The sequence below is a fragment of the Sphaerodactylus townsendi genome, linkage group LG15 (genome assembly GCF_021028975.2).
Source record: "Sphaerodactylus townsendi isolate TG3544 linkage group LG15, MPM_Stown_v2.3, whole genome shotgun sequence".
Classification (NCBI taxonomy): domain Eukaryota; kingdom Metazoa; phylum Chordata; class Lepidosauria; order Squamata; family Sphaerodactylidae; genus Sphaerodactylus; species Sphaerodactylus townsendi.
The window spans coordinates 30566223-30705655 of NC_059439.1; the positions used below are offsets into that span (position 1 = coordinate 30566223).

The 139433-nt window shown below is 50.2% G+C and overlaps 6 protein-coding genes across 20 annotated transcripts in view; 2 read left to right on the forward strand and 4 right to left on the reverse strand.

The window, feature by feature from the left end:
• Positions 1–444: 444 nt before the first annotated feature.
• On the reverse strand, positions 445–31311 carry LOC125444666 (major vault protein). Of its 2 annotated transcripts, none has more exons than XM_048517224.1 (18): positions 31197–31311; positions 22304–22480; positions 22031–22160; positions 20107–20302; positions 18922–19045; positions 18709–18840; positions 18528–18622; positions 15555–15791; positions 14526–14651; positions 13979–14137; positions 12337–12572; positions 9362–9559; positions 7726–7861; positions 6637–6848; positions 3327–3443; positions 3114–3240; positions 1747–1935; positions 445–847 (listed from the first exon to the last, which is right to left on the reverse strand). In XM_048517224.1, the coding sequence occupies exons 3-18, from the start codon at positions 22150–22152 to the stop codon at positions 725–727; spliced, it is 2529 nt and encodes an 842-aa protein (XP_048373181.1). In that variant the 5' UTR covers positions 22153–22160; positions 22304–22480; positions 31197–31311; the 3' UTR covers positions 445–724. The 2 variants fall into 2 exon arrangements, with proteins under 2 accessions (XP_048373181.1, XP_048373179.1); XM_048517222.1 differs by lacking the exon at positions 31197–31311 and adding an exon at positions 22843–23041.
• MAZ (MYC associated zinc finger protein) lies at positions 29492–45556 on the forward strand. 7 transcript variants are annotated; one of them, XM_048517225.1, is made up of 8 exons: positions 29492–29746; positions 31994–32083; positions 34383–34445; positions 35834–36618; positions 40432–40495; positions 40766–40937; positions 42602–42809; positions 44253–44384. In XM_048517225.1, the coding sequence occupies exons 1-7, from the start codon at positions 29711–29713 to the stop codon at positions 42787–42789; spliced, it is 1398 nt and encodes a 465-aa protein (XP_048373182.1). In that variant the 5' UTR covers positions 29492–29710; the 3' UTR covers positions 42790–42809; positions 44253–44384. The 7 variants fall into 7 exon arrangements, with proteins under 7 accessions (XP_048373182.1, XP_048373183.1, XP_048373184.1 ...); XM_048517226.1 differs by having other exon boundaries at positions 31997–32083; XM_048517227.1 differs by lacking the exon at positions 34383–34445 and having other exon boundaries at positions 29494–29746.
• Positions 45557–46267: 711 nt separating this feature from the next.
• Positions 46268–70734, forward strand: PRRT2 (proline rich transmembrane protein 2). The gene is made up of 4 exons (XM_048517253.1): positions 46268–46563; positions 64130–64703; positions 67406–67538; positions 70374–70734. Exons 2-4 carry the CDS (start codon positions 64143–64145, stop codon positions 70382–70384), a joined length of 705 nt encoding a protein of 234 aa, XP_048373210.1. The 5' UTR covers positions 46268–46563; positions 64130–64142; the 3' UTR covers positions 70385–70734.
• A 6479-nt stretch (positions 70735–77213) lies between these two features.
• On the reverse strand, positions 77214–88933 carry CDIPT (CDP-diacylglycerol--inositol 3-phosphatidyltransferase). 2 transcript variants are annotated; one of them, XM_048517247.1, is made up of 7 exons: positions 88841–88933; positions 85241–85375; positions 83693–83846; positions 81537–81618; positions 79993–80074; positions 78798–79583; positions 77214–78648 (listed from the first exon to the last, which is right to left on the reverse strand). In XM_048517247.1, exons 2-6 carry the CDS (start codon positions 85332–85334, stop codon positions 79432–79434), a joined length of 564 nt encoding a protein of 187 aa, XP_048373204.1. In that variant the 5' UTR covers positions 85335–85375; positions 88841–88933; the 3' UTR covers positions 77214–78648; positions 78798–79431. The 2 variants fall into 2 exon arrangements, with proteins under 2 accessions (XP_048373204.1, XP_048373203.1); XM_048517246.1 differs by lacking the exon at positions 88841–88933 and adding an exon at positions 88240–88669.
• A 1804-nt stretch (positions 88934–90737) lies between these two features.
• LOC125444672 lies at positions 90738–98944 on the reverse strand. 4 transcript variants are annotated; one of them, XM_048517240.1, is made up of 8 exons: positions 98831–98944; positions 96116–96290; positions 94636–94822; positions 93469–93538; positions 93283–93367; positions 92608–92685; positions 91543–91680; positions 90738–90936 (listed from the first exon to the last, which is right to left on the reverse strand). In XM_048517240.1, exons 2-8 carry the CDS (start codon positions 96281–96283, stop codon positions 90796–90798), a joined length of 867 nt encoding a protein of 288 aa, XP_048373197.1. In that variant the 5' UTR covers positions 96284–96290; positions 98831–98944; the 3' UTR covers positions 90738–90795. The 4 variants fall into 4 exon arrangements, with proteins under 4 accessions (XP_048373197.1, XP_048373195.1, XP_048373194.1 ...); XM_048517238.1 differs by having other exon boundaries at positions 92608–92682; positions 98844–98927; XM_048517237.1 differs by having other exon boundaries at positions 98844–98927.
• Positions 98945–101870: 2926 nt separating this feature from the next.
• TAOK2 (TAO kinase 2) overlaps positions 101871–139433 on the reverse strand; it is a 42511-nt gene continuing 4948 nt past the window's right edge. The window contains exons 2-20 of one of the 4 annotated variants that reach the window (XM_048517221.1): positions 131037–131209; positions 129925–129996; positions 129644–129745; positions 128939–128984; positions 128706–128802; positions 127145–127258; positions 126733–126824; positions 126515–126608; positions 125875–125956; positions 124643–124810; positions 124323–124535; positions 122248–122376; positions 120529–120765; positions 120296–120424; positions 118678–118881; positions 117322–117561; positions 109120–109332; positions 107131–107313; positions 101871–105152 (exon numbers count right to left, since the gene is read on the reverse strand). In XM_048517221.1, coding sequence (XP_048373178.1) covers positions 104643–105152; positions 107131–107313; positions 109120–109332; positions 117322–117561; positions 118678–118881; positions 120296–120424; positions 120529–120765; positions 122248–122376; positions 124323–124535; positions 124643–124810; positions 125875–125956; positions 126515–126608; positions 126733–126824; positions 127145–127258; positions 128706–128802; positions 128939–128984; positions 129644–129745; positions 129925–129996; positions 131037–131168 — 3057 coding nt within the window. In that variant the 5' untranslated portion in view covers positions 131169–131209 and the 3' untranslated portion in view covers positions 101871–104642. Of the gene's footprint in view, positions 105153–107130; positions 107314–109119; positions 109333–112614; positions 117562–118677; positions 118882–120295; positions 120425–120528; positions 120766–122247; positions 122377–124322; positions 124536–124642; positions 124811–125874; positions 125957–126514; positions 126609–126732; positions 126825–127144; positions 127259–128705; positions 128803–128938; positions 128985–129643; positions 129746–129924; positions 129997–131036; positions 131210–134278; positions 134378–139433 lie in introns of those variants that run through there. The other 3 variants (XM_048517220.1, XM_048517219.1, XM_048517218.1) reach the window with 3 other exon arrangements.

A 139433-nucleotide genomic window follows, 5' to 3' on the forward strand; every position in this document is an offset into this window, starting at 1 on the left:
TGCCAGTTAACGCAATATACAGCCAAAGATGCTCAGGACGAAGTGATATTGTAACAAAACACTGTAGACCCAAACAAAATCTCCCGCATAACCACTCAGTTTTGCAGCAGGGGATGCAGCAGGGGTGACATTTTGGGATGATGTGCCAAATGCAGAGAGCATGGGTGGTATAGGAAGACTTGTGCTCACCTGTCATATGTGGGGGGTCAGTTGGGGTCAGGGCCACCCTGGTGAAATGTGTAAGAAAGGATAGCAGGTGGAGTAGTAGAAGTTTCCCTTGTCTCCACATCGTTGCTGACTTGGCCTCGCCTACATTCTGTGACCTCACAATGCATGCCCTTTCCTTTCTACCCCAGTTTTTTTCTCTTTTCCAAAACAAAACTATCACGTTCCCGGAAAAAGAGCCCACCCTGCCTATTGCAGTCAAAAAGACAAGGCGAGTGATTGTGTGACACAGAAGACTTTATTGTCAGCCATCTTCTTTTTCCTCCTTGTAACTTTAAGCAAGCAGCACTGGAAAGGAAAACAACATGATTGCCATCAGACAGAAGGAAACAAAAATATCATGGCTGAAAGTGAAGGCACGTTCAAGGGCAGCCCAAAAGTGAAGGCATCTTCAAGGGCAGCCCAACAGAAAAGGAAGACTTGCCCTCTAGCCCCACTGCTCTCTAAGGCACTTAGAAGCCTGGCGGGGAGAGAGAGAGGTATGTATTTCCACCACCAATCAGGTTGTAGAAGGCTTAGGAAGAATCCCCAGCAGTCCTCCTGCAGCTGTGAAAAGGTTGATCGGGGAGGTGCCGTCTGTGATGAGTGTGGATTGGATACCCAAGCCTTGGAGCAGTTTTGCCTGGGGGAAAAGGGAAAGTGAAAGTCAGTCATCGCGTCTGGCAACATGTCATACTCTAGAGCCAGCATGGTGTAGTGGTTAGGTATTGGACTAGAATCTTGGGAAACTCAGGTTCGAATCCCCCACTCTGCCATGGGAACTTGCTGGGTGGTCTTGGACCAGTCCCACACAGTCTTGACACTGGCAAATATTTGGATGGGAGACCTCCAAGGAATCGTGAGGTCGTGATGCAGAGGCAGGTTATGGCAAACGTCCTCTGCACTTCTTCCTTGGAAAGGGGTCAACGTAAGTCAGATGTGTCTTGACATCTGTTTACACACACATAGTCGTCAGATTGCCCCTCCCTTTACTCCTCTGCCATGACTGCAATTTAAGAAGGAGATTGACAAGCTGGGACATGTCCAGAGGAGGGCAACCAAAATGGTAAAAGGCCTGGAATCCATGCCCTACGAGGAGAGACTTAGAGAGCTGGGGATGTTTAGTCTGGAGAAGCGATGGTTAGGAGGGGACGTGATAGCTATGTTGAAATATTTGAAGGGATGCCATGTCGAAGAGGGAGCAAGCTTGTTTTCTGCTGCTCCAGAGACTAGGACCAGGAGAGTTCAAGGTGAAGGAAAAGAAATTCCACCTAAACATCAGGAAAAACTTTCTGACTGCCAGGGCTGTTAGACAGTGGAATTCACTGCCTCAGAAAGTGGTGGAGTCTCCTCCTTTGGAGGTTTTTAAGCAGAGGCTGGATGAAAATATTTTGGGAGTGCTTTGATTGTGTGTTCCTGCATGGCAGGTGGATTGGACTTGATGGCCCTTGTGGTCTCTTCAAACTCTATGATTCTGTGACCCTCTGGAAAAAAAAAATCCACCTCCTTGTTTCACAGACCTTCCCTCCTTCCATTTCTCACCTGCATCTCTGGCCCGGCCACAGCAATGTCCCGGATGGTGTTGGCGCCCAGAGCCTTGGTCACGGCCTCAAATTTCTTCACTTCGACAGCCGCCAACGCCTCAGCACGGGCCACATCCAGGTCAGCCTGTGCCTTGGAGAAGCCGAGCTCCTGCTCCCGAGCTTTAGCCAGGCGTTGCAATTCTGCTGCCTGCAAGGGTTGATGGGAAAAGAGGAAGTAAGGAGAGGAAAGGCTTGGGCTCAGTGGCAAAGCCTGCAGAAGGTACCCGATTTAATCCTGGGTATCTCCAACTGAAAGGATCAAGCGGTCGGTGATGTGAAAGACTTGCATCTGAGACTCCAGAAAGCGGGCTATAAATCAAAACTACTACTCCTCTTCGCCAACCCTCTTTGCTCAGCCTGGGAGGGCAGTAGCAGCCAGAAAGCCAGCATGCTGTAGTGCAGTGGTGGCGAACCTCTGGCACGGGTGCCAGAGGTGGCACTCAGAGCCCTCCCTGTGGGCACGCGCAAACAGAGTGCCCCGCCCCACACACATCTAGGCTGGCCTGGGCTGCTGGGCTCGATTATTAGCATTAAACCTAAGACCTAGTTTTGGGGAAGCAGTGTAGGTAACCCTGTTAAGCGCTGTTAAACCCCACTGATTTTCATGCGAAGAACTAAAGTGCGATCCTTTACCAGGGAGTAAGCTCGGTTGCTGGCAATGGGGCTTGCTTTTCAGCAAACCCTCCGAGGGTCGTGATTCACCAGTTGGAAGAGTTGCACAGTTGCTTCAATGCAAAGCCACCGACTACCACCAAGTTTACTCCCGAGTAACGCACACCTCAGAGCCAACCATTTTTCCTAAACTAAAACCTCAGTATTCCGGTTAAATTGCCGTGTTGGCACTTTGCGATAAATAAGTGGGTTTTGGGTTGCAATTTGGGCACTCTGTCTCGAAAAGGTTCACCATCACTGCTGTAGTGCTTAGGGTACAAGGCTGGGATCTGGGAGGATCCCGACTCTGCCAGGGAAACGTGCTGGGTGACCTTGGGCCAGCCACGCACTTTTCACTCAACCTACCTCGCAAGGTTGTTGTGGGAGAGGAGAATGATGCAAGCCCCGTCAGCTCCCCGTTGGGGAGGAAGGTGGGATATGAATGAAGCAACTAAACCAGGGGTAGGGAACCTGCGGCTCTCCAGATGTTCAGGAACTACAATTCCCATCAGCCCCTGCCAGCATGGCCAATTGGCCATGCTGACAGGGGCTGATGGGAATTGTAGTTCCTGAACATCTGGAGAGCCGCAGGTTCCCTATCCCTGGACTAAACAAATACGTGCTGAACGGGAGGCGAGAACGGCGAAGGGCGTGCGAAGCGACAGCCTGACCTACCGTCTCAATGGCCATGGCGTCCGCTTTGAGCTTGGCTTGCAGGACCGCCCCTTCTCCCTCAATGCGGGCTGCCTCTGCTCGTGACTGGGCCTCAGCCTTGGCTGCTCCGGTGCTCTCGACCGCTGTGCTGCAGGGAGAGACGAGAACAAGGATGGGAGTGGCTTGGCCCCCGAGTCGAGCCCAGCAGCCTGGTGGGACTCGAACCCAACCCACCTCAGCGCTTCCAGCTCCAGAAGCTCCTTCCGGGCCCGTTCTGCCTCGGCCTGGTCAAGGATTTTCTGCCGCTCCAGACGTCCCCGTGCCTCTTGCTCCAGTCGCTCTGCTTCATGCCTGGAACATGAGGGAAGGAATCAGAACTCGGGTCTGAAAGCCTAAAAGGGAACGTCAGTGGCACGAGAAGGTTTCAGGAGAGAACTAGGCTGAAAGTTGTGGTGCGGGAGAAGGAGGAGAGTTTGGACTTATACCCCACCTTTCACTCCTGTAAGGAGACTACTCAAAACTCCTTTCCTTCCTCTCCCCGCAACAGACACCTTGTGAGGTAGGTGGGGCTGAGAGAGCTCTAAGCAGTGGTGAGATCCAAAAATTTTAGTAACAGGTTCCTATGGTGGTGGGATTCAAACAGTGGCGTAGCGCCAATGGGGCTGGGCGGGGCATGATGGGGGCGTGGCCGGGCATTCTGGGGCGGGGTATTAATAATTTCTCTGTTACTGTAAAAAACTCTTACTGTAAAAAAAAGTTCCTAATTCCCAGCTGGTATCTTTCTGTCCATAATTTAAACTCATTATAGCAAGTCCTATCGTCTACTGCCAACAGAAACAACGACTTCTCCTCTAATTGACTGCCTGTCAAATACTTAATACTTTCAAATACCTAATTTTGTTTCTAGAAATCAAAAGAAGGGTACTTTCCTTATACAAGGAACTTTACCATATTTCTAAAACATGTTTTTAAAATAGCCCAACAGGGAGAATTATCCCGTTTTCTACCTTCGCTAACCAGCCACATAGGAAACAACAGGACTTTATGATTTTTGGACCTAATGGGATTTCTAACAGAAAAGCAGACCCAATTAGTAACCCCCTCTCGGCACACACAAATAATTAGTAACCCACTCTCGGGAACTGGTGAGAACCTGCTGGATCCCACCTCTGGCTCTAAGAGAACTGTGACTAGCCCAAGGCCACCCAGCAGTAACGCAGGAGTGGGGAAACCGATCTGGTTCACCAGGTGAGACTCCGCCGCTCATTTGGAGGAGTGGGGAATCAAATGTGGTTCTCCGGATCAGAATCCGCCGCTCTTAACCATGACACCACGCTGGAAGGGCAACAACGCTGACAAGCCCAGAGTTTTGGAAAGTGAGACAAGAGAAAATCAATGGGAGTAGACTCCTTGCAGCCGGGAGTTTGGAAAGTAATACTTTAATGGGGCCAAGAGATTTGGAAGCCAGAAAGAGACAGAGAAGGTTGACCGAAGGGCAAAACATCAGCCGGCTAAGCCTTTAAATGCTGAAAAGTCTCCCTTTTGCAGGAAGAGGGGGAACATCTGGATGCAGCTGCTGCGCTGGGGAACTCTTGAACCCTTCCCTGGCCTACTGTTTTCCGGACACAGGTACACTTAGGGTGCCTGACTCTTCTCTCCTATTGCTGGTGGGTTATACATGAAGTAAACAAATAGCACAGTGATGGCGAACCTTCTTGAGACCGAGTGCCCAAATTGCAACCCAAACCCCAGTTATTTATCGCAAAGTGCCAACCCAGCAATTTAACCTGTATGCTGAGGTTTTAGTTTAGAAAAAACTGGTTGGCTCCCTCTTCCTCCACCCCACCCGCTCGAGCAGGGGCCAGCCTGCTCTAGCCTCCAGTATGTCCTGCATGCACTGCTCTCTGCCTCTCTAGCATCTCTGCCTCTCTAGCATCTCTGCCTCCTCTGCGCTCCTGCCCCCACCTTGGGTAGCAGCCACCTGGAGCACAGGCACCAGGCCCGCCAGCTGTGTCCTCCCTGCTCACTGCGGTGCATGCATGCCATGCTCAGTGGCCCAGGCCAGCCTAGATGTGTGTGTGTGGGGGGGTGATTTTCCGCCCCCCACATGTCAAACTCTGTGTATGCATGCCCACAGAGAGGGCTCCGAGTGCCACCTCTGGTACCCGTGCCACAGGTTCGCCATCACTGAAATAGCAGCTTGGAGCAGGGAAGCAATTTGAATCAGGGAAATGGTTTGGTGATGAACGGATCAGGCATTCTCCAAAAATCGAGTGCTCCCCTGTGCTGCTTTTCAAAGTGAATATCAAGAGAGTCAGTCACAGACGTCTCCCCCCCCCAAAAATCCAAGTGGTAGCACCCTTTGGTAGCATCCAAGTGGTAGCAACCCCTTTGACTCCTGATATCTCTTCCTGTAACAGACAAGAAAAAAGTGTCCATAACCATAACAACCCCCCTCCCACCCCAAAGTTTAAGCATAGTTGTCTTGCATAAGCAATGCAGACAACAGAGTTGACATTTTCTTTGGCCCAGTTCTCCCCTCCTATTTAAAATGCTAAGAATGCACTACTCGGGGGCTATTGATCCCTGATAATGCCAGAAAGACATTTGTTGGGCCACAATGTTCTAGGGCAGTGATGGCAAACCTTCTTGAGACCGAGTGCCCAAATGGCAACCCAAACCCCACTTATTTATTGCAAAGTGCCAACACGGCAATTTAACCTGAATGCTGAGGTTTTAGTTTAGAAAAAACCCGGTTGGCTCCCCCTTCCTCCGCCCCACCCGCTCAAGAAGAGGCCAGCCTGCTGTAGCCTCCAGCAAGTCCCGCGCACACTGCTCTGTGCCTCCCTAGCATCTCTGCCTCCTCTGCATCCCTCCCCCTTGGGCAGCAGCCACCCAGAGCACAGGCACCAGACCCGCCAGCCAAGTCCTCCCTACTCACTGCGGTGCATGCACATTGTGCTCAGTGGCCCAGGCCAGCCTAGATGTGTATGTGTGCCCACTGAGAGGGCTCCAAGTGCCACCTCTGGCACCCATGCCATAGGTTCGCCATCACTGTTCTAGGGAGTGGGGAGAGATCAGGGACACTGATGCTAAGGAGGAGGAGGAGGAGGAGAAGGAGAAGAGTTTTGATTTATACCCCACCTTTCTCTTCTGTAAGGAGACTCAAGGTGGCTTACAAGCTCCTTTCCCTTCCTCTCCCCACAACGGACACTTTGTGAGGTAAGTGGGCCTGAGAGAGTCCTGAGAGAACCGTGACTAACCCAAGGTCACCCAGCAGGAATGTAGGAGTGCGGAAACACATCTGGTTCACCAGATAAGCCTCCGCCACTCAGGTGGAGGAGTGGGGAATCAAACCCGGTTCTCCAGATTAGAATCCACCTGCTCTTTACCACTACACCACGCTGGCTCTCAAGGAGGAGGCATTGCCAATGGAATAGGAGAGAGGGCTGCTCAGTGTCAGCCAAGGAACCGTCCGATTATGTGCTGCTGCTGAGGATTTGACACCCCCCCCCACGCCATCCCACCCAGAATGAAACCATACCGAGCTGCTGCCTCCTGCGAATTGGTGGTGATTTCGATGGCCAGCTGGACACTGTGCTGGAGGGCATCGCGGGTCCTCTGGTCCACGGGCTCCACGCTCTGGATGTCGATGCTGCTAATGACGAGGCCGTTGGGGGCAAAGCGCAGGGAGTTGCGCAGCTTCCCTTCGGCGTCGAAGCCAAACACGGCCGCACAGATGAGACGGCTGGAGTTCTGGGGACGTGGGTTGCAGTCAAGGCGAGAGCACGGATGCCCATTGCTGCTCGTTATCACAAACGCACCGAAGCCAATGGCAGCTTTAGTGACTGCTAGTGCCACTAATGGGACTCTTTGGGACAAAGCAATTAACTCCCCCTAACACCACAGAACAAGATGTAGTTTGGCATCCAGTGGCCAAGCTCGAAAAAACATTCCCCAGGTCAGGGTGGCCAGATCTCCCAACTCCACCTGATCTCCAGGATTTACAACTGATCTCCAGAAATCAGCTCTTCTGGAGGAAACAGCTGCTTTGGAGGATGAACTTTATGGCATTCTACCCAATCAAAGTCCCTCGCCTCTCCAAATCTAACCCTCCCTGGGCTCCACTCCAAATTTCACCCTCCCCACTCCGGGTTCCACTCCAAACTCTACCCTCCCCGGGCTCCACTCCAAACTCTACCCTCCCCAGGCTCCACTCCAAACTCTATCCTCCCCAGGCTCCACTCTAAATCCCCCATTCCCAGGCTCCACTCCAAATTTCTCAACCTGCACTTGATCACCCTGCCTCTCACCCACCCATCTCTTGTGTGACAAAGGTTCATTTTTAGCTCAGAGAAAATGGCCTACAGGACCCAGCTGATGCAGGACTTTCCTGGCATTGCCCATTCTAGGTCCCGACTCCTCAGGCCCTATACCCGTGGTGGCGAACCTATGGCACTCCAGATGTTCATGGACTACAATTCCAATCAGCCCCTGTCAGCATGGCCGTAGGTTCACCACCACTGCCCTATACTCTCCCCAGAAACACCAGGAGCAAGATAGACAAAAGGGCTTCAGAGCTGTGTTCTAGGAGAGAAAACGGCGACGAGGACGTTGGAAACGGGCAACTCACCTTATGGAAGTCGTCAAATGTGACGGCGGCCACAGCCCCTCGGATGCGCGAGGCCAACATCTTGCAGGCATCGCCTACGAAATCCAGGACACTGAAGAGGCGAGAGGCCTCAGCAACAGGAGGGTTCTCAAAGTGCCTGATCGGGGGGAAATGAGATGAATGCGAGACTTTGTTGCTGCTCTTAAACAGGACAGGGGTGCTAACTCAAGAAGAAGTAGAAGAAGAGTTTGGATTTACATCCCCCCTCATTTCTCTCCTGTAAGGAGACTCAAAGAGGCTTACAATCTCCTTTCCCTTTCCACCCCCACAACAAGCACCCTGAGAGGTGGGTGGGGCTGAAAGAGCTCCGAAGAACTTATGGGCCCTTCTCCAAACTCTTCTTCTTCTGCTACTGCAAACAAATTCAATTATGTGGAAATGCATAAATATCCCACTGACAAAATGAGGCATGATGGGTATTGAAGAGACCACAAATTTGCTTAATTTACATACAGTTTTTTAACTATGATCAGAGCGGTTTGTTGTTTGACAACCGAGTCTCTGGTGTTCTGCGCATTCTCACGCGACTCTATGCTGCAGTCCTCCCACTCCCCCCCCATTTATGGTTAGGGTTCCCAACCTCCAGGGGGTGGCCAGAGATTTCCCAATATTACAACTGATCTCCAGGGGACAGAGATTGGTTCAGCTGGAGAAAATGGCCACTTTGGAAGGTGGGCATAGGAGGTTAAGAGCTCATGTAACTAATCTGGAGGAACCGGGTTTGATTCTTGGCTCTGCCGCCTGAGCTGTGGAGGCTTATCTGGGGAATTCAGATTAGCCTGTGCACTCCCACACACGCCAGCTGGGTGACCTTGGGCTAGTCACAGCTTCTCGGAGCTCTCTCAGCCCCACCTATCTCACAGGGTGTTTGTTGTGAGGGGGAAGGGCAAAGAGATTGTAAGCCCCTTTGAGTCTCCTGCAGGAGAGAAAGGGGGGATATAAATCCAAACTCTTCTTCTTCTTCTTCTCAATAGCAGTCTACCCCACCAAAATCTCCTCCCCAGATCCTGCTCTCTACCAACAGAGTTTAAAGCGGAGCTACTCTGGTAAGATGAGAAGGTCTAGTAGTCTTCTTGCACTCGCTGCAGCCTTCTACCACTCTGGAAAAGAATACTTTCCACGCAAGATGTTCTTTCCATAGAAAGGTTTTACTTGAGCAGTTGCATGGTTACACAAGTCTATGCTCAACAAGACTATAAAACTATACTGAACTCTTCAGCAAGAACAAAGTTGAACACGCATGCTGAACTTAACACTTGGAACTCAGACTCAGAACTCTGCATATACAATGCATTGCATCTTATACATTCAACAAGGATACTTTCCTCCCCGCCCTGGCAACAGCCTCTCATTGGTCTAGAGTCACAGTTGAACTCCCCAATCATGGTAAAGGTTAACTGTTGCTACTTCGCCCTAGACTTACTGCCTCCGGCCTTGCTGTTGGCAAACTTCTGATGATTAGAAGATGAACCTTTTGTGGACCTTTCTTTTTCATATATCATGACACTCTCGTCCGTCTCCGCCCCCAAAACCTCCAGGACTTCCCCAAACCAGAGCTGGCAACCCCGGCTGTGGTTTCTGTCCCCCAAGCGCTCACCAGTTGTAGGCCAGCTGGAGCTGCAGGCGGGCGTGATCCGCCGTCTCAATGGTGACAACGTCAGTGCAGAAGTCAGGCCCCATGAGGAGGCAGATGGCGCGGCGGGCGTGGGGCCGCTTAGGTCGGCCCCCTGAAAGGCTCAGCACCGTGAACTGCTCGTCTGGGCCCAGCAGCACCAGTTCTGGCCCAAAAACCACCCTGAGAAGGAAGAGGGAGAATCTTAAGTGGGAGATATTCTGAGATTTATTGTCTCCCCACCACCAACCTTCCCAACTCTTACAATGGGCTTCAGCGTGATGTAGTGGTTAAGAGCAGGTGGATTCTAATCTGGAGAACCGGGTTTGATCCCCCACTCCTCCCCCTGAGTGGCGGAGGTTTATCTGGTAAACCAGATGTGTTTCCGCACTCCTATATTCCTGCTGGGTGACCTTGGGCTAGTCACAGTTCTCTCAGGACTCTCTCAGCCCCACCTACGTCACAAGGTATCTGTTGGGGGGAGAGGAAGGGAAAGGAGCCTGTAAGCCCCTTCGAGTCTCCTTACAGGAGAGAAAAGTGGAGTGTAAATCCAAACTGTTCTTCTTCATGGGACAGTTTCAGGTTTCATCCTTCTTCATCCTACATGGGAGCCAAATTGGTCTCTTTCACCTCCCCCATCCCCAGAATCCCCTCCCCCAAAAATGGTGGCAAATGGCCACATCCTTCCCGCAATCCCGGAAGCAGGGGAAGAAAATTCTCACTAGAAATCAACTCTATGAAGAAGTTTATGGGGTCGTTCCAACTAGGATATCCTCGAGCGTATGATTTTTCCCATGGTCTTTATCTGAACCTCTATGCTTTAGAGCAGGGGTCTTCAAACTATGGCCCTCCAGATGTTCATAGACTACAATTCCCTACCACTTGGCCATGCTGGCAGGGGCTGATGGGAATTGTAGTCCATGAACATCTGGAGGGCCATCGTTTGAAGATCCCTGCTTTAGAGCATAGGTGTCAAACTCGTGGCCCTCCAGATGTTATGGACTACAGTTCCCATCATCCCCTGCCAGCATCATGCTGGCAGGGGGTGATGGGAACTGTAGTGCTCACAACATCTGAAGGGGCACGAGTTTGACACCTGTGCTTTAGAAACTGAAAAACAGCTCAAAAGGCCTATGCAAAAAAACCAACAACTTAGCTTCACAAAAGGCCTCTGTAGTTGGTCCCTTCCTGCGTGAAAACAGGGCACCAATTTTGAGTCTGGCCTGAAGCAGGGCTTAGTCATAAGAGCCGTCTGCTGCACCAGCTCTCCTCCTCAGAGGATGAGTGTGCGATTTCCCAACCGCTGAGTAAGCACCGGCAGAACCTCTTCCAGGCATCGGAGACGGGCGGGGAAGGTTTCCCGTCAGCCAAGGGCCCTGGATTCCAGGCATCCCTCCTTTGGCACATTCCCTTTCCCTTTAAAGAGCACCTGGCCCTCCCTTCGACATCGTCCCCTCTTTGGTCAGCAGCAGGAAGAAACAAACGATAAAACTAAAGGTGCTGCTTCAAACCTCAGGGGTGCCATTTATACTTTTTTATTGCTCCCCTCATTTAAAAGAAGAAGAAGAGTTTGGATTTATACCCCACCTTTCTCTCCTGTAAAGAGACTCAAGGCAGCTTACAAGCTCCTTTCCCTTGGATTTATATCCTGCCTTTCTCTCCTGGAAGGAGACAACTCAAAACTCCTTTTCACTTCCTCTCCCCACCACAGACACCCAGTGGTGGGATCAGGAGAGAACTAGGCTGATAGTTGTGGTGCGGAAGAAGGAGGAGAGTTTGGACTTATACCCCACCTTTCACTCCTGTAAGGAGACAACTCAAAACTCCTTTCCTTCCTCTCCCTGCAACAGATACCTTGTGAGGTAGGTGGGGCTGAGAGAGCTCTAAGCAGTGGTGAGATCCAAAAATTTTAGTAACAGGTTCCCATGGTGGTGGGATTCAAACAGTGGCATAGTGCCAATGGGGCGGGGTGGGGCACGACGGGGGCGTGGTCAGGCATTCTGGGGCGGGGCATTAATAATTTCTCTGTTACTGTAAAAAACTCTTACTGTAAAAAAAAAGTTCCTAATTTCCAGCTGGTATCTTTCTGTCCATAATTTAAACTCATTATAGCAAGTCCTATCATCTACTGCCAACAGAAACAACTACTTCTCCTCTAATTGACTGCCTGTCAAATACTTAATACTTTCAAATACTTAATTTTGTTTCTAGAAATCAAAAGAAGGAGACTTTCCTTAAACAAGGAACTTGACCATATTTCTAAAACATGTTTTTAAACGCAGCCAAATCCAAATCCAAATCCAAATCATTTATTTACGGTCAACGACCAGAACAACAAAATAAAAATACACAATTCAGCAACAATAAAGCACAGGTCAGAGATAATACATATTCTGTATTGCTGACAGAGAGGATGTTCGCGGGAATTAAGTAATATATATATATTAAAAAATTTCAGTGACTTATGTTTGGAGTCCCGTTACACCTAAATTGCGAATCAAAATTCCAGCCCAACAGGGAGAATTATCCCGTTTTCTACCTTCGCTAACCAGCCATATAGGAAACAACAGGACTTTATGATTTTTGGACCTAATGGAATTTCTAACGGAAAAGCAGACCCAATTAGTAACCCCCTCTCAGCACACACAAATAATTAGTAACCCACTCTCGGGAACTGGAGGGCCTTCCTCTCCCCACTCGGGAACTGGTGAGAACCTGCTGGATCCCACCTCTGCAGACACCATGTGAGGTAAGTGAAGCTGAGAGTTCAGAAGAAGGGAAAGGAGCTTGTAAGCCACCTTGAGTCTCCTTACAGGCGGGATATAAATCCAAACTCTTCTTCTTCTTCCATACAGGTATTTCCTAGGCTCCCTTCCTGTGCCACCTTTTGATCTGCTACCCCAACATAGTCAATGAAACCCATTCACACACACACACACACACCCTGCCAGTCCTCTCACCTGGCTTTACGCTCCTTGTAGTCGTACACTTGCACCGCAGCATTGTGAGGGACACGGTAGGTCACCACTCGGGTCCGGTCACGAGGCGTTCCACCCCCTTCGGAAGTTTCCCTGGAGCGATCCAATGCGGGGTCCCTCCCCAAGCACAGCAAGGTCTCGACGTGGGGCGGGAGCTCCTTTTCCCACAGTTCCTCATCCTGAGTTAGCATATAAGTGTGGCCAATGACAGCTCGGACCTGGAGCAGGGGGGTGACGAGAGGGGAGAAAGATGAAGGTTTTTGCTGAGTCACAGTACCAGGAGATTGGTGCATGCACACACACTGTAGCGCTCCCACAGCCAGAGATCTGCCCAGAGGTGGGATCCAGCCGGTTCTCACAGGTTCCCGAGAGTAGATTACTAATTATTTGTGTGTGCCGAGAGGGGGTTACTAATTGGTGATTTTGCCACAAGATTTTTGCCTTAGTTACGCTCCTCCTCTCAGCAGTAGCGTGCAGAACTTGAAGCAGTCTAGCAGGAGATGCACTGCGCCTGAGTGCACTCATTTCCTGCCCAAGGACTGGCGCAGCGGCTGCGTCCTTGCCACAGCCCCGCCCAGGAATGCCCTGTCCCTGGAATGCCCAGCCACACCCCCGTCGTGCCCCGCCCAGCCCCATTGGCGCTACGCCACAGTTTGAATCCCACCACCATGGGAACCTGTTACTAAAATTTTTGGATCCCACCACTGGATCTGCCGTGGCAACCTGAGGCCACCTCTTTCTCAAAGGAAGGTGTATTTACAGTCCATGGAGATGCCTGTAGGATTTTCAAGACCAGAGACATTCGGGGTGGTTTGCCACTTCCTGCCTCTGTGCAGCTACCCTGGACTTCCTTGGTGGTCTCCCGAGGAGGAGGAGAAGAAGGAGGAGGAATTTGGATTTATACCCCACCTTTCTCTCCTGTAAGGAGACTCAAGGGGGCCTTCAAGCTCCTTTTCCTTCCTCTCCCCACCACAGACACCTTGAGAGGAAGGTGGGGCTGAAAGAGTTCTGAGAGAACTGTGACTAGCCCAGGATCACCCAGCAGGATTGTAGGAGTGCGGAAACGCATCTGGTTCACCAGATAAGCCTCTGGCGCTCAGGTGGAGGAGTGGGGAATGAAACCCGGTTCTCCAGATTAGAATCCACCTGCTCTTAACCACTACACCACGCGGGTTCTCCTGCTCAGCTTCCCAGATCCGACGCGATTGGGTTAGCCTGGACCACCAGGATCAGGACACATCTATCGTCTCCCAAGTGTTCCCTAGAAGGGACATCACTGCCCTTCAACCCTGGCACTCCCCTCATCCATCCACCCCCTAAGCTCCCATTTTCCAGCAATTCCTAGAGCTACCCAACAACACTTCCTGTTTTTCCCCAGAAATGACTTTATGGTGCTTACAGCACGGTTTTTCCCCCTCCCCCCCACTTTTCTCCACATGGGGAGACACAAGATGGGATCTGGGGTTAAGAAGGAACCCAGGTGAGATCAGCTGTACAAACTGGTAAGAGCCAACTCTTTTGTTAGAGGTGCTTTTGGAAGGTTTTTCTCACCAGACATGTTTATGCTGCACAGGATTAGAGCTGTGTTGTCAAATGGCTGTGCTGTTCCATCCGTCCTGCTCACCTTTCCTGATTTGATATCCCTCACATAAATGCCCTCGTTCTCAGCCAGCGGGAGGGCATGGCGCCGTTCTAGCACTTCTACTTCTGCAGGCGGTACGTACTCCAGAGGCCCCTGGATCAGCCAGCGGTCCCCCGGCTTGCGCATCACCTCCTCCCCATCCTAAGAAGAAGAAAAGTTTGGATTTATATCCCCCCATTCTCTGCTGTAAGGAGACTCAAAGGGGCTTACAATCTCCTTTCCCTCCCTCCCCCCACCCACACACACAACAAACACCCTGTGAGGTGGGTGAGGCTGAGAGAGCTCTGAAGAACTGTGACTGGCCCCAGGTCACCCAGCTGGCATGTGTTGGAGTGCACAGGCTAATCTGGTTCACCAGATAAGCCTCCACAGAGTGGGGGACTCAAACCAGGTTCTCCAGATTAGAGCGCACCTGCTCTTAAGCGCTACGCCACGCTTGCAAAGAAAGAGACCGCGGAAGGCGTCCAATGCCTGCATGTGTAATCTCACTTTCCCCCCCTTCCCCACACCGTGCAGGCCCAGGTCTAACCTCGTTCTCGTCTTCAAAGGGTCGGAGTGCACGCAGCAAGAGTCCCTCATCCTCCGAGAGGATGTAAGTGTCCTGTATCTCGTTCTCCAGCCTTTCTCCAGGTTGCAGGAAAAAGGAGGTCTCTCCCTGTGGAAGGAGAAGTGAGAAACCCTAATGAGGCTCCGTCAGTCACCTGAGAAATACAGTCATTCGAGCTGTCCCCTCCTGTCTAGAAGACCCAGGGCCACAAACATTAGCAGGGACTTCCAGCCAGTGAGTGCTCTTGAGTGTTCCTGCATTGCAGGGTGTTGGACTTGATGGCCCTTGGGGTCTTTTCCAAATCTATGATTCTATGATCCCTCCTCCTGTTAATGGTTGCCATGAAGATATGGGAGCCAAATTCGGGTATGATACGGTAACCAGACGTCCCGCTTTTGGTGGGACAGTCCCGCCTTTAGACAATTTGTCCTGCGTCCCGCGGGTTTTTTGAAGTGTCCCATTGTTTGGAAGGCTGCCGCACTGCCTTCTGGGGCGCAAGGCAGTGCGGCAGCCTCCCGCGCACGCTGCCACAGGAGCACTGCATTCTGGGGCACTCCCGTTTCCCGCCCTGAAACGGGAGCGCCCCAGAAGGCAGTGCGCTCCTGCTGCTGCACGCGCGGCCACCCGCCTACCCTCGCGTCCCGGTTTACAAAGGTGACCATCTGGTCACCTTAGGGTGTAAGAGCAAGGCACCGTTCTCTACAAAATGGATGCCTCTCAGAGGGTTTTAGGATCCATCTTGTGTATCAAGCTCAGACAGGAAGGAGGTTGGTAGCTGAACGTTCGCCAGGGCCCTAAGGTGAACAAACCACTGAACGAAGAACCAGGGCACTACCGTAGCTGCTAACATTACACCCCAGGCCTGTTGCCATACATATATAAGTGAATGCACCCAGTAAGTGTAAGGAGATCTACTATAATTGTAATATAAGATTGCCGTAACACTTGCAGCAGCTTAGCCAGGGTGCCGAGACAGCCTATTGCACCATTTGGGCCTGGGCCCAGACGTACCTTGATCACCTTCTTCTGCCCGAGTTGAGGTTTGCCGCTGGAGTCCACCGGGTCACAAACAACACAGTACTGGCAGCTGTTCAGGGTGATAATGTCAACAATGCGCACCACTTCCTCGTAAACGTCAGGGATGTGGGCCTCGGAATCAGCCATGGTGACCAGCCACTCTTCCCCGGTCTTTCTCACGGTCCCCTGGGAGTCCCGGAATGTCTTGGTGGCCCGGAGATGCAGCGCTTTCTTCAAGGAAGAGATATGAGGTTAAAGTGTGAGGATCCCAGTGGGGTTCTTCGGCAGAGAACTTAAACACTCTACAAATAGGACTTAAGCGTACTGAATAGCAATACAATAAACAAAAAACTCCGCCTGTCCTGCTGCTTAAGACAGAAACACACAAACTTCGATACTTATTACTAATTTACTAAGTGAATTGAAAAGTGAAAATAAGTGCACTTCTGTCTGAAACAGCTACGAATATACATAAATACAAAAAGTTACAAAAATACAAACCACTAACAATGTACATATACAGAAGTGGTGGGATGCAAAAATTTTAGTAACAGGTTCCCATGGTGGTGGGATTCAAACAGTGGCGTAGCGCCAATGGGGCTGGGGAGGGCACAACAGGGGCGTGGCTGGGCATTCTGGGGGCGGGGCATTAATAATTTCTCTGTTACTGTAAAAAACTCTTACTGTATAAAAAAGTTCCTAGTTTCCACCTGGTATCTTTCTGTCCATAATTTAAACTCATTATAGCAAGTCCTATCGTCTACTGCCAACAGAAACAACGACTTCTCCTCTAATTGACTGCCTGTCAAATACTTAATACTTTCAAATACTTAATTTTGTTTCTAGAAATCAAAAGAAGAATACTTTCCTTAAACAAGGAACTTTACCGTATTTCTAAAACATGTTTTTAAAACAGCCCAACAGGGAGAATTATCCCATTTTCTACCTTCGCTAACCAGCCACATAGGAAACAACTGGACTTTATGATTTTTGGACCTAATGGAATTTCTAATGGAAAAGCGGCCCCAATTAGTAACCCCCTCTCGGCACACACAAATAATTAGTAACCCCACTCTTGGGAACTGGTGAGAACCTGCTGGATCCCACCTCTGAGAAAATACAATTGTATACATAGGAACAAGTATAATCTATGGATGCTTTTTGTTTTGCTGTGCAATGAAACACAGATTGAATTTAAAGATACAGTCCTTTACTGTCAGCATACATGGAGGACTTAGAGGTTACAACAGCTGTACACCTTCTTGAGGAGTACAAAAATATGCAAAATAAGGCATTCTAGGGGCACGCGTAATAGCACATTTGGGAACGCTTGGAAGCGCCAAGCGCCAGCTACCGTACAATGCAAGGCCGCTGGTCGTAAAGAGGTCACATTTGTAGGCGCAAATACTGTCAAGTATCCTCCCTGAGGAATTCCACCTCGAGATGAAGGCTGGCTTAGGCCAAATAGCACCTGCAGGGAGCTCTCTTTCCTGCTTTCTGCTGGAAAAAGAAATGCTGCTGGAATTGCCCTTTGCCCAGGGGCGGGAGACGCAAAGGAAGAGCTCCTCTGCCACCAGCCAAAGACTCCTGTCCGTCCAAACAAGAATATTACCTCATAGGAAGATCAGCCTTCTCTTCGAACATGAACGTTCACTTTGTTCAGGCCGACAGCTTCAGATCTTCCAGTTTTACCTTGACCAAACCCCTCCTCTTACATGTTGCCACCTTCTTAATTTGTAAGATGGGATTGAAAACACCTTCAATGGGGGGTACATGAAGTGTGCAGGAAAGGCCTCACAGATGTTTATGCTTGAATAAATTCTATAAGTCTCAACGGTGCCATGGGGCTACTAATTTCGTTTTGCTGCTGCAGACTAACAGAATAGCCTGTTTGGAATTTACTCACGTTTGTTTATTGATGTCATTTATTTATATGCTGCCTCTCCCCCCATTGGGGCCCCAAAGCGGCTTACATCATTCTCCTCTCCTCTTTTTTTACTCTTACAACAACCCCGTGAGGTTGAAATCAGTGTGGTGTTGCGGTTAAGAGCGGGAAACTCTAATCTGGAGAACCAGGTTTGATTCCTTCGTACAAGTGGCAGACTCTCATCCGGTGAACTGGATTGGCTTCCCTGTTCCTGCACACAAAGCCTGCTGGGTGACCTTGGGCTAGTCACAGTTCTCTCTGAACTCTCTCAGCCCCACCTACCTCATACCGTGTTTCCCCGAAAATAAGACAGTGTCTTATATTAATTTTTGCTCCCAAAGATGCGCTATGTCTTATTTTCAGGGGATGTCTTATTTTTCTGCGTTCTGTTAGTCGGGCATGCTTCCAAACAAAAACTTTGCTATGTTTTACTTTTGGGGGATGCCTTATATTTCACACTTCAGTAAAACCTCTACTACGTCTTATTTTCCAGGGATGTCTTATATTCGGAGAAACAGGGTAGGGCATCTGTTGTGGGGAGGGGAAGGGAAGGATTTTGTAAGCCCCTTGGGGTGCTTCCATGGCCCAAGCTGGGATTTGAACCTAGTTCAGTGGTGGCAAACCTTTGGCACTCCAGATGTTATGGACTACAATTCCCATCAGCCCCTGCCAGCATGGCCATCAGCAGGGGCTGATGGGAATTGTAGTCCATAACATCTGGAGTGCCAAAGGTCTAGTTCTTCCAGACTTTAGTTCAACATTCTTAACCACTACACCACATTGGCTCTCGTATGAGTCACTTTGGGGGAGAAAGAACTTGTTCCCAACATGCCGCTGCGCAATCAGTGCTAGGCAGAGCAACTGAGGAGAGAGAAGGACAATATTATCAGCCACAAAGCTATGTCACATGCCCCATTCTCAGCAGCACGTGGACCTTGAGCACTTTTTATCCCCCACAATAAGAGCACACCCCGCCCCAGGCCGCTCCCCAAACAGTCCTTCCTCCATCTGCCACTAGGGGCAGCATACAAGACACTCACCTTCTCAGTCAGCACAAAGGCATCCACGGTGTCAACCACTTCCTCAAAAACTCCAGGCAAATAAGCCCCAACCCGCTTCACCAGCCACTCCTCGCCTGCCAGAGGAAAGGAACGAGGACATCTGTCAGAGAGGAAGAGAGCCCTTCGAAGGGCTGTGGGAGGGGAGGGGCAGAACAGGTACCTGTCACGCGTCTATTCCCTTCCCTGTCCACACACTCCTTGCGCGCCTGAAGTCTGATTGCCTGGTTGGGCCGAATGATGGTGGCTTGGATCGTCTCCACGACCTCGACCTCCTTGCGTGGGATATAGGTGCCTGCGGGCGACAGAGTCTGGTGAGGAGGGCAGCCCAGTGCTCGGACCACGCTGGGCGGAAAACGAAGCGATCGCGCCCTACCTGGTCCTTCAAACAGCCACTCGTCACCGGCAACGTGTTTCCCGTCCTTGTCATCTTCCATGTCCAGAAGTGCTCGGAGGTGGAGGGCGGTGTTAGCTGAGACCACCTGCAGGGGCGTAACACCCTAGAGGGGGAGAGCAAGGGAGACTGTCAGGCAGAGGCATAGGGGGGAACAAACCTGCTACAGCTGCCTCCCCCCCGCCCCAGTGCCCCACTTATTTTAGCTGGCGGGAGCCTCTAAACCCCTTGGCCTGGCCTTGTCAGGCTGCTCTTTCAGTCGGCCTCCACCGGCCAAAAGAGCAGCCTGGCTGGGCCGCCACTGGGTGCCCCTCGGCCCCGCCCTGCTACCTTTCTGGCTGGAGGAGGGTTCGCCAGATGAAGCAGCAGCCTGGAGAGGCAGGCCCGAGGGAACGGGTGTGGGGGGTGATTCTCCGCCCCCCATGTGACCAGCTGGTGTGCGCCCGGGGACATATGACCCCACATGTCCCTGTGAGTGCTACGCCTCTGCTGTCAGGCAAAGCAGGGCCATAGCCCCAGAGGCTACCCCAAAAGGGCCACTCCAGTAGACAGGCTGAAGCCACTAGACCAGAGGTGGGACCAGCAGGTTCTCACAGGTTCTCGAGAGTAGGTTACTAATTATTTGTGTGTGCCGAGAGGGGGTTACTAATTGGTGATTTTGCCACACGATTTTTGCCTTAGTTACGCCCTTTCTCTCAGCAGTAGTGCGCAGAACTTGAAGCAGTCTAGCACCGTGGTGGCGAACCTTTGGCACTCCAGATGTTATGGACTACAATTCCCATCAGCCCCTGCCAGCATGGCCAATTAGCCATGCTGGCAGGGGCTGTTGGGAATTGTAGTCCATAACATTTGGAGTGCCAAAGGTTCGCCACCGCTGGTCTAGCAGGAGGTGCACCAGCGTGCGTGGCAGCCTGCGCCTGCATGCATTCGTTTCCCGCCCAAGGACCGGCACAGCGGCTGCGTCCTTGCCACAGCCCCGCCCAGGAATGCCCCGCCCCCGGAATGCCCAGCCACACCCCGTCGTGCCCCGCCCAGCCCCATTGGTACTACGCCACAGTTTGAATCCCTCCCCCATGGGAACCTGTTACTAAAATTTTTGGATCCCACCACTGCACTAGACACACACCAGCACGGTGCAAGGCTGTGTGGAGAAGCTCACGTCCTTACCTGCTGCAGCTCCTCTCCTGGGTACAAAGGGAAAGGGTCCTGGGCCAGCCTGATCTCTAGGTCAGCGTGTCTCAGCCGCACCTGCCCCACCGCGTCGAATTGCACTGCGTTATCTGCTCCCCGAACCACCGGGTTGAAGATGATACAGTAATGGCGTGGGGGGACCATCACCATCTTCATCGGGGGAAAGACGATCCTGAAGTGGGGGAGGAGATCAAAGGTGAAGATAGGGCGCCGGCATGAGCCAGTGGTTAAGAGCAGGTGGATTCTAATCTGGAGAACCGGGTTTGATTTTACCACTACTTCACATGAGCAGCTGACTCTCATCTGGTGAACGGGGGTTTGTTTCCCCGTTCCTCCACATGAAGCCTGCTGGGTGACGTTGGGCTAGTTGCAGTTCTCTCAGGACTCGGCCCCACCTACGCTGCCTATGCTGGAGTCTCTTTTTTTCTGAGGTTTTTAAACAGAGGCTGGATGGCCGCCTGTCAGGAGTGCTTTGACTATGTATTCTTGCATGGCAGGGGTTGGACTGGATGGCTCTTGTGGTCTCTTCCAACTCTATGATTTAAAGGAAATGTTTCTTGGTCAGCAGCTGCAAGGATCTACGCTGTGTGACTGAAGTTAAACTGTGGCAATCGTTTTGTGGCTGGCTGATCCTCCTGCAGCAGCTGTTTCGGTCCTGCACCCACCGTGCTGTCTTGGAATTCCAGATGTGTTTGCAAGCGTGGTGCAGTGGTTAAGAGCAGGTGCACCCTAATCTGGAGAACCGGGTTTGATTCCCCGCTCTGCCACTTGAGCTATGGGGGCTTATCTGGTGAACCAGATTAGCTTGTGCACTCCAACACATGCCAGCTGGATGAACTGGCTGGGGCTAGTCACAGTTCTTTGGAGCTCTCTCAGCCCCACCCACCTCACAGGGTGTTTTTTTTGGGGGGGGAGGGGAGGGAAAAGGAGATTGTAAGCCTCTTTGAATCTCTTTACAGGAGAGAAAGGGTGGAGGCAATAAATCCAATCTCTTCTTCTTCTTCTTCTTCTTCAATCTCAGAAAGGTTGGGAACTTCTGGCCTAGAGCATCAGAAAAAACTTGGGCCAGCCTTCAGCAGAAGTGGCGTAGGAAGTTAAGAGCTCATGTATCTAATCTGGAGGAACTGGGTTTGATTCTCCGCTCTGCCGCCTGAGCTGTGGAGGCTTATCTGGGGAATTCAGATTAGCCTGTGCACTCCCACACACGCCAGCTGGGTGACCTTGGGCTAGTCACAGCTTCTCGGAGCTCTCTCAGCCCCACCTACCTCACAGGGTGTTTGTTGTGAGGGGGGAAGGGAAAGGAGATTGTCAGCCCCTGTGAGTCTCCTGCAGGAGAGAAAGGGGGGATATAAATCCAAACTCTTCTTCTTCTTCTTGGCTGGGTCATCATATTAAGTAAACTTGGACTTGCGGGGTCACCTTTCCTAAAATGTTGGGGACCACTGCTCTAGGACAGCAGCCGCAATCGTGCAGCAGTTAGGGCGACAGACAAGGATCTGGGAGACATAGGTCCAATAAATCTCAGGCTAATCACTCTCCGCCTAGCCTACCTCCCAGGGTTGGTGTGAGGGGAAAAATATGAAAGAGGAGAGACTAATGCCCTGCTGCCCCAGCTCTTTGGAGGAAAGGCAGGATTTAAAAAAATTACTGAATAAATAAATCTCAGCTTTGTAAAGGTAGCTTCAGTCAGGAAGAAACAGATCAGAAGGAATGCAAATTCAGGAAATGAAAGGAAGGAACAGGAGGTGCATTTGGGGAGTGGGAGAAAACTTGCAGGCAGGAGCAGTGACAGTCTGAGGACTTCCCTTTCCTTTGGGGGGGGGGGAGAATTCACATGAGGCTCAACCCCTGCTGGACATTCATTACACTTATCCTACCCCCCTACCCCCTTCCAGCTCACCTCTCATTGTCTTGGCGTATATAAGTCTTGGGCCCCATTTCTACTCGAGTCACATTTGAGTTCTGGTCCAAGACGTGGATGTAGTGATACGGTGGGATCCGGATGATCGATTCCGCTGCCATTTTGTCACCTGGGGATGTTAGGAAGGGAGTCCCAGCAGCAAGCGATGAGAACTTAATAAAGACACACGGAAGAAGCCACCTCTTTAAGAATCACCCTCTCCCATCCGCCCACCCACCCAAGGGGAAGGGCTGAGTGGAAATCTGTTGGCACCTTTTGTATCGGCCCTTGACAACTCCGGGACCCTCCTTGAAGCCTGATCCTTCAGCAAACAGAGAAACCCGATCAGGCTGGTTGGCTAAAGCCGAAACAAACGAGACTACGCCCTTCAGGCACGGGAGAAAGGACCCACCCAGTGCCACACCGAGGAAATCAGGAGACCGCAGGACACTGCAAAGAAAACTTGGCTAGTAACCAAACCCAGAAGGGTGGCATGTGTGGAAGGATCAGAACAGGAAGAATCTCCACCAGCAGCCCTGCAGCTTGAGGGAAATGCACAGACTTCAGGGAAAGGGACCTCGATCCCTGACGTAGAAACACCAAGTCTACATTTCTCACTCCTGCACGGCGGAGCTCCACCCCAGACAGACCAACCCCTTGTAGCTACTTCCAAATCTGAGCTCTCCCATTCTCCCCGGTCATTGTGCATCCTCCGAAATAAGGTTGTGGGAAGGATCTGACCACTGGGGTCTCCCCAGATTCTCTGAACTGATTGCGGGGAGCGGGGTGTCAGGAGAGGAGGGAAAACTTACCAGGCAGGCCTCTTGCTGTGTGTGTGTGTGTGTTTTTTTTTTTGAAGAGTTAAAAAGCCTGGCTGGGAATTCCCCAGCAACGCAGTTCCTGGCAGAGGAGGAGCCAACTCAGGGGTGGCCCCCGAGAGCTTGTTAAAGGGAAAGGCGGCGACGGGAAAGGGATCTCGCCGCCGCTTGAACGACGGGTGGGATTATCATGCCAGAGGAAATCGTCCGCCCCCCCCCCCCCCCAAGTCTCGAAGCGTGGGTGGCCGCGTATATTTATAGAGCTCCTCCGCCTGCCTTCGTTTTAGCGGTTCACAGCCATCGCAAACTCCATTCAAAGGAGTCGGTACGATTTAAGTGTATTGGCATGCTCTCCCCCATGGAAGGAGGCGAACAGATAGGCGGCGCTTGCCTCCCAGCAAAGAGATGCAACAGGGTAGTGCGCTTTACCTGTTGGTATGCTGCCTAACAGGAAACTCTGCGCCTACGAGCTTGGCCAGGTAAAAAAGGATTCAACGGACACACGTGCGCATAGACAGAGGCTAGGGCAGTGGTGGTGAACCTATGGCACGGGTGCCAGAGGTGGCACTCAGAGCCCTCTCTGTGGGCAGGCGCAGAGTCGCCCCCCCCCCCGCCCCCCATCTAGGCTGGCCTGGGCCACTGGGCTTGATTATTAGCATTAAACCTAAGACCTAGTTTTGGGGAAGCGGTGTAGGTAACTCTGTAAAGCACTGTTAAACCCCAGATTTTCATGCGAAGAACTAAAGCACGATCCTTTACCTGGGAGTAAGCTTGGTTGCTGGCAATGGGGCTTGCTTCTGAGTAAATCCTCCTAGGGTCGTGATTCACCTGTTGGAAGAGTTGCACGGTTGCTTCAAAGCAAAGCCACCGACTTCCACCAAGCTTACTCCTGAGTAACGTACGCCACAGAGCCAACTGTTTTTCTAAACTAAAACCTCAGTATTCAGGTTAAATTGCCATGTTGGCACTTTGTGATAAATAAATGTGGGTCTTGGGTTGCAATTTGGGCACTCGGTCTCGAAAAGTTTCGCCATCACTGGGCTAGGGATTGGCCTTTTCACTTGGCCAGGGGAGTGTGAATGTTATGTTATTTCTTTCTGGCCCATAAGGGGTTTTTTTCGTACATTTGTGGCAGAGTGTGCCCTTTCACTTCTGGTGCCTGCATGGCCAGTTGAGAGATCTCTGAAATGCAAAGAGCCATGTCTGACTTTTAGGAAAGTTGTCTGCCGGTCAGGCAGGGTGGCCTATCTATCTACTTGGGAAGGTTGGCGGCGGATTCCCTGGCCCGGACGCCCCCGTGCTGTGTGCCATAACATCTTTAGAACACCCGACATAACATCTCTTCAGCACTGCCTGTCCCCTCACGGCCTTAGGATCCGTAGGCGCCATTTTGTACTTAATATGGAATGCTGCTACGTTTTTTATAGAGATTTGAGTTATGAATTTTAAATTTGTTATATATTATTGTGTTTTGTTGTACACCACCCAGAGCCCTTTGGGGTGGGCGGTTCCCAAATCTAATAAATAGTAATAACAACAACAATAATAATATCTATCTATCTTCTATAATCTATCCATCTCAAGCTTTTCAGACAAAAACTAGATCCTGGAGGAATTAAAAACCAATACAATCATTGGTTAAAATGTAACTTAAAAGATCCTTTAGAGCACAGGTGTCAAACTTGTGCCCCTCCAGATGTTATGGACTACAGTTCCCATCATCCCCTGCCAGCATCATGCTGGCAGGGGATGATGGGATTCAGAACTATAACATCTGAGAGCTAAATATTCTGGCTTTTATTTTATTTATTTATTTATTTATTTATTTATTTATTTATTGCATTTGTATACCGCCCTCCCCGGTTTGACACCTGTGCTTTAGAGGGAGTGATTATGGCTCAATAGCCAAGCATCTGGGCATGCAGAAGGTTGTAGGTTCAAGCCTGGGCATCTCCACTCCAGGCCAGTCACAAGAATCAGATAGTAAAGAATGTGAAAGACCTTCTTTCCGAAACCCGTGAGATCTACGGTCAGTCAGGTCACGGGTGTTACTCAATATGAGGCAGCTTCACTTCATGTATTTATTTTGGGGCGTTACGTCTTGACCAAGTAGGGTTGCCAGCCTCCTGGTGGGGCCTGGGGATCTCTAAAGGTTGCAACTGCTCTCCAGACCTCGGAGATCAGTTCCTGCGGAGAAAATGGCTCCATTGGAGGATGGACTCTTATAGCATGATACCCTGAGGTCCCGCCCCCTTCTCTAAACCCCGCCCTTCCCAGGCTCCACCCCCAGATCTCCAGGAATTTCCCAACCCAGAGTTGGCTGTCTTATGGTCAAGGCTTGGGAGAAGAGGTCCTGCTTACATCCCTCCAGGCTCTTCGCCTTCTAGACTTAGGAGGCTTGCTTGCTGCAGAAGGATTGCCAGACCAGATCTCACTGGAGTGGAAGGGGGACTATCTCAGCTGGTGTGCCTGCATGAGGCTCGCCAACCCAGATTGGCATGGGGGGGGTGGCTACCTCGGCTGGCTAGCCCACAGTGGTCCGGGGTGGGTGGGGTAGCAGCTGCTGCAGCTGGCAAGCCTACAGGCAGCTCACTAACCCAGACTGGCATGGTGTGTGTGGCTTGCCAGGCCAGATCAGCACACTGGGGGGAGGTTGTGTCTCAGATGGTGAGCCCACAGAGGGCTTGCCAGTCCAGATTGGGAGTGGGGTGGGTGCCAAACTAACCAGGTTCAAGAAGGATATTGACAAGCTGCAACAGGTCCAGAGGAGGGCAACAAAACTGGTAAAGGGTCTGGCAGCCATGCCATTTGAGGAGTATCTGAGGGAGCTGGGTATGTTTAGTCTGGAAAAGAGAAGGTTAAGGGGTGGCATGATAGCCCTGCTTAAATATTTGAAGGGATGTCATGCTGAAGATGGAACAAGCTTGTGTTCTGCTGCTCCAGAAAGTAGGACAAGGAGTGATGGGTTCACGGTACAGGAAGAGAGATTCCACCTAAACATCAGGAAAAACTTCCTGATGGCAAGGGCTGTTCAACAGTGGAATATGCTGCCTTGGAAGGGGTGAAGTTTCCTGCTTAGGAGGTTGTTAAACAGAGGCTGGATGGTCAATTGTCAGGAGTGCTTTGACTGTGTACTCCTGCATGGCAGCGGATTGGACTCGATGGCCCTTTTGGTCTCTTCCAACTTGATGCTTCTATGAACCAGCCAGCAACAGGCTCACCATGCCAGATTGGGAAGTGAGGGTACGTGCCCGGACTGGCCAGCCTGCAGAGGTGGCTGCCTGGATAGCCAAGCCTGCAGCTAGCTTGCCAGGCCAGATGTGTTGGGGGGTCGTCTCAGCTGGTTCATGGGCCTAATAAGCCCAGTCAAGAAGCAAGCCTGTTTGACACCCCTGTTGCAGAAAGGTGCCATTTATTTATTTTCCATCCTCTCTCTGTGTGACTCTTTTAGGAGTAGACTTTATGCACACAGTGCATGTTTGACAACCCTGTTGTAGACACCTGTCATTCATTTTCCGTCCTCTGACACTTTTAGGAGTTGACTTTATGCACACAGTGCATGTTTGACAACCCTGTTGTAGACACGTTTCATTCATTTTCCCTCCTGTGACACTTTTAGGGGTTGACTTTATGCACACAGTGCATGTTTGACAACCCTGTTGTAGACACGTGTCGTTCATTTTCCGTCCTCTCTCTGACACTGTTAGGTGTTGACTTTATGCATTGCACATAGTCTCTTTGGCACCTTACGCATCCTCCGTGCGCATGCGCGACAAAACACCGCTTCGCCATCTGTACCAGCGAGTCGCCTAGACGTTGGGCGCCACGCCGCGCATGCGCCTTAAGAGCCTAACAGCGGAGTACCGCAAGCCGCTAGAGGCGCAGGCGCCCTAATTTGTTTACAACATCCCTGATCAGCCCAGGCGCGCGACACACCCGGCCGACCAGCCGTACTGCGCACGAGCGCATTGTTTTCGCAGAGCCTCCGCATCCTCTAGGCACGGCTCGCTGTGACGCCCCCGTTCCTCTCATGGCGCGTGCGCAGTTCGCCCTGAGCGTTAGGACTGCGAGGCCGAATTTTCTCCTATCCATCCCGCATGCGGAATTTCTCCTTCTCACCGCGCATGCGTGTCGAGGAAATTAGTTCTCCATAACTACGAAGGATGCTTGGTGGTTTGCTGTCACTTTCAGCTTGTTTTTGGCTGCTTGAATCCACAGGCCAAAAGAAGGGTTGAAGGAGCGGGCGAGGTTGTGTGTGTCAAATTGGTTTATGATAAGGCTTCTAGACAGGTAGCTGGGTTGGTTTGTTGCTTCAAAAACGAACAGGGGTCTTGTGGCACCCTAAGACAAGTATGTCACAAGCCAGCTGCAGTAAGGTCCAGATCCCTGACCACTTATTTGAAAGCCAGACTCACTGTGTGCAGTTGCATTTACTTCCCTTAGTATGCATGCCATCGGGTGGCAATGCCACGCATGCTTAATTTTAATTAAAATGTATTGTCAAAGGTTTTCACTGCCGGATTCAACTGGTTGTGGTGGGTTTTCTGGGTTGTGTGGCCGTGGTCTGGTGGATCTTGTTCCTAACGTTTCACCTGCATCTGTGGCTGACATCTTCAGAGGTGTATCACAGAGGGAAGTCTGTTACAAGCAGTTAGGAACAAGATCCACCAGACCACGGCCACACAGCCCGGAAAACCCACCACAACCAGTTAATTAAAATGTTTTTTTACATGTCTGACTTTCAGAAATGGTACTTTGGGGGAAATATTCACAAGGTGGTTATGCAGAACAGCCATAGTCCATGCTACTGCTTGAGCAGCACAGGCTCTTGCTTATGTCATTTTGGGAACTGGGTAAAAGTCAGATCCAGACGATTTCAAACAGATCCTGATGAATTTCGCGTGATTTTTTTACATTGACACAAAATAAAACCATTATAGTGCAGACCACGTCTTACTCTATTGGCAGCACCACAAAAATCACACAGCCATGTTTCCATGGGGCCCAATTGTGCAAAAACATGACAGCAAAGCACAGATCCTCATCGATACTCATGATTTTTGCACTCGGTCACACCGAACTCACCATCAAATCACATATCCTGTCTATGGCCACAGCCTATTCACACATCCACAGCTTTCTTGGTCACTCCATATTCATTATCCAGCCACCTATATTGTTCATAGCAGAAACGTGCAACATAAAAATCAGATGTTGAACAGTTTGTGGCACTGCCAAGGTGTAAAAACATTCCCAAAGCATGGATCCTTAGGCTTTTTATATTTGATCACCCTGAACTCACCATCAAATCACATATCATGTACACAACCACAGAATGAGCCACAAAAGAAGCCACAGTGCACTGCCAAGATACAAACACTGCATTAAGTACTTAGATCCTCCTGGATCCTCATAATGCTTAAATGGGCTTCACCAAAACACCTTATAAGATCACATCAGCAACCATGGAATGACCCCTCCCCCCAAAAACCCTATTTGAAATGGTTCTGCATACAGAAACCTGGTGCATATTTAATAGTTGTGACTGTTTTACCACATGCACTGTTGCCAAACAAAAACTGCCTTGAATTGTAAATGTGTATATTGCCCAGTAATCAGAAACAACCACCCACCCACTTTACTTATTTATTCCTTCGACTTTTATACCGCCCACCCCCGGAGACCTCTGGTATATGATATGATTATCATATACTAAATACATTCTCTCAATTAATTACAACTGTAGGGACAAATCTAAACTATATTCGGTGGACTAGCCTACATGATAAGGCTAGGCAGTGATTTAATCTGAGATGACCCTGTGACAGAAAAAGTATAAGTGGGGCAAAAAGCATGAAAAGCATGCATCTTTATTCCTGCTGAGCTGTTCTAATGGAAGCTAGTGTACCAGAGAAAACTTATTCTCGGTGCTTCCAGGGATTTTTCAAGTTTTGTGGTCCTTCCAAATTGACACTACTGCAAACCCTGGAAAAAAACAAGAATTGAGATCGATTGAGATGCAGCATTCCCTATGTGCAGGTTTGGCACAGATATCACTCATCGGGATTGGCTTGCGTGAAAAAAACGAATAAGATTGTGCTGAGTGGAGATGGCGTATGGAAAGGGAATAACGTTGCTTACAAATGCTGTCACTAGTAAACATCTTAGCAGAGTAACGTATCCTTCTGCACGAGCTGCGCATCACAATTCATATCGTGCTCTGCGCGCCTGTCCCCGTTAAGTTAAACGAATCCGCCCAACAAATTGCTGTGGCGTTCGTTACTTGTCAAGCGCAGAGCATTGGGTTCCACGAACGAAAAAACAAAATGGACAAATGGACTCTCAACCCAGCGGCCATTTTGTGAGCAGGGACTGCATAACTCAATTGGAAACTAACGGGGAGGGGAAGGAGACGACCGTTAATCGCGCGCGGCCGCCTTGGCAATGACCAATCAGCTTCCTCCTTCCCATAGAAAAATCCTCTAGGTCACAGCCTTCGCCACTCCGCCCAATCAGCAGGCAGCACACGTGGGGTCCTTTGTACGGTGCCGCGCACGCCGGGAGCGAGCGCCGCAGCCCCACCCAATAGCTACCTGCAGCCTTCCCCACACCCCCTCCTTCTCCCCCCCCCCGCGCGGAGGAGCAGCGGCGCCTAGGGGCGCGCGCGCGCGCGCAGAAGGGGCCAATCAGCGAGCGCGCCGAGGCTTCCTCGCGCCGCTGCCTCCTTGCTCGCTCCCCCTCCCACCTCTTCCCCCCCGCCCGCGCGACGTTGCTTGCTGCTCCCCACTCGCTCCCCCCTCCCTTCCCGACCCCCCCTCTGGAGGAGACGAGCCCCCCCCCTCCCCCGCCCGTTGCCGCCGCCATGGACCCGAGCAACTGGAGCAGCTTCATCTTCCAGGTAACCCCCCCTCCCTTCTCCTTCCCCCTCCCTTCTCCGCCAAAAAAAAAAAAGGGGGGGGGGGAGCGCGAGCAGAAGAGGACAAGAGAGCGCCCGCGATCGCTCTCGGCTCCCCGCTCACACACCCTCTCTGCCCCGCCCCTCCCCTCGGGAATCCCAGCGGGCGGGGGGCCCTGGCGCGCGCGGGCCAGCAGGGCGCACTCGGCACGCGCTCCCAACCCCCCCTCCCCCCCGCCTCGCCTCGCGCTGCCCCAACGGTCACCTCCCTCCGCCCAGCGCTGCCTCGCGCTCCCCCCACTCCCTCGCTCGCCGCGCTCGCTGCGCCCGGCCCCTCCCCGCGCCTCGCGCTTCTCCCCTTTCCCCCCCGCCAACGGTCACCTCCTTCTCGCGCTCGCTCTGCCCAGCCCCTCGCGCTTCTTCCTCTCCCCCCCCCAGCCCCACTCCCAGGGAGCCACCCGCCTGTCAGAAGGAAAAATGCCCCCGCCTCAGCCGCCCTTCCCTCCCTCCCCGCCAAAGGCGGCTCTCCCTCCCTTCCAGACCTCCTTCCACAACCCACCCCCCCCAGCAAATAAAACGCTTCCATGTCCCTCCCCACCACCCAGACCCAAGGGGCGACCCCCTTCCATCCCTCTTCCCCATGTCTCACTTTGGGGCTTGGCCACGGACGCATTAAAAAAAACCCCTCCCTCACTACTTGCCCCCAAGTGTGTACGTTCAGCAATAGGTAAAGAGGGAATTACTTCCAAGGCCCGACAGGTGTAGCATGGGTGTGGTTTTTCCCCCACCTGTTTGCTGCCTGCCAGTTTGGGGAGTTGGGCGTGGGTGGTCCCTTGGGAAGATACGGTGCTCGAAGGGATCAGTCCTTCCTGCTCCAAAACAGACATTTTAGTTCAGTGGTCAGGTAACATTCTGAGGCGCAACCAGTGGGAGGCCTGCTAGGATAACCACCGACAGGTGTGACCCAACCCATTAGCCCCACACCACGGAGGGCTTCTCTTGTTTTGCAGCCCTGACCTCACCCACTTCTCCCAATCTCTCCCCCCTCCCACTGTCAAGCCTCTTATGCAGACAGCTGTCTTTTTACACCTGTAACTCCTCCCATTTCCAGGTCTGACCAAAGAATCACCTCCTGGTGCACCCTGTTCTCCAGCACTAGATAGCTGTGTGTGAACCTCCCCTCCCACTTATGATTTCCTATTTGCAGAATCCTGCCTACACCTTTCCAGATAGGTAGTCTGTCTCTTTCCTGCATGATTAGCTCTTTAAAGTTTCTCTTGTCTCTGTGCAAGAACTCTAAGAAGTCCTGTTCTGTAGCTCTTGATTCCACTTCTTTGCCATCACGTATAGGCCTTGTCCCCAAACACCTGGGTTCATCAGAACCCCTTTCTTGTTCCTTCAGCAGCAGCATTCAGCATGTCCCATACATACCTTGTGCAGTGCCCATCCTTACCTGCTGTTGCACAGAATCTGTGACCCACTTGCTTGATTCCCCAGTAGAAGAAAGAGGCTCCCCTAAATGCTCTCCCATGCACCAACGTTTAGAGCGAGCCATTTCACTCGCTTCATATCCTGCTTTTATTTGATTCCTCCCTTCCTTTCTCCCATGCTGCTGTGCGTTCACAAACAATTATTCCTTCCTCTCTCATTTCCTGTTTTTCCCCCAACACCACCATTGACTAATTTACCTCGTTTCAACAGTTGCTCTACGTTTGTGCGTAACCCAAAGAGTTTGGGTTCAAACACGTGCTTCCTCTCCTGCTTGTTCTCCCTCCAAACCTGGTATTGAGAACCAGCGTGGTGTAGTTGTTAAAAGTGGTGGACTGTAATCTTGAGAACCAAGTTTGATTCCTCAGTCCTCCACTTGAAGCCTACTGCATTTGGCTAGTCACTCTCAGAACTCTCTCAGCCCCACCTACCTCACAAGGTGTCTGTTATGGGGAGGGGAAGGGAAGGTGATTGTAAGCTGCTTGGAGACTCCTTAAAGGTAGGGAAAAGAAGGTATAAAAACCAACTCCTCTTCTTTTGTATCAAGTGTTGTCTGTTTCTAAGCCTGTTCTCGCATTGTTCTAGAAAGAGTTTGAGAAGCTGATAAAAGTTGTCTCCTTGTCTTCTGGTCCTTGATTCTGCTGTTGGCCTCTGGTAGTTTAACCCCTTGTTCAAGGAACACTGCCGCAATTTGCTAAGGAATTGAGTGGGTCCCCCCACCCCTTTAAGGGTTCTCTGATCTCTTTTCTTCTTTCCCTTTAGCAGAGTCATACACAGAATCCGCTGCAGGTCGGGGCGGAAATCCAGTCAAGGTTTTTTGCTGCTCAAGGCTGCAGTCAAAGCCCTTTCCAGGTGAGTTCTGTCTGTGCAACATGTGAGCAGGAGAAATGGAACGCTTTGGAAACAGTGAATCATTATTGAGCTGAATGTTTGCATTTGTGTTCTGCCATTTTATTTGAAAAAATATCCAGCTTACAGTAAATAAAACACAGACTACAATCATCATTAAAACCAAACAGCAAACTACTAGAAATAAAACAGCAATAAATTCTTCAGGCAACAGCCAGGTTCAGTGGTCAAAGGCCTTGTAGGACTGATGTTTTTCCTGTTATGCCAAAAGACCTATAAGGATGGTGCGAATCTTTCCTATTGTAGGAGGCAACAGCTAAAGATTCCTTCCCATCAGTCTTTGCCAGTCATATTTCAGATAAGACAAGTTCCTGTATCAAGGCCTCTAACCAATTTCAAAACCAGGGCAAGTTCGCAACATGTAGAGACCATGCCACTGTTAAGGGCTCTTTGTACCCGATCTTGTTGAGAGGAGTCTAGATATGTCCTTCTTTGTACTTCTGCGGGACAATTATTGGGGAGAAGCTTCTTGACAAATAACAGATTGCCTCTAGTTTACATGTAGAGGTATGGGATGCATCCAGAAAAAAAGTTAAAATATCCTTTTTGTTTTAAATAACTATGAAAGCCTTACCAAAGTTAAAACAGCCCCATTGACTCCTTGAAAAGGTCATTCTACTGAATTAGAGTTTGCATGTATATTAATTTTTAAGAGAAGATTTTCATAGACTGATAGGTTTGAACCCCTTGCTGATGTCCAGTCCTGTGATTTGTTTCTGTTTTTAATGTTAAGCATATATTTTGGGCATGGAATAAGCACAAGCTGGTTCCACTCGGCCCTTGTCATGTTTTGTTTTGTTTGTAATGGAGAAACTGTTCCTGCCCTGAATTTCTTGCTTCTGAAAGCAGATTATTGGATATTTCACTGGTTCTTTTAAACAAGTGATGGGTATGCACACAGCTAATTTTATAGTCAGGCAGAAAGTGTCTGTGCTTCAGACTTTTAAATAGCCAGTCAGCTGGTTTCTTGCAGCAAGTAAAAAGCTAATGTATACTGGGCAAATGATCTTTTCAAATACAGATGTATATGTTCTACAAATGACTAACAAATGTGTGACTCAAGAAAGACAACGAATTTAGTAAGTTTATTTGCAGGGCTATTCTAATCTAAAAATATTTTTGGATACAGCAAGCCAGCTTAACAGGTCTGGAGCAGAGTTCTCGAGTGTGGTAGTTATTCTCACAGTAAGAGGAAACAGAAGAACTTCATATAGGCAGAGGGACTGACTGGTTAATTGGTTAATTTGAACAGCAGTTTCTGCAAGTCACAGAAAAGTGAAGCTGGGTGAGAATGAGTAAACTTTTCGTACTATAGGGATTGTGGTACTGCATTCAGTTCTATAAGCACTGGTGCGGTACGGTGGGTAGAATGTTAGACTCACGGTCCAATGGGGGAAGGATCCATTCCTGGAAGCAGCACAGCCCCCCGCCAGTAGACTTGCCTTTTACCAGGGCCAGCAGATGTCACAGTGCTTCAAGATGTCCAAATACAGCACTGGGTGCCATGTCAGCACTCCCCCACAGCAGCCAGCCCCATCGGTGCAGTGGGGGTGGGCCAGAGGTTTTCCCAGGGGTGGAGGCGACTATAGTCAGATTCTACCCAGCCTTTAGAGCTGATAACACCACGGCCCAGGGCTCGGAGTTACGCCATCCACAAGGGTGGCATAAACTCCATTCAGTCCTATGGAGGGCTTTCAGATGGGTGGGTAGTTTTTTTTCTCTTTTTGCTGCACTCCTGTGCCGCCTGAAAGTCCTCTGGAGGCAGTGGAGCTGTGCTTAGACATGACGACCTCTGGGTTGGGCTGGTTGAACCGTGGTGTGGGTTAGAAAGTTGGCCTAGTAGGATCTGAGGGTCCCAGGTTTGAATTTTCACTCTGCCATGATCTTGGCCCAGTCACCCACTCTCAGTATAACCTACCTCACAGGATAAAATGGAGGAGAGAACAATTTAGCTGCTTTGGATCCCTATGCAGAAGAGAGGCAGGGAGTAACTAAAATAAATAAATCCTAATCAACTGTGAATCTCACTGAATGAGGGCCTGTTCAGACAATTCTGTATTCTATGAGGGATATCCAAATCTACCTTCTGCAGCATGAACTCTTGACTTCCAAAACAGGACTTAACTATTCACTGGAGTTGGCAAGTCCTAGCTGACACTTCTGCTTGAACTTTGCCTCCAGCATGAGTTGATTTAACAATCTGCAACTAAGCCATGTGTTCACATTCATATCTCTGGTCTAGGATACATCAACACAGGGACACTGGTATTCACGCTTGCCTGCTCATTCTCCCCTAGGCACACAGGTATGACAACAGTTTTGCCCTCCATATCCAAATGCTTACCCATTATGTTTATACAAGTGGGTGTGCACATTGTCAACAACTGGAAGCTAAGGCAAGAGGAGCGCCATGGAGACAAACTTTCCCACATAGTATTATGGGATAGTCTGTTCTCAGACTGCTGGCGTTCAGCCAGACAGTAAAAGTGGAGATATTTATTTCTGCCATATAAATATGATGCCACTGATCCATGCAACTCCGAATGAAGCAAATTATTCAGCAGTTAAATGGACAAGAGCTCTGGGAAGCAGAAGCAGGGTAGCAGGAGCAGTAGTGGTTAAGAGCAGGTGTTCTCTAATCTGGAGGAACTGGGTTTGATTCCCCGCTCTGCCACCAGAGCTGTGGAGGTTTATCTGGGGAATTCAGATTAGCCTGTACACTCCAACACACGCCAGCTAGGTGACCTTGGGCTAATCACAGTTCTTCTGAGCTCTCTCAGCCCCACCTACCAACCACAGGGTGTGTGTTTGTGAGCAGGGAAGGGAAAAGAGTTTGTAAGCCCCTTTGAGTCTCCTTGCAGGAGAGAAAGGGAGGATATAAATTCAACTCTTCTCCTATTTAGGGCCATTTCTAAACTCTATACTTACTTTATTCATTATGTTTGTATCTCACTTTTCTATGAGTCTATAAACCACTGAATGCTAGAGCCAGGAGGCAGAATTGGGGAAGGCCTCCCTTGGCATCTATGCCCTGTTGTTGGACCTCCAGATTAGCCACTGTGTGAGACAGGATGCTGGACTAGTTGGACCACTGGTCTGATCCATCAGGGCTCTTCTTATATAAAGTGATTCTGAGATAGCATCCTAATCTGCTTTGCTGTATTTTCTGCTTCAGATCATGCCCTGTAAGATGAGCCATTTTATTCCACCTTCTGCTGGCACAGTGTTAAGAGAAAAAAAAGTTCTTACACTGTAGGTATCCCTGCTAGTTTGACTTATTGTACACAATAGATTGCAAGTAAATTTCATGGAACCAGGATGTTCTCATTGATCTCACTTTGTGTGATAGTAAATATCCACTGGAGGCTTAGCTATTGGGAAACTGTGTTCTAAGAGCAAATGAGAAGATGCCACACATGGGCCTGATCAGACAATTTTGCACTAAGAGTCCAGGTTTGGTTGAGACCAACTTCATAGTATAGCGTATGATACATAGCAATTGAGCCACCCGTCCTTAGGTGTATTTCTAGGTTGATTCTAGACTGATAAATTAACGGCAGCCCCTTTTGAAATGGGAATCATCTAGCCCAGTCCAGTTTCTCCTCCTGATTTATGGGTGTGCCCCAGCAGTTTGGGATTGGATGTTCATCACTGTCTTAATCAATTGCACACTCTTTTTTTCTTTCTATTCAGACTGCCACAACAGCCCCTCCCCAACAGTCAGCCACTCCTGCTGAGTCCCTCCAAGTGGACCTCCTGCCTGTTTTGGCTGCTGCCCAGGAAACAGCAGCGGCTGCGGCTGTAGTTGCTGCCGCCACAGCTTCTGCACCAACTGCTTCCACAGTAGACACAGCTGCCCTGAAACAGCAGCAGCCTTCCGCCTCTGAAGGTGGCGGGGGGCACGTAGCACCAACCACTCAAACCACCCAAGCCCCAACTCCCCAAGCCGCTCCTGCCACACCACAGCCAGGTGACTCAAAGAAGCCGAAGAGCAAAGGGCCCTACATCTGCTCCCTGTGCGCTAAAGAGTTCAAAAACGGCTACAACCTGCGGCGCCATGAAGCTATTCACACGGGGGCCAAAGCTTCCCGCGCTGGACCTACGACCATGAAGATGCCCACTATGGTTCCCCTCAGCTTGCTTAGTGTGTCAGCCATCGGTGGGACAACCCCAGCAACACCTGGGCCTACTGAGGGGGCAGGGAACACAACAGGGTCAGGCGCGGGGCTGGTGACCACTACAGCATCAGGCAAACGAATCCGGAAGAACCACGCGTGCGAGATGTGTGGGAAAGCTTTCCGGGACGTCTATCACCTCAACCGGCATAAGCTGTCGCACTCAGATGAGAAGCCCTATCAGTGTCCTGTCTGCCAGCAGCGGTTCAAGCGGAAGGACCGCATGAGCTATCACGTTCGTTCGCATGATGGTGCTGTGCACAAGCCGTACATCTGCAGCCACTGTGGGAAGAGTTTCTCACGGTATGAGAGAGTCAAGGGTGCCAGGAGGAGGCAGTTCAGATGGGGGCTATTTCAGGGTTCACCCTCGTTGGAGGTTGACTTTTTGTGACGTGTACTTCTGCTAAAAGATAAACATTTGCAGGCCCCATACTGAACAGGATGGCTGTAGGGACACAAAAATAAAGAGGAAAGACTAGATTTCCCATTAACCCAGCACAGGGACAACTGTACACCAGATGAGACCAGCTGCCCTCACAGCTGCTCTGTTATTCTAGATCAGTGGTTCTCAACCTGTGGGTCAGGACCCCTTTGGGGGTCGAACTACCCTTTCACAGGGGTCGCCTAAGACTCTCTGCATCAGTGTTCTCCATCTGTAAAATGGATAAATGTTAGGGTTGGGGGTCACCACAACATGAGAAACTGTATTAAATGGTCACGGCATTAGGAAGGTTGAGAACCACTGTTCTAGATTGTTTGCTCCAAGGTTTTGGTCCTTTATGGAGTTTGTAAAAAACACTGGCAGACCTTTGACACTCCTGGTAAAGGCAGCCTAGGAAATCTACCTTCTGCTTCCATTATTAGAAGCAGCTTCCTCTGAGTTCTTCTGCACGAATGAATATAGGAGAATGGGTACAGAGACGTGAAAGCACATCTCTTTTTGGGTGTGGTCACTGACTAATTTGGCAAAATATAAACCTCACCAGAGAGCTGACTTCTTCACACCACTAATTCTGTTGAAGCATGCTAGAAAAAATTAGTTGCCAGTTTTTCTTCGTTTCCTTAAAATTGCACTTGTCACTGCTGGGATTTAAGGCATCTTGGCAGACCTGAAAGAGAAAACATGAAGTTTCAGAGAAACAGCTTAAGAGGGCTGCAGAATAGTCATGGGAATCAGCCAAGGTTACACAGAGATGCCTGTGAGTTTCATGGCATGTTCCAGATGTTAATATTAGTTATCAGCATCAGAAATAGCACAGGTTCAGTCCTTCATGAATTATGGCACAAAGCGCATGGTTGAATATTACTCCCTGCGTCAGCGGAACTAGCATTTCAGCAAGAAAGTGAGAAGTCTGACAGGGTAAGTTATCTAAAACTGAGAAGATTGGGATTCTTTTTCCTTTTAAGATACAATTCCCCACAGTCCAGGAAAGATGAGACAATGTAATTTCCTATACTTGGAACAAGCAATAAAAATGAGGTCAGTTTGTGGGGGAAAAAACCCACACTGTGAAAACTAAACCTTCACAGATTTATTTAGTAATGGCATTATGACACCGTGCTGGCATCCTGCCTAGAAATATTTGTCTGTGCATTGAGTTTGGAGTTTCAGGTATTTGGAAAATATTTTTCATTCTAACATATTAAATACAGGTGCAAAACTGAATAAATCATGAATTTTGAAACATCTTCCACAGAGAGACTAAATACTTGCAACCCCACAACTTAGAAAATAGATCGTAAGAGAGGAAAATTTTTGGAAGCTGGAACAGAGTTCAAGTCTGAAGTTGCTGTTTGCCTGGAAACGACTTCTAAATTATAGAAATGTGTGCACTCTTCACTGGAAATACCAAAATATTGTATTTATTGTAAAGTTTATCAGTGTATTTGAATAACACTTCGTAAGAGCTCAATTAATTTGCAATGTTTTGGCTGATTTCTGGAATAACCAAACCTTAGCAATTGGAAGGGAGTATTTATTACACTGATACTCAGCCTTTCAGCAACAGCAAGCATCCTGCCTTCCTTTTCCCAAAGTTCCCTAATTGTCAAACACTGTTCCCATATTTCTAACATCTCCCCCATAACTATGATTTTGTTTAAAAAATAAACACAGGATTAAGAATTCTGCAGTAGATTGCTAGGCTTAAGAGACATTCGATGAAGCCACAAAGGAGCAAATTGAAAGCAAACAATAACTAACTGAACATATAACAGCTTGAATAATTTCCCATATTTCTACTTACAGGAGCTAGATTTTTTTAAGAACATGGAATTTGTAAACAGGAACATGTGGAACATGTTGCCACTTGGAAGGGGGAGAGGCTAGGGAAGTCATGACTAGCTAAGGGGGCAGAGGAAATGTGGAAGTCAAAGGAGTGACTTCTATAGGGCACTTAAATGCCACAACCTGACTTAAAAGGTCTGTTGAGACCATGGTTTTTCTCTTTGGGTATCTGAGACTTTAGCAAGAAGCTTTTTTCATGTTAACGGTTCTCTGTAAGCTTGCTTCTTGTGAAAAGATTTCAAAAAGTTATCAAAGGTAATTTGACTATCTGCACTAGGCTAAGATTCTGCTTGAACATGCACTTCTGTGGAATATCCAGAATACCAACTACAACCTTATGCTTTCAGAAGTTCTTGAATATATAGATGTGAAAACCAAGGAAATTGATTAGTCAGCACTTGCCACGTGATTTTTAGATTTTCTTACGGGACCATAGAGAATGCAGCAGTGTACCCTGGCCAGCAGCTCTTCACACAAGTGAAGAACAAATTTTGTTCATTTTTACAAGATTACTGAGTATTTCTAACTGATTTCAAAGCCAGCAAAGATTGCAGTTTTGTTTTCAGGCCTTTGACTCGCAACAGTGAAGAAGCCAAAGGGCTGGCTTCTCAAGTAAGAAAGACACTTTAAAGTGCAATTTGAGAATTTGTTATGTAATTTAAATTGAATTTAAAGTGAAGATTAATGTGGCCCAGCATAAACATATACTTTGTGAAAGGAGAATCAGCCAAAGAATGACAACAGGATATTTTCTGCACTAATTGTTAAAAATTTAGCAAACTGGTTATCATTAGGACAAGAAATGTTACAAATTCCAATCAATAAGACAAATGGTTGGATCCTGCCAGCTTTTCTTCTACATTTTGCCAACATTCTTCCCCCGTGGCTTTTGAATTTGCAGATTTTCTGATCACTATCATAGACCTTTTGGGGGGCTGAAGGGAACTCTCCTTTTTTTTACCCACATAAACTCTGGTTGGATACAACCCACTATTTAGAACGTGGCCTTTGGCAAAGTACTAAAAAGCTGCTTTCAATCCCTGGGGAAGACATGATATAAATACTTTAATAATTTTAAAATCAAGGTGAACCACTTAGAATTTTTTACACCCTCTTTGTTTAACCTGAATGAACAGCTTGTAATGTTCTGTAGTTCTTAAGCCTTCTAGCTTCAGCTGGCATCTGGAGATCTGATATTACCCTCATTCTTTCCTTTTCCTTAGACTTTTTTCTTGCCTTACATTCTTTTGTAATACCCACCTGTATCTCAACTATGACTAATCAACCCTGAGTGCCTGAATGTTGTCCTAGCCATCGTGAGCGCTTAAAGTGTCTCCCTAAATGTCTAATCTCCCCAACCTAAATTTATATCTGTACCTCTCTGTCATACTCATGTTCTGACGTAAGCAATTGCAAGAGTAAGCAGCCTCGGGGATGTTACTATTTAATGCCTGGGTTCTTATATCTGAATGATATGCTCAAGAAGTTCCATCAGCAGCAGCCTAGGCGGGGGGAAAGCTGCACATTTTCAGTACCTGCAGCTGTTAAAGGCACTAGAGCTCTGCCAGGAAAATAGTTAATGTGCGCCTAAGTGATTGAAAGTGGAAGTCCCAGTTCTAAGATGCCATCAAGGTTGCCACAGAGCGGCTCATGTAGTTTCCAAGCACAAATGTAGATTAGCTTGTGGCAGAATATTGGATTTGTTTCATTATCACAAGGGTGGTGTGGGATTAATATTTCACTAGATTGGTCTGGGATTGAGGGAGAGATTGGCGAAGCGTGGGCGAGGTCAAGTTTGACTGACTGACACTTTTCCTTCCCTTCCTCAGGCCGGACCATTTGAACAGCCACGTGCGGCAAGTCCACTCAACAGAGAGGCCCTTCAAATGTGAGGTATCTTCTTCCATTCATAGTACTGCTGTATGGACTCTCCCACTCCCATCACAATCTTTATTCTACAGAGTGATTACCCACAAATCCCATTTCCTCTGTAAAGTGGCAAAGGGGTGGACGTGGTGGTAGCTTTTAATGCAAGTGGGAGCAAGTTTCAGGCGTGCTGTATTGAAAGGGAGCCTTGGCTGCGGGCTGGTCCCTTAGCCGGCCACTGGAGATGCCATTCTTCTGCCCACGATCATCACTGTCCTTTTTCTTCTGTCTCTACAGAGATGTGAAGCAGCCTTTGCCACCAAGGATCGGCTGCGTGCTCACACAGTCCGTCACGAGGAGAAAGTGCCGTGTCACGTGTGTGGAAAGATGCTGAGCTCTGCCTACATCACAGACCACATGAAAGTACACAGCCAAGGGCCGAATCATGTCTGTGAACTGTGCAACAAAGGTAAGGGGCCAGGCCTGTGTAGGGAAGGGAATCTGAGAGGAAAATGCACACAGGGTCTGTGCTTGAAGAGCACCAGCAGTCCAAATTGGCCTCATTATTCCAGCTGAAAACAAAAGTTAGGCTTGTGTAAGCCATTCCAGCATATATATTCCATTTTCTTTTTTCTTCGCAAATAGCCACTCAGATTGGCCAGACGTGCCTAATTTTCCCATTATTTTTCCGAAGCTTAGCAAGAAACTTGCACAACTTGTGACTTGAGCACTTCCAACACAGCCAAGCAGCCTCGTATGGTGACCTGCCAGAGTCTCCTGAAAATCCCTGTTTTTGCTGCCTGCCTGGGGCTCCAAAAATAGGGAGAGGGCATGGGGTTGCTATTCTCTAATGCAGGGGTGGCCAACCTATGGCACTCCAGATGTTTGTGGACTACAATTCCCATCAGCCCCTGCCAATTGGCCATGCTGGCAGGGGCTGATGGGAATTGCAGTCCATGAACATCTGGAGTGCCATAGGTTGGCCACCCCTGTATGGGTCACAGCGTATGGTCAGAGGGTTCAGCTGGTAGGTCATGAATCGTGCAGTCTTGATTTAGAAGAAAAAAGGCTGAGTTTGAAAGAAATCTAAAATCTTTTCACAAGTTAGCTTGTTCTCTGTGAATATTAAGCAAAAGATTGCAGGTGAAGCTGTCTGTTTAATTGGAAGAATCAAACAACAACATTATGCTCTGTTATATAAAGCTGTTGTTCATTCTGCCCATTTTCTCAATTGGCAGCAATAAAACAAATCGCCCGGCCATTTCACTATCTCATAATGCCCCCCGCACTCTTACTCATCCGAGCATTTTGTTAATTGCATCTTGTCAGAAGCTTAAGTGGCTTTGATGTTCTGTAAGTGAAAGATACAAAGAGGCTGTGAAGTGTTAGCTGCATGTTGTTCAGCTTTTTTAATCCGACGTGTTAGTTGCCCATTTTGACACAAGATGCAATATACATGAGAACATGAATCACAACTGGCTGGACAATGTGCAGATGTAGTTGGTAAAAGTCAGAAGTAATAGGTCCTGAGGAATCTTTTGATTTCAGCTGTGTTTGTCCTCTGTGGTAATGCTTGGATTAACTAGATAATGTGCATAATCCATTTGCTCATATATTAAAAAAAATTACACTAACCCAAATAGAAATCTGGATTCTCTGAATCACAAGGAAGCAATCTGCTATCATTAATTACTTTCTAAAATTCCATTATGGTTTTGAAGTAGCTTGTAATAAATTACATGTAGTTGAAAAGTTACGTTAGTAGATCTGGTATGATAGTGGTGGGGGTAAATGAGAACTTTTCCTCAAACATTTCTGATTGAAGTTCTGATATTCTGTGTTAAAGAGACTTGCGTTCCTACTACAGGTTTTCACAGCGTCAAGATGCAGCTGCCCCTAGGGCGGGGCTAGCTGGTCATACAGGAATAGTTTGTCTGATGGCATGAGGCAGCCATTTCTAGTATGAAGGGGATCCCCTTGTGAGAGGTGCCTGATGCATTGGATCCACACTAGGTGCTCAGACGCAGCCGCCTCTAGGGTGAGGCACAGTCAAACACTACAGGACACTGGGGAATGCTTTCAGTAGGCCGGACACTGACCTGGCTGGTTTTTGTCCTTCTCCCCCTCCCGTAGGGTTCACCACAGCGGCCTACCTCAGGGTCCACGCGGTCAAGGACCACGGACTGGCCGCCCCGCGGCTGGAGCGTTTCCTTTGCAAGCTGTGTGGCGTGCACTGCAAGACCCCAGCTCAGCTCAACGGGCATCTGCAGACGCACGCAGGAGAAGGGGCCGCGGCCACTGAGGGCCAACCGCTGCGGTGAAACGCTGGCTGGGCCACCAGGCAAGAGCCGCTTCCTTCTGTCCTGGGCAATGGGGAGGGGAGGCCCATCTGTCCCATAGGGTGCCCTTGTATTCTAGGCGGGAGAAGGGTGAACCCCATCTCCCCTGGGGCGGCTGCATCCTAAATTAACATCCCTCTGCCGGGGTCTGAGTGCATGTATATTGCAGTTGTTGGTCAGGTTGTGAATATATGTGTGATAATCAGGAAATCCTTTTACAGCTACTTTCTTCAAAGGTAGAACCTAAAATGTGGTGCTAAATGTAGCATCCTGAGGATTTGAGCTTTCTCTGAGCAGATTAGCAGGCACACAAAATCCTGTGAAAATTTCAGTTGTCTGGCAGTTGGAGTTTATGGGATCCTGTTATTTTTCACTGTGTAACAGAAAGCATTTTTGCCTCAACCAGTGCAAGAAACATCATTAATACTGGATATCTTGAGATCAACAATATTGATAAGAGTTCTAGCTCCTTTCTGGTTTTACAGAATTCGCCTCAGACCAAACCACATTGCTTACCCTGCCACTTCTGAGGGTAGTGATGATCATAGGATACCAGCCAATGAATGCATTAGTTTGCTAGCTATAGGGTATGATGACAGATTTCCCCATCCCATCCACTGCTGTGGATGTATTCCATATATTGGGCTATGTTCTGCACTACTCTTCAGGAGAGCTACAGTAAATGGAGTCCCCTGAGGGAACTAGCCTGATCCCTTAACCTCCAGTCATGCACTGTGACAGCAATTTCTGCCCACTTCTTCATAATGTTAAAGCATTGCAGTATTTAAGCCTTGCTCCTGGATTGCCTTCAAAAATGCCAAGGTAGTTCTGGCCGGTCCAGTTGACTCTTAAATTGGGTCTTAGAGCAGGAGTGTCAAATTAATTTGTTACTAGGGCCAGATATAACATAAATGTGACTCAGTCAGGCCAAGCCCAGGGGTGTGTGTGTGGCTGCCTCGTCTGGGAGCCCCCAGCAGGTTTCCCCAGTCCAGATTGGCATTGGGGGGTGGGGTGGCTATCAGGCCCCTAAGGCAAACGCCTCCTTGCTCCCGACCTGGCTTGGAGCAGGGGGAGGGGAGTTGCCTCAGCTGACTTGCGGACCTGAAAAACCCTCTCAAGGGGCTGGATTTGGTCCCCGGGCTACATGTGTGACACCCCTGCCTTATAGGATGCTGAATGTTGTCTGTCATTTCAGGAAAGGCACACCCCTTTAGGCCATTGGAAGACAAGGGTACTTTTTTATGTAGGGAATCTCTAAGCCACCTCTCCAGAATTCTGCTTGCGAGAGAGGATGGGGCAGCTGCATCTGTTCTTTGCCGCATGAATCATGTATCTTCACTATTCCAGTTTAAAAACGGGAGGGTGACAAGAAGGAGGCCAGCTTAAGAAATGCCGTGGTTCCTGAGAACGATCAAAAATGTGACCTTGTGTCCCTTCTTTCACAGGTACGGGTGAGGTCTGCCCTCTCGCGGCAGCTGTCTCGGCCCAACCTCCCGCTGCCGTCACGGTGCTGCCCATGGAGGGAGCCTCGGTTGTGAGCCAAGCCCTCCCCACGCAGCCCTGGTGATTTGTGGGAGTGGGGAGGCAGGAGCCGACCCTTCCAGTCCCGTCCCTCTCCCTCACTGGCAGCTGGAGCCTCCAAGCCCAGATGGATATGCAGTGGCCATATTTGGGTGTCTAATTTAATGGTGGTTTCATTCATTCTCTCCCCTGCCTGTGCTCATGAAATAATGAAGCTGGGAAAGCACCTGTCCAGCTGAGACAGCCTCTCCTGTCCAGAGGGCGCCTTGTTGTGAGGGCCGTGGAAGGGCTTTGTGCACGTTCAGAGAGCAGCCTGATTTTACTGACTCCCCTGCTCCAGCACCCTTAACTTTTAGCCCCCACAAGCGCTCCTAAAGTCCATGCACCCTCCCCTGTCCTTGGCCAAAATGCTGCCGTCTTTGTCACCAGAAGTCTCCTGCCCATTCCAGCAGTGTCCCCTGTAGCCCCCGAATGAACGACACGAAAATCAGTGAGAGAGCGGGACCGAAGACGTGGCAAGCTCAGCTCAGGAACAGGGAAGTGGGGTAGCTGTAGGGCAGCATCGCAGCTGGAGAGGAGCTGAGAGGAGAGGGTTTAAATGGGGTATTTGGTAGAGGGAGTTGACAGAGCTTGGGGAGCCCGCAAGGGTGTTAGAAATGGGACAGGAATCAGGACTGAGGGGGATTGCTAGGTCCCAGAAGCCCACGTCCGGGGTGATTGGAGGGCTAGGGTGGGATAGGATAGGAGAGGGCTTCCATGGCCGGTGCCCTTAAGCCCCCCTGCTAAGGAGCTGCTCTGACCTTCCCTCCCTGCTCAGCACCTCATTCTGATGTGGTGTCTGTTTTAATGCTCTGTTCCCTCGGCTTATCTTGTGATTCGTGTTCCAAGCGTGTCAGCCCTCCACACCGAGCGTTACTCCCCCACCCCTCCCCAAATGACCTTCCTTGTTGCATGCAGCCCCCCAGTTTGGGGTTAGAGTCTCTCGCTTTTTTTGTATGATATATATAAACGAAACCCCCCCTCCCCACATTTAAGATAAACTTCTTTTGTGTTTCTTCTTTTTTGTTTTTGTTAACACAAAATGTAATGAAGCCGTGTCCATCTCTATCCTTTCTTCCTGCCCCCTTCCCCGAACCCCTATTTCTTTCCCTCTTCTGTGCACCCCCCTTCTTTCTGGATCTGTGTCTCCACAGCAAGAGATTTTAGTAAAAACATTGAAGGAAAAATATCCGCATACTCTTGTCTTGTTTATTGTCCGAGTATTCCTCTGTCGCCAGGGGTGTGAGGGGAAAGCATTGCATTTCCTGCCGCCCTTTCTTGCAGCACCCACCTCCCACCCTACCAGAATCTGCTCCTTGGGACCGTTATGCCTATTTACCACGGCTAATAGCTCTGGCACCAGGTCACAAATCTCAGCTCTAAATGGATTTCCCAAATTGCTTGCTGGTTTCCTGTGATTTCCCAAGGGGGTTCCCTTCGCTCTTCTGCTGTTGCTGCGTTTAACTCTTCTGGAAGGTAGAAGGAGCAACGGACAGCGGCTGGTTTGGGAGAGTCTGTGGGGTTCCATCGGGATGGGCGAACGCGGCTGGGAACTGCGCTAAGGCTGGCAGAGGGTTAATTTGTGGGGGCCCCCTCCTCCCTTGTGCAGCAGCAGGGATGGGTTATACATAATTGATGAGAAGCTGGAAGCCAGAGATTTTATATAATTTTCTGGGGGGGGGGGGGGGTGCCGGATTCCCCTCAAACCGGGGGTGCTGCAGAGAACCCGCCGGTGCCGGGTGGGGGGGGGGGGCTGCTGCACCAAAGAATCCCATTCCTTTGCCCATCCTGGGGATCCCCTCCATCCTGGCTCCCCAGCCCTTCCACGGGTCTTCCCCAGCCCCTGCTTCTCTTCTGCTGACAGCACTGCATTCCTCGGTAGCAGGGATGCCCGTGGGGACTTTGGGTGCTGGCGCTCTTGGCTAGCTGGCTGCACTTGTGGCTTGCTGATGTGAAGTTTCGGTCCGTGGGTGGGTGGGCAGGCTCCGTGGGACGCCTCCTGGACCAGCCCCCGTCTCGCCCGTCCAGATCAGCTGACGCCTCAGAAACCCAAACCACAACTCCCCCCCCCCCCATCCCCGCCGCCGCACTTGCTGGGGAGAAGCGGCGTCGATGCGCCCATTCGACGCGCGCCAGTGCGAAGGGAGGGGAAGGGGCGGCTGTGCAGACAAAGCCGCCGAGTGAGCGAGCCAGCCAGTAAGAGGGGTGGGTTCGGGGGGGGGGGGGCTGCCTCCTGCCATCCATCCATCTATCCATCCCGCGGGCGGGGAGGGGGGCGCCGGTCTCGCCAGCCCTTTGGCCGCCCAACCCCACGCCCTGCTGCCCGCTGGAGCCCAGGTAGGCGAGAGGGGCAGCCGCTCCCCGCGTCGGAGCCGCCCGCCGAGGAGGGGAACGGTGCTGCGGCAAGCGGGCGGGGGAGACCGAGGGGGCCACTGAGCCCGGCAGAGGTGCGGGCAGCGGCGGCGACACGGCGGGTGGCGAGGGGGCAGTAGGGGCTAGTGGGCGGAGGGGGGTCTCGGGGAGCCCCATCGCTGCCGACACGCACGCTGGGGAGGGGGAACAAAAGGGATGCGTGGGTGGGGCTGCCTACGGGAGTGCGCAGGTGGACGGTGGGCTTGGGCGGGGAAGGGGGTCGCGGGGTGGAGGTGGACGCCTGGCGACGCCCGTCGGGCGGGAGAAATGGGGTTCCCGGGAATCTGGCGGGGGGATGAGCGGGAGGTGGTGGGGGGGGGGCGATCAGGAGCAGGTGGGCTGCGCAGAAGATGGGTGTGGAAGGCGGGAGGGCACGCGGGGCAAGTTGAACAGCTGCCCAGAGGGGGCTGGGGGGGGGGGGCGCCGGTGCGGCTGCTCGCTGGGGGGCAGGGACTGAAGAGGGGGAGGGGGCTGGCAGGGCAGTTGCCAGGGGGGCGATGGCAGCGGGCCAGGGCGGCAGAGGCATCCTGGCCCAGAGTTGGGCTGGGGTGGTCCTCATGGCAGGGGAAGGCGGCACATGTGGGGTTTGTGGAGCCGGAGGGAGGGGAGGGGAGGGGATGGGCCTCGGGAAGGAGGTGCCCGGGGGAGGGAACCGGCGTCGGGGAAGGGAGCTTGCCTCAAGAGGGGTGCCTGGACGCCAGTGGGTGGGGAGGGCGGTAGTATTAATAGGAAAGGCTGATGAAGGGTTCTGTGTGACACATGAGGCAAGCAAAAAGGAGGACGGAGGGACTCCGTGGGCCTGGCACCAGTGATGGGAGGGCGGGAGGCAGTCCTCAAGAGCAGAGTTGGCCGGCGGGTTGGGATTTCCTGCAAAAAGGGACTGAGCGCTTGTCTTGTCTCCTACATTTGTATTCCTTGGAGTGGAATGGACGCGCGTGTGTGGTGCAGGCACGTTCGCGCACGACAACCACTCAGAGTGGCCAAGATCAAGGCTCCGATGCCTTCCAGATACGCAGCATCCCCCCTGTTTGTAGCTTATGTAAAACTCGCTGGCTTTATATCTGCTTCTTGTATTCAAAAATCCATCCCCCTTTTGTAGAAAAGAGGATCCGCCGTTCCTTACACCTCCCCAGAATCAGCTACTTGTCTTTTCACCAGTAGCAGTTGGCCAGGGACAGATAATATGGAACAGCAACATGGCAAAGAACAGGATGGTTTGAGGAGCGGGCCTGCTTTTTTTAATGGGAGGAAATACTCCCATCATATAGCGCCACTCTTGTAGCCCTCATAATGCAATCTGAGCCAAAGTCACTCCTGTCGGCTTAGAAGGAGGGTAACCAATTATGGGATTCCGCCTATTCGCAACTATTTGATAGAACCGGTAGCTAATGTTTTGTCTAGTTCAGAGAACTGGTGTAATCCCACCACCGAGTCCTTTCGGAACCGGTGGCTAAATTATTTGAATCCTCCCACTGAGTGTAACTCAGCTTCCCGCTTATGCTGCGATAGTCATTTGCCAGGATCATATCAGTGGCGCACAAATTAATCAAATGGGGCGGGGGGGGGGGGGAATCTTCCCCTATTCACACATGAGTATCTCCCAGTCTCATGAACACAGAAAACTGCTTTATACAGACTCTACCAGTTTACCAAGATTGGTTTTGTCTTTAATGTCAACCATTAAACCAATTTCAACCATTACCTGGTCCCTTTTTTGTTTAACTGGAGATGTCAGGAATTAACTTGGGACCTTCTGAAGGCAAAGTTGACAGTATATGGAGCAGCAGTGGCATAGTGGTTATGAGCAGGTGTGCTCTAATCTGGAGGAACTGGGTTTGATTCGCCGCTCTGCTGCTTGAGCTGTGGAGGCTTATCTGGGGAATTCAGATTAGCCTGTGCACTCCAACACACGCCAGCTGGGTGACCTTGGGCTAGTCACAGCTCTATGGAGCTCTCTCAGCCCCACCTACCTCACAGGGTGCTTGTTGTGAGGGGGGAAGGGAAAGGAGTTTGTAAGCCCCGTTGAGTCTCCTTGCAGGAGAGAAGGGGGGGGGGTATAAATCCAACTCTTCTTCGTCGTCGTCTTCGTCTTCTTCGTCGTCTTCGTCTTCTTCGTCGTCTTCTTCTTCTTCTTCTTCTTCTTCTTCTTATTATTATTATTATTATTATTATTATTATTATTATTATTATTATTATTATTATTATTATTATTATTATTCATTTTCATTGCTCAGCCATGGCGTGCTCCTCCCCAATAGTCATTCTGATAATTATAAATGCCAATAATTGGGGTGAGATGCTAGACGGTTCCTTGGTCAGGCATAACTGGAGGAGTAGGGGAAGGGGATTTGTCCCGTCATCTGGCGAACACCACGTGTGCCTGCTGTCATGTGTGAAGGGAGGCGTGTGAAAATTAGTATCCAGAAAGTGGGGAGCTGACTATGCATGTCAGAATGCTATGAGGTGTGTATGTGCATGTCTAGGGAAGGAAGCGTGGTAGAGCTGCATCTTTCTGAGCTCAGAAACTAACCAGGGACAATACTAGGAAGGGAGACGACCAAGGATGGCGCCGTGGCAAACCACCTCTGCTTCTCACTTGCCTTGAAAGCCCCTAGCTGGGGTCCCCAAAAATCAGTTGCAACTTGATGGCACTTACACCTGTGTATAAAATGCTGCTAAGTTGCAGTGGACTTATGGCAACCCAGCACATTTTCAAGGCAAGCAACTAACATGGGTGGTTTGCCATTAACGTCCTCTCAACCGCAACAACCCTGGTATCTTTCTGTGGTCTCCAATCCAAATATAAACCACAGCCAACCCTGCACAGCTGCTGAGATCTGATGAGATCAGAGTAGCCTGGCTCTTATATATATATATATGTATATATTATATGATATGCACACATGGTTAAGTATGAAACTTAAGATGAAGAGCCAGCTAAACTTAATGGAAAAACTTCCTGACCATCAGGGCTGTTCGATGGTGGAATGCACTGCCTCGGAGTGTGGTGGAGTCTCCTTCTTTGAAGGTTTTTAAAGAGTGGCTCGATGGCCATTTGTTAGGAGTGCTTTGATTGTGTGTTCCTGCAGTGCAGGGGGTTGGACTTGTCCCTTGGGGTCTCTTCCGACTCTATGATCTCGTCTCATGTCGATTTGTTTGCGTGCCAGCTGAAGAGTGGCCATGCCGGGTGCCCGCTGAGGTGCGTTTCACACGGAGGGGTGTTATTTGTTGACGAGCCCATACTCCTACTTGGGACGCCTGTGTCGGTCAGAGACAGAATCTGTTGCAGTGTCTTTCCGTGCCAGCGTGACATTCACGCAGGAGCCAGAACTGGTATATAACTTCAATATTGCAAACAAAACAGGCAGTCCCTGTCACCGTTTCCACCTATACAAACACACACACACACACCCCACACACACCAAGTTGTGTAAGACTGGTAACTGGTAGGAAAGGGCCCTGGCGACCTCCTACGGCTCTGACAGATGGTTCTCTAACCGACCTGCGCCTACGCACAAGGCTGAAGTTAGCTCCCCCCCCCTGTCCCTTATTTGCAAATCCAACCACAAATTCTGGTGATACTTCAAAAACACTTCACTGCTGTTAGTAAGATTTACAGCAGACTCCAGGACTCTGTCACGTAAAGGGGTCCTCAGCTGTTCTCTTCCTTCGGTCTGGCTTTGGTGCAAGAGGTTCCAAAGTAGAGAACCCCCAGGAGAAAGGATGGACGAGAAACTGAGCGTGTGGACGAGAAAGGATGGACGAGAAACTGAGCGTGTGGACGAGAAAGGATGGATGAGAAACTGAGCGTGTGGACGAGAAAGGATGGCCGAGAAACTGAGCGTGTGGACGACAAAAGGATGGATGAGAAACTGAGCGTGTGGACGAGAAAGGATGGATGAGAAACTGAGCGTGTGGACAAGAAAGGATGGCCGAGAAACTGAGTGTGTGGATGAGAAAGGATGGCCGAGAAACTGAGCGTGTGGACGACAAAAGGATGGATGAGAAACTGAGCGTGTGGACGAGAAAGGATGGATGAGAAACTGAGCGTGTGGACAAGAAAGGATGGCCGAGAAACTGAGCGTGTGGACGAGAAAGGATGGACGAGAAACTGAGCGTGTGGACAAGAAAGGATGGCCGAGAAACTGAGTGTGTGGATGAGAAAGGATGGACGAGAAACTGAGTGTGTGGACGAGAAAGTATGGCCGAGAAACTGAGTGTGTGGACGAGAAAGGATGGCCGAGAAACTGAGTGTGTGGATGAGAAAGGATGGACGAGAAACTGAGTGTGTGGACGAGAAAGTATGGCTGAGAAACTGAGTGTATGGATGAGAAAGGATGGACGAGAAACTGAGTGTATGGATGAGAAAGGATGGCCAAAAAACTGAGTGTATGGATGAGAAAGGATGGCCGAGAAACTGAGTGTATGAACGAGAAAGGATGGACGAGAAACTGAGTCTGATGGAGGCCAAAGGAGAGCTGCCCCTTCGCACAGTTCCCGTTCATTTCATTAGAGTTTGCGCATGAAAGCATCCCCAAGTGCATTGGTTATAGAATGAAGGGAACAATGCTCTGAGGATCAGTTAAGCGCTTTTGGCTGCAATCCTATGCAAATTTGCCAGGGAATAAGTCCCACTGAAATCAGTGGAATTTATTTCAGAGTGGTCTCCAAGGGGAATGGGAACTGTGTTAACACAGCCTCTAGATTGTTTGGTGCCCTGCGGAAAGACCTGCACAGCTTCAGGCTATCCTAAGGATGGGGAGTTCCCAGCATGGATTATTCCCAGAGAACACATGGAGCTGCCCTGTACAAATGAGCAGAGGTGTATCTAGGGAAAATGTAGCCTGGTGCAAAATCTTGAGTTTTCTGCCAAGACTATTGGTCCATCTAGCCAGTGTGGTCTTCTCTGATTGGCAGCAGTTCTACAGGATCTCAGGTATGGGTCTTTCGTATCACCTGCCATTCTGATCCTCTTAGCCGGAGAAACCAGGGATTGAAAAGGACTCTTTCTGCAGCCAGTGCAGCTACTCACAATGGCCCATCCCCATGAAAAGATGGTACTAGAGAAAATATTGGTGTTAAGAGATTAAACCGATTAGCAGTAACTAGACCAAGGTGTTGGGGGAAGAAGGGGACATGATGTAATCCAGTCTCAACAGATCTCGGAAGCTAAGCAGAGTCCGTACTTGGAAGGGAGACCCCCACCAAAGGCTCTCAAGAGGAAGGCAATGACAAACCACCTCTGATTCTCACTTGCCTCAAAAATCCCTTCCTGGGGTCGTCCCAAGTTAGTTGTTATTTTTATGGCACTTTACACACACACACAGCAACTAGACCAGGGGTCGGCTACCACCAAAAGAGCCATTTGGACCCGTTTTCCACGGCCCTGAAAATCTACAGAGCTGGAGAGGTGGCTCCACATGGAGCCGCCTCCGGTTTGCCCCCCCCCCCCCACTCACCTTTCCTTCCAGCGCTGCTCTGGAGGGCTGGAAGGACATTTATGATACCTACAAGGTTTACCTTCTCACTGAGCTTTAACAGCACTGAATGCTTAGTGCAGCTTGGCACAGAGGCATAGCTACAAGGGGAATGGGGGGTGCGAGTTGTACCGGGCGTGCGCCTGGGGGGGGGGCAGCAAAAATTTCAGGTTTGTTTTTTGTATTTTTTAGTGTTTTTTCAGTTTTTGGCCAGCAGGGGGCGCAGTTTTTAGGCTAGCAGCACCAAAATTTCGGGGAGTTTTTTGGGGACTCTCCTGATGATACCACCTAAGTTAGGTGAGGTTTGTTTCAGGGGGTCCAAAGTTATGGACTCCCAAAGGGAGTGCCCCATCCCCTATTGTTTCCAATGGGAGCTAATAGGAGATGGGGGCTACACTTATGAGAGTCCATAACTTTGGACCCCCTGAACCAAACTTCACCAAACCTGTCTGGTATCATCAGGATAGTCTCCTAAAGATCCCCTGAAAGTTTGCTGCTGCTAGCCTAAAAACTGCATCCTCTGCAGGCTTAAAACTGAAAAAACACTAAAAATACAAAAAACACAAACATCGGTGGGGGGGGGGAGCAAAACTCAGATTTTGCACCGGGCTCCATTTTCCCCAGCTACGCCTCTGGCTTGGCACATCTCCAGTAACAACCTTCCATTTCCCCTAAAGCTCAGTTTTGCACAAACTGTGTACGACGAGAGCCTGCTTCAGGTTGGCCAATTTCACTATGACACACAGATCAGTTGGCATGCAATAGCTAGTGGCTCTGTAATATGGAACCACATGGTTGTAATATGAAATGCAATAGCTCGCGGCTCCCCACGCCCCCCACACCCGCTGTGTGGCATGGACCACACAGTTGTAATATGAAATGCAATAGCTAGTGGCTCCGTAATATGAAACCACTTGTGAGCGTTCCTTGTCGTTTCTGATGGAGGGTGTTTGTTGCATGGGCTGCTTCACAGATCAAGTGCATTTCCTCTCTCGCTTGCTGACTCTGGCACGTCTGACCTGCTGTGTCTGTAGAGCCGCACATTAATCTAGGATCCGGAGGCAACCGATGCTGCTTTGCAGCTAACCGTTCTTCATTTAGACGAGAATCTGCTTTAGTGCTGCACAACTTGCTGCTCTGCAGTTGGGAGCAGCAGTGGCGTAGGAGGTTAAGAGCTCGTGTATCTAATCTGGAGGAACCGGGTTTGATTCCCAGCTCTGCCGCCTGAGCTGTGGAGGCTTATCTGGGGAATTCAGATTAGCCTGTGCACTCCCGCACACGCCAGCTGGGTGACCTTGGGCTAGCCACAGCTCTTCGGAGCTCTCTCAGCCCCACCTACCTCACAGGGTGTTTGTTGTGAGGGGGGAAGGGCAAGGAGATTGTAAGCCCCTTTGAGTCTCCTGCAGGAGAGAAAGGGGAGATATAAATCCAAACTCTTCTTCTCTTCTTCTTTAGTCCAAGCAAATGACAGAATTTTACTTAAAATAGCAGCCCAAGGGGCTAACGGCGAAGACGCCCCTTAAGTCACATTGCATTTTTAGGTGTTGACATAAAACAAAATTAAGTTTACAACTATAAAGGCAACAGCTATGTGTCTGTAAATGCAGACTGTCTGTAAATAGTTCCGTTCTTCAAAGCCAGATTTCTTTTGTCCAGAGAACGACATGTGTTTCATTGGAGCGTATGATTCAGGTTAGTCTAAGGCTTATTTTGTGGGGTAATTCCCCTAATTTTTAAATGGTCAATGCCTCCTGCGGACATCCCACTAAGAAGTAGTTAGCATTAAAACCAGGCTTTTGACCAGGAAACAGCACCGATCCCCTTGCTGGAGCCCCTGACCAAAAAAAGGTTGTTCTTTATACCTTGCTTTTCTCTATCTTTAAAGAGCCTTAAAGCAGCTTACAATCACGTTCCCCCAGAGAACTGGGACTAGCCCAAGGTCACCCAGCAGGCTTCAAATGGAGGAGAAGGGTAGCAAATCCAGTTCACCAGATTTAAGAGTCTGCCATTCTTAATCACTTTGCCATGCTGGGGAGTTTGGCGGTGTGTCATTTGTGGTGGTCCAAGCTTATTTTGGGATGCAGAGTTCTTTAAAGTATTATGTTCTGTTTCACGTAAAGATGTTAGTTCAACCAGCTGAGGTGCCGTGATTAAGAAAATTGTATGCTTACGCATTAGAATATAGTCCCAAATGAAAGTGAGAATTGTCGTTCATTTTTATGCACTGCCCTTGTCAAAAACCATCGTTTTGCGCATTACTGAACAGGGTACTTTGGTACAAGAGCATTTATGCCAAAATGCATTTTTACTTTCAAACAGATGGGGGGAGCAGGGCAGAGGCGTAGCGAGGGGGGGAAGTGCACGGTGCACTGGTGTGTCCCCTGCCACCGCCACGCCCCTGTCCCACCCCGGAACGCCCCCGCCACGCCCTCACCACACCCCCACAGGGCGTGCCCTCGGTGCGTCTCCCCCGTCCCCTTGGAGCTACGCCTCTGCAGCAGGGTTAGGGAGGCACTAGGACCCAGGCGGAACATTCTACAACAAAGAAGATCCAGCGTGCTTTGTTCTATGGCAGAGGAATATACAATCGACTAACATCTTTATGTGAAACAAGCATATTTCAATCATTGTGGCTGGATGGATAAATCAAAAAAAACTAGGAGCAGCAATTAAAAAACTGGGAACTAGCTTCAGACTTGCGCCAAGGCATAAATCACAGAGATGATTTTGTCGTGGAGTCATAATTGGCTGCAGCTCCTGGCTGAATGCGTTTCGCCTCTCCTAACATGCGAAGTGGCACATACGGTGCCTTATTTTCTGGCTCACAAGAGCCCCAAATGTTTGGCTTTCAACTTAGCCACCTCTGGCATGCCCTAACGACTTTGCGAACAACGATGCAACGATGCGGCGTCTCTGGCAAGAGGCCTCCTTTAGTTGCGTGCAGATAAGGAATTTGCATAATCTGGGTAGAGATCTTGCGCATTCAGATTTGGGCAACGGGTCCTGACTAGCTTGGAGGAAGGGTGTGAGAAAATGCAATTTATAGCGTTGCTATAGTAACTGTCAGGGGTAAACACAAAGGGTTGCAACAAATGCCCTTAAAATACACTACCCAAAAATGGGCCTTGGGGCCTTACCTAGTTTTGTCTCTTCCTCCCACAACTGAAATCTGAAATGACACTCTGTTTAATATTATAATTATAATATTTAATATTATAATTATAATATTTAATTTCAAAAACACATCAAGACTTAAAGATCAGACAGGCGTTCCCTCTCCATTAAATTTTAGCAGAAATATTCAAACACACGTCAGAAAGGTTGTGGTGGGTTTTCCGGGCTGTGTGGCCGTGGTCTGGTGGATCTTGTTCCTAATGTTTTGCCTGCATCTGTGGCTGGCATCTTCAGAGGTGTGTCACAGAGGGAAGTCTGCTACACACTGTGTCTAGGGTTAGGGTTAGAGTGTGTAGACACAGTGTGTAACAGACTTCTCTCTGTGATACACCTCTGAAGATGCCAGCCACAGATGCGGGCGAAACGTTAGGAACAAGATCCACCAGACCACGGCCACACAGCCCGGAAAAACCCACCACAACCAGTTGAATCCGGCCGTGAAAGCCTTTGACAATACATGTCAGAAAGTTAATGTGTGCAACATTTTATTTCAGAGTTTAGGTGTTCCATCAATACTGGAGATCACTGGGAGAAGAAGAGTTTGGATTTATATCCCACCTTTCTGTCCTGATAAGCCTCTGCCACTCAGGTGGAGGGGTGGGGAATCAAATCTGGTGTCCTTATTAATCACCAAAACGTCCCTGCTGGGGATTATGAGATCTGCAAAGACCAAAAGCCATGAAGGTGGTGAGCTGTAAAAAGGAGGAGAACTGGCTGGATTCAACCCCGTATCTGCTGGAAAGAGAATCAGATAGTGTCAGAGTTGTTTATGTGGATGGGAGGAAGGGGTGGTAGATTGCGTGAACGTGTGTAAAATGCCGTCGAGTTGCAGCTGACATGGCTACCCCAGAGGGTATTCAAGGCAAGAGATGTTCTGTAGTAATGCACTGCTGACCCAGCAGCACCGTGGTAGAACGTTGGAACGCCAACGGACCTACGGCCTTCTGGTCGCACCGCACCCCCACTCCTCATCCCCCTATGAGTCACGGGTCATGAACTGTCTGGCTCAGTCACCGGGCGCAGGGACAATGGTCTTGCCCCCAGGTGAGGATTAGGCTCCAGGCAGCTTACTGGCTCCTCTCCGCCGCGTAGCCAGGTGGGAGATCATGCATCAGCATGATGATCTCCCGACCTCCCGGGCCTCCCAGCTCTCCCGGAACTCCCCGGTCCTCCCTCCCTACACGCCCGATAGAATAACAATAAAAGGTGCCAGGAACCAGCACGCGGGAGACTAGCTTAGGAACCACCCGGACCCTCCGGGCTCCCGCTGCTGGCTGCATCTCCACCAGATGTTATCTCCAGCTGTCTCGTCTCGTTCTTACGCTGACCACGATGGAGTGCGGACTACAAGCTGGTGCCGAAACCCGGGAATCCTCGAACCTCCACCCTGCTCACCGTCGCCTGGGAAAGGGCCGCGATACCGAGGAATCCGGCTGGATCGAGCGCATCCAGGGACCACCGATTTCCCGGTATCGCCTGCTCCTCTGGATCGAAGCATCCAGAAGATGCAGCACGATCCCTAGGACACTTCCTCTGCGTCCGGACGGAACACCGGTGAGTATGGGAGCTTTGCAAAAAGCAGGGCTTATGACAAGCTACGTTGACCGAATCCTGGAAAGTTTAGCGAAATGCGGCAGGAGTCCCCAGTAAAGAGAAGGGAGCTGCGCAAATTGGTTGAGGAGATTGAAGCTCGAGTGTCCATGGTAACCCAGAGGGGGGGACATTGAATCTTTAAGGACTGGGGAAAACATCGGGCGCACTTCTTACGCCATTGGAAGCCTCGCTGGCGCCCGATGTCCTACTGCACTACTGACGTGGAGACAATGTTATGTCGCCATCAGCCTGCAGACCTATGGCTCCCTTGCTGTAGGCCGTAGCTCCTCGCTTTCGACATCTTTCACCTTCAATTTTCAACCCCGGAGATTTTCTCCTATCCCACTTAAATTGGACGCCCTGTCCTCGCTTCACCTTGCCCCCCTTGCTCCTTTTCGGCCCATTTCCAAACTCTCCCGCGGCTCAGCGCCCCTCCTTGCTCCATAGCCTTCATTTCTTCGAAGCCACTGCACCTCCGTCAGCACCATCGCAATGGCGCGGGTTTCCAAAACTCTAGCAGAAGGCCGTATTAGCACACGCATCTGCAGAAGAAAGAAACCCTGACGAGGAAGAGCGGTATGCCGATATCTCTTTTGCATTGTGCCCCGGTCCATTTCCTCTACAGATACCGAGGGGAGTGGTGGCGTCATTCGGCCGAGGGTTGCTTCGAATACCGCCCTTTAAGCTATGCAACATCCTCACTGGGAGCTCCGCCATAAGCGATGCGCAGGCGAGTAGGAATCACTAGCCCCTACGTGAGAGGCATGCTGGGAACTTGGCAATCGCGAGGAATCACCTAATGGTTCCGGGACTGACTGGAAAACCTTCACCTTTTCGCGTATGCCTCCTGAGCCCTGCACAATTTGTGATCTGGAAAGCGAAGTTCCGCCAGCAATGCATCAGCAGGGGGGGGAGCCGCCTCGCGGCGCCTACACAGCCGCTCCAGCTTCTACGGTTTCATGATGCTTTCGCCAACCCCAACGCATCAGATTGTCGCTGCTCTAGAGGCCACCTCTTCCACGGTGCGCATACTCTGGAAGTGCGCCTATATAAGGCATTTATCAAAGTCCCCAATGCCGGCCAGCCAACCCAGAGTTTCTTCCACCATCCCGGCAAAAACCCCAAAGGAGCTCCTATGCGAAGGTTAGGTGAACAGGCTCCAGGAAGCGCTCAGAGAGGCAGGTAAGATAGCATGGAAGAGGCTCCTTAAAGCAGAGCTCCCTCATGCGCCTGCGCCAAAGAGAACGCCTCCACTGAGTGCCGCGAGAGCAATCACGGGCCTGGGCAAAGATCCTGAATCTGGCCGCACATGCTTAAGGCTTGCCAGGACATCGGATCCTCCAGCCCCACCAAGCTAGCCTTCCTCGCCGCAGCACTTTACTCCACCGGGCGGGAGGCAGCCCTCCAGGATGACTGCTTTAACTGCTCGCAGACCCGGACACTTCCGAAGGGAGTGTAGAGCAGCCCGATGGGGGGGGGCCTACAACCCCGATGGAAGGAGGGTCCTCCCCTAGGGAGGAGAAGGCCACCTAAAACCCGGTGCCCACAATGCCAGAAAGGCTTCCCACTGGAGAAACGACTGCCCGTCGGGAAAGTCTCCCCGCCCGGGCGCCTCCCCAGCGCAGGACCAAGGGAGGAGGAATACTAGAGCAGACCCAAACACCAAGGCCCTGCCAAAACCACCCCTCTCGTGGCATCATCAAGCCCGCATGCACCCAGCCCACCTCCGTTAAGTTCCCCACGCAGGTTCTTGTCGCCCCAACCCAGTATGACGAGCCCGGCATCCTAATACCGGGACTATTGGGCTAGTGCTGCCAAAGGCTCCTGCCGCTGAACGGGGACTGTTCATATGCGTCCCCGGAGTGATCGGGAAGCTCCACGCACTAAGCGACCCATCCATCTCCAAGTCTGGACAAACATCCCACAGGGAGTTGCCTGCTGGAGCCATAGCTGCTACCAGTTGATTCTCTTGCCCCATCGCTGCCACGCTGCGGACCCAATAAAAGGCTAAGCAAGCCCCAGCAGCCAACATGGCGCAGCCTCACACCACCGTCGCTTGGCGGTGGAGAGACGCTTATCGGGAGCTCCGCCCATGCCTGGAGCTCGCGCCATAGAAGGATGTATGTTCAAGGGCCTGGTGGAGACCGGCGCTGATGTTACCAATCATCAGAGGCAGCCGAGTAAGGCCGCGACCAGTGATGGCCGACCGAGGCTTCTGCCCTCGCACATCTGGGGGGGGGTGGGGAGACAAACTACGAGACGGAGCATCCGGGCCCGCTCACCGGTCAACAGCCCAGGACTCGAGCGGCAGCTCACAGTCCGCCCCATCGCTTTAGACATCCATGTCAATCTCTGGGGAAGGGACCTCACGAGGTCAGAGTCAAAACGACTTTGGTCTGGGATGGGTAAAAGCTTCTCGTCACAGATCATTGATCCCAATCGTGCCTTCCGAAAATTACTTTCTAATTTCCGTGAAGAAAACTGCTTCCCTCTCCCCTCCTCTTCTCCTTCTGTTTTTCGACCGGTAGAGGCGGGAGGGCCAATTGGCTGACTGGCCCCTCCCTGGATAGGTAAAATCTGGGCCCGGATCTGATACCGCAGCACTGCCAGGACAGGCTCCCAGGTTAAAAAGGGGCTGCCACCATTTATGTCTCCCTAATACCCAAACCTGTTTGGGTTATGAAACGCCAAAGCGCCTGGCAACTTTATCAATACCACGTTAAAGGCCAGGCGCTTAGCCGAAACCGCCTTTATAGAGGATGGGTCTCGGCGAGGCGGCAATTCCCAAGATAATTCGATCACAAAACTTTTAGCACCATCCAGCTTCCTGCGTTAGCCACCAAGGTCCCACGGTAAGTGCAACTCCCTTGCAAAGAAAGCCCCCCCTTTTTTTTGTTTTATTGTACGAGGAATCTTATCCTAATCGCTACTGATTGCATCGCTTCTCCGGATGCACCCATCCCCCCGCAAAAAGGCGCTTCCTAAAAGCCCCTTTTGTGTTGCTGATTAAGCATGCATACCCACAATCCCCCCAGGACCCGCCTCTGTCCCCTCCCCTCGAGGTACTTTCCCGGACCCTCGCCTTGACGCTACTCTGATGACGCTCTGAAGCCAATTCCCACCAGGGTCGCTTCACCTCCTGCCCTCCCTGTCAAACAATTAAAGAAAGAGGAGTAGGCGGCCCCCAGTAGGACAATTGCATTAAGCTAAACCTTCATGCAGGCTGCAAAACAAGCCTTCTTATATTAAACTCCTAAACTCTAAACCCCAACTCAAACAAAAACCCGATCCTGATCTCCGCCATCCGCTCTAGGGCTGAGCCTGAAGCGTGGACTCCGCCCCCCCCCCCCCATAACCTGGGGAAAGGGGTGTGTTTCAGTCCCTCTTCCTACAGGTCCCTGTGGACTCCGATTCGGCCATGACAGGGCCAACCCATGGAATGGCGCCAGGAGGAAACCAACCCCCATCCCACGGAGATGGAACACATCTCTCTAAAGGGATCCGTAGCCCAGCGGTCTCAAGCAGGAACGCCCGCTATGGCGCCCAAAGACCCGGAATGACCTGGGGGGGGGAGACGATGCAAAGCTGCACTCACCAGCCAAGCTTCCTAGAGATGCTGGGCGCCAGCAAGACCACCCCGAGACACCCGAGAACCCTCTGTGCCGCTCTCTTTGCGATCATCATCAGCCAACTCGGGCGGCCACCATCCTTTGCCTGCTCTGCTTGCCTCCTGCCGATGGCGATGTCCGGCCACCCCTCTGACGAAGGCTTTCACCAGACCCAGCATCTGGGAAGCAGTTTGCTGCCGCTGCCAACGCTCTTCATCTTTTCTGCCTGGGCCAGTACCTAGGAGTCGGGGAGCCTGCTACTAGCTCCTGCCTGCTCCCTTCGTCTGCAAAGCGCCCGGAGACTTCCTAAGCGGAGTCTGGGGCTAAGCCCCTTCATGAATGCCTCATCCATCAGGTATTCTTCTATGAGCGCCGACTGGGGACCCGTCGTCCAAACCCTCCCGGCTGGCGCTCTCTCCCTTGTCACCAAGACTGTCGCTAACCACGAATCTAACACCTGCGCCCGCATCACTGCGCAGCCATAACGGGAAACCGACCCGGGCCCATTCATGCGTACCGGCCAATTGGAACTGCACACATGGAGGACAATTCCCCCCCGGGTGGTTCGGAAACATCCCTAAGCTCCCCAGGGGCTGGTTCCTGGATATAACCGGGGAGAGAACGTTTAATTACATTCCCGCCCGACTCTCTGCCGGAACTCTTTGTTGCCTCAGTCGCCTCACCATCGTCTCTACCCCAGGCTCCACCCCGGGAGCCCGGACGCCGCCGCCGCCGCTCCGCTCTGCCTTTCATTACCCCTCCTGTCGGATGCGACGCGGTCGCCTCTCTCCGAAGCTGGAGTTAAGTCTCTCCTCGCGAACTTCCCTGAGTGCGGGAGTCCCCCCGGACTTCCGCTTCTTACAATGTTAAGACTATTGGCCGGCTGGCCTGTGCCCATGCGAAGTCCATCAACTCTAGTTCTCCATTGCTCTGGATGCTCTGGGTCTCCTCCGAGCAGCAGGAATCTTCGTCAAGCGACTCCCTAGACAATCGTGCCGCTATTGATTACTTATTGTTATTACACTCACCAAGGTTGTGGAGAATGTACATAATATGTGTTGTTTTAATCTTTCTGATGAATTCCCAATTGATTCATATGAAAGTACGTGAGCTGCAAGAAGTTGTATCTAATCTGAAATATGATGTTTCTGTCCCCATTGGTGGTCAGCCCTCTGGAGCTGGCTGCCGGGAGTGATGGTTAGAGTGCTATTGTGCAGCTCTGCATTGGTTTTAATCTGTGCGCCTCGTTGCTCCGGATCTTGTTTGCGCCTTCAATGTGTGTCTAATATTGCCTGTAACGTGTGTAAGAAGCCCTCGAATTTCCCCTTACCCCGCAACCAAGCTCTAATGTTACACAAGCAGCTCGGTCAGCTTGACCAGACGGCGGAGGAGACAAGCGTCCCTTTAAATCACCCCTTAGCATTTCGGTCCCCCTTCTAAAATGTAAAAAAGGAGGAGATGTAGTAATGCACTGCTGACCCAGCAGCACCGTGGTAGAACGTTGGAACGCCAACGGACCTATACAGCCGCCTTCTGGTCGCGACCAAGATCCCCACTCTTTCTTTCATCCCCACTATGAGTCAATAATGGTAAGGTCATGGTAACCTGAAATTCTGGCCTAGTCACCGGGCGCCAGGGGACAAATTGGTCTTGCCCCCCAGGTGAGGATTAGGAAACTCAGACGCTTTACGCTCCTTCCTCCTCGCCTGCGAAGTGAGCGCCAGGTGAGATCATGCATCACATGATGATCTCCCGACCTCCCGCCTCCCGCTCTCCCGGAACTCCCCCCGGTCCTCCCTCCTACACGCCCCCGATAGAATAACAATAAAAGGTGCCAGGAACCAGCACGCGGGAGACTCGCTAGGAACACGGACCTCCGGGCTCCCGCTGCTGGCGATCTCCACCAGATGTTATCTCCGCGTCTCGTCTCGTTCTTACGCTGACCACGTGGGTCGACTACAATGTTCAGAGGTGACTTTCAGTTGCCTGCTCTGTGTAGCGACCCTGGATTTCCATGCCGAGAGTGTGGTGTAGTGGTTAAGAGCAGGTGAATTCTAATCTGGAGAACCGGGTTTGATTCCCTGCTCTGCCACTTGAGCTGTGGAGGCTTATCTGGTGAACCAGATTAGCTTGCACACTCCTACATTCCTGCTGGACGACCTTGGGCTAGTCACAGTTCCTTGGAGCTCTCTCAGCCCCACCTACTTCACAGGGTGTTTGTTGTGAGGGGGGGGAAGGGCAAAGAGATTGTCAGCCCCTATGAGTCTCCTTACAGGAGGGAAAGGGGGGATATAAATCCAAACCCTTCTTCCATTGAAGTGCTAACCAGGGCTCATTCTAGCTTAGCTTCCAAGATCTGTCAAGATCAAGCTAGCTGTAGCACAGTGATGGTGAACCTTTTCGAGACCGAGTGCCCAAACTGCAACCCAAAACCCACTAATTTATCGCAAAGTGCCAACACGGCAATTTAACCTGAATACTTAGGTTTCAGTTTTAAAAAATGGTTGGCTCCAAGGCGTGCGTTACTCAGGAGTAAGCTTGATGGTAGTCGGTGGCTTTGCTTTGAAGCAACCATGCAACTCTTCCAACGGGTGAATTCCAATCGATTTCTGTAGGAGGGAAAGTTTATCCTTCAGAAGCAAAGCCCCATTACTGCCAGCAACCGAAAGCTTACTCCCAGGTAAAGCGGATCGTGGCAGCAGTGGGCGAGGGGAGGCGTTAAGCAGCCTTCGTGTATCTAATCTTGGAGGAACCGGGTTTGATTCCCAGCTTCCTGGCCGCCTGAGCAGTGGAGGCTTATCTGGGGAATTCAGATTACCCTGTGCACTCCCACACACGCCAGCTGGGTGACCTTGGGCTAGTCACAGCTTCTCGGAGCTCTCTCAGCCCCACCTACCGCACAGGGTGTTTGTTGTGAGGGGGAAGGGCAAGGAGATTGTAAGCCCCTTTGAGTCCCCTAAAGGAGAGGAAGGGGGGATATAAATCCAAACTCTTCTTCAAACTCTTCTTTAGTTCTTTGCATGAAAATCAGTGGGGTTTAACAGTGCTTAACAGGGTTACCTACACTGCTTCCCCAAAACTAGGTCTCAGGTTTAATGCTAATAATCGAGCCCAGCAGCCCAGGCCAGCCTAGATGTGTGGGGGGGGGGGGGCACTCTGTTTGCGCGTGCCCACAGAGAGGGCTCTGAGTGCCACCTCTGGCACCCGTGCCATAGGTTCGCCACCACTGCTGTAGCAGTTGATCGTTTGAAGACTGCCTGGGGCCTGGGGGAATCTACCTGAATTCTAGCTGACTGGGCGTTTTAGCTGTAAGTGGACGTTTAGCGGTGAGGCAAAAACATTTTGCACCTGCTCAGAGCCGCTCTGCAGCTTATGGCTTCGTTCCTTCCTGCAATGAGCTTTGGCATTCAAAACAGATGCCAGTCAACACCCTCACACTGGGCACGAGAAGCGATCTGCTCGCCATGCATCACCCACCCTCTCCCTTTTCTGCTCCAGATTTCTGCCTGTCATGTCGGACGACGCCGAAACCAAGGAGGCCCCCCCCGAACAAGGGCAGCAAGGAGAAGAGCAGCCCCAGGTGGAGCCGGAGAAGCAGGCGGAACCCGTGCAGCCGTCGGCGCCGCCCCCCCAGAGCCCCCCAGCTCCGAAAGCCCCGGAATCGCCTGTGATGGTGACGGTGACCATCGAGGAGCAGACCGTGGAGGGACCGCAGGAGAACGGGGATCCGGTGGGGATCAGGGCCGGCTCAGCGGAGGAGCTGGGGACCACTCCGGCGGCCCCCACCAGCCCCCCCGCCCGCTCCAAATCTGCCTCGCTGAACGACCTGAAGCCCCAGAACAGCATCAACGGTGGTCCCAGGGCCGCCGTGCGGGGCAGCCTGTCAGGGTCCCAGGTCCAGTTGGCAGGAGCGACGGGGTCTCCGCGGGCCAGCCTGAGCCGGCAGCCCTCGGCCGCGGGCTCCGCAGGTGGCGAGGCCGAGAAGCCAAGAGACTACATATTCATAGCGGCCCTCTCCTGTTTCTGTCCAATCTGGCCTATCAACATCGTTGCCTTCGTGTACTCTGTCATGGTGAGCAGGAAGGGTCGGGGAGAGGGCCGCAAACAGGGGTGGTCCACTCTGGGGAGGGAGGGAAACCAGGGGGCCAACATTGAACATGCTGGGGGGAAGAATTAGGACTAATAAATGGAAACACTTCTTCACGCGACGTGCGATTGGTGTTTGGAATATGCTGCCACAGGAGGTGGTGATGGCCACTAACCTGGATAGCTTTGAAAAGGGCTTGGACAGATTTTATGGAGAAGTCGATCTATGGCAGGGGTAGGGAACCTGCAGCTCGAGAGCTGCATGCGGCTCTTCTGCCCTTGCACTGTGGCTCCACAAGCCGAGCCGCCAGCCCCATCCTTGCCCGCCCTGCAGGCAGCAGGGTGGGCGCACCAACTGCCCACGGTCAACCACGCTGCGCCGCGGGCTTCCCCTCTTTCAGTTGCCATTGGGGCGGGGCGGGCATTTCCTGGCGGCCGGCAAGGCCAAGCCGCCGGCTTCATCCTTGCCTGCTCTGCAGGCATCAGGGCGGGGCTGCGTCCATGCCGCTTTTCTTTTCCAGAATGAGCCGAGGTAGAAGGTAAAAAACTCCCTTACAGATATATATATGAAGTGTTATCTTTTATTTTAAAATGTCAAAAATTATTTTGCGGCTCCCAGAAGCTCATGTTTTCCTTGGGAAAAACGGTCCAAATGGCTCTTTGAGTGTTAAAGGCTCCTGTGGAAGCGGGTCCAATGGCTCTTTGAGTGTTAAAGGTTCCCTACCCCTGATCTATGGCTACCAATCTTGATCCTCTTTGATCTGAGACTGTAAATTGCCGTCGCCTTTAACAGTCCAGGTGGCTCGGAGCAACAGCCGCGCATGAAGGCCGCTGCTTTCACATCACTGTATGTGGAGTCTTCAAAGAGCACCTGGTGGGCCACTCGCGCAGTAGCGAGAGAGCTGGACTAGATCAGGGGTAGGGAACCTTTAACACTCAAAGAGCCATTTGGACCTCCGCTTTTCAATGGAAAAGAAAACACTTGGAGCCGCTAAATAATTTTTGACATTTAAAATACAGCATAACACATATATATAGGTTTTTTTAACCTTTTACCTCCGCTTCTTCATTCTGGAAAAGAAGCTGGATGGATACACCAAGCGCCCGGCAGGGTGGGCAAGGATGGGGGCGGGTGGCTCAACCGCCTCGCTCGGCTACTTTCGGGAAAGCGCCTGACCCCGCTTCCAACGCAGGCGAAGCGAGGGGGAAAGCCCGCCGGGCGCACGCTTATGTGGCGGGAAGTTGAGACGATGTGCTCTACTGCCTGCCGATCCCGCGGTGGGCAGGCAAGGATGGGGCCGCAGCTCGACTCATGGCGGAGCCATGGGTTGTGCAGCATGGTGCAGAAGAGGCCGCAAGATGATGCTTCTCGGCTTTTGCGTTCCCTACCATAAGGATTCTGGACTAGATGGACTCTGGTCTGATCCAGCTGGCTTGTTCTTATGTTCTTATGAAATACCCTTGATGCCTGGTTCAACACCAACAGCTCACTGGCCAGAGAGTCAACGTGGTGTAGTGGTTACGAGCAGGTGCACTCTAATCTGGGGAACCGGGTTTGATTCCCCGCTCTGCCACTTAAACTGTGGAGGCTTATCTGGTAAACTAGATTAGCCTGTGTACTCCAACACATGCCAACTCCACAGAACTGTCACTAGCCCAAGGTCACCCAGCTGGCGTGCGTTGGAGTGCACAGGCTAATCTAGTTCCCCAGATAAGCCTCCACAGCTCCAGTGGCAGAGCGGGGAACCAAACCCAGTTCTCCAGATAACAGCGCACCTGCTCTTAACCACTACGCCACTGCTGCTCCATTTCAGGTCAGAAAAACAGTGGAGGGTGGAGGGCCTGGTGCCCATTCTGGCTGCTGCCACGGTCATGATCCAAACCAGGGGCCCTGCGTGTGGAAATTGAGTTCCCAAGGAGGACTTGCAGCTGTCAACTTAAGTGGAAAACCCCGGCACAACCTCTGATAAAATGCAGTGCGTAGTTAGGCTTACAGCGTAGTGAATAGTTTCAGTGTCCTAAAGTAAAGTTTCCCCTTCAGTCGTGTCCGACCCTGGGGTACCACTGCAAGCAGTGCTTTCATAGGCAAGCCGTTTTTGTGGGGTAGTTTGCCATTGCTTTCCCTGGCTATTCTTTACCCCCTAGCTGTGTGCTAGGTACTCATTTACCAACCAAGGAACGGATGGATGGCTGATATCTCTTCCTCATTTGTTGCCAGGATATCTGGACCCACAGGCTCTAACTCCTGACCGTATGGCAGTGCAAGCATTCAACCAATGCATTTAATGCTGCTCCTTCAGTGTACTAGTTCTCTTTTATTCTGCATGCACTAGAGTTATTGTAGTTAACTATGCTCTAGAGAGGATTATGTTCATCATCCCCGCCAGCATCATGCTGACAGGGATGCTGGGAACTGTAGTCCATAACATCTGGAGGGCTGAAGTTTGATACCTATGGTTTGAAAGAGGTAGGGAGCCTATATCTCCAGATGTTATGGACTACAATTCCCATTTGGCCATGCTGGCAGGGGCTGATGGGAATTGTAGTCCATAACATCTGGAGTGCCAAAGGTTCGCCACCACGGCACTAGAGCATGTGTGCACTGATGCTCTTAAATGTTTGCTCAGTTCCCCCTTAAGGCTATTGGCTCAATTGCCTCATGCGTCTCCTCTTTTACCTCCTCGCCAGTCCCGGAACAGCTTCCAGCAAGGGGACATCGACGGGGCCCGGCGCCTGGGGAGGGTGGCGAAACTGCTGAGCGTCGTTGCCCTTGTCGGGGGTGTGCTCATCATTGTGGCTTCTTGTGCCATCAACTTTGGATGTGAGTATCCAGGAAACCTAGAGCGGACGGGCCCGTTAAGAGGTTTATTTTTTTTATCTGTACCCCTCTCCTCCCCAATCATTTGCTTCCCTGCCCACTCACGCCTGATTTTTAGCAAAGAGATATTAAAAAGAATACACCCCAGCCATTTATTGTTTGTTTTTTAAACCTAACGTTTGTAATTAATGACATGCATTCGGAGAACAGCTTACCTGGTACGGTTGGCCGTTTCCAGAGGGGCCTGATGGGAATTGTAGTCCATAACATCTGGAGTGCCAAAGGTTCGCCACCACGGCTATAGAGATTGGTTCCGCTGGAGAAAATGGCTCCATTGGAGATTTAACTTTAAGGCATTATACTCTTTGTGTCGTGGTTAAGAGCAGATGGATGCTAATCTGGAGAACCAGGTTTGATTCCCCACTCCTCCCTCTGAGTGGCGGAGGCTTATCTGGTGAACCAGATATGTTTCTGCCCTCCTACATTCCTGCTGGGTGACCTTGGTCTAGTCCAGTGATTCCCGGGGTATGCCCTGTGTGCCGCAGCCATCCAGGGGGGGCGTGTGATGGCCACAGGTAGAAACATAAATGCATATATCTTTCTGTTTAATTGCTATTAAAATTTAAAAAATTAATTTCCAGGGCTTAAGTAATATTTTTTTTCTAGCAAATGTAGGCCAAATAAGTTTGGGAACCACTGGTCTAGTCACAGTTGAGGGAGTTCAGAGAGAACTGTGACTAGCCCAAGGTCACCCAGCAGGGATGCAGGAGTGTGGAAACGTATCTGGTTCACCAGATAAGCCTCTGCCACTCAGGTGGAGGAGTGGGGAATCAAACCCGGTTCTCCAGATTAGAATCCACCTGCTCTTCACCACGACGCCATGCAGGTTCACATATAGATGCCCCAACCTCTTGCATTTCTTTTCTTAACCCTCTGAGGATAAAGGGAGCATCTTGAACGATCCGAATCTCCCGCTTTTGCCCTCTGTTCTGCCTCTTCCCCACTGGCTCTTTTTCTGTCGGAGAAAAGAAATCCCTGCTCCCACCATCACTGGATCCAAACGATACAAATCACAGTGTTTGGGAATAAGCAGGCTTACAACTGCCCACTGCAATCTTGAGTCTTTTCCCGTGTTGCACACCAACTCAAGGCCCAACGATGAATGCCTCTTCAAAACCAATTCCCGCTTTGATTTTAGAGTTCAAGGTTATCAACCTCCAGGTAGTGTCTGGAGATTGTCTGCAGTTAGAATTTATCTTCAGGCAACAGGGACTAGTTCTCCTCGAGAAAATGGCGGCATTCGACGGTGAACTCTGTGGCATTCTGCCCTACTGAAGTCCTGCCCCCTTCCCAAGCCCCTCCCACTTCAGGCTCCGCCCACAAAATCTCCAGGTGAGTCCCAACCTGAAGCTGGCATCCCTATTTAGTTGTTCTCAACCTGCAGGAGGAGCTGAGAGCTCTCCCAGAAGTACAGCTGATATCTATACCACAGAGACTGGTTCCCTTGGGGAAACGACAGTAGCTTCAGCAGAGAGCAAGAGCTAAATATCTCACGTCGCTGTCGTCCATTAAGCAACGCCGTGCATGTATGTTAGCCCGCCTCAACAGTTTCCCATCAGCGGTGACTTCTGGGAGACACCTCCAAATTCCCAAGCAACAGAGACTATGCCGTTGCGGATGTGGATCTCCTGAAACCATATCTCAGTGATGGCGAACCTTTTAGAAACTGAGTGCCGGGGACGGAGCGAGGGGGAACAGCACCTGGGGCATGCATGCATGCGCCCTGGGCCCCTTACATGCCCCCGTCCTGCCCTGGAAGGCCCTTGAAATGTCCCAAACACCCCCCCCCGGGCCTGCCTCTGGAAACACCCTCACACCTGCAGGCGTGCGCAGTATGTCCATGACCTCCTCATCCCATGCCACGCCACTGCCGGCATTCTATCTGGGGCAACAGCTCGCGTGCCCACAAAGAAGGCTCTGAGTGCCACCTCTGGCACCCGTGCCATAGGTTCTCCACCACTGCCATATCTCATATCCTCCTGGAATGCCATCTTCATAGTAACCTGCGCATGATTTTAATCCACCCTTTGTTGCTTCCGAGGCGTAATTCATCTAAATTTGACCACTCGCTTTTTGTTAAGTGATTGTCGTCCGTCGATTACCAGTGGCAGTGGCTAAGTTCTTGGAAAACGTTTTCAATACCAATATTTAAATGTTCTAAATGTAAATATATTTGCAATCTTATATGCCACTAGCAGAAGAATTCAGCTCCAGATATGGACGCAGTTCCTTATCATCTCCTACCAGCGTCATGCTGGCAGGGGATGATGGGGACTGTAGTCCATAACATCTGGAGGGCCGCGAGTTTGACAGCTGTGCTTAAAGGTTGAATTGAATTGAATAGTAGCTTCAGAAAGTAGACTTTATGGCATCACGTCCCTGAAAATTCCCTAACCCTAACCCTAACCCTAACCCTTAACTCTGCCTTCCCCAGGCCCTGCCCCCCAAATCTTAAGGAATTTCCCAATTCAGAGACCCTAGAAGAGACATCTTTAGGTGTATTCCTCAAGCTTTCTTGCTCACCCTTGCTTCACCCACCCCCGCATTGTTTTCCCTGATTATCTACTTTCACATGCTCTGGATTCCCTAGAGAGAGGCCAAATGTTGGGAGGATGAATCGGGGCATGTGTAAAAAAAATGTTCCCTTGAGCGTTTTGTTGCTAGGTAGTAAACTTTTCCTTCTTTTGTTTACCTTTCCTGTGTTCTTATCCTGTCTGCCCCCCTTCTGACTTCCTCCCCCTTCTTTCCCTTCCCCCCCAAATCTGTTTCCTTCCCCAGTGTTCCAGTGAAGGTGGCAATTGGCTGCCAACTTACCCCTGGCACCGAAATTTCCATCTTTGGAGCTGGGAGTCAGCATCACTACACTACATTCATTCATCCATTCATCCATCCATCTATCCATTTCACGTCTTCTTCCATTCCTGAACCATGCAAAACAGGAGCACATGGACGGAGACGGTGGAGGGGAGAGAGAAAGGGAGGAAGGGAGGAAGAGAAACTGACAGGAGGAAGGGACAGAAGGGTGAAATTGAGAGAAGCAGCCATCTTGTTATGCAGAGACACATCCAGTCCTTGTAGGAACTCAGATACCCAATAAGATAGAACGGAAAACACATGGGAGGAAAACAAAACAAAACAACCCACCAAAACCAGAGCCCTCCTTTCCATATTTTCTTCTTCTGCCTTTCTCTTTCTCTCTCTCCTGAACCCTTTTATTCTCTCCTTTCATCCATCCAATCCCTCTGTTCCACCAGTGACTCATCCATCCATCTTCCATCCACTGCCAAATTTCGACAGCAAATAAAACTCTTTCGATATTCCATGTTTACAAGAAGCTGCCAGAGAATAGCTTCCCCCATCCCCTGCGGAGGAGGCGGGGAGCACGTTTACATGTTTGCTGGAACCCAGCGAACGGAGCCAGCACAAAGACGAGAGGAAACAGTTCTTGGGGCTCTTCTGCTCTCATCCATTGTGTTTACAAAGACAAAAACAAAAATTTAAGATGAGAAAGGAAGAAGGGATCAGTGTCTTTGACTGGCTTAGGAGCCGGAGGGGGTGGCTAGTGACGGAGCGTGACCCGGGCGTCAGAGATGTGCTAAGGAAGAGCGCCAAGAGTGATTTGTTTGCATGCAGAAGGCACGAAGAAGAGAGGCGTGCGCGGCAAAATCCATCACATAGCAGGTGAATGAGGAAGAGGAAGGAGGAGGCCGTGGAAGTTGTTGGCCGGGAAGGAAGGAATACAATCAACAGGCAATGGATTACAGTTTGGAACAAATGGGTGTTGGCGCACAGAAGCGTTTGTGTGTGTGTGCGTGCGTGCGTGCGTGCATGTGTAGAAGAGGCAATGAAGAAGAAAGAACTAGCCCAGAGTTTTGCACAGGAGAGAACAGCGGAAGCTGCAGGATGGTTTGAGACTTCCAGGATAAAGCTGGACTACAATTCCCATCAGGCCCTGCCAGCATGGCCAATTGGCAGGGGCTGGTGGGAATTGTAGTCCATAACATCTGGAGTGCCAAAGGTTCGCCACCACTGGCTTAGTGGAAGGTATTATTGGAAAGGTGGAAGTATTGGTGAGTTGCAGGGGCAAGACAAGTCCAAAAAGGGAGGAGGGAGAGACAGCCCCAAGAATAGCCAAAGAGACAACGGTGGTAGGAGGGTTGCCAGTTCTGGGTTGGAGATTTTGGGAGCCCTGGGAGGACAGGATCTGATCTCCATAATCTGGACGGCAGTTGTGATTCTGAGAGATCTCCAGGCTCCACCTGGAGGCTGGCAACTCTGGGGGTGGGGATCCTCGTCCCGGGAACGAGGAGTGTTGTCAGGCATCCCATTACGTGGTCCTAAAAGGATTCCTCCTCTTCCTGGGCCAGGGCAGGGATCGCCAGGTTTTTGTCTGCACAAAACTCCACCGGTGGGCAGGGAACAAAAAGGAAACCTGGGTCTGAAGGCAGCGAGGGAAGGTGTGCGGGTCTTCTCCAGCCTCTGGCTATTCTGGTCTGAGCTCTCTTCAAAGGCAGCAGAAATAGCAGGCAGGGAAGGGAGGCAGCTGAGAAAGAATAGAACTCAGGGCTATTTTCGGGCAGATCAGAAAAGAGGCCACGGCCACTGGAATTTAGGTTAAAAAGGCACGTTTGTATCAAAGGCAGCAGCCACAGTAGTCAGCGGAATAAGCTGTGTGAAGATCGACAGCCCGATCCCATGCATGCTTCCTTGGTAGTTAACGCCCTGGAGGTCAACAGGACTTAGTGCGTTGAGCGATGTAGCCCTAGAAATCAGGGCATTTGGAAGAGATGGAGTGGCCCAGGAAGGATGTGTGGGGAAGGCCTGTAATCAAGAAAGGAAACCTCGAAAGAAAGCGATCCAGAAATCCTAGAACAGGGGTCAGCAACCTTTACTACCCAAAGAGCCATTTGGACCCATTTTCCATGGCCCTGAAGATCTACCGAGCCGGAGAGGCGGCTCCACACAGAGCCACCTCCAGTTTGGCCCCTCCACTCACCTTTCCTGGAGGGACATGCCCATGAAACCTTTCAACCTCCAGGCTACGCAGAGCCGCAGTATAAGGCTGAAAGAGCCGCATGCGGCTCCAGAGCCACAGGTTGCAGACCCCTGTCCTAGAATCATAGAGTTGGAAGAGACCCCCAAGGGCCATCAAGTCCAACCCCCTGCAACGCAGGAACACAAATGTGTGCGCGCAAGCACTGCTAGCACACATGTGAGCCTTCAGTAACTCTGAGCAAAAAGATCAGATAAGTGGATGAGTGTGAGCTTGTTTGTTTTCTATCGTGTGCGTGGTTGAATATACCTGCCTATGGCTCGACCGAATGGGAAAGTGGTGGACAGAGGAAAATATCTACACCAATGCATGCATACACCCATATGTGCATGCACACAAGAATACCATGTGGGGGTTACAGAATGGAAAAGGCGCACGATTGGCAGGGATGTCGGTCATCATCACCATTTTGGAAGCTCGCGTTCAAAAAAACCCCTGCGGTCTAGCTGGCGGAGGACGAAGGAAGAGAAGCAGGAGGGAGTCTTGCTGCCTACCAAATACCCTCTGGCGTGACAACGAGACAGATGGAGAGAGGCGCACGAGTCGGTCAAAGCCCTTGCGAAGGAGGACAGCGAGAAGGCCGAACGTTCAGGAGGAGAGACAGGAGTGGACGCTTTCTGAATGGAAAGCAGCAACGGGGGGGGGGGGGGGGGGAAACGCCTCGGTAAGCAGATCCGGAGAACGCAGCAGCAGGGCACCGTTTCAAAAGGGCTTTGCTGACGGCAGGAACAAACCGAATGCTAAGTCACTGAGGGAGAAACGCTCGAGTGGACAGACACACCTTACCAAACCACAGAAAAGATGTCATGGACAACTGTGTACGCTACTGGATGGGGGAAAAAAAGATTTTGGGGGAGAGGGCACCAGCAAAGAACTGTGTGTGTGTCAGACACGAATTTACACCCGGCACAATGTGACTGTAATTTATTTATTTTTCCCTCAGACTGTTACATAATGGGATTTGGGGGGGAGACTAAGGGAGGGGGGGCGATCTGCTGTCTTCCCTCTTTAAAATCTGTGCTCGGTGGGAAGGGCACAGGGCTTTATTTAAGGAGGGGGGGCCCGTGAGACCCGCTCCCCTTCTAATCCCATCTGCACGAAATTATTAACCTCTGACCTTCCTTCGCCCATCCTTTAAATTAAAAAAAAATGGCCTTTTCTTTGATGGGTGCATGGTGTAGAAGAAAAGGCTCTTTTTTTTTTTTTTGCATCCCGAGGATACTTAACCTTCGGGTGGAAAAGGGTGGAAGGGCGGGACTGTTGTATTTTGATGTTGAGATGCAAGTATTCTATCTGCATGTTTTTTATATACTTATATTTGGGGTGGGGGGGGAAGGTGGCAGGGTACAAGGGGAAGGGAAAAGGACAAGGATCAGGAAACTGGGATAGGAATCGGAACGCAAGGCCCACTTGGGTTCAGGGGACCGAAAACTGAGAAATTGGCTGAAGCCACGTGCGAAGGGCTTGCCTGGTGGCGGAAATGAGGCTCCTGGAAGGTAGAAATGGGGGTCAAGCAGAAGAAAAGGGGGTGAAGGAGCATCAATGCAAGGAAAGGCAAGAGGCAAGATGATTTTGGGCGGAGGCAGAGAGACTGCAAACCTCACAGGAACGGTGGCATTCGGTTTAGACAACTCTTAAGGACAGAATCAGGGGTTTGTAGGCAAGACTAGTTAATTGCAGCTTCTTGGCCTCCTGAAGGGGGTCGTCCGTACCTCTCCAGGCTAAAGAATCAGGAGTTTGTGGGCAAGACTAGTCATTGCAGTTTCCTAGCCTCATCCATACCTCTCCTGGCTAAAGCCTCCCAGTTGCTAACCCAAAGGCAAACAAGGAATGTAACCTGTGGGGTTTACCAAAGAGTCCACTTGGAGGCAGGATCTGGCCGTTTGTCCCCTACTCAAAACAACCCTCTGGGAAAACGAGTGGCTAAGCCAAGATTTAAGATGAAATTAGGGCTCAGGATGTATTGGGAGAGCTCGCTATTGCCTCAGAGTTACCTTAGGTTAGCTCCTCCACCCCCAAATGCTTTAAAATTATCCATTGCCTCTAGCTTTATCCTCCCAACCTGGCTCTAAACAACCAGCAGATTGAGGAGGGAAGGGCTGCTAGGGACACTGAAAGGGTTAAAAACAGATTCGGAGGGGAGCGCTAGGAGTACACGGGAGCGACCAGTGGATTGGTTTAGAGGGCGGGGAACAATTTTACATTTACACATATCAACTATTGAATGAAAAACCACATAACCTATATCTTTGACATGATGCTTGATAGATGTTTTCATATTCAGGGGAGGGGAGGGACAAAGTTTTGGACTTTAGGGGGAGCAAAATGAGATTTATAGTGTGTGTGGGGGGGAACCCAACAAGGGGAGATTTTATTTTCTATTTTCTTCCCCCCTCCACCTGCTGAGATGCCATTTATTTAGATTCACGCTTTATGAAGCACTGAGCACAAACCTGAAGGCAAACGGCCGTGCAGGGCAATCTGGGAGCAGCGGCGTCCCTCTGCCAGACTATCGGACTGGAAACGCAACTCGCACCCCGTTCTTGCCCGTGAGATATAGAAGTAGGAATCGTCTTGACATGGACGTCCATTTTTGCAAACATTCCCTCTCCACAGCAAAGCACAATTCATAATTTCCGACCTGGTGCTCATCCCTTTCCTCAACGCTCACCAAAAATGGATCGGTGTTTTGGACACGATATTTGCTGTTATCGATTACAGTTCATTTCTTGCTTCTCCCCCCCCCCCCCTTCTCTGTGTGTGTGCGTTCCACATCGATTGTGCCTGCTGATATCATTTGAAACTGGAAAGGATGGCGGAGGGGGCTCTCTCTCTCAGCACGGGGCCCAGCCAATCCTTTCATGCTATTTACAATTTTGTTATTTTCGGAGGGTTCGTCAAATATTGCGAGTCCCGAGACCAGTTTGTATAAAGAAATGGTGGGTGGGAGTAGGAGAAGGGACATGACCGAATTATAAACTGCTACAGATTTTTTGTATTGATGCATGAATTGAGTAAATAAACTCAGATGCATGAAAAGTCAGCGTCTGTCTGTTTCTCCAGGAAAGGCTTACCATATGGGTGCTGTGTGGTTTCCGGGCTGTATGGCCGTGTTCTAGCAGCATTCTCTCCTGACGTTTCGCCTGCATCTGTGGCTGGCATCTTCTGTCACTGCAAACCTAGCCATCACTGGTAAAACCTCTGAAGATGCCAGCCACAGATGCAGGCGAAACGTCAGGAGAGAATGCTGCTAGAACACGGCCATACAGCCCGGAAACCACACAGCACGCAAGTGATTCCGGCCGTGAAAGCCTTCGACGAGGCTTACCATAGTTCATCCTTGCTGTTTTCCTTTTCTTAACCCCCCCCCCCCCAAAACTTACTTAATTTAAAACACTGATTAACCACCTTCCTTCCTTCCAGAGCTCAGGTGGGTTCATAATATAAATGGAATACACACATATATAAAAATACATAAACCAAAAATTTAAAGTAACATTTTAGGGCAGTTTAATGCAGTCCTAAATAAAGCTTTTTTCAACTGCCTCCTACAGACCAAAAGTGAGGGGGACAGGTGCACCTTCCTGGGCGGACTGTTCTACAGTCATGGGCCTGCCACTGAAAAGGCCCTGCGTGTGTATCCACCAAATTAGCTTCTTTGAGCAGCAGGACAGTTAAGAGGGCCTCTCCGTGTGATCGTAATTCCCAGGCGGGACATCTGGGAAACAACAGTCCTTTATAAGCTTGAAAACCAAATGCAAGCAATTGTACTGCCTTCCTTGGTGCCCCTTCTGGCTTTGGAAGCTCATAGGTTTTACATAGCTGCTGTTTTTTAACTTTGCAGGAGCTGTAATTGGTTAGACCTCACCTGGAATATGGTGCAAAGTTCTGGGCACCGAAATTCAAGAAGGATATTGACAAGCTGGAACGGGTCCAGAGGAGGGCTACCAAAATGGTCAAAGGTCTGGAATCCAGGCCCTGTGAGGAGAGACTGAGGGAGCTGGGGATGTTTAGTTTGGTGAAGAGAAAGTTAAGAGGTGACATGGTAGCCATGTTTAGATATCGGAAAGGATGTCATGCTGGTGAGGGAGCAAGCTTGTTTTCTGCTGCTCCAGAGAGCAGGAGTAATGGGTTCAAGGTGAAGGAAAAGAGATTCCATTTAAACATCAGGAAAAATTTCCTGACAATAAGGGCTGTTTGACAGTGGAATGCACTACCTCGGAGTGTGATGAAGTCTCCTTCTTTGGGGGGCTTTAAAGAGAGGCTGGATGGCCATCTGTCAGGAGTGCTTTGATTTTGTGTTCCTGCATTGCAGGGGGTGGGACTTGATGACCCTTGGGGGTCTCTTCCAACTCTATGATTCTAAGGAAACTGCAGGGTAACCTGCCCTGGGGAAGCCCAGCTGTGCAGCAATGTGGAAACCACCAATGTCTTCTCTCACAAACTCTAGTTTGAAGTTAAATCATGAGTTTGGAACTGTTTTCAACTCACAACCCACGTTCTGCCAATTCTCCCAAATCTTTGCATCACAGCCTTTGAAAGACAACCAAATAATGATACACAAATAAGCACACAATGTTTTTTTTAATTTTTAGCAATAAAAGAGAGAAGACTCTTATCGCAGCAAGTCTTCTTCAAATATAAAAACACATACAAATTACATTCAATTGGGGGTTGTGAGGGTGTGGCAGTGGTATTGTGAAGGTAACACTGACCCCCCCCTTCCTGAAGGAGACAGCGTGGGACATTCAAAGGAAGCAAGGAAGAATAAATAACCCAGCTATATGGGTTTGCTCCCAACCCACTCAATAAGGTGAGGTGAATATGTGGCAATATAGTTTATTTGGCTCTCTCTCTCTATATATAGATGATTCCTTCAGTACAGCTGCCAAGTCTCAAACACCTGTAAACCTGCCTCTTCCAATATGGTTGCCAAATTCTACTCCCGCTCTCCATTCTTCTTTCCAACTATTTGACAAATACTACTATGGCCAATATAGAACTGACATCTGCAGGGTGAAGAGGGAATTCAAAAGCCGTGGGTCGATTCAAGATGGCTGCCATGTCACTGTAAACCTAGCCATCACTGGTAAAACCAAGTTCAGACAGGGAAATAGGCCTGGAAAGCAATATGGCAACTTAGACTACTGCCTAAAAGATAGGGAAAGAGTAAAGGAGTGGCTCCCATCTCTAGGAGCTACTGTGGACCCAGTAGGGGCACCAGGTCTCTTGCTATAGCCCCCTGCCCAGTGCAGCAGCAAGAGAAGTTGTGGGGGCAAAACTGTCAAAGAATAGGATGTGACATCACGTGTGACATGTGACATCACTACTAGTCATACAACCAGAAGTGACACTGCAGGGTCAGTTAACACGACACCCCTAAAAGTTCCAAGGGGGTGTCTATCTTCACTTGACAACCCAACTCAGAGTCTTACAGAAAACAAACAGAAAGGTGAATCGCATCTGGTCCCAAGACGTTTCCCGGCAGGCAAAGCTTCACTTGAATAAAAGGGGAAATAACAATAAATAAGATGGCTGCCAACAGTAGTCAACATTTACCTCACGGCACAGACACAGCGCACTCCTTAGAAAATGTAAACGTGTGATTATGAGGGGCAGGGGAGGAAATCAACCACAGCCAACCTGAAATTGTGCAAGAACTTACGGGAAGGGCTGTGAATCCACTAACAATAAAACTTAGCACTGCGACTTCAACTCCCTCAGAGAATCCCTCAACATAGCCAAGGGTGGCAGACAAGGTAACACAATGGACACTCTGGAAGCAAAGCATTGTGGGACAAAAATGTGGATTGGGAACAGAATCCCAAGTAGCTGCTCCCACTTGGCCCCTGTTTGTCAAGCACTGTTGCGGAAGCGTTTAAGCGTTGTGGAAAGTATTGTGAGAGAGCCCCCACGTCCTAAAAAATGGATGCCCAGTGGTTAAACAGAACCACCAGATATAAGCACAGGATAGCATGCCATAGGACAGTGGTGGCGAACCTTGGGCACTCCAGATGTCATGGACTACAATTCCCATCAGCCCCTGCTAGAATGACCAATTGGCCATGCTGGCAGGGGCTGATGGGAATGGTAGTCCATAACATCTGGAGTGCCCAAGGTTCGCCACCACGGCCATAGGATAATGGAACATTCTGAGCTACAAGCTACAAGGCCAGATCATAAAGATGTAGGAGATCCAATTTCATGCTCTCATTAGGATACTCAAAAGTAAATGGTCTACTCCTTGCCGAGGGCCCAGGTACTTTAGGGGAAGTTCTTGGGAAGACATGCCCTTCCTACTTATACTTTCACGTATTTCTGGAAAACAGACACCTAGGCTCGGAATGAACAGGGCTGCTCTCACAAGGGAAACCTGTTCCACCAATGGTGACCCGTCGGTGGCCTGCAAAGAACAAAACCCACAAGGCCCAGGATAGCCATCGATTTAGGGGCTCACGAAACGGTGGACCGAATCCCTCCCCAGAAGCCCACAGCTTCCCACAGGCTGATTATCTAGAGAGGATAAAGCGTTGTGGAAAGGAAAGAAGTAGCCAGAAAGGACGGGATCTGCCCCATCACACTCACACAACCATAAAGCATTATTGTGAGGAGGGAGGGGCATGAAGGTTTTTCTTTAGGGCCGTGGCGTTGCGTCAGGAGTGGCTGATCTGAGTCAAACCCCATCTTGTCGTGGGGGGAGGGGGGGGGAACCGGCCGCAGGTCCCAGTGGAAGCCCGAGGAAGAGACGTGACGTTCTTCCCCTGCGCCATCGCCTTCAAAGGATTACTTCCTCTTGGAGCGTTCGGCGGTGTCCAGAGCCGCCATATTGCACGAGGCACAGATCAAGTGGACGAGGCTGATCAGGCTCTTGGTGATAGCGACAGGGGTGGAAACCCAAAGGACCAGCCGATAGAGACCCACGGATCCTGGCAGGACTGGAAGGTGCAAAGAAAACAAAGAAGAAGAGTTCGGATTTATACTCCCTGCCCCTTCCTCTCCTGTAAGGAGACTCAAAGGGGCTTACAATCTCCTTCCCCCTCCCCTCACAACAAACACCCTGTGAGGTGAGTGGGTCTGAGAGAGCGCCGAAGAACTGTGACTAGCCCAAGGTCACCCAGCTTGGCGTGTGTTGGAGTGCACAAGCTAATCTGGTTCACCAGATAAGCCTCCGCAGCTCAAGTGGCAGAGCGGGGAATCAAACCCGGTTCTCCAGATTAGACTGCACCTGCTCTTAGCCACGACACCACGTTGGCTGAAGAGAGGCAGATGAGTCCTACCCTCACAGCCTGCCCTGCAGTCCCAGCCCATTTCCCCCCTGCGCTGCCTCTGGCTCCGAATACTCACTCTCAGGTCCTTCCCCAAAGCACAGCAAATACAGCATACAGTAAAAAAGCTCGTTGCCAGCACACATCGTGAAGAGGACGGCCTGAAGGGAGGAAGGAAAATAAGCAAAGCAGGCCAAGAAAGAGCAGCAAAAATGAAGCAACGGGGGTTGATATCCTGATTACGCGCTTGCAACCCACGCGCAAGGAGAGCCCTTACCATTGCGCGTTTTAAGGTTATGCCCTCTGCCCTATTAAAGGGTAGGTTCAGCAATTTAGATAAATCCGCAAGGTTATGCAGTTGTAAACTTTATGTGGTTGAAACCCTGACTCGCCGACTCTTGCCCTGCACCGGATTTGATAACATCACATCTAAATATACCAACTTACATTTTTTTTTCTTCCAATCTGGGCTGCCTGATCTGATTAGGTTATCTCTGCTGTTAAACAACTCGGACCCCGGTCTTTGTGAAGAGATCGCCAATTTCACTGCGGAGATAGTTGAGAGTTCCCAGTAGAACATATTTGTTGTGCTCCCCGTGGCGCCTTTTATCTATCATGTATCCATGCAATTGTTCCTGATTTATGTAACTTTTTCTGACTATGCCAATAAAGGCTTATGTATGTATTACGCGCTTGCACACCCACAAGAAAGGGTGCCAATGGTGTGGTCTGTGGCACTCCCCGCCATTCTCTCCCCTGCCCAAGGCTGGAAGGCGGGGCTGTGCTTTCTGAGCCAGTCTCATTGGAAGCCAAAAAAGCAGCGACTCAAGGCAGGCATTCTCCTCAGCCGCCCGTTCTCTACGGTTGCCCTCTAATATTGGGGTATTCCTTATTGCTGTATGTCATCAAACCATTTCCAGTCCTTTTGAATTTCTACTTTTTGCTACTCTCGGTTTACTCAACAATACGGTGTTGCTTTACTCATTACTGCCAGCTCCCTCGGCTCTGCACTCCCTCTCACGTTTTAGGGATCCCACAATTTTATAAAGGTTCGTCTTGTAGTTACGATCGTGTGGAGCACAGGTGTCAAACTTGTGGCCCTCCCGGTGTTATGGACTACAGTTCCCATAATCCCCTGCCAGTATCATGCTGGCAGGGGATGATGGGCACTGTAGTCCATAACATCTGGAGGGCCGCGAGTTTGACACCTGTGGTGTGGAGGAATAAAATCACCCCTTTCTTTGTATTGCTCTTTTTGATTACATCAGCAAAACTATGGCTGATTCCGCATGGGCCAAAAAAAGGAGTGTGAAAATGGTGTAAAAGGGTTTAAAACGGTGTAAAAGGGTTCATACTGTTTTCACACCATTTTCACACTGCTGTTTTTGGCCCATGCAGAATCAGCCTATGGTAAGTATTCCTCTTTTTTTAAGCATAAGTAATCTTTGCTGTAACTTTTTTACCCATACAGAAGAGAAAAAGGGGACGACATTCCCAGTGGCACTGGAGTTGTTCGTTTTGCTTCTCAGCTGCAACAGTAATGGCAAAAGGGCGGGTGGGGTGAAAACAGAGATGTGGGACGAGGGAGAGGAAGTTGGAAACATTCACACAGCCCCTACTCACCCGGGAGCTGTAATATAACCGGAGGACAGGGTTCCCTGATAAATCAATGCTCTTGTGGCTCTCGCCACCTTTCACCACCGTGCTGAAAAAAAAACAGAGGCAGGAGTTAAAGCCAGAACTTCCGATAATCCGAACAGCCCCGATAATCTAAAACCAATTAACACTGAAACCGAACATCCACACAAATGGCAGACGATTGGGCACCCAAGGACCCCAGCCTACAATTTTTTTCATCCCCCATCCCAACATCATTCCTCCTCAATTTATCAGGGGTGGGGGTTGAAGGGGGGAGTGCGCGAGTTGGAAATGCAGAAGCTAGAGTGAAAACACGATGACAAAATAAAGTGCAGTGAGTAAAAATGAATTCAGGAGGCCAGTAAGATGGAACAACGGACTAGTGGAGTGTGTCAACCGAACGTCTGGTGGAACATCTCTGTCTTCCAGGCCCTATGAAACTAATTAAGATGCTGCAGGGACCTGGTGTCAGCCGACAGAGCATCCCACCAGGCTGGTGCCAGGGCCAAAATAACTCTTGGCCCTTCCTGACAGTTACCTGCCAAACCGTTTCCACTTCCACAAGCTGGATCTCTCTCCTTTCTGTGACCTTCCCCACTATATTTCCCCATCAGTTTACTCCTCAACAAGCCCTTTGCATAACTCCCCCATCAGGCTTGTGTAAGTGTCATGATGGGGCTGTCGGGGGGGGGGGGGGATTTGCTTTCGCTTAAGGAGATGCAGTGTTATCACTTCTGGCTGGGGCCTTGGAGTTCTGTGGCTGGGAAGAGACTCCAGGCCGGACAGTGCGAACTGTCTGCTTCTCATGTGAGGGCGGGGATCTCACACTCACATTATCAAGAGTTTGGTGCGCTTTTCGCCAGAACTCTCTTTCTAAGTTCCCGAACATGTCTTCAATAAAAGCCTTGAACCAATCAAGTGAATTATTGTCTGAACGGGGAATCTGAACCGTATGCTTTTATTTTTTAATTCAAAGAATTGTATTAAGAAAAACAGAAACTGAGCAACATTTTTAAAAAATGACCAACTAGGTTTTTCAACGGCTTGTTTTCTAGATAAAAAAATAATCATCTTCCTTGGCTTTTAAATGGCACTTTAAAGGAGTATATAAGAGGCACATGTACCATGCTGGAATCCTCAGAAGATAGGGCAGTATTACCCTCCCCTGTTGCAGATTCTTCATTGAGCAAGGGGTTGTATTAGATCAATGGTTCTCAGCCTTCCTAATGCCACGACCCTCATACAGATCCTCATGTTGTGGTGACCCCCAACCCTAACTTTCATCCATTTTACAGATGGAGAACACTGATGCAGAGAGTCTTAGGCGACCCCTGTGAAAGGGTCATTCGACCCCCAAAGGGGTCCCAACCCACAGGTTGAGAACCGCTGTATTAGATGGCCTGTTTGGCCCTTCCCAACTCTATGATTCCAAGCCATTCACCTAAGGCCCCTGTGACAGATGTGAGATTTATTTATTTATTGGATTTTTTACCCTGCCCATCCCCGGAGGGCTCAGGGCGGCAATACAACATCACATAACAACAATAAATAGCTTAAAATACTTAAAAACAGTTTAAAAACCATTTATTCAATATAAACAACTTGAAGCCGACAAGATGGCGACTTAAAACTCTACTTAGATCGGGAGGCCAGTAAAATAGATGTCAGCCCAGCTGTCCTCTAGCTGTCCCCGGTGGAATAGCTCCGTATTACAGGCCCTGTGATTCACAGTTCTGTTCCTGCGTTCTTATTTTTAATAGTGTTAAAAAATGCAGTTCCTCATCCTGCCTTCTAAAACAGTGGAGTCCAAGAAGTGAGGGGTGGCATGCAAGGGAGGGGAGGGAGGGGAAGGAGCCGGCATCTGGACATGGCCCACCCACCCTAGCGGAGGGAGGGGAGGGGTGGCAGGGAAGGGAAGGGGAGGGAGGGAGGGGGTGAGGGATAGCATGGAAGGGAGGGGAGGGAGGGCCATGTGGTTTTTCTTCATATCGGAATGAATTCACAATTGCCAGCAAATTGCCCAAAGGCCTGGAGCTCCCAGGACTACCCTACCAAGAGATGGCTTGTCAAATCAACAACAGGGCGCTCTTCGGAATCATGATCTCCCCCACATTCTTCCCTCCCTGACCCTTAATTGTTACCTGTGGAGGTGGAGCCAATGGGAGGCCACATCGAGGCTCATGCTGAGTTGAAACCAGAGGGCAGATTCAGGGTACAGCATGGCCAGGTTCACCAACAGACACATGGTGGCACAGCGGTCAGTCAACATGTCCAGCATGGCGCCAAAGCGGGTGCCTGAGAGGAACATCGTATGTTAGGGAAGGAAAGGCGCTGGGTAGGGCAGAGATTGAGCGGACTCCCTGCAGGCTTTTAAACACACCTCCCAAAGCACAAGATCTAGAAACTACAAAGAAGTAGAGGAGTTTGGATTTATACCCCACCTTTCTCTCCAGTGAGGAGTCCCAAGGTGGCTTACAAGCTCCTTTCCCTTCCTAGGAGCAGCAGTGGCGTAGGAGGTTAAGAGCTCATGTATCTAATCTGGAGGAACGGGGTTTGATTCCCAGCTCGGCCGCCTGAGCTGTGGAGGCTTATCTGGGGAATTCAGACTAGCCTGTACACTCCCACACACGCCAGCTGGGTGACCTTGGGCTAGTCACAGCTTCGAGGAGCTCTCTCAGCCCCACCTACCTCACAGGGTGTTTGTTGTGAGGGGGAAAGGGAAAGGAGATTGTAAGTCCCTTTGAGTCTCCTATAGGAGAGAAAAGGGGGATATAAATCCAAACTCTTCTTCTTCTTCTCCCCACAACAGACACCTTGTGAGGCAGGTGGGGCTGAGAGAGTTCCTAAGAACTGTGACTAGCCTAAGGGCACCCAGCAGGAATGTAGGAGTGCGGAAATGCATCTCGTTCACCAGATAAGCCTCTGCCACTCAGGTGAAGGAGTGGGGAATCAAACCCGGTTCTCCAGATTAGAATCCACTTGCTCTTCGCCACTACACCACGCTGGCATTAGAAAGAGAAAGCCTAGAAATGGTGCTGTAGGCAGCCCAAGCTGTACTGAATACCCCTGCCCAGTATTAATGCCTGCACAGGTTTTTTTTTAATCAAATGCATGTCAGACTGATATGAATTAAGTGTGCAAAATTATTCAGGTGCATCTTGCTATATGAAGGCACAGAGGCAAACTTCCTATGTGCTCAAACAATTCTGCAGGGGTTAACAGCCCAGAATTGTCATTAGCAACTGACAGGCTGAATGGGGAAGGTGGTGACAGAGGAATAATTTCCTTGCCTAGAACCACCCAAGCGAGTTCACGGCAGAATTCACAGCCTTGGATCGCGTGGCTCGCTTTTGTCCACCCACACACCCTGTTGGCTCTTAAAATAAATGCAAGAAAAATTAGGCTGCTGGATGATGCCAAACTCATTTTGATCCATATCCCCGGAAGAAGCTGCCCTCTGCCCAGAGACGTAGCTGGGCAGGAGTGCGCCCGGGACGCACTCCATGTTTTCCGCCCACCCCCCATGGGCAGAAACGGGTCAGGCTGGTGAGGGTGGGCAGGGCAAGGGAGGCAGGGGTGATTTTTGTGTCCCCAGGCCCATGCCCGATGCAACGTGAACCCCCTCCCCGCCCCTTGTAGCTCTGCCACTGCTTCTGCCACATAACAGGCTGGCGCACAGTCTAGCCTACCTTGATTAAGGACCCGGGCTGCGTGGCCATCAAAGGCGTCAAGGAAACCACTAAGCAGGTAGAAGAAAGACGCCGTCAAGTGGGACGTTGGCATAAAATAGAAAGCGATGAACGCAAAGATAATCCGGGCGTAACCTGCAAAAGAGAACATAAGAACATAAGAATGAGCCTGCTGGATCAGACCAGAGTCCATCTAGTCCAGCACTCTGTGACTCGCAGTGGCCCACCAGATGCCTTTGGGAGCTCACCTGCAGAATGTGAAAGCAGTGGCCTTCTACTGCTGCTGCTGCTCCTGAGCACCTGGTCTGCTAAGGCATTTGCAATTTCAGATCAAGGAGGATCAAGATTGGTAGCCACAGATCGACTTCTCCTCCATAAATCTGTCCAAGCCCCTTTTAAAGCTATCCAGGTTAGTGGCCATCACCACCTCCTGTGGCAGCATATTCCAAACACCAATCACACGTTGCGTGAAGAAGTGTTTCCTTTTATCAGTCCTAATTCTTCCCCCCAGCATTTTCAATGAATGCCCCCTGGTTCTAGTATTGTGAGAAAGAGAGAAAAATTTGTCTCTGTCAACATTTTCTGTCCCATGCATAATTTTATAGACTTCAATCATATCCCCCCTCAGACGTCTCCTCTCCAAACTAAAGAGTCCCAAACGCTGCAGCCTCTCCTCATAGGGAAGGTGCTCCAGTCCCTGAATCATCCTCGTTGCCCTCCTCTACAAGTGGATTTTGGGAGGAGGGAGACACTGTTCTTGAAACCTTCACCCCAAATTCCAGCCCAATTCTACGCTTCTCCCAAAGCCCCACCTTCTTGCTTTTCAGCCACAAAACATATAGAATTCAGAGGAGGTTGCACTCCAGTAGCACCTTAGAGGCCAACAAGATTTTCAGGACAGAAGTTTTCGAGACACAAGGCTCCCTTTGCTAGATGCTTGGTCAGGTCAGAGGAGCAATGCTGACACGATGAAAATCCCGCTGGTCTCTTAGGTGCAGTTTTTCTACTGCAGACAAACACTAGACCAGAAAATTCAAACTTCAGCCTGTAATACTACCTTCAGCATTCAGAGTTGGAGAAAAGAGCAAATGGGCTCCCCAACCAGGGTGCCCCCCAGGTAGACAGGTCATAGAATCATACAATTATAGAATCATAGAGTTGGAACAGGCCAAACAGGCCTTCTAGTCCAACCCCCTACTCAATTTTATTTTATTAAATTTATATCCCACCCTCCAGTGGTGGGATCCAAAAATTTTAGTAACAGGTTCCCATGGTGGTGGGATTCAAACTGTGGCGTAGCGCCAATGAAGCTGGGCAGGGCACGATGGGGGCGTGGCCAGGCATTCCGGGGCGGGGCTGTGGCAAGGACGCAGCCGCTGCGCCGGTCCTTGGGCGGGAAACGAATGCACGCAGGTGCAGGCTGCCACGCACGCCGGCGCACCTCCTGCTAGACTGCTTCAAGTTCTGCGCGCTACTGCTGAGAGGAGGGGCGTAACTAAGGCAAAAATCACGTGGCAAAATCACCAATTAGTACCCCCCTCTCGGCACACACAAATAATTAGTAACCTACTCTCGGGAACCTGTGAGAACCTGCTGGATCCCACCTCTGCTGCCCTCTTCCCAACCAAGGTCGAGCTCAGGTCAGCTCACGGGGATTTAAAACATCAATAATCCAATAAAACCATATAAGTGGTTTCCATCCAATAAAACCAAATCCAGTAAAACCAAATAAAATCATACAACCCAGCTAAAACCTCAACATTAAATCTAATTGATGGTGATTAAAACAGCATCATCTTATACAATATCCCATGAGGAGCAGCGTAGGGTGCTGGGTATGTTTAGTCTGGAGAGGAGACGATTCAGGGGTGATACAATAGCCATGCTTAACTATTTGAAGGGATGTCAAGTTGGTGAGGGAGCAAGCTTGTTTTCTGCCGCTCCAGAGACGAGGACCAGGAGTCATGGGTCCAAGGTGCAGGAAAAGAGATTCCACCTGAACATCAGGAAGAGATTCATATTCGGCTTACAGTCTACCCATACCCCAAGGACAGAGCTAATGAGAAGTAAATCCTCCATCCAGTATGTGTGTGTCTCTTATTTTTTGTTACCCAGATGTAGAACTCTGCACTTATAGTTGTTGAATTGCCTTTCACCCACTCAGTCCCAACTCAAGCCATCATATGGAAACAAACGACAGGCATTGAAAGGAACCAGCGCATGGGATCCTCCTCCAGTGATCAGGGTCTCTAGAACTTTCTTCCCTCTCCTTTTCAGTACCCCTGTCTTTCCTTGTGGGAGATTGGCACAGCCAGTTCATCGAAGACAGGTGGGTCGTTGTGTGCCAGTCCAGAACTGAGCCTCCTTCTGCACTTGCAGAATAATGCCCTTTCAATCCACTTTGCAGCTGGATTTTACTGTGTGGAATAGCCAAATCCACTTGCCAACAATTGTGAAAGTGGATTGAACGTGCATTATTCTGCATGTGCGGAAGGCGCCTAACAGAGTCCCCTGGTCATTGCTGCCCCCTTTAGCCGCCACCTGACCCCTTCAGAAGGCAGCAGCCAGTCCTGAAATGCGTGTTTAGGTTGGAAGGCGATTCAGACGAGGGGCAAACCGATCAACCAGCGCCACAGGGCACGAAATGGGACTCCTCTGGCCCAAACCAAAGCCCCATGGAGCCCAGGATCCTGCAAGACCAGTCAGAGGACAGGACTAAGGAAGCCAACAGGAATCCAACCCCCTCCTCCTTCAAATCTTGCAACCTGAGATTCAGATCCCTCTTTCAGAAAAAAGCCACCCATTCACACCAACCCTGCAAAGAGGCAGTCCTACAAAATGCATCTTCCCTCCCCTGCCTCTTCTGCCTCTAGGCACTTGTGAAGATCTGCCCCGGTCTACTCGGGAGTAACTCCCGGCAAATGCAACTAGGCGAGGCTGGCTTTCCTTCCGCCTGACAGCCCTCGCTTAAAGACTGCGTCGTTCCTCCCATGACATACCAATGAGGTTGGGGACGAAGAGGAAGATATTCTCTTGAGGCATCTTGGCGGCTGCGCGGAGGTCCCGCGTCCCCGGAGCAAGAATGCAAGCTGGAGGGCGTGCAGTGGACCCCTTGCAAGCACAGCCTTCCCGGAAGACCGACTCTTGCCGCGTGGGCCTCGCTCTTGCAACCCAGGAGGTCGGGCTCTCCTACCCCTCAAATGCACCGCTCCCTACAACCGCCAGGGGCTCTTCTCAGGTTGCAAAAAAAAAAGGAAGTTTGGTGCTGGCCCTTTAAAAGACCTTATGAGCCGCAGCATTCGGTTAGATTGGACTGCACCAACAGAAACAGAGGGGGGACTCCTTTTTTAAAAAATTAATTCGAGGATTAAAAATAGCGTATCACCACGAAGCACCCATCATCTCCCCCCTACTCAGTCCAGATGTCCAGACATTTCTGTCGCGTCCACTCCACCCCTCTCCCCAGCCGGCCAAGCGTTTCCGGGAAATGCCTTCCCACCCCTACTTTCCGATTTGGTTTAGCCCAACCATAGAGAAGACACCGGCTCCGAACATGAGGGGCTAGTTCCCCACCCGTTTCTTATCTTGGGCCCGATGTACCGTAGAGTTCTCGGAGGACTTAGGCCAGACAAGCCCCATTGAGAGAAGTTGCTGAAGCCGAAAGGAAGGCTGCCATTTATAAGTGGGTTGTTGTTCTTTTGGACCCCGCCTCTTCTCTTATGGACCAATCGGAGGAATCCTGCTAGCCAATCAGCAACCACGGCGAGGAAATGAAATTTCACATGTGAAAGGATGACAGAACTAGAGAGGGGATTTGTTTTGCACCTTTGATCCTGTTGCGTGGAACAGTGTTGGTGGCACTGCCACTATAACGGTAGCTTGTTGGTGGCTCAGCAACAGGGCACGTGTTTGCGTGCAGTTTTCCAAGAGGGTGAAAGGTCCTTGTCCACAAATTACACTGAGCACACATTACACTGAGTGCATTGTTCACATGATGTTTCTTTATATGCGTGTTGAGTAGTTCTATCCCCAGGGAAGAGGGGGACTTGAAGCTGCCCCCAGGGCACGGAGTCCACTGCGACATGGTACATCCCTCTGCTCTTTCTTCCAGGTGGGTAGCAACCAAGAGGCAATGGTTGGGGACTTACCTTGGAGGGAGGGATGCTGTGTCCCCAGGTCAGCGGCACTTGGAGGGGCTGGTGGGGGCTCTGGGACACCTTGATGCACCCTCTGGCTCTTAGGGTCATGGAGAGCAGGTAGTGCTTAGAGGGGCTGTTGGTGGTAACCCATGGCCTTGCGCTGGCCCCTGTTCCGGCATCCCCCTCTGCTCCACCAGCAATGGGAGTGGCCCTGGGCCTGCCCTGGTACTATAGTGCATCCGTGCTCAGGCCTTTTCCCCTTTTGCTCTCCCCATGCCACCTGTCTGGGGGGGTCCCATTTCCCCTCAAGGGCTCTACGCTCAGGCGGCGCTGATTTGAATCTCATGGGTGGGGAGATGCTGTCCCCATTGTGTTTGGCACAGACCTATGCTTTTCAAGGGGTGGGATGTGCGCTACAGGTGGGGCCCCCACACCCCACAGAGCCAAATCCCTGGAGCTGCTGCCCTGTGATTTGTTGATTATCCCCTCTTCATCTCAGACTTGCTGTTGCCCCCCCCCCCCCCCGTGATGTCTTGTGGGTGGGATATCAATTGCTATGGATGCTGCTGTGGCTGTGACCCACGTGGATCCCCTACCAGGCTTTTACCTGGCCCCAGGCCTGTGCTGGAACCCTTTAGGGCAGTGGTGGCGAACCTATGGCACGGGTGCCAGAGGTGGCACTCAGAGCCCTCTCTGTGGGCACGCGTGCACAGAGTTCGTCATGTGGGGAAGAATCGCACTCCCCCCCCCCCCATACACACACACACATTGTGAACCGCCCTGAGCCCTCAGGGGGAGGGCGGTATATAAAACCAATAATAAATAAATTATTATGCACAGAGTTCGTCATGTGGGGAAGAATCGCACCCCCCCCCCCATACACACACACACACACATTGTGAACCGCCCTGAGCCCTCAGGGGGAGGGCGGTATATAAAACCAATAATAAATAAATAAAATAATTAAAAAAATCTAGGCTGGCCTGGGCTGCTGGACTTGATGTACGTGCACCTCAGCGAGCAGGGAGGATTCGGCTGGCGGGCCTGATGCCTGTGCTCCAGGTGGCTGCGGGGGAGCGGGGGGGGGGGGGCAGAGATGCTAGACAGGCACAGAGCGGCACACGTGGGACTTGCTGGAGGCTACAGCAGGCTGGCCCCTGCTCGAGGGGGTTATTCAGGTTAAATTGCCGCATTGGCACTTTGCGATAAATAAGTGGGTTTTAGGGGAACAGACTGGAGGTGGTACAGTGGTGCCAGTGGCCGACTGCCTCTGCCTTCAGGGGCCTCGAGACTGCTCTGTGAATCTTCTCCCTGCTCAGCTGTCCAGGACTTGGGGAGAGACATAGAGGAGTGGGGTTTAAGCCGTATCTTTATTATGCTCTGTGAATACAAGTGGGGGGAGGGGGAGGGTCAAGTTTACACGGTCTCCTTAGCGGAGTTCTCCGGCTGGTCAGTGTCGCTGTCCGAATTCTCGCGCAGAAGCTGATCCTTGCGCCAGGTCACTTTGCTCAGGAACTTGCCTGCCCCACCTTGGCGGGAGGGGCAGCAGATCAGGGGCTGTAGTGTAAGGAGGGGAGGAAATGAGAAGCAGTGCGGAGTTCGAAAGCCCGCCCCTCTCCCCGAATCTGATGCTGAAACCTGCTCTGTTTCTTGTTTAGTGTTGCTACAGTGGTTGTAACAGAGAATAGAGAGACATACGAAGTCCTGGGGCAAATAAGGGACGGACCATAGGGCCAGGCAGGCAGGAAGTGTGGGGTGTAGGGTTAGCATCCTCAGTCACAACAAGCCCACCCTCTCCCACTGCCTTCCCCATTCTGTTTGGTGCAGCGGTGGCGTAGTGGCTAAGAGCAGGTGCATGCTGATCTGGAGGAACTGGGTTTGATTCCCAGCTCTGCCGCTTGCGTTGTGGAGGCTTATCTGGGGAATTCAGATTAGCCTGTGCACTCCCACACACGCCAGCTGGGTGACCTTGGGCTAGTCACAGCTTCTCGGAGCTCTCTCAGCCCCACCCACCTCACAGGGTGTTTGTTGTGAGGGGGGAAGGGCAAGGAGATTGTAAGCCCCTTTGAGTTTCCTACAGGAGAGAAAGGGGGGATATACATCCAAACTCTTCTTCTTCCTAGTGATTCCCTCCCCGGTTTCCTGTGCCTGGCAGATGGGTACCTGAATAACGTTGAGGTCCTGCTCGGACACTAGCGGGGAAAGTCCCTCCATGCCACCGGAGGGGGACCGCCGGGGTGAGCGACGACGCTGGGTCATATACGTGCCCCTCATCTGATCCTCTAGAAGGACGGCCTCCACCTGGGGGGTAAAGGACAGGAATAGGATCAGGAATGTTTGGAACATACCAGAGGGGCTTTAGAATGGAAGAATGTCTTCTTCTCACGAGGGCATGGCAAATAACCATGGACAGTCCTTGCTCTGTAGAATCTAATTCAGGGGTCTGCAACCTGTGTCTCTCCAGATGTTCATGGACTACAATTCCCATCAGCCCCTGCCAGCATGGCCATACTGGCAGGGGCTGATGGGAATCGTAGACCATGAACATCTGGAGAGACACAGGTTGCAGACCCCTGAATTGAAAATGACTTCCAGCCCGCCCTGGTACTTCCTCTAGGAGTTAACCGCCATAAGTGGGCGAGAGGCAGAGGTGGGATCCAGCAGGTTCTCACCAGTTCCCGAGAGTAGGTGACTAATTATTTGTGTGTGCCAAGAGGGGGTTACTAATTGGGTCTGCTTTTCCATTAGAAATTCCATTAGGTCCAAAAATCATCAAGTCCTGTTGTTTCCTATGTGGCTGGTTAGTAGAAAACGGGATAATTCTCCCTGTTGGGCTGTTTTAAAAACATGTTTTAATAATATGGTAAAGTTCCTTGTTTAGGGAAAGTATCCTTCTTTTGCATTCTAGAAACAAAATTAAGTATTTGAAAGTATTAAGTATTTGACAGGCAGTCAATTAGAGGAGAAATAGTTGTTTCTGTTGGCAGTAGACGATAGGACTTGCTATAATGAGTTTAAATTATGGACGAAAGATACCAGCTGGAAATTAGGAACTTGTTTTTTACAGTAACAGAGAAATTATTAATGCCCCGCCCCCGGAATGCCCGCCCACGCCCCCATCATACCCCGCCCAGCCCCGTTGGCGCTACGCCACTGTTTGAATCCCACCACCATGGGAACCTGTTACTAAAATTTTTGGATCCCACCACTGGCGAGAGGGAGATATACTTGTTTGTGCCGGGAAGGGTTTCGCCCTCGAATGTGCAGACACCGGCACTCCTCTTCGTCTGCCACCTCCTCATCCTGTACGGGAAAAAGGAAAGGATGGGTTGAGCATCATAGAGATGGTACCCCCCTACCCCATCTCGTCCCAGGGGGTCAAGTACGTCTCAGCCGGAAGCTCTTTGCCAGTGTGGTGTAGTGGTTAACAGCAGGTGCACTCTAATCTGGAGAACCAGGTTTGATTCCCTGCTCTGTCACGTTAGCTGTGGAGGCTTATCTGGTGAACCAGATTAGCTTGTGCGCTGCAACACATGCCAGCTGGGTGACTTTGGGCTAGTCACGGCTCTTTGGAGCTCTCTCAGCCCCAACCAACCTCACAGGGTGTTGGTTGGGGGGGGGGGAGGAAATAGTAAGCCCCTTTGAGTCTCCTTACAGGAGAGAAAGGGAGGGATATCAATCCAAACTCTTTTTCATAGGAGGACTAGGTCCCATGAGCACGCGCTTTGCCCTCAACTGGTTTTCTGTGCTGTGGAATAACAGTGCGTCTGATCATGCACAGAGTGCATTTCCCTCAGTGCTGGCTAATGGCAGTGCTGAATTGTGACTCCTGGGAACGTTTGAGACCCTTGTTGTGTCCTGTGCTTGTGTCCGCTTCTCAGGGGCGGATGCAATTCCGCTCACCGTTTCACTGATGCCAGGAGACCGAAACGATCGCAGTTCGTGAATCCCTCCTGTCAACAGGCAACTGCCTTCTAAAGTGTCCGGCCTGGAAGAAAAGGATGATATCAGAGGGGAAGAAACGGAGCCGACAGTGAGCTCAGCAAACTCCTCCCGCTCTCTAACTAGCTTCTGCTCCGGATAACTCACAGGCAACTGCATTCCGAGCCGGGGCTGAGATTCCTTCCAGATGGGGATCCTGGCTTGGGATGTAGAAGGGCTGTAAACAGAAACATGGATTGGAGGAACACAGTTAAGAGTCCCTGCGTGAATTAAGCTGGAGGGAATCAAGGAGAGAAATGGGCAGGGCTGAATAGACTATGGCCAAAGGGACATAAACTAGCTGGTTTGATTAGTTGGTTAGAGCCTGGTGCTAATGAAGAAGAAGAAGAGTTTGGATTTATATCCCCCCTTTCTCTCCTGTGAGGAGACTCAAGGTGGCTGACAAGCTCCTTTCCCTTCCTCTCCCCGCAACAGACACCTTGTGAGGTTGGTGGGGCTGAGAGAGTTCAGAGAGAACTGTGACTAGCCCAGCAGGAATGGGAGACGTGTCCCCCGAACCCTGTCCAATTTGAGTGAACATGGCAATTAAAAATTATTCAAACACTGCATCTGGGTCTTGTTCAATACCTCTTCCTCCCTTGAGCCAACGTGGTGTAGTGATTAAGGGCAGGTTCAGGTGGGACGCCATCTTAGGATATAACAACTGCTGTTTTTATTATAATTATGGATGTTTACGATGATTTTATGTAGTTTTTATGCTGTACACCGCCCAGAGCCCTTCGGGGATGGGGCGGTATATCAAATAAAATAATAATAATAATAATAATAATAATAATAATAATAATAATAATAATAATAATAATAATAATAATAATAATAATAATAATAATAATAATAATAATAATAATAATGTGGGAGTGCGGAAACACATCTGGTTCACCAGATAAGCCTCCGCCGCTCAGGTGGAGGAGTGGCGAATCAAACCCGGTTCTCCAGATTAGAATCCACCTGCTCCTAACCACTACACCACGCTGGCTCTCAACCATACTAGCCAGCCTTCCGAGTCTGAAATGCTGCTGAGGATCACCAACTTAAGGCGAACTTAATCATATCAAAAGTGAAGACAAGCTTCAAAGGAATTAAGGCGTATACTTCTGAAACACAATTTGCAGGGCCTGTGATTTTCTTCTCAAAGTGTATGGCCCAATAGCTCCCTTAAAGGGACAGAGATGGTGTATTATGGCAGCTTCATGCGTCCAAAAAACACAGGAGAAGGAGGAATTTTTCTCCAGAGAAGGCAGAGAGGCGGCTTACCATTTTCTGCGCTGCGGATGACGGTGCAGAATTCAGAATAGGGCATTGGGGGACGCGACGTGTGTTGAAAGAGGCTTTGGTAGTCAGGGAGACCCAGCAGCCCCGCGAGCCTTTCACACAGGCCTCGTGCCGCTACGTAGCTCATCTGGGCCTGACCCAATGACTGCTCTGCATGGAAACAAGCCAGCTGGAGAAGAAGGCAGACAAAACGTCACGCAACCACCCAAGGCTTGGAGACCTGAAAATGTAGCAGTAAGCTGGCATCTTAAACATGAAAGCTGTCGCGTTTGTCCTCTGAGAACAGACCGCGTTTGCCGGCTCACCTAAAAGCCAACATCTTAAATATCTAGGCAACCTTGGACGCATCGTGTCCTTTAGTCTGGGTTGAATGCACATTTCCCTAAGCCTAATTGCCAAGTTTTGACAAGAAGCTTCCAGATTCCGGCTGCCTCCTGAGCATCTCCAATGAAAGGTTGAATTTTAGACAGAGGAACGTGAACCAAGGGAGTCAGCTCTTTTCCACACAGTCCATTTGCAGACCCTGGCTCATTCCGCACATGCAGAATAATGCACTTTCAAACTGCTTTCAGTGCTCTTTGAAGCTGTGCGGAATGGCAAAATCCACTTGCAAACAGTTGTGAAAGTGGTTTGAAAATGCATTATTTTGCGTGTGCGGAAGGGGCCCCTCTTTCCCTTTGAAGGGTTAAAGCATCCTTCCTGTTATCATGACAGAGAGAGATCTAGCAAGCCTTCTTCCCTTAGACTAGAGTCACAACCTTACGTGCATTGACTTCAGCGGACTTAGAAGGGTGTAATTCTGTTTAGGATTGCACCATTTTTTGGGGTGGGTGGGGATTATTTTGTGTGTACTTTCAGTCATATGAGCAGCCTGAAGTGGTACATCCCTGACCACCTTACCGTACCACCTTACTGAGGATTCGTCTTAAGGGGCTGGCCAAGTGTTGTTTACATTATAGCCAGTGGTGGGATCCAAAAATTTTAGTAACAGGTTCCCATGGTGGTGGGATTCAAACTGTGGCATAGTGCCAATGGGGCTGAGCGGGGCACAACGGGGGCGTGGCCGGGCATTCTGGGGACGGGGCATTCCTGGGTGGGGCTGTGGCAAGGGCGGGAAACGAATGCACACCGGCGCAGGCTGCCACGCACGCCGGTGCACCTCCTGCTAGACTGCTTCAAGTTCTGCGCGCTACTGCTGAGAGGCAAAAAAAAAACTAAGGCAAAAATCACGTGGCAAAACCACCAATTAGTCACCCCCTCTCGGCACACACAAATAATTAGTAACCTACTCTCAGGAACCTGTGAGAACCTGCTGGATCCCACCTCTGATTAAGTGACAGAAAGGCCTCCCCCCCCCCCCACACACACACACAGGTGTTTTGAGACACAGAATATCTCCTCCCCTTCACTCTGCTCTACCCCATTCATTACCAGATTTAGAGGCCGGAAATGTGGAAAGTACCTGTGCAGACTTCTGTGCTTTAACAGCTACCTGGACCACTTTGGCAGTGCCAGCCATGGTGCTCACCAGGAACTGTGCCAGGTCTTCTGATAACCTTGGTGTGATGCCTTCTGGGGCTGGTTCATCTGGATGAGGAGGGTTGTCGGGAGATTCACACCTGTCCTCCATTTTGGAACTAAGAAAGAGAGAAAAGAAATATGGATACTGGACACAGAAAGTGGGAGAGGGTAGGCCCTGACAAAGAACCAGAACTCCCTTCTGTCTGGTTTAGTATTGCCAGTTGGTGGCTGGAGATCCCAACGTGGTGGCGAACCTTTGGCACTCCAGATGTTATGGACTACAATTCCCATCAGCCCCTTCCAGCATGGCCAATTGGCCATGCTGGAAGGGGCTGATGGGAATTGTAGTCCATAACATCTGGAGTGCCAAAGGTTCGCCACCACTGCAGGATGATCCGGAGGATCATCCCCTGGACAAAATGGCCACTTTGGGAGGTGTACTCTGAGGTAAACGTGTGGCTTGGGGGATCAGAGGTGGCCCCCTGAGCGGTCTTATCAGGCCCATGAGCCAGCTGAAGGGCCCTCTCCCCATTTGCTCCTGATCTAGCTTGGTATGCCCATGGGTGAGATCTCCGAGACCCACCTGGACGTTGGTAACCTTAAGAGAGATCCGCTCTCATGGGAGCCCCCACAGGCTCACTGCTTTTCATGCTTGAGCTGTGTTGCCATGAGCTTGAATACCATCAATATATAGCATGCTTTTCTGGGCGTGTATAACCAAGCTCCTGCCCCACAGTATATGGGCCCTTCAGTCTTAGGGACGGGGAGGTCTGAGTCTTTTGATTTTCAGGCCCACTAACAATAGAGAAGTTTGAACAAGATACAAAACCGCTAGGTTGTCAACTAGTTTTTCAGAATCCCATTGCATAAGGGAGGAGGTTATATCTGGAGGATATGCCTACCAGAACACTTGACCCCCAACAACGCCTCCCTCCCCCAGATGTTGACAGGCACCTCTCCCCCCACTCCCAGGATACAAACTGTCACCCTCCCTACTGTAGGTGTGGGATACAACCAAGATGCTCCTTCACTTGGTAGTCAACTGCCGGAGGATGCGGTTGCCATGGGAATGCTTCCAGCAGCCCAGTTGCTAGGAGAGTTTCTTGTAATGTAGGAGATCTGAATGTTTGAGAGATGCGGAAGAGGGCAGATCGGCAGAGCCTGACTCTCGTATGTGGGGATGTGGTACTTTGCAAGAACATAAGAACTAGCCTGCTGGATCAGACCAGAGTCCATCTAGTCCAGCACTCTGCTACTCTCAGTGGCCCACCAGGTGCCTTTGGGAGCTCACGTGCAGGATGTGAAAGCAATGGCCTTCTGCTGCTGCTGCTCCCGAGCACCTGGTCTGCTAAGGCATTTGCAATCTGAGATCAAGGAGGATCAAGATTGGTAGCCATAGATCGACTTCTCCTCCATAAATCTGTCCAAGCCCCTTTTAAAGCTATCCAGGTTAGTGGCCATCACCACCTCCTGTGGCAGCATATTCCAAACACCAATCACACGTTGCGTGAAGAAGTTTTTCCTTTTATTAGTCCTAATTCTTCCCTTCAGCATTTTCAATGAATGCCCCCTGGTTCTAGTATTGTGAGAAAGAGAGAAAAAGGAAGAGGAAAAGATTGTAACGAGAGCTCAGCTAACTTTTATCCAGCGCTCTGTTGTTATTTATCAGGTAACTGAAAATAAACACATATTTAGATATAAATAAGAGGCGCTCGGACCCAAGATACTTCTGAGGCCAAGAACCCATCGTTCGTACCCTGAGAATAAAGAACCCCAGCCTAAGAAATTGAACATGTTAATAAAAGATATAGTGGGATGATAATATCAACCCAGCAGTTTCTGGAGAATACGCAGGATTGAGAAGGCGGCTGCTTGGATACTAACTGGAGTAGCCTACTTAGGGAATGTTAACACTAGTCCAAAAGCTCATCTTTGGCTTCCAATTAGTTTTGTCTGGACCGTTGGTTTCTGTATGAGCATTCCACAGCGGCTCTGAGTTTTGGCATTCCCTACTATTGAGGTCCACCTCATCCTCATGTAACATTTAGATCTCAAGCCAAAGTAGGTGCTTTTCAAACAGCCCGTATGCTGTCTCAGGCTGGTGTGGTATAGTGGTTAAGAGCAGGTGGATTCTAGTCTGGAGAACCAGGTTTGATTCCCCACTCCTCCACCTGAGCTGCAGAGGCTTATCTGGTGAACCAGGTGTGTTTCCGCACTCCTACATTCCTGCTGGCTGACCTTGGGCTAGTCCCAGTTCTTCGGAACTCTCTCAGCCCCACCGACCTCGTGTTTGTTGTGGGGAGAGGAAGAGAAAGGCGCTCGTAAGCCACCTTGAGTGTCCTTACAGGAAAGGTGGGGTATAAATCCAAACTCTTCTTCCTACAAATTAATGCAGTTATATTTTTATTCTGCTGACTGTCCTCCTTGCTCACGGTGGTGGTGTTTTATATGATTTCCGGAGATGCGTTGGTTCTTAATCAATGCTTTGTCGGCCGCCTTAAAGATCGGAAGCAGAAGTTTTAAGCATAGATGTTAATCAAAAATGACCACCCCTAACAACCTCTTGACTCCATAGATGTGATTACTTGACATGGAAGGGGATTATTCTCCACTACCCGTGCAACCCTGCTTTCAAAAAGAAATTCCTGTTGTTTACTGTTAGTATGTACACTCCAGTTCTGTGTTGTCCAGTCCAGGATGTTGAAATAGGGGTTGCAGACAGACTTTTTGAATGCAGCATATGGTAAAGTTCCTTGTTTAAGGAAAGTCTCCTTCTTTTGATTTCTAGAAACAAAATTAAGTATATGAAAGTATTAAGTATTTGACAGGCAGCCAATTAGAGGAGTTGTTTCGGTTGGCAGTAGACGATAGGACTTGCTATAATGAGTTTAAATTATGGACAGAAAGATACCAGCTGGAAATTAGGAACTTTTTTTTTACAGTAAGAGTTTTTTACAGTAACAGAGAAATTATTAATGCCCCGCCCCCAGAATGCCCGGCCATGCCCCCGTCGTGCCCCGCCCAGCCCCATTGGCACTACGCCACTGTTTGAATCCCACCACCATGGGAACCTGTTACTAAAATTTTTGGATCCCACCACTGAGCTGATGACTTTGACCAACGTCTACTGGTATCTTAAAGTAAACATTGATCGGCAAACTAGGCCGAAGAACCTAAGAACAACCCTACAGGATCTGAGCCATGGACCACTCAGGGGTGTCCAACTCTGGCGTTTCAAATGTTCATGGACCACAATCCCACCATCCCCTGCTGGGAACTGTAGTCCATGAACATCTGAAGTGCCAGAGTTGGACACCCCCGAATCATCTAGCTTCACACAGTAAGCAACAAATGGGAAACAGCGACTATTGGCCTGATGTTGCCTCTGGGCCCGGTGGTTCCTTTGAGTAATTATGGCTGGAAGCCATGATGGACCTCTCCTCCCTGAACAAGTCTAATCCCCCTTGAAGGTCATCTGTGCAAAGAGCTATCACTGCGTCCAATGGCAGTGTATTCCATGGTATAATTACTGTTTGAGGAGCAAATGCCAAGTTTACCATAACAGTGCCCCAAAGCTACTTCTGTGAAAAGAACTTTATGCAGTTTTTAAAGGAGTGACTCTGATTAAAAACTTTACTATTAAAGTCACCGGCTGACATTTAGGCCTGGCAGTTTAACCCACCTCATAGGAATGTTGTGAAGATCAACAGAATTAAAGGGCGGGAGAATACTAGCAAGGTGTAGTGGTTAAGAGCAGGTGGACTCTAATCTGGAGAACTGGGTTTGATTTCCCACTTCTCCACCTCAGTGGCGGAGGCTTATCTGGTGAACCAGATGTTTCTACACTCCTACATTCCTGCTGGATGACCTTGGGCTAGTCACAGTTCTCTCAGGACTCTCTTAGCCCCACCTATTTCACAAGGTATCTGTTGTGAGGAGAGGAAGGGAAAGGAGCTTGTAAGCCACCTCGAGTCTCCTTGCAGGAGAGAAAGGTGGGGTATAAATCCAAACTCTTCTTCCTGTGTGGATGAAGAGGATACAAGATGTTTAGGGGCAGCTCTGTAATTATGCAATTCCCCCTCCCTCCAAGGTGTGCCTGCCCCCTCACTTTTGATGTTTAGAAGGTAGCTGAAGATGGTTTTACTCAGGATAACATTCGGACAGTTTTTTTTCCTGTATTGTAAATTGTGGTTTTACTCAAGAATTTTCATACATTTCAGTTATTTCTAGATGTTTAGTCTGACAATATTGTCAGCTGCCTTGGGTCTCAGATATTAGAAAGGTTAATAAATATAACAAAATATGCAAAACTGAGACTGCACAGACGTTTCAGGTGGATTATGTATATAGGTGAATTATGTACACAGGCAATTCTTTGCCTGATGCCCTTGAAGATCCCACCTCCAGATAATTCTCGCTGCTTCGAGTAATTCCCCTCCTCCGAGCCCAAACAGACAGAGTACAACTTCTTAATAGTCAACATTTTTATTAAAAGATTTCTCACCCCACCCCAAAATCTCTCCCACTGGTAACCTTCTCGAGAGCAAGCAACTCCCCCCTTTAACTCTTCCAAGTATGTCTGAATCTCCCCCGCCCGCCCCGGTTTTTTTAAAAAAAGTGTTTTTTTTTAATTTTCTAATACATTCCATAGGACACATATGTCTAAGTTCCCCCCCCCAAACATTTTTTCTTCATATATAAAAAAAGACATACACACATACATACACACACTCACATTAGTTTTTAATCACCCACACAGAGGGAGACAGGAAAGGGTGTGGGGCAGAAGAGAAAAAAAAAGAAGAAAGACCAGAAGAGGTAAACTGTACATGGGGGAAGTTATGGCACCAAAAAAACAAACAGAAAAAAGATTCTTTTCAAAAACAAAAAGAATTGATTATTATAATACATCAAGCCCCTCCAGCCCCATTCCCACCCCATAACCCCAATTTCCCAAACCCAGGCAGGCAGGTATTACTAACTCAACATCTTGAAATAATAGATCCCGTTTCTCTCCCCCCCCCGCAACCTCCCCCCCGCCCCCCCAGCTTATTTAAAACAGTGGCCTTGTTCAATTTAGAAAATCGTCTCGAGAAATTGGGACTGGTGGAGAAGTCTGTTTCCGTGAGGAGTTGGAAGAAGCTTGAAGAACTTGAGGCCGGATCGATGCCTTTTAGTGGGGAGGGGCCGCAAATGGCAGAGAGGATAATTCGGTGAGAAACAAAAAAAAGACCGTCGTGGTGACGGCGGGGTCAAGGGACATGACAATATGCCTTAGCTACGTTACCGTGTAAAGTCACTGTTTCAAGATTTCTGGTTCCCAAAATGGAAAAAAAAAAATCAAGGAAGTCTCAGAGGATTATATATTTCTCTCCCTCAAAAGGAAGTCTCTAAAACCTTCCATCACTGAAAGAAATGTTAGTAGTTGATGAAATTCCCCACACCAGTTTCCTCTCTTGGCTCTCTTCGCTCCGTTTTTCATTTGGGAATCTTCCTTTCCCACTAGCAAAAATAAAAATGGGATTCTGGAACCCACCCGAGGTAAACTTTCCCCGGTTATTAGGAATAGTTTATGAGACCTTTTGGTTTCACATTTCTCCCCTTTTTCATTAAGGATGACAAAATTAACCTCCCTTTCCCATCAAAGATTGGTTTGTACCAGTGTTTTGACACAACTACCCATTTTTTTTTTAAAAAAATTGTCCTTTTCCACCCTGCCTGAGGAAGACTCTAGATGAATTCTTAGAAAGAGGCAAAAAAACCCACATGGAATTTTCTAAAGGGGAAAACAATTCCTGCACATGTAAAACTAGTGTTTGAGGGAGGTTAAACTATTATTTCTGGGACACAAGACAAGAAATTATCTGACAATTCATTTTCCAGTGGGTTTTTTGGGGAGGATGGAGGGTGGGTAAGCACCCATAGAACCACCCACCTACAACCTGAATGATAAAGACCAGAAATAGTTTTTATGCCTTGTGTGTTTGCATTCCCGCCATGCGGTATTAAATCCTAGGGCTGCTTTCTTCTGTCGCAACGGGAGTGGAAATTAAATCAAATGACCAGAAGTTCCTTTTTAGCTTTGTAAATCTAGACACCCACTCTCAGCGAATATACATCTGTGTTTCCACAGCTCAAAGGAAGGTTTTTTTTAAAGGAAACTGCCTTTTCCTGTAAACATTTCGGACTATCTCCAATGGTTCTTTTCTGTGAAGCAAGACAGTTCTCACTTTGCAGAATAGAGTCGTTGGACCCAACTCGGCGCTTTTAAAATCTTCAGATGTTTGCAGTGGGAAAGATTTCAAAACTATTCTAAATTACTGATTTGCCTACTCTTATGACAGATTTTTAAAATTTCTGATAATGAGGAGGGGGGGGGGAAGGCTCATGTCCGTACACCCACAAAACCTTCCGTTTCGCCTCCTCTTCGTCCTTTCTTAGAAACGCTGGGCCGAGTTTTGACACGCGGTTGCCCACGAGTTAAATCTGAAAGCAGTTTTGGGCGGGAAAAAGATGATTTAAGCTCCTCTTTCAGCTTCAGCCGAGAAGAGAGCGATCACATCGGTTCACAAGCTGTTTTCTACTGGCTGGTAAGACATTTGGTTCTAACCCAGGCAAGTTATAGTTTCCAGGGGGAGACTTTTTTTAAAAAATCAGATAAGCCGTTAGACTTCTGAGCCCCAAAATACTGACTGGTGACTACCGAGGGGAAGGCAACTGGCCACTGAAATCATTGGTTTATTGTGAAAAGCTGACCCTAATCCCAAACCCTCGGCAACCTGGGGGGTTTGTTCATACTGGGTATTACAGCAAGAAAAAGCATGAAGGGAGAGGGGAACGTCAGGGAAAACAGACACCAAGAGAGGAGATGAAATGAAAGATGACGTTTACGGATGTGAATTCTGAACTAATTCAGGATTCTTAATTCCTCTGGACGCCCGTATCCTGCATAAGCAGCCAAAACTGTTCTGCAGACTTGGGGAGATTAAACTGGCAACCGAGCAAGTTACTAGCAAAGGGGGGGGGGACATCGGAAGGGACAACAAACCATTTTGGTGGGTGTGAAGAAGAAAAAGAGTCTAAGACAGAGGAATCTTTGAGAAGCAGCTAATCAAAGGGGAGAAAAAGATGACCTCCCCATTTGCCCGGCTTTTCCAGAGATGGGGGGGTCACAGCTGGGAAACCAAACTTAACCCTTAGGAGTTACAGACAGCTGAGATTCGAAGCCCTTCAGGGTTTTCAAGAAGATCTGGATATCTTTCTGGAGGAGGAGGTGTAATACGTTAGAGGGGTCGTTAGAAACGTTACAAGATCCCTGGGCTGGCAGGGGCTCAAATCCACGTTTTAAAAAAAACGGAGAGAAGGGCATTGTTAAAATCTACATTCTGGTTCATGAGAGGAATGCGGGGACCGGTTTGGGAACCCTTGTTTTTATCAGACGGGTCTGGAGCGGCATCAAGAGAGTCTCAAGAGCCGGAGTTCACCACGCCTCGCGGAAATGTGGCAAAGCGGGTAGTAGCCACAGCAGCCTGCGGCGATGCACACGTCCCTCTCTATCCGTGGATTTGTGATGAGGCCAGGCTCCTGGAGTAGAGAATGTTCTGGAAACAGAGCGAATGCTGTGATCTCTGCCCATGTGTTTGGGCAGGACAGACCCCACTGTCCACAGCCTAGCAGGAATGCTCAAAGTCTTCCTCTGTCAATCGGATAATTCTACGCATGCACAGATTGGCCACCGTCAACGGCCATCCAAGTTTCCCCACCCCGCCCCACCGCCCCTGCAAGATCTACGCCCACCAATTCTCTCTACCTAAACTGGGTTAAAATGACCACGTGGCAGGAGAAAAACGAACGGGCTCTCTTGAAAGTCGCAGCTCTTTTCACAGCCGACAGCAAGCTACAGGCTGCGTAACCCGAGAACTCTGAATTTGGTGCAATTGCATTCTTCTCTGCCCAAGAGTGGGGTCTGGGATTATTTCAGCCGCAAACTGGAAAAAAAATGATAATTTAATCTCCGCAGCTTTGGGGGTGGGGGTGGGGGTGGGGGCATCGGTCACCACAGCTCTCCATCTACAGATTGTTGCGACGCTGGGAGAAAACAACTTCCAACGATCAGGGATGCCAAAACTGATCGCCAACGGCACGTCCACAACTTTGGTGTCCCCTTCCATGCGGCGGCGAGGGAAGGGGGACAGGAAACCGTGACCCTGGGGGGAGGCACCAGCCACAGGCCAGAGGGCAAGAAGTTAACCTTCCGCAGTCTCGCAGTCCGATCTTCTGTGGCTCTGCGCTTGCAAAGTTGGGGCAAGACAAAGGCCACAGATGACGACTGAGGGGCCGGACCGTGGTTCAGCTTCACAGTGTCTCCCCATCCGCGGCTCGAGGAGCCCCACTTTCCTCCCCCTTTTCCAACCGCCAATTCCCCCCGTTGCCCTCTAGCAAAGTTTCCCTGGTCTCTCCCCATCGCTTCACGAGTATGAAAAGTGCGACCCATTGAGGATGTGAGAGGTGACGCTGGCTGAGCGGCTGATGCCCTGGTCCGACTGCCCGCCAGAGGCCGTGCGTCGCAGCGGCTGAGGGCTGTTCCTCAGCATGACCACGTTGGAGCGGCCCCCTGGGGCGGATGACGATGAGGAAGAGGAGGAAGAGGGAGAGGAGGAAGGTGGGTGGAGCCAAGCCGAAGGGGGCGGGGCTAGCATAGGGGGCTGCCTCCACGCGTGGGGGGCGCCGGCTGTATTCTGGACGCCGTGGCTCCAGTGGGAGCCACTACGGGGAACGGGGCGGGAGGGCCAGGGCTGAGGGGGGGCAGTATAGCCTTGGTTGAAGGCTTCGGCGGGGATGCCGGTGAGTGCCATATTGCTGAATCCCAAGCGCATGCTCTCAGAGTCGAAAGCCTCGATCTCCCGGGCCTGCCGCTCCAGGAGGCTCCTGATTCGATCGGAGCGCTCGTTCTGCAGGGCCAACATCTCTTCCTCGATCTGCAGGAGGACAGAAGAGCAACAAAGGAGGAGGTTAGGAAAAAACCCACATGTTAAGAGTCACACGGGAAGGACAAGAGTTCCCAAGAAGGAAGACTCTAAACACCGGCCCGTTCAAGTGCATATCAAAAACTCACAAAAAGTGCAAACGACAGATAAAGGCTGACTATAGAACAGTGGTGGCGCAGAGCCCTCTCTGTAGGCACGCGCGCCCAGAGTTCATCATGTGGGCGGGGCAGAAAATCACCCCCCCCCCACACACACACATCTAGGCTGGCCTGGGCACAATCCTTTACCTGGGAGTAAGCTCGGTTGCTGGCAATGGGGCTTGCTTCTGAGTAAACCCTCGTAGGGTCGTGATTCACCCATTCGAAGCGTTGCATGGTTGCTTCACCAAGCTTACTCCTAAGTAATGCGCACCTCGGGGCCAACCGTTTTTCTAAACTAAAACCTCAGTATTCAGGCTAAATTGCCGTATTGGCACTTTGCAATAAATAAGTGGGTTTTGGGTTGCAATTTGGGCACTCGGTCTCGAAAAGGTTAGCCATCACTGCTATAGAAGATCCATCTACATTTGGACCAGGTAAAGGAAAGTAACAAAAGGTGGGTTTCACTGGGTAGTAGAGGTGGTACAGTGGAACCTCGGTTATCGTTGCCTTCGGTTTTCGCCGGTCGCCCCTGGCCGTTTTTTGCCTTCGGTTTTCGCCAGCACCTCGGTTTCCTCATACACAGTTTGCATAAATTTACGCTTTTTGCGTAAATTTGCTACGCCATTTGCGTAGCGCGTGCACAAACGGCATAGCTTCGGTTTTCGCCGGTTTCTGTTTTCGCTGAGCGTCACTGGACGGATTGCTGGCGAAAACCGATGTTCCACTGTATTAACTACTTCTTTAAGGTTTTATCTAGTCAGCCCCAAGGTCTCATGGGAAGTGTAGTTCCCAGCAGGCTGTTTTCAGCCTGAAGGGAACAGGCCACTTCTCCAGCCTGCACTATTTCACTAAAGTAAATGTGGGTGAGTTGGGGGGTGGGGGGAGGGCGCTGCAGAGGGGGTGGGGAGCGGAAAACAGAGAGTGTGCACTGGGCGCAGTATGGCCCCGCTACGCCTCTGGAGTAGGGGACTAGATGGACAACTGATCTGAGCCAGCAGGGCTGTTCTTACGTTCTTACCTGTGCATGTCTATACCTTCTCTGGAACATGGGCATGAGAGTTAAATATTTATACCAACTGTTTTATCATACAGCTTCAGAAAGATGTCTCTTGTGACTATGTTTTAGTACAAATTAAGCTAGAAGCTTAGAAGAAGAAGTTTGGATTTATACCCCACCTCTCTCTCCTGTAAGAAGAAGAAGAAGAGTTTGGATTTATATCCCCCCTTTCTCTCCTGTAGGAGACTCAAAGGGGCTTACAATCTCCTTGTCCTTCCCCCCTCACAACAAACACCCTGTGAGGTAGGTGGGGCTGAGAGAGCTCCGAGAAGCTGTGACTAGCCCAAGGTCACCCAGGTGGCATGTGTGGGAGTGCACAGGCTAATCTGAATTCCCCAGATAAGCCTCCACAGCTCAGGCGGCACAGCTGGGAATCAAACCCGGTTCCTCCAGATTAGATACACGAGCTCTTAACCTCCTACGCCACTGCTGCTCCTTCCTCTCCCCACAACAGACACCTTGTGAGGTAGGTGGGGTTGAGAGAGTCCAGAGAGAACTGTGACTGGCCCAAGGTCTCCCAGCAGGAACGTAGGAGTGCGGAAACACATCTGGTTCATCGGATAAGCCTCTGCCACTCGGGTGGAGGAGTGGGGAATCAAACCCAGTTCTCCAAATTAAAATCCACCTGCTCTGAACCACGACACCACGCTGGCTTAGATTCTGAGGAAGCGGGAGCGAAATGAACACTTCTGGAATGGAGAGGAGGCTGCAGGTCAGAGCAACAGGGGAAGGAACGAAGGCTCTTGGGGTTTTCTGGGAGAAAGATACGCACCCTTTGCTCGAGCAGTGCCCGGCGGATGGATACGCGCTGTTCAAGCTCTTTGATTTCTCGTTCATGTTGCGCTTCGGTGTGGATCTTGATCTTGCTCTGATAGGCGTTTAGCAGCTCCAGTTCCTGTTGCAGCTGCATCCTTAGGACCTGGTACTCTGCCTCCTGCGTCTCATCCAATCGCAGCTAGGAGTGGGAAAACAAGGGATTTAAGAGCACTGATTCGAGGGGTTCAACTAGCACCAGGAGAGCCAGGTTTCCTGCCACTCTGCTGTTGGCTTCCAGACAGGGCTTTCCTGCTCTTCGCTTTGCCCCTGAGCTGTAAAACAAGCCACGCTTTGCAATGCTAACGCTAAGGTGATAGCGAATTGTAAAATTGTATTTTTAAGAAAGGAATGTGGCTTCTGGTTCTGGTGGGTTTTCTGGGCTGTGTGGCCGTGGTCTGGTGGATTTTGTTCCTAACGTTTCGCCTGCATCTGTGGCTGGCATCTTTAGAGGTGTATCACAGAGAAAAGTCTGTTTCACACTGTGCCAAGACAGCCACACAGCCCGGAAAACCCACCAGAACCAGTTGAATCCGGCCATGAAAGCCTTCGACAATATGGCTTCTGTGTGCAAAGGTGGCACAAGGAGCAAAAAAATTCCCAAGATGGGGGGAAGATGCAACGTTTGTGTTTTTAGCAGCCAGCCTTGTCCGAAACCCACCAGGGAAGGGAAAACAAGGTCCTTTAAAGAACAAAAAAACACCAACGCTTAGATCAAACAAAGCCCACAAGCAAAAGGGGAAACTAATTCTCCCAACTTGCTTCAAACCTCTAGCTCCCCCACTGCCAAATGTTCCTTGACCGCACCCCCAAGCATCATTTAATGGTTTGTAGAGGGCGGGGGCCGTTTCTGCCTGTGTCATGAGAGAGGTGGGGAAGTTATCAATTGATCCAATGGGTCTGCAACCTGTGGCTCTCCAGATGTTCACGGACTACAATTCCCATCAGCCCCTGCCAGCATGGCCAATTGGCCATGCTGGCAGGGGCTGATGGGATTTGTAGTCCGTGAACATCTGGAGAGCCGCAGGTTGCAGCCCCCCAATCCCAAGGTTTTTTTAAATCCTTCCTCCCTTCCTTCCAAGGAGTCCATGTCAGCCTAAATCCCTCCTCCTCCTCACTCGGCCTGTACAACAGGCTACGCTGAGGTCACCCACTGAGCCTAATGGCTGTGTGGGGATCTGAAAGTGGGGTTACCAGATTCTAGTCCAACTCCTAACTGCTATGCCTCCTTAAAACACAGAGCAGATGGGAGTGTTTGGAACTAGCAGAGATCTATCTCAGCCAGACACTCCTCTGCTCCTGAGTAAACAGATCTCCACCGGCTTCAGCAGGTTGAGAGCAACACAGACCAATCTTGTGAGGATGCCGAGAGAACAGAAAGGAGATGCAAGATGGCAAACACACTTTTGGAGTGATATTTAGAGCCTCGGGCACACCACAATCCAGCTCTCTTTCTTGGAAATGTTGACAAGCTCCTTTCCCTTCCTCTCCCCACAACCTTGTGAGGTAGGTGGGGCTGAGAGAGTTCAGCGAGAATTGTGACTAGCCCAAGGTAACCCAGCAGGAATGTAGAAACACATCTGGCTCACCAGATAAACCTCCGCCACTCAGGTGGAGGGGTGGGGAATCAAACCTGGTTCTCCAGATTAGGATCCACCTGCTCTTAACCACCACACCCTGCTGGCTCTCAAGCCCATCAAACTAAAATTCCCAGCTTTCCTTGGGAGGATAGAGTGGTAAAGCACCATGGAAATGTTCTCACGCTGCTACTAAACAGAGCTGTGTAAATTCAAGCCGAAGGAAACCCGGATTCTGTGCTGCGCCCTCTTGTCAATAAAAACAAGTCTGGCAGGCACAGCTCGTTCGGCGTAATGATCCGCCTCAGATTGTGACGTGCCCTGTTCTCCCCGCTCCCCCCCCACCCCCGGTCCACAAGTGGGGTACCTACGGCCTGCGTGGAGAGCATTTCGTTGATGCTGTGGTCGTACTGCTCAGCTAGGATGGCCAGCTTGCGGGTTTGTTCATCCTTCAGTCGTTTGAGGATGCCCTTGTGTTCGCTCTTCGGGGTGGTCTCCAAGAGGTGGTTGCGGAGGGCCTTGTACTGCCGCGTCTGGATCTTGCAGGTGTCCTGGAACTGCTTTTTAATTTGCAGTTCCTTGGACTGGAGGGGAGGAGGAAAGAGGAGAGGAAGGCAAAAAACAGGACGAGCCCAAGAGACCAGAGGAGGAGGAGGAGGAGGAGAACGGTGAAGGACATGAGAACAAGAAAAGGAAGAGGGTGTAGCCGGGAAGAGGGAGGAGAAAAAGAGAGAAACAGAGAGAAAGAGAGACAGGAGCACGTGTTAGACAAACGACTCCCACCAGGAAGGGGGTTTGGTGGGGGCCCACTAATTGACTTAACCGTCGCCACGGTACCCACTTAAGCCACAGATGCTTACCCAATTGCAAGGTTTCTACACGGAAGGCACCTTTGCGATACTGAAACTTTGGCAACTAAAGCTCTGGCTGGCCGCTGATTTAGCAGGGGGCATGTTTTGAATCAGAAAGAGCGGAAGGGCCGTTCATTCTCCCAACTGACTTACACCAAGGCAAGCTGAGACACAGGAGAAGGGCCGCAAGCAACAGCGACTGTTCTGCAGTACAGCTATATGCTCCTAGTAATCTGGAAGCCAAAGACAGGCAGATGGAAATGTTTTAGGGAAGAAGTCATTTTTAGCCCCTGTTTACACAGGGCGTAATGGAGGGAACAGAAGGTTTCGGAGATGCATAACTGAAGGCGTTGCCATCCCCCGGGGTGGTCTATGTGAAGAACGTAACGGAGCCCTGGGTGGCCAGTAACTCAGTCCTATTCTAAGCCAAAGGGCACTTCATGTCAGACTAAAACTGTGCATTTGTGAATTGAGCATCGCCTATTTCCACTGACTCTTCCACAATTTGTTTCACTAACATTCCACAATTTGTTTCACTAGTTGGTTTCAGCCTCCACCAGTTGTCCTGTACGAGAAATCGGCTTTTGAGAACTTCTTTCCTGCCTGTATTTCATAACTAGCTGCTACTGAAAGATCCTCCACTTAATTGTATTTATTTTTAGTAACTGCTGCTCGAGTTTTAATGGGTGTAAGTTATATTTTGTATTGATTGCTGTCTTAGAGAACAGCTATACCAGTGATGGCGAACCTATGGCACGGGTGCCAGAGGTGGCACTCAGAGCCCTCTCTGTGGGCACACGCAAACAGAGTCCCACACACACACACCTAGGCTGGCCTGGGCTCGATTATTATCATTAAACTTAAGACCTAGTTTTGGGGAAGCAGTGTAGGTAACCCTGTTAAGCGCTGTTAAACCCCACTGATTTTCATGCAAAGAACTAAAGTGCGATCCTTTACCTGGAAGTAAGCTCAGGTGCTGGCAATGGGGCTTGCTTCTGAGTAAACCCTCCTAGGGTCGTGATTCACTCATGTGAAACGTTGCACAGTTGCTTCAAAGCAAAGCCACCGACTACCATCAAGCTTACTCCCGAGTAACGCACGCCTTGGAGCCAACTGTTTTTTCTAAATTGAAACCTCGGTATTCAAGTTAAATTGCTGTGTTGGCACTTTGTGATAAATAAGTGGGTTTTGGCTTGCAATTTGGGCACTCGGTCTCAAAAAGGTTCGCCATCACTGAGCTATACTGTGAGCCGCCTCGAGCCCTGCGGGGTGAGGCGGCCCATAAATCCAACAAATAAATAAACAAAATAAAATTAAGAGGCTTTTCGCCCAGCTCACCTGATCTGAAAAGAGACCTAGTTTTCCAAGAAATGCGCCGGGAACTTGAAATGCACAGGGGTGTGCCAAACATATTTAAAACTTAAAATATGTGTCATGGGCTAGAAGCCATGCCACCAAAGTGAGTTCCTCTCTCACAACGCCTCAGTAGGCTACAGTTTGGTCTAAAAACAATGACTAAACCCAGAATTACGCCTGAAGATTCTTTCACTGTGATAGCTGGGATGTCCAAATATTTAATTCTGAAGATTAGAAAGCAATTGTGTCAAATGTATTTTACAAAATTAGGAGGACGAGATCAAGTTGAGACCGCTGTATACAGCAGGCAGGTTTAAATCCATTTTAGGACCCCTGCAATTTCAGATTCTCTTGGTTGGTCCCAGGGAAACCTTAAAGTTTTGGAGAGGAGATCCCCCCCCCCCCCCCGAAGGGATGGCAGAAGTTGGGAATGGGGGGGGGGGGGGAGGTTGCCAATGTAACCTTTGTGGTAAAACAGCATGTGTATTATTTTTTGTAGTTCCCGGAGATGAATGGCTGGTCTAAGACAATTTGGTGCCAGCGGCAGAAAAATTCCCATTCTTCTTCCTGTCCACCCTTTCCCCACATGAACCGATGGGAAGGGGCTCTTCCTCACAGAAATGAGGAAGATGCTCCGTTTTACTTCAGTGCATTGCACAAGACAATCAGCTACGGTTGATGCCAGATCTCTTTGCCAGATCTCGTAACTAAGCTGAGCTGCCTGTCCAAATGTTCTCACCAAAAATTACTGGTTTTCTTCAATGTTCTTTAAAATAGGTCTTAACCAACAAGTGCCCCGTGAATTCCAAGTTTATTTGTCTCCTGGTGGATTTAGGGGTCAGGTTATACACGTGTGTGTGTGTGTGTGTGTGTGTGTGAGTGTGCTAAAACTATCCCTCGGTTTTGAAAACATAAGGAAAGGGGGAAAAGTCAAATTAAGCACAGATGCCCTGAAGCCCACTGATTTAAAGTAAACAGGCAGGTTTTCAACCTTCCTAATGCCGCAACCCTTTAATACAGTTCCTCATGTTGTGGTGACCCCCAACCATAAAAATTATTTGTGTCTCAGTTCCTAAGACCATCGGAAATGTGTGTTTTCCGATGGTCTTAGGCGACCCCTGTGAAAGGGGTCGCAACCACAGGTTGAGAACCGCTGCTTTAAATGGTTTTATGAACACCCTAGCCTTCATGAGTGCAGAATGCTGTAACGGAGGACTTCTTCAAACTCTTCAGAAAGCCAAGTAACACTGAAGGCAAGCAGCTGGATTTGAACGCAGCAATTACTAACAAGATTTCCCGGGTATAAGCTTCTGAGAGTCGAAGCTCTCTCCGTCAGAAACCAAAAGAGCCTTGATTCTCAAAAGTTTATACCCTCAAAATCCTGTTGATCTTTTAAATGCTGCCGGACTCAAATCCGGCTGTTCTATTGCAGACCAATACGGCTACCCTCTGAACTATTTTCGCTGAAAGCAGATAGAGGAGTAAATATGTAACAACTCCATTTAGGTTCTGACAGGCAGAGTCTAAACAGTTTAAACTTGTGGGACAGGGTGTGAAAACAGACTCGTAGCCCAGCTCCTAAGCTTAAAGTGCCCCCCTTTTATTAAAAATGTAAGAAAAAAAACCAAATCAAACTCAAAACTCAGAATACAGCAGTGGTGAGTTGTGGTGCAGAATTTCTTTCTTTTATTATTTTTTGCTCTTCAAAATTTTTTCACATGCATCCACAAACAGGGAAGGGAGAAATAAATTAACCACAGATAAAACACCTGCCCCCCTCAAAATGGGAGAAATAAATTAAAAAAATATTCAATAGAATTTTTTTTAAAATGCAAGGAAGATAAGCAAAACCATAACTAAAAATGTGGGGTGAGGGGAAAGGCGGGGATACAAATATACTATTAAATGGACAAAACAGAATCAATGCTGAAAACAAATTTGGCCAAAGAGGAATGCTAAAAAAAAAAGTCCACAGGTAAACAAAACTGGAATAAAAGACCACAGGTGAACCAAAAAAGGGAGAAATGTAACAATGTGCCAAACGCACAAATGACTCTAAAATCTAGAAGCACAGTAAACATAACGGATGAAAAAGTGGAATTAAAACTAATGGGATAGGCTCAGAATGGTGTTTAAAAAAAAAAAAAAAAGAGGTGGAAACACTTGTTGGACTGATAAAAGCCGTGAAAATGAACAGAAATACAAATGGAAACAAACCAAAAAATAAATCAGCCACCAGAAATGTAGAAAATAACTCCCAAGTGATTTGACCATACAGTTTAGGGTCTTCCAAGGCATTTAAATGACACAAAATTAGTAAGAAGGGAAGCGAAGCAAAACCAAACCAAACCCCCTTTGTTATGTTTGTCAATCTCAGGGGACTTGAAATAAGCAGGCAAGTCGGCTGAGAAATGTTCTTCAAGGTCAAGGCGCCCAATTGGTGCAAAAAGGAAAAATTAGCAACTTTTATGCCAATTTATTAGTGCATTAGTTGTAGATTAGATAGGAAATAGAAGCTAATGTTCTTTAAAAAAAATAAAAGGAAGTCCAGTAACGACTGGCAACGCCTTTATCGGCAGGACTACAATCGGCATAAGAATGCACGAGTCCTCGGGGTTACACAGAACACTTCAACACAACTGCTGATCAAATTAAAGGGGAAGGCATTTGATCATGGGCTGCAAAGCAGACAGCTGTTGCAGCTGCCATCCCAGACGTGTTAGGAACCCCCTAAAAAACCCAAGCTGTAAAGTATGGAGACAATCTAAATTTTCGGTTGTCTAAATACCTCCCTCACTGCAGTTTCAATACTTTGCAATTCTAGCAGATGAAGTCTCCAGACATGCAAAGTATTAGTAGTCCAGGCACAGAGGTAGTAATATTTTGGATTTTTCAAAAATGGCTGAAACAAGTTTATTTTAAAACATGAACTAAAGAGCCAGCATGCGACCATGCTTCCATAGAAGTTAATCCACTGTAAGGTATCTTACAGATTTTCTGACATGAACGTCCCCAAACCAGGGGACAGCCGCCTCAAAAAAAATGTGCCTTTCCCCTGCATGCAGTATTTGCAAGTTTGTGATCTTCAATCACACACGCACAAAAAAAACACTAATTTGCCCAGCATTCTTTAAAGCGAGCGACTGCATATTTAGTGGATTTCTCCCATTTTCAGTCAAATTGTAAAATCATACATCACAATGTTTGCTTCCCTTCCACAATTTTTTAAATATAAAATTTACAAAAAAAGTCACAAACATACACAAACACAAAGTCAGCTTGAAATATATACATTCAAGGCAAAACAAAAAAAAATATGAAGCCAAAGGGAAATTACAAATAGGGTGGAAATGATAAATATATATATTTATAAAATGGTGAAATATATATATATATGGGAACGGCGAAAGAATCACCTAGAACTGTTAACCCCTTAGGAGCTGGGAGGAGTCTGAGTTCTTTAAACACAAACACCCTGCTAGTCTTATAAATTTCCGAACCGACAGAAATGAGGGTTGAGAGTTAGCGTTGCGTAGAAAGGGAGAGGTAGATTTAGGTGGGATTCAGGTGTTGACCGTTCAAAGACAGGTGGTAATGAATGGAAACTCTGATATAATTTGATGACTGTGCTTTAAGCCCTAACACCCTCACCTACCTTCCATAAGTTTTGGGGGGTTTGCTACATTAGGCAAGAATTGAGAAAAGAGATCCCTACCCCGTTCAATGTAGGATTAAAATGGAACTGGCAGCACCTTATGTTTTTTAATGGGATTGTTGCAAGACAGGAGTGTTGAGCAAACCTGCAGTGCCCCCCCCCCCCAAGGCCCCACAGCCAAGAACTTTAGTGGGGGGAACGGCTTCAGGCCCATCTACAGATAATGGCGGAGGATGTGCGTCTCTGATCCTGGTTTCAAGGGCCCCCAGCTCCTTTCAGTTCCATGAACATCTCTGAAACTCTTCCCCACCCACCCCCACACATCAGACCCATTCATTTTAAGGGGGCAGAAACACAGCCCACTCACCCACACCAGCAGCTCCGAAGGGCGTCAGGTGATTCTTTCCTCGTTAGGATAATGAACACACAACAACGCCTCACCCCACCCTCCATCTATAAGGAAACAAGGAGCCTGCAAGTTTCCCCTCCGCCCCCCAACAAAAAAAAAAGCCCTTCCCCTCCCTCAAGTACTTCCCTACCCCAGGTGGGGGCCCTGGGATCCTTGGTATCAAGGCATCCATTAACCTTCCCTTTGTGGTTTGACTCTTTCTGATCGCCAACCTCCTGCCAACACTGCACGCTACGTGAAAAGAAGCGACTTTCAGAGTAAAACTGATTGGCTCTGCCCCTGCGCAAAGGACCAGGGTGCCACCGGAACGGGCCAAAGGGTGTTTTTCACAGTTTTAGAATAAGATTCACCATGTCTCAGCACAGCTGCCCTCTCTGAGCACACAACCAGGGGACACTTATCTCCAGGGCTTCCGGACATGTGCTGCCTGGCCGCCCCCACGACTCCTCCTGCTGATCTGCCGGGCCGCCCCCACCGAACGCCCTCTCGTCTTGGCCGCCTGCACTGCCAGGCGAGGGATGCGGCTGGGCTTCTCCTCACGCAAGACGTGCAGCCCCTTCAGGCAGCGCAGGGCCGCCGGGGGCAAGTGGGCGCAAATCACCACAACTAGAAGCTTGTTGAGACTAGAGACTGGCTTGGCCAGGAGGGCAACGGCCTTGCGGTGCCAAGGAAGCGGAGGGGGGCCTTGGCGGGACAGCACGGGGATGCGGCTGCGGAAGCCGCCTTTGTTGGTCTTGGGGAAGAGGCGGAACAGGCCCTGTTCGCTGACCAGCCCCACGTGCTGGAGGATGCGGAAAGCTGGGCGAGGCAGACGCAGGAGCAGGAGGAGCCAAAAGCGCCGGGCGCGGCGGGGGAATCCTCCCAGGCTGCGCCTTGCCATTGCCCCCGACAGGTAGAGGGGCAGGAACAGCCACGGAGAGGCTAAAAGGTAGGAAGCCAGGAGGATGACGGGCACATAGAGGCGCCCCCTGTTGGCACTCAGCCCCACCACACCTACCGCTCCGGCAATTTTGGCCAGAAGCAGAAAGGAGGTTCCTGAGAGGAGGAAGATGGAGTGCAGGAGAGTGTAGGTGACCCCTAGGCCCACCACTGCTCCTTCGAGAGCAAGGAGGATATCCTGGCACCCTCCACCCTGGGCCCACAGAGCAGCTAGGAGCAGGAGGAGGGTCGGGGCACAAGGGTAGGCAGAGAGCAACAATGCCAAGGCCACGCAGAGGAAATGAGGCAAAGCGGCTGCCACTGGGGAGGGGACAGGGCGGGCTTTGCTGGTGCTCTGCTGGTGACAAGTATCTTCCGGGGCTGGGCAGCCATCGCCAGGGCCTCGCAGAGCACCCTCTTCCAGGATGGAAGACAAGGAATGAGGGTACGGGAGATCCTCGCATCTGAATGGATCTAGCTTATCAGCCTCTTGACCATCAGGCTTGGAAACATCTGGGCGCCCCTGGGCTGTCGTCAGAAACTCGGAACCCTCTCCATATTGGTCCAGCGCTCCAAGAAATGTTGGGTTTAGTTCTAGATCCACAGCTCCCTCTCCGTATAGCTCTAGCTGCTTCAGGCTTGCTCCACCGAAACCTAGAACCTGGCCTTCTCCACTACTGGGATCTAGAACTTCACTGTCTGCCCCGTCGAGCCCAAGACACCTCTGCCTCAGTTCCACAACTGCAGCCTTCTGACTATCTGGAATGACACCTGCCAGGCACTGCCAGTCTGGCTCTACCTCTCCAGAACACCTGGAACCCGACGCCAAAATCGCCATGCTCTGCTCATCCAGCTCTAGACCCCTCTTTTGCAACCAGTTCGGTTCAAAACATTCGGCTTCCAGCTCTACGTCATCCTCATCGAGTCCATATTCTGGAGCCGCACGCTCGAGAGAGTCTTGCTTTGGCTCCAGGATCCCGGTTTCAAAGTGACACCTCCTTAAAAGATCTGGAAGTGTTACCCTTGAGTCTACAACATCCTCACTACCCTCAGCTGGCTCCAGAACCTCTCTAACATGTCTGCACTGACTCAGGGCATCGTAACGTGGGCTGCCTGGCTCCGGAAGAGTGGCTTCGTGTCCTCTTGGGTCTAGGTGCCCACTGTGCACGAATTCAGATGCTGCATCCGCCAGGGGTTTTTGATCCCCGGGCTCATAACCATCTGGATGTGGCCCACCCAGTTGTTCCTGCACAGACTCTAAACCTCCAGCCTCACATCTGTCCATTTCTATGACCCTCGGGGGCCCCTGCCCTGGCTCCAGCACCCCCACATCCTGCCCTTCGGGGCAGCACAGGCAGCAAGGCGGCATGTAGGTAGCACCTACTTTGAGGCTCTTGGGCTGCTGCCGGACCTCCATGGCATGTTTCTGGCGGAGCTCCTGCTCTCGGCGCTTATTGTACTCCAGCTGATTGGAGAGCTCCGTTTGGTGCTGCAGGCGGGTGAGTTCCGTGCGGGTGCGCTGCACAGTGTGCAGGTGGCGGAATTCCAGCTCTTGGGTTGACTCGTGCTGGCGCAGCAGCATGGCGCATTCCAGATCCTTCTGCGTCTGCTTTTTGTTCAGCTCCTGAAAAAGAAAAGCAGAAGAAGTGTCAGAATGAAGAAGAAGAAGAAGAACAACAACAACAACAAGAACAAGAAGAACAACAACAAGAACAAGAACAAGAAGAACAAGAAGAGGAAGAGGAGGAATAATAGTTTGGATTTAAATTCCCCCTTTCTCTACTGTAAGGAAACTCAAAGGGGTTTACAATTCCCCCCCCCCCCACAAAAACATCCTGTGAGGTGGGTGGAGCTGAGAGAGCTCCAAACAGCTGTGACTAGCCCAAGGTCCCCCAGCTGGCATGTGTTGGAGCGCACAAGCTAATCTAGTTCACCAGATAAGCCTCTGCCACTCAGGTAGAGGAGTGGGGAATCAAACCCGGTTCTCCAGATTAGAGTGCACCTGCTCTTAACCACTGAACCACGCTGGCTCTCATGAAGGCTTCCCTCTCCAGCTTCAAGAACCCAGTTATCCTCTTGGTGTGGCCTAAACGCTTCTAATGGATACATTTTTCTTACTGGTCTGAGAATAACCCCACTACTGCTACGCTTTGCTGTCCCAGTGTCAGGGGCTGTCCGTTCTGCAATTCTGTGTTGCGAGCATTCCCCGACTCCACCACCGTCACCCAAAACGTGGCTGCTGGTTCCAGTTCTTCTGGGGCCACTGAGTTCCCGACACAGAACCGCCAAAGATGGAAATCACATAATGTGGAATGCCTGGGTCAGTACCTCCAACTCCCTCTCCCCAGCTCTGACCGTTCAGCCACATCCTAGCATCCTCCTACGCCACTGGGAGCAGCAGTGGCGTAGGAGATTAAGAGCTCATGTATCTAATCTGGAGGAACCGGGTTTGATTCCCAGCTGTGCCGCCTGAGCTGTGGAGGCTTATCTGGGGAATTCAGATTAGTTTGTGCACTCCCACACATGCCAGCTGGGTGACCTTGGGCTAGTCACAGCTTCTCAGAGCTCTCTCAGCCCCACCTACCTCACAGGGTGTTTGTTGTGAGGGGGGAAGGGCAAGGAGATTGTAAGCCCCTTTGAGTCTCCTGCAGGAGAGAAAGGGGGGATATAAATCCAAACTCTTCTTCTTCTTTAGCACAGTCCTCTGCCCTACATGAGGCCCTGGCTATCAAGCCCCTACCTCTCGCAGCAGGTCTTGGTCCAGGTTGTGGCGGGCGAGCAGCATCTTGCGCTTGTACTGACGGCACTGCAGCTCGAAGTACTGCCTCTGGCGGCGCAGGAGGTTGGCTTCCTCCTCAGCCTGGTAATGCTGCATGTTCTCCTTCTGCCTCAGCAGCCATTCCTGCTTCTCCCGCTTGGGGGTGCTCTGGTTCTCCTGCAGCTCCTGGGACACAAAGGAGAATGTAAAGGTCTGGTGGGTGCGGCTGGGAATCATCAAGAACCAAGCCGGAGCCCCGGACACTCGGACTAAGAACACTTCAGCCAAGGATGGAAGAAGAGAATAGCATTAGCCATACTTAGGCAGCGCTTGTAGCATTCCTGCAAAGCACGCCCGTTGCCCTATTTTGCACTAACAGTTACCTCATTTTAACTGTTAACACGTTATTGCTTCTATTCATAATATGCTACATAAAATTACAAGAAAAGGTATAACGTTTGCTACTAATTCCCTCTTAGCGACATGACCTGCAACAAGTAGTAAGCTGTTTTCCCTAAAATCAGAGGATCATTACTATTAAATAGTTTTACCATGCAAACTTTGGGAGACGCTTTACCCATGATTGATGATAATAGAGCTTTCCTCTGTGAATTGGCTTCTATTCTTTATTCCAGAGGTGTCCAACTCTGGTGCTTCAGATGTTCATGGACTACAATTCCCATCAGCCCCTGCTGGCATGGCCACTTGGCCAATACTGGCGCCACTTGGCCATGCCAGCGTGGGCTGATGGGAACTGTAGTCCATGAACATCTGAAGCGCCAGAGTTGGCCACCCCTGTTTTATTCATTTAATATGGAGTTAGGAAGCGACGGAGGCTCTGTTAGACACCTTTACCAGCCCCCGTCCCCTTCAAAAAAAACCTACCACAAAGAACATGAGCGCTTCCTTGCAGGGAAATAACTCAACAGGCAAGTTATAGCTTGAGGGGGCAAGAGGAACACTCAGCAAAAGACTATGTTCCCTAACATAGGATTTTATTAAGCAGTAGCTGGAGGGGGGGGGGGGCGGTAGGAGACAGAAGATGCTGAATATTCTCCTGTTCTTTGCAAGAAAAAAAATGTACAGCTCCCTGAAGGTTGTACGAGTGCTAAACTTGCTCCAGAATGAGCCATTTTAACATCAAAGCAGCACGGCAGACTGCGAGCAAAGAGGATCAAGGCAAGCCTGCGTTAAAAGACTTTCAGCCTGTTGGGAAAATGCAAGGGCAAGATACAAGGATGGGGCAAAAGGGAGGCTGCCAAAAGGAAACCTCCGAATCACAGAATCAACCAGTCGAGCTCGCCGCCTCCCTGGGAAGCTGATTCCTCTGCCGAGCTACTCGCGCTCCGGAAACATTTCCGTTTCTAACCCTATTCCCCCAAATCTCCTGCCCCCGATTCCTCACTTTTGGACCCCACATCTCTTCTGAGGAGCTCACGCGGGGTAGGGGGTTCTGCCACTCCCTCTCCCCGCAACTCTTAAAGACAGGTGGAGCAGAGGGAATGGCTGATCCACGACGATCACCCAGTGGGCTTCATGGCTCAGGCAAGCATCCCGGCCAGGGCCAACAGGCTGGCTACGAACACCAGGCAGGTTCTACCTCTTTGAGCTGCTCCTTGCGTAGCTTATACTGGCGCTTCTGCGACTCCAGCAAGTTGCCCAGCTCCTTTTTCTGCTGCCCCAAGATGTGCTGCTGGAATTTCTTCTCCTCGGTCAGGGCTGCCTTTGCCTGCAGAAAAGGACAAGGGGCCCGCAGAGAAAGGACAGGGGTCAGGGCCCCGCTGCGCCCAGGCCAGACCGGCTCCTCCAGTCCCGGCCCCTCCCACACCTCACCTCCTTCTCAAAAATAGCCTGGTGCTTCTTGGCCAGTTTCTCAGCCTCGGCGGAGAAGTTGCTGCGATGGGCCTCCAGCTCCTTGTCGAGGCGCAGCTGGTGCTCGTCCAGCTCGGCCCGCAGCTTGTTCTCCAGCGCCAGCAGCTGCTTCTGATGCTGCCGCCGCATCCGCTTGTAGCCGCTCATCTGGTCGCGCAGCGCGGAGTCCTGCTCGTGCTCCTGGATCTGGCGGGTCACCTGAAACGAAGAAGAGTGCTGGGTTGGTATCCTCCCTTTCTCTCTTGTAAGGAGACTCAAAGGGGCTTACTATCTCCTTTCCCTCCCCACCTCACAACAAACACCCTGGGAGCTAGGTGGGGCTGAGAGGGCTCTGAAGAACTGTGACTAGCCCAAGGTCACTCAGCTGGCCTCTCTCTCTCTCTTAACTTCTGCAGCCCTTATTACATCTATGGGCCTCCCTGTCTCCCTCTCGAGAGGAGCTTTTTAGATTGTCTGGACATTGTATTTTGCACGCTGTGTTTTAAATGGTTTTAATTATTTAATGTTTGGAGCCCTTATTTATATTGGATTTAGATTTAGATTTATGAGGGTGCTCTATTTGTTAAGTTATGTATGTTTGTCTATGCTGTACACCGCCCAGAGCCCTTTGGGGGGGTGGGCGGTATAAAAGTTAAACAAACAAACAAATAAGAAATGATGCTGTTGTTGTTGTTGTTGTTGTTGTGTTGGAGTGCACAAGCTAATCTGGTTCATCTGATAAGCCCCCAGAGCGCAAGTGGAAGAGCGGAGACCCAAACCCGGATCTCCAGATTAGACTGTACCTGCCCTTAACTACTACACCACGCTAGCTCTCCGGGAATTTCCCAACTTGCATCCATTCTGAGAGTCAGCTGGATCAAGCCAGGTGTTCTTTTTATGAAAAAGGGAGGGAGGGAGGGAGGGAGGGAGGGAGGGAGGGGGCATGGCTCCATGGCAGAGCTTCTGCTCGGTATGCGAAAGGGCAGCCCCGGGTTCAATTCCCAGCATCTCCAGTGTAAAAAAATAACCAGGTCACAGGTGACATCTACCTGAGACCCTGGAGGGCCACAGAGAGTTTCAGTAAAACAATACTGACTGTGCCACAGAGAGAAACACACCTGACCATGAGACGCCCCCAAAGATGCCAGCCACAGATGCCGGCAAACCACTGTGAGCTAAAACTACCAGACCACAGCCACACGGCCTGGGAAAACCACAATATTCAATACTGGCTTTGGTGGACCAATGCATTGATTTAAAGCACGTGTCTGTGTTGTGAGTGTGTGTGTGTGGGGAGGAGGGGGGTCTTGGATCATTAAAAATGGCTGTGCTGGAGATCATAAAGCCTGCATAGACAAAGGCCGCATGGCACGGGGCTGTAATAAGGACGGGAATTGGAATGGACTTTGCAAAAAAGATGGCAGGATCCAACCAACAATTTTCTATTATTTTCCATGCTCAGAGTAAATGTCACTTCTTATATCCTGTAATCTCCAACCTGCAACAGCAAAGGACAGCTTCACTCTTAACGTCCCACTTGTGTTTCTCAGAAAAGGGAAGGCCCCAGGGTGTGTCTAAATTATCTTTATTTATTGGGAGTCATGTCTTGCAGTCCCTGAAGCCATCAGACGGCAACAAGGTTGGGCCTGGGCAACAAAGACTGAACCTGGTTCTGTTGAGGCAGTAGGGAACTCCACTCACCAAGGAAGCCGTCCGAATGGTAGCAAAATGGTCTCTGTTGCGGCAGTAGGCGCGGCGTCGGGCAGCTGACGACGAACTCTGGGGCTCCATCTCAGGCTGGTACGGGTCATCATACAGGTTGTCATGACCCTGAACGACACCAGAAAGGAATAAGCAGCAGCAAACGTTGGCTTCCGACCTGATGTTTAGAAAGGCTAGCCGACTGGACAGCCAAGGGAAAGGGCAACTGCCGTCATGCGGAGTATCCCAGGCTGAAGATTTAAGCAAACCAGATTGCTGGGCAAAGCCACTTGGACTTGTTAGGGACAGGAATGCGGATCCCAGGACTTAGGAAGTGAAAGGTTCCAGTGGAATACTGGGCACCACAGCAAGGTGTTGGGAATGGGCTGGAAAGGATCCAGGGGACGGGTGCAAGGATGATGGAGGGACCAGGTATGGCCTAGACCAGTGATGGCAAACCTTTTTGAGACTGAGTGCCCAAATTGTAACCCAAACCCCACTTATTTATTGCAAAGTGTCAACCTGACAATTTAACCTGAATGCTGAGGTTTTAGTTTAGAAAAAACCGGTTGGCTCCCTCTTCCTCCGCCCCACCCGTTCGAGCAGAGGCCAGCCTGCTCTAGCCATCAAGTCCTGCGCACACCGCTCTGTGCCTCTCTAGCATCTCTGCCTCCTCTGTGCACCCCCCCCCCCTCGGGCAGCAGCCGCCCGGAGCACAGGAATCAGGCCTGCCAGCCGAGTCCTCCCTGCCCACCACGGTGCGCGCACATCGTGCTCAGTGGCCAGGCCAGCCTAGATGTGTGTGTGTGTGTGTGGGGATTTTTCACCCCCCACATGACAACATCTGTGTGTGCGTGCCCACAGAGAGGGCTCTGAGTGCCACCTCCGGCACCCGTGCCATAGGTTCGCCACCACTGGCCTAGACAGAAACATGAAGAGGAGGCAGGAAAGAGAGATGCTGACAGTTTTCAAGTACTTAAAAAAAGCATTGCCAGGAAGAAAACAATCCTCCACTTTGTCTCAAAGGAAGATATAAATAGCAGATCTCTATAACCCAAATCTGTATTCCTAGAATTTAAAACTGGGGGGAGGGGGGGGAGCAAAGAGAAATATTTCCCAGGGCAGGCGTAGTTCAGGAAATGAGCCACCCAGCAGCAGATTTCAAGAACTGCCCTGGAATGCTTTAGCTCAGGGGGCAGGGAGGTTGCCTCAGTTGGCTCGTGGGCCCGATAAACCCTCTCAGGGGTTTCTGATCCGGGCTGGGGAGCCTAATAAGAGGTTGCTAGCTAAGACGGTGCCCTCCCCACCCCTGCGCTGATCTAGGCTGGTGAGCCTGCTGGAGGCTCCCCAGCTGAAACAGCCACTCCTCCCCCTAGGCCCGGCCCAACCAAGTCACATTGATGTCATATCTGGCCCTTGTCACAAATTAGTTTGGTACTCCTGCATTAGCTACATGAAATTCTGCTTAGGGGTATATATGAACGGACAATGTTACCTGCCAGGTTCTAAACAAGTTTCATCACCCACTTTCTGCTCTTCCCACAACCAATCACAATTATACCCCACCTTTCTCTCCTGTTAGGAGACTCAAGGGGGCTGACAAACTCCTTTCCCTTCCTCTTGCTCTAACTCACAATGCCAAGCTTTGGGTTTCCTTAGCCAAGCCACATGAAAGAAGAGGACTTCTGCCTGCCAATTCTGGGAAGATCTACCTAAAAGTCTCATCTGCGGCAACGTTTCCAGCAATTCGTAACTGGGGGATTTGCAAAAAGGGCAAAAGGATGAATTCTTAATCGTAGACTCGTAGAGTTGGAAGAGACCCCAAAGGGCCATCAAGTCCAACCCCCTGCAACGCAGGAACACCCAATCAAAGCGCTCCTGACAGGTGGCCACCCAGCCTCTTCCTCCCAACCTGCTCCCAGAAAAGTATCCCATTGCTTAAGTGGACTAATCGGGTCTTCTGTTATAGCTGAAGCATAAGAGGTCACAGTCCGCACCCAGGTGCTCTTACTCGAAGGCCCCACCCACTACCCTCCACCCAGCATCGCCTTGTGGAAGCCACAGCAGCCCCATACCGGGAGACGATGGATAACAGAGCTGTTGGAGGTGACCGTGTGCTCGCCTTCCTGCATCATGGCGATCTCCGCTCCGTCGTCGTCATCGGAGGCGTCGGCCAGGCTGTTGACACTACTGCTCTGGCTACTGGCACTGATTGACATGCTGGGCACCGAATGGCTGCTCTCCATGCTGTTGATGGTGCCTGTCCGGTGGAGAAATTGCTCCACCTCCTACAGGGAGGAGATAAGAGAGACTGGAATTACTGTCCACAATGGGCCAGAAAGGGGCCTCTTTCTTGGCAAGGCATGGCCAGGTGGGATAAGACATCGGTCCTCACCTCCTCCTCTTCCGGGGCCTCCGCGTTGGGACCGTTCTGTGCTTCCTGGAAAAGGATTTTCTTCATTTTGCGGTACTGCAGGTTGTCCAGCTCCCTCACGGCATCCTTGGTTCTCTGGATCAGATCCATGATAACAGTCTGGGGCCGTTCCCGCAAGAGGAAGCGATGCTGTGGGGCAATGGAAGCAGGAGGTTGGAGGAGCGATTGGGTGAAAAACCTTCAAGGGGAATCGTTCACAGATCCTGTAATTCTGCCACCAGACTAGTCTTGGTTCCCCAGTGAGTTGCACTAAGACACGGGGCGAATGTTCACCCAACTTGGGGAGGGGAATCAAAAATGAAAGGAACTGAAAAATACTTGGGAACACAGGGCCACCAATCAAAAGTCTTGATTTTCCCCTCCGTGTACTTAATTCTTTTGCCTAGTGGTGGAAAGTGCTGTCAAGTCACAGCTGACCTAGGCAACCATGCAGGGGTTTCCAAGCAAGGAAACCCATTGGCCCAATCACACAGGCACAGCTGGGCAGGATGAAGAAGAATTTGGATTCTCACAATACTAGAACCAGGGGGCATTCATTGAAAATGCTGGGGGGAAGAATTAGGACCAATAAAAGGAAACACTTCTTCACGCAACGTGTGATTGGTGTTTGGAATATGCTGCCACAGGAGGTGGTGATGGCCACTAACCTGGATAGCTTTAAAAAGGCCTTGGACAGATTTATGGAGGAGAAGTCGATCTATGGCTACCAATCTTGATCCTCCTTGATCTCAGATTGCAAATGCCTTAGCAGACCAGGTGCTCAGGAGCAGCAGCAGTAAAAGGCCATTGCTTTCACATCCTGCACGTGAGCTCCCAAAGGCACCTGGTGGGCCACTGCGAGTAGCAGAGTGCTGGACTAGATGGACTCTGGTCTGATCCAGCAGGCTAGTTCTTATGTTGGATTTATACCCCACCTTTCTCTCCTGTTAAGGAGACTCAAGGTGGCTTACAAACTGCTTTCCCTTCCTCTCCCCACAACAGATACCTTGTGAGGAAGGTGGGGCTGAGAGAGTTATGAGAGGACTGTAACTAGCCCAAGGTCACCCAGCAGGAATGCAGGAGTGTGGAAACACATCTGGCTCACCAGATAAGTCTCCGCCACTCAGGGGGAGGAGTGGGGAATCAAACCCGGTTCTCCAGATTAGAATCCACCTGCTCTTAAGCACTACACCACACTGGCTCTCCAATACTACCTTAAGCAGCACGTCAGAGGTTGGGCGGTCCTGGGGAATCTTCTGCAGGCACGAATCCACAAAGTTCCGGAAATATTCAGACCTGGAAGGAGCAACAGAAGACAGTTTGTGCTGCTTCTCTTGAAATTCCAATCTCTAATTCTTTTCTTCCTGCTCCCTCGTGTTTCAAATTCATCAAACCCTCATTCCACAGATAATTTTCCGCCTTCATGGAATACCCCCAGTGGTGGGATCCAAAAATTTTGGTAACAGGTTCCCATGGTGGTGGGATTCAAACTGTGGTGTAGCGCCAATGGGGCTGGGCGTGGCACGATGGGGGCGTGGCCGGGCATTCCGGGGGCGGGGCATTCCTGGGTGGGGCTGTGGCAAGGACACAGCCGCTGCGCCGGTCCTTGGGCGGGAAACGAATGCACGCAGGCGCAGGCTGCCACGCACGCTGGTGCACCTCCTGCTAGACTGCTTCAAGTTCTGCGCGCTACTGCTGAGAGGAGGGGTGTAACTAAGGCAAAAATCACGTGGCACAATCACCAATTAGTAACCCCCTCTCGGCACACACAAATAATTAGTAACCTACTCTCGGGAACCTGTGAGAACCTGCTGGATCCCACCCCTGAATACCCCTATCCAAGGATTGCTTTACCAGTGGCTGGACTGGAGCAGCGGAGAGTCATTCTGGGCGATGTGGTATAAGGCACTCATAGCATTCATGTTAAAGAGGGGGGGCTTCCGCTCCGCTAGGAAGAGAGGAAAACCGGCATCAGTGCTAGATTACCCCTCCGTCCTCAGGTGACTCCAAGCTCGGGAAGGGAGCTCCCCAAACAGGCCCCCACCTCTACCCCCCAGACACCCGTCCCATACCGAGTTCGATGCACGTGATGCCGAGTGACCAGACATCCACCTTGCCGTCATACTGCCCCTCATCCATGGCTAGGATCACCTCGGGAGCCATCCTGGAAAGAGCCCAGAGGAAAACGGCGTGAGGCCCTTAAGCACCTGCATCCTCCCATCCCATCCCTCCTCTCTAAAAGTTAATGCCTTTCCTCCAAGAATGCCTCTGTTCTCGCCAAAGAACCTTTTCACTTGGTCCCTGACGAGTTAACCTTCTCTAAATTCTTCCTGCAGTTCAAGCAACTGGAGCGTTACAGATTTGTGTCCACCTGTCCTTCCCACCATTCTCTTTCTGCCACAGTTTAACTTAATATTAACCTACCAGACAAAGATCCCTGCCTGGCTTCCCAGGCTATTGCAAATCCCAGTCCCCTCCACTCACCAGTACGGGGTGCCAACGAAAGAGTTAGCAGGAGCAATGATGGAAGCAGAGCCAAAGTCCCCCAGCTTCACCTGCCCTGGCTCAGTCAGCAGGATATTCCCAGCTTTCACATCTCTGCAAAAGACAGACCGGCTCTTAAAAACTGTGTTTGAGGGGGAAAGATCAGCCGCCGGAGACTGAAAGAGAGGCAGGCAACAAGACGACCCTAACCCTAACCCAGTGATGGCGAACCTTTTTGAGACCGAGTGCCCAAACTGCAACCCAAAACCCACTTATTTATCACAAAGTGCCAACACGGCAATTTAACCTGAATACTGAGGTTTTAGTTAAGAAAAAACGGTTGGCTCTGAGGCGTGCGTTACTCGGGAGTAAGCATGGTGGTAGTTTTGGCTTTGCTTTGAAGCAACCGTGCAACTCTTCGAACGGGTGAATCACAACCCTAGGAGGGTTTACTCAGAAGCAAGCCCCATTGCCAGCAACCGAGCTTACTCCCAGGTAAAGGATCGTGCTTTAGTTCTCTGAATGAAAATCAGTGGGGTTTAACAGTGCTTAACAGGATTACCTATACTGCTTCCACAAAACTAGGTCTTAGGTTTAAGAAGAGAAGAAGATTTTGGATTTATATCCCCCCTTTCTCTCCTGTAGGAGACTCAAAGGGGCTTACAATCTCCTTGCCCTTCCCCTCTCACAACAAACACCCTGTGAGGTAGGTGGGGCTGAGAGAGCTCCGAGAAGCTGTGACTAGCCCAAGGTAACCCAGCTGGTGTGTGTGGGAGTGCACAGGCTAATCTGAATTCCCCAGATAAGCCTCCACAGCTCAGGCGGCAGAGCTGGGAATCAAACCCGCTTCCTCCAGATTAGATACACGAGCTCTTAACCTCCTATGCCACTGCTGCTCCCACTTAATGCTAATAATCGAGCCCAGCGGCCCAGGCCAGCCTAGATGTGTGTGTGTGGGGGGGGCGATTTCCCCCCCACATGATGAACTCTGTTTGTGTGTGCCCACAGAGAGGACTCTGAGTGCCACCTCTGGCACCCGTGCCATAGGTTCGCCATCACTGCCCTAACCCAACATGACATCCCTTCAAATATCTAAACATGGCTACCCTGTCACCTCTTCACCTTCTCTCCACCAAACTAAACATCCCCAGCTCCCTCAGTCTCTCCTCGTAGGGCATGGACTCCAGACCTTTGACCATTTTGGTTGCCCTCCTCTGGACCCGTCCAGCCTGTCAATGCACGGCCTGATTCTAGCTGATGTTTCTCACAGCTCTCTCCAGGTTGGCATTCAGTTTGTGCACAAAACTACCAGCACGGGGGCGACAGAGCAGCTTCTGTGGCGCTAACCATCTCTCTGTGTGTGTCTATATACACACACACATATTTTTGCGCTGACAATTAGAACAGAAAAAAGGGGGGGAAATTAATTTAACACTAGAAAAAGCAACTAGGAATGCGGTAGCTCTCTCTGCCTGATGCAGGATAAGGACACGGCCACTCCCCCATCCTCTCTATCCTGCTCAGGGATTATGACCATCTGGACCATAGCAATTTATCTCACCTATGGATCATGTTGTGCGAATGCAGGTATGCCAGCCCCTGCAGAGCACCGTGTGTTATGGCTGCAATCTCTACCTCCTGCAGAGGCTTCTTGTGCACTAAGAAAGAAAGAAAGAAAGAGAGAGAGAGAGAGAGAGAGAGAGAGAGAGAGAGAGAGAGAGGACAACGTTACACAGGTGACGAGGAAAAGAGGCCGCAAGGATCCTTCCCCTCTCCTGTGGCTCAGGTACTCACCTTCCAGCAAGTCTGAGGCTGAACCTAGGCAATATTCCATCACTAGCTGTTGGGGTGAGAAGGCAGGGGAAGAGTTAATAGCATATAAGAAGAGTTTGGATTTATATCCCGCCATTTCTCTCCTGTAAGAAGACTCAAAGGGGCTTACAATCTCCTTTCCCTTCCCCCCTGCCCCACAACAAACACCCTGTGAGTTGGGTGGGGCTGAGAGAGCTCCGAAAAACTGTGACTTGCCCAAGGTCACCCAGCTGGCATGTGTTGGAGTGCACAAGCCAAATCTGGTTCACCAGATAAGCCTCCATAGTTCAAGTGGCAGAGCAGGGACTCAAACCCCATTCTCCAGATTAGAGTGCACCTGCTCTTAACCACTACACCACGCTGGTTCTCATAGGGCAAAAGACATCAAGTACCAGAGGTCTGCAACCTGCGGCTCTCCAGATGTTCATGGACTACAAATCCCATCAGCCCTGAACATCTGGAGAGCCGCAGGTTGCAGACCCGATTCTAGTCCCACACAGCCCCGCTGTCGTTACACACTTCCAAATTAATTCATCCCAGCAAGCAAACCCGTTGCCATTCAGGCCCCTGACAATCTAAAGTCAGTTTTCCCTACAGAATCCTCTTCCTCAAGATCTCCGCCCGCTACAACCGGGAAATCCTCCCGGAATGCTTGCTGCCAAAGGACTAGCTCCCCTTTCCTCTCACCCATGCAGTGTGTTCCCGTAAATAGCAGCCCTTGTATTCAATGGTGTTTGGGTGCCGCAGCTTCTGGAGAAACTTCACCTCTTTGATGATGTCTTGCCATTTCTGAAAGACAAGGCGTGGGAGGTGGAGGATGGATCATCCTATAGCGGAAGGGTGATGGGGCTGGGTCTAGCAGGAACAAGGGGGCCTAGAGGCCTGGGGAATGGGGCCCCACCCACAGGTCAGCAGTACCTATTGCTCGGAATGATTCCCGTTTGCCGAGCCAGGGGTTAAGCACAAACCTCGTTCGACTGCTTCCCGCTGTAGGACATCTTCTTGATGGCCACCACTTCATTGTTCCGTATGTCTCGGGCCTGCAGAAGGCAGACAGAATCAGCCGAGGGCCAAGGAGGGGAAAGCTGAAGTCACAGCTAGTATTCAAGAGTTTGGGGTGGGTGGGGGGCTGGAACGTGTACGAGCATAAATGGGATTCATTTCAGCTCCTGAAAAAAGGCATCGCAAGTCACGGGGGTGTCCGTTTTGCAATTCATAGCTAATCAGTTGCTCTCACGGCCAGAGGGAATGAAGCGGAGCAGCCCACTCACACACGATCAGAGGGAGAGGAAATGACAGGAACCTGAGATCTGGCTACGAAGAAGCGTCTCCTGCTGCACCTTCCTACTATTTCTCCTGTTCCAAAGCCACTGTTTTGTTTAATAGTTAAAGAGTGTCAGACTAAGGCCCTGGGAGGCCCAGGTTCGAATCCCAGTACTGCCATGGAAGCTTGCTGGGTGATCTTGGGCCAGTCACATACAATAAGCCCAAAGCTACTTTACAAAGCTGGTGTAAGGATAAAACAGGAGAGGGAACCAATGCAAGCCACCTCAGGTCCCCACTGGGGAGAAAGGCGTGGTAGAAATGAAATAATAAACAAACAAGTATTTTCTTTATTATTTTTCATTTTTACCCCTCTTTTCTCCCCAAAGTGGCTTATAGCAGCCTCATCACTTCATTCTCACAACAACCCTGTAGGATAGGTCAGGCTGACTGTGATTGGCTGAAGGTCATCCAGCAAGCTTCCATGGCGGAGTGGAGATTCCAAACTGGATCACCCAGATCATAGGCCAGCACTCTTAGCGACTAGGCCACACTGGCTCACATGGAGAACTGTGGTGGTAAAAGGACGGAACAACAGACTAAGGTCATCCAGCTGGCGTGAGTTGGAGTGCACAAGCTAATCTGGTTCTCCAGATAAGCCTCCACAGCTCAAGTGGGAGACCCTGCTCTTAACCACTACACCATGCTAGAGGACGCTGAGAACAGCATGGACATGTAGTGGACTCTGATCAAAATTAGCAGTGATGCATCTGTGTGTGGACGCATGAGTGCTTCCCCCTATTTCCCCAACACTCACAAAGTAGACTGCTCCAAAACTGCCGTGTCCAATCTCCCGCAGGTCGACGAAGAGTTTCTCGGGGTCATCCTTGAAGAACAGCTCAGCCACCTCGGGGTCCTTCAGGCTGCCAGCCCGGGCATTAGACGGCATGGTGGCGGCACGGAGGGCTGGACCTCACTTTCGCTTGTCTTCTAAGGAGGGAGGGAGTGGTCAGCAAGCTGACCAAGATGGTCACACACACACATGTCTACATCCAACTGGAAACCAGAGATGCAGGGTCACCGTGAGCAACTCTAGCGTTCTTGCCTCTGTGTGCTTAAACTTCCAACAGACCCCAGTTAACCCCAAGGAAATTCACAAATCCCAATCCTTTTCTCTCCTAATTACTGACATATTTCAAGTTAAAGCACACCTGTCTGAGCTTCCCAACTAAGGTATCTCTCCCACAGGCTCCTTTTATTATAGGACAATGAATCCTGTTCAGGTTTTTGCTCTAACTAACAGTGCACCTTTGTCACGGAAAATCAAAGCAGATTACAAGATCTAAAACAATGCAAAGGCAACCAATGAACCATGAAGTAGGATTGGTGGTGGAAAAGCGCTGGCAAGTTGCAGTTGGCTTATGGCTACCCTGTAGGGTTTTTCACAGCAAGAGATGAACAAAGGCGGTTTGCTATGGTCTGCCTTTGTGGTAGCAGCTCTGGTCTTCTTTGGGGGGCGGGGGATCTCCTATCCAAGTGCTGAACAGGCGCCGACCCTGCTTAGCTTCTGAGATCTGACAAGATCAGGCTAGCGTGGACTATTCAGGTCAGGAGTATAGTAGGATTAGGGGGGAGGAGGAAGAGGAAGAAGAGGAAGAAGAAGAAAGAGGAGTAGTAGTTTGGATTTAAATCCCCCCTTTCTCTCCTGCAAGGAGACTCAAAGGGGCTTACAATCTCCTTTCCCTCCCCCCGCCACAACAAACACCCTGTGAGGTGGGTGGGGCTGAGAGAGCTCCAAAGAACTGTGACTAGCCCAAGGTCACCCAGTTGGTGTGAGTTGGAGTGCACAAGCTAAACTGGTTCTCCAGACAAGCCTCCACAGCTCAAATGGGAGACCCTGCTCTTAACCACTACACCACACTAGAGGACGCTGAGAACAACAAGTTATATAAAGAAAGGTATACTACACAAGACAGAGAAAATTAACAACCGAGTGTAAATCACTGCTGCAAAAGCCAGCGTTAACCTATAATAACGGCAGTGCACAACAACGCTATTCCATTCTACGACAGCTCTAATCTCTTTAAAACTTCTCTTTGAACATTGCTGTCTCAGACAATCTGAACGCTCAGAAGCATTGTAGCCTTCCTGACCTCCTCGGCAGGCCGAGCCGATCTTAACCTTCAGAAGGCTCTGCTCAGATAAGCCAGGCTTTCTCGACAAAGCAAGGCGCGTGCCAAGCAGCAGTTTCGCCTTGCAACTGACACAGATTCATCCGCACAGTGGTCCCGATCTTGGATAGTTACCTCGAGTCACTCAGTCTGTTTCTGTTGCTTCCTTTCTATTCTTTCGTCTCATTTCTCCAGAAAAGTTGGGCCGCGTTTAGAGGCCACGAGGAACCCTTGTTAGTTCATGAACCCAGCTTGCCTGCCACGCTTGTCTGCTCCCTCCCCCCTTTTGGTCCGTGAAACGAGACTGAAAGCTTCCTTGTCCGGCAAGCCTTTGATCAGACTCCAATTTGCCAGGAGGTTCAAATGCAGGCACCTGGGTTAGCAAGAGCTTGTTTTCTGCCCAGAAGAGGGCAGGAAGAGACAAACTATGATTTGCCAGTGTGTGAACATCGCGGCAAAATGTGGGGTGACTGAACGCTTCCCAAACCAGGAAGCTTTAAGTCACATTCAGCACAGGAGGAGAGGAGAGAAGGAGAACAGCAAAAAAAAAATCTTGTTCATACCTGTCACAAACAGAGGTTTGCCGTGGTGTCTGAATGTTGCTTTAACGTGGGAGAGTAGAATAAGAGTTTGGATTTATATCCCCCCCTTCTCTCCTGTAAGGAGACTCAAGGTGGCTTACAAACTCCTTTCCCTTCCCCCCACAACAAACACTCTGTGAGGCAGGTGGGGCTGAGAGAGCTCCGAAGAACTGTGACTAGCCCAAGGTCACCCACCTGGCGTGTGTTGGAGCGCACAAGCTAATCTGGTGCCCTAGATAAGCCTCCACAGCTCAAGTGGCAGAGCGGGAACTCAAACCCAGCTCTCCAGATTAGACTGCACCTGCTCTTAACCACTACACCACGCCACAGCAGCCTGCTAGTCCAACACAGCACCATGATTCTTTTCGGGTTACTCCGTACAGAATTCTTTTCATTTCCAGCCACACTGCCTACGTAATTGTCCACCTAGAAGTCAGCAATCATCCCCATCCGCTATTTGGTGTATATAAGGCAGGGGAAGGGGAGAAGAGTAAAGGGAATTTTGGGAATACGCAGAAAAGAGGAATTATGGGATACCTGTGCAGGATTATGAGAGGGGAAACAATGTACTTCCAAACACAGAGAGCCTGAACAAAGTGGAAGTTGTGTTCTTTGAAATAATTCTCACAAGGTGCACCGAAGCTATTCACAATTACAAAATGCAGTCTTGGTCATATAATTAAATACTGGCATTCCTTGGCTGCACACGAAACAACGGCAAACTGCTAGACAATAAGAGCCCGGTGACAGCACACCTGGAGACGAGGGAAGGGAAAAGAGCCCTCTGTATGCCGGCTCCAGAATCAGAAGCGTTCCTTATACAGTGGCATCCCCTGAACCTTCAGAGGAACTAATCATTCTCTTTGAGGGGGAGAAAGGTGCTGCTGTGTTCTCAATCTAACCCTCCCTTCCCTACTGGCATGTTTGTGGGGGGTCTATTTTCACAAGTCCAGGAAGGGACAAGACCAGTGGTGGGATTCAGCAGGTTCACACCACTTTGGCCGAACCGGTTGTTAAAATGGTGCTTGTAAACAACCAGTTGTTAAATTATTTGAATCCCACCACTGGACAAGACCCCATGTTTAAACGCTGCAGGCTGTTCTGAGCCCTGGGGACAGGGCGGGGGCACAAGTCACCGTTACATCAAGGCATCGAGCACACTTCTTTCTGTGGGGTGTCAAGGCGATGGCAGGGAGCCCCGCCCTGGAAGCAGGAGACCAAGGCTTCCTGGAAAGCTGTGCTCTTGGCAAACACGGCAATTGAAAACACAAAAGAAAACTACTTCCCCCCAAAAAACAAACACACACACGCGCAAAACAACCATCTGGGCCTCGAGGGCCATCTTCAGGTACCAGGAGAGCTCTTTGAGAAGGCACGCACGCTGGCAGATGTCTGGCAATCCCACCTAGAACAAGAGGTGGAAGGAGATGTGAGATGGACTGAGGTGAAGTCCACACCCGGGTCCAGCCAAGTCATCATCCCTCTTTGAGGGTTGCCCAGTAAATAGAAGAAGAGTTGGATTTATATCCCCCACTTTCTCTTCTGTAAGGAGACTCAAAGGAGCTGACAAACTCCATTCCCTTCCCCCCTCACAACGAACACCCTGTGAGGTAGGTGGGGCTGAGACAGCTCAGAGGAACTGTGACTAGCCCAAGGTCACCCAGTTGGCGTGTGTGGGAGTGCCCAAGCTAATCTAGTTCACCAGAGAAGCTTCCACAGCTCAAGTGGCAGAGCAGGGAATCAAACCCGGTTCTCCAGATTAGAGTGTACCTGCTCTTAACCCAGGAGCCGTGTGGCGTCGTGGTTAAGTGCTTGCACTGCCACTCACACGGTCAGGAGTTCAAGCCCCCTGTGGATCAGATATCCTGGCAGCTGGCTCATGGTCAACTCAGCCATCCATCCATTTCTTGGTCGGTAAATGAGTACCTAGCACACAGCTAGGGGGTACAAAAAAGAATAGCCGGGGAAAGCAATGGCAAACTACCCCACAAAAACGGCTTGCCTATTAAATCACTGCTCGCAGTGTACCCTAGGGTCGGATACGACTGAAGGGGAAACGTTACCTTTTTTGCGCTTAACCATTACACCACTAACTCTCTTTGAAAGGGGCCATGCTGGGATTTAGGACTCACTGGTGTGAAACAAGGAAAAAGCTGCCTCCTCTCCAGAAGAATCAGACCTGATCAGGAATCAGGCTGGACACAGGCAGTCTGGACGCACTTTTTATTCCGGTCTCCACTAAACCCAGGAGGTGAATTACCTAACAAGGAGCACATGGGAAACATCACACGGAAGGTCAGGTTCCTTTCTCACCACCTCAAGGACGCAGCTCTGCGGACGATCGATCCTACGCATCCAGTGCACAAAACAGTGGTGTGGACCGAAGCGCTAAATACGTATAGTTTGCAGGGGGGTCACACCTCGTAAAACAGCCATTTGGATCCCGCCCCCCATCTAGTCTTTCCTTTGCTGGATTGGTTCAGGAGCTTCGAGTCAAAGTCCGGCTGGTTTAGATGCACACCGAGAACGTAAGAGCCGGGATCTTTTCCTACCTCCGAGACAACTATCAGCATCTCAACCGTGTTTGCTGGAACAAAGTATTTGAGACTCGAGTTCAGAACTCTTCCTCTTCAGCCTCTGGGTCCAGCAGTGGTCACGGAACTGGCTCCCCTCCTCCACCCAAGCAACAACCGAAAAAACCCAGGGAAATCAAGGGAGCGCAGGCTGGCCGCATCAGCAAGAGGAAATCCTTGCATTGTTCAGTCGCTTCCCAGGGAACAATCCAAAGCGTCAGAGCAGCCTGGCCGCAGGAATCCTGGAGGGACGGCGTCTGACTGCAAGAGTCACTACCTTAACACGCTGAAGTGTGCAAAGCTTAGGCAGCCTCTCGATTTGGGGGACAACATTCAAAGCTAGAGCACGAAGGGGACGGGGCACACAAGGTGAGGCACCTGCGGCTACTCCTTCCACAGGGGAAAAGCCAAACCCTGTAGCATAATCTGCACCACTGCAAAAGTGCAAAACTGCATCAGGCTCTCGCCCAACACAAAATGTAAGTTACCGAGGTTATTAGATTTTTAAGCCCCCTCCAGATTCATCTGCTAAGACTAGGAACGGGGAGCTGTGCTGTGTCGCTGACATTCATATACCTTGCTCCTTTTTTCACCTGTACAATACATCAAGAAGGTTAAATCAAATATGCAAAACCCAATGTAAAAAAATACACTGTCTAATATATGGCATAAAAACAACGGCCCTGGAGAGCCCAGGGAAGTTCCCGAAAGAGAGCTGGTGCAGGGTTTGTTCCCCAACTGAAGATCAAATCTGAAAACAGGAAGCCGGTTCTTCCCTCAGAACAGGGTAGCTAACAGCATGGCATGCACTTTGGCTCGCTTGCTTAAGCTGCATAAATATTGTAAGCCACCCAAATAAATTATGCAGACAGCTCCTGACACACGGTCACTTCCTAGACCCAGCTCTCTGCTTGCAGCACTCTGCAAATAGCACGACTGGGGTTAAAGAGCAGGAGAAAGGAGGAAATCTGCTATAGGGCATAATGCAGGAGCAGATGGTCCTGGAGGCTATTCAGACAACAAGGGCTGCAGGTTGCTGCCCTAGACCCTCCAGTTCATTGTTCCAAATGGAGGGAGTTATTCCAGAATCCACTGGTGCAATAGTGCCTTGTGCCTGGAAAGGAGTCGCCAGATTTCAGTTAGTACTGAGGCATCCATCTGTGGAGCTCGGGACCCCCACTCAGTACGGTAAAGAAGGGCGGGCAAAAAAGCACCTTGGAATAAAAATGCATTACGTAATGCTTGCTCAGCAGGTGAAAACTCTCTGTGCCCCACACAGTGGGGTAGAGAAAGGAGATGTTTGTTCCTGCTATCCAGAGTAGTTGGAACAGTCTGTATTGCAGACAGCCGAGGCGGACTTTTCCCTACTGTTATGCATAGAATGACAAGTGTCAGATCCCAGAATTTCTGCTTGTTTTGTTTTTAGCCAAAGACCCCAAGAAGAGCACCCTGATTGTTCTGTGGCAACTTCCTTCCCTTGGATACCACAAGAGGACATGGACAGAGGATAGGAGAAGTGGTCAGAGAAGTAAAATGATCACAAGATGCCAGATCGCACCAGAAGTTCGACTCTGAAACTTAAACTGGCTTAGGACAGCAGCAGGTCGTGACATGGCAGACGTCCTTCAAAAATGCTTTGAAGCCCCCAAAGGACACTTGGAGCATCAAATGAGAATTTCCTCGTGGCCCAAGAGGTCCTGACCCTGACCTGAGGGAACGTTCTGCCTAGTGCAGTGGTGGCGAACTTTTGGCACTCCAGATGTTATGGACTACAATTCCCATCAGCCCCTGCCAACATGGCCAATAGTCCATAACATCTGGAGTGCCAAAGGTCCGTCACCACTGGCCTAGTGGAACCAGGGCCCTGCAGGATTGGAAACGATTCCGCAAGGTCTGTGGAACAGAGCGGTTCCCCCAGGCACATGGCTGAGGCAGCGACGGCTGCCATCTTCGACTCCTCCCCCAGCCCCTCCGACCAGCTAATTAGTTCCTGTTGTATTTGGATACATTATCGCCGTCGGGATTTCTATGGAAATTGCACGGTTTTACCTGGCTGATTTTATTGTGTTTATTGCACATGAAATAGCATTTGTCTGGTTGGAAACCGCACCTAGTCTGAAATGGTGGTATAAGAATGAATGAATGAATGAATGAATGAATGAATGAATGAATGAATGAATGAATGAATGAATGAATGAATGGCTTTCTCAAACCAAAAGAAGAAAAGCAAGAGGTCTAACAAATCACTAGATCGAAGTGACGTGCAACCCTAGAAATCAAAATTTTCTGGATTGCTCCCAATGTTTAAATGATGTCCCATCATCCTTTGCAGCACTAATGCACAGCAAGTGGGGCAACACTGTTATTGCTAGAGCTACCATTAAGCATCTGACAAGGAGCCGCTCTGTGTGTGTGTGTGCGCGCGCGTGCCTGCAGGCTGTCAAGTCACAGCTGATTTACGGCAACCCCACCGGGTTTTCAGTGCAAGAGACTTAGGAGCTGGTTGGCCATTTCCTGCCTCCACGTGGTCTGAGAGAGTTCTGAGAACCGTGACCGGCCCAAGGTCATGCAGCAGGCTTCATGTATAGGAGTGGGGAACTGAACCCAGTTCTCCGGATCAGAGTCCGCCACTCTTAGCCACTACACTTCACTGGCTGTCAAGGAGCCGCAGCGCCTTGGTGTGGAAACACCCTGGCAAAAAGGGACTCTGGAATAGATATATGTGGTTATTTACCAGGAAGACTGCTTCATCGCGATAAGGTTCTTTCAAGCCTTTCCTCATTTCCCAGACCTCCCAAATCTTCACACGCAGGCCACTCATATCTATCTATCCCATTTATAACTCTCTTGATAGAAAAGCGTCTCAGGCATTGAAGCCCTGAAAGGCCTGCCCCAGCCATCCAGTTTCAACTCGCCACCCTCTACACCAGCAAGTTTCACACTGCATGAGATCTACAAGCTTAAGAGCGTCCGACAGAGTCTGGACAATAATGCGACGTTTGCACAGCTCGCCCAGGAGCAACAGATCAGACTTCTGTCTCTAGCCTTTGTTTCTGGCCCTTTTCTCCACCACGCACTCCCTGGTTCCCTTCCCTTTCACGAGAGTTTCAAAAAATATTCCGCGCCTGCCCTATTAAAGAACCTCTGGGAAACCGATTCCAAATGTCACGTTCTCTGGAACCCCACCTGTCCATGCTGGAGGATGAAGCTGCTTACAGGGTAGCGTGTGGTTGACTCAGGAGCAACCCCTAGGGGGTGCGCTCTACCACAACAGCATACCAAAATAATAATAATAATGCTTCGGGAACACACTGCAGTCATTTTTAGAGATTTTGCTGCAACCATTAGAAAACTATTTCGGGAAGGGAACGCGGAGAGCCTCCAGATTCTCACAAGCAACCTGTGCCAGCAAGGGGACACGCATTGTGGAAAGTTTTGACGTGCTCTGTCGTGCCTGCTAAAAACACAGATGTGGCTGAAATCCCACATTCATCTGAAGCTCTGGGACAGTAGAGAAAGTGCTTCCACATTAGTAGTAGTAGTAGTAGTAGTAGTAGTAGTAGTAGTAGTAGTAGTAGTAGTAGAAGAAGAAGAAGAAGAAGAAGAAGAAGAAGAAGAAGAAGAAGAAGAAGAAGGAAGAAGGAAGAGAAGAAGAAGAAGAAGAAGGAAGGAGGAAGAAGAAGGAAGAAGAAGAAAGAGAAGGAGAAGAAGGAGAGTAGTAGTAGTTTGGATTTATACCCCACCTTTCTCTCCTGTTGACTAGCTCAAGGTCACCCAGCAGGAATGCAGGAGTGTGGAAACACATCTGGTTCACCAGATAAGCCTCCGCTACTCAGGTGGAGGAGTGGGGGGATCAAACCCAGTTCTCCAAGTTGGAATCCACCTGCTC

What these genes read in the sequence shown, in the direction of transcription:
- LOC125444672 (XM_048517237.1), bottom strand. Translation starts at nt 98,914, where the DNA reads ATGCTGCATTCAAAAAGTCTGTCTGCAACCCCTATTTCAACATCCTGG. An exon ending in AAGCACAGAAGTCTGCACAG is followed by an intron (nt 94,823 to 96,115) that starts GTACTTTCCACA and finishes CTTCTTCTCCAG; the next exon opens with CTGGCTTGTTTCCATGCAGA. An exon ending in GGCTCGGAATGCAGTTGCCT is followed by an intron (nt 93,368 to 93,468) that starts GTGAGTTATCCG and finishes CTTTTCTTCCAG; the next exon opens with GCCGGACACTTTAGAAGGCA.
- MAZ (XM_048517225.1), top strand. Translation starts at nt 29,711, where the DNA reads ATGGACCCGAGCAACTGGAGCAGCTTCATCTTCCAG. An exon ending in AGAGGCCCTTCAAATGTGAG is followed by an intron (nt 40,496 to 40,765) that starts GTATCTTCTTCC and finishes CTGTCTCTACAG; the next exon opens with AGATGTGAAGCAGCCTTTGC. An exon ending in CTGTGAACTGTGCAACAAAG is followed by an intron (nt 40,938 to 42,601) that starts GTAAGGGGCCAG and finishes CCCCTCCCGTAG; the next exon opens with GGTTCACCACAGCGGCCTAC.
- LOC125444666 (XM_048517224.1), bottom strand. Translation starts at nt 22,152, where the DNA reads ATGGCAGCGGAATCGATCATCCGGATCCCACCGTATCACTACATCCAC. An exon ending in CTCCAGCTGGCCTACAACTG is followed by an intron (nt 7,862 to 9,361) that starts GTGAGCGCTTGG and finishes CCCCCCGATCAG; the next exon opens with GCACTTTGAGAACCCTCCTG. An exon ending in CTGGAGCTGGAAGCGCTGAG is followed by an intron (nt 3,241 to 3,326) that starts GTGGGTTGGGTT and finishes CTCTCCCTGCAG; the next exon opens with CACAGCGGTCGAGAGCACCG.
- PRRT2 (XM_048517253.1), top strand. Translation starts at nt 64,143, where the DNA reads ATGTCGGACGACGCCGAAACCAAGGAGGCCCCCCCCGAACAAGGGCAG. An exon ending in CCTTCGTGTACTCTGTCATG is followed by an intron (nt 64,704 to 67,405) that starts GTGAGCAGGAAG and finishes CCTCCTCGCCAG; the next exon opens with TCCCGGAACAGCTTCCAGCA.
- CDIPT (XM_048517246.1), bottom strand. Translation starts at nt 88,282, where the DNA reads ATGCCTCAAGAGAATATCTTCCTCTTCGTCCCCAACCTCATTG. An exon ending in CATTGGCTCCACCTCCACAG is followed by an intron (nt 81,619 to 83,692) that starts GTAACAATTAAG and finishes TTTTTTTTTCAG; the next exon opens with CACGGTGGTGAAAGGTGGCG. An exon ending in CTTTGGGGAAGGACCTGAGA is followed by an intron (nt 79,584 to 79,992) that starts GTGAGTATTCGG and finishes TGCACCTTCCAG; the next exon opens with TCCTGCCAGGATCCGTGGGT.